The sequence below is a fragment of the Tubulanus polymorphus genome, chromosome 11 (genome assembly GCF_964204645.1).
Source record: "Tubulanus polymorphus chromosome 11, tnTubPoly1.2, whole genome shotgun sequence".
NCBI classification, from domain to species: domain Eukaryota; kingdom Metazoa; phylum Nemertea; class Palaeonemertea; order Tubulaniformes; family Tubulanidae; genus Tubulanus; species Tubulanus polymorphus.
The window spans coordinates 746874-889863 of NC_134035.1; the positions used below are offsets into that span (position 1 = coordinate 746874).

A 142990-nucleotide genomic window follows, 5' to 3' on the forward strand; every position below is an offset into this window, starting at 1 on the left:
CATCTTCATGGGCAAATAAGGGTTTTAATGCGCAAAATATGCACCCCAAAAATGGGGTACAAAGTCAAAATTTTTTTTTGGCCCAATTTTAATAAAATTTTGTGCAGACATGTTTTTTGGGGTGCTGATTACAAATATGAGGTTAGATTTTGGATCTGAAGCTCGTAAAATGAAATATTCAGGATTTCGTGTTTCGACCCCCTTAATTTCGTCACAAATTTTGATGAAATTCGGTCCAAAAACGATTTTTATTCAATGATGTCAAATATTCAATTAATTTCTAAGGTAGAAATTGATTCTCTTACTAAAACCCTGGATTATAATTCCTGCAACACAATTACAGGCTGCTTCAAATAGCCACATTGAAAATTCTTATGAAATGCAGTGTAAACAGTGTTTACAGATAAACTGCTTTCTCATAATTGTTTGGGAAACTTTTAAGAAATTCTACTCACACTCACCAGCCCTTGTCTAGCAGTAATGGTAGTCCACCGAGTTCCACAAATCCACATACAGAGATCCACACCTCCTGGAGTCCACCACTGACTGTTTTTTTATGAGTATCAATCCACTTATTGTCCAGTTAGTTGACTAAATAGTCCAGTTAGTTCACATATAGTCTGGTTAGTTCACTAGTAGTCCGGAAGAAGTTGACTGAAGAAGTAAAACTGTGATAAATTTCAGTTGAAGTCCACCACGTCCAGTATTCGTGATGAAGTTTACACCACAGCCCGACAGAGGAAAACCTGAAATACTAAAATTGAAACCACATTAACAGGGAGACTGACTGAGAGGTTGAGGGAGGATGGGATGAGAGGTTGGGGAGGATGGGGTGATGAGGTTGGGGAGGATGGGGTGATGAGGTTGGGTAGGATGGGGTGAGAGGTTGGGGGAGGATGAAGTGAGAGGATGAAGTGAGAGGTTGGGGTGAGGTTGAGGGAGGATGGGGTGAGAGGTTTGGGGTGGGATGAGAGGTTGGGGACAATGGGGTGATGAGGTTAAGGGAGGATGAGGTGAGAGGTTGGGGTGAGGTTGAGGGAGGATGAGGTGAGAGGTTGGGGTGAGGTTGAGGGAGGATGGGGTGAGAGGTTGGGGCGAGGTTGAGGGAGGATGGGGTGATGAGGTTGGGGGAGGATGGGGTGATGAGGTTGGGGGAGGATGGGTTGGGAGGTTGGGGGAGGATGGGTGAGAGGTTGAGGGAGGATGAAGTGAGAGGTTGGGGTGAGGTTGAGGGAGGATGGGGTGAGAGGTTGGGGCGAGGTTGAGGGAGGATGGGGTGATGAGGTTGGGGGAGGATGGGGTGATGAGGTTGGGGGAGGATGGGTTGGGAGGTTGGGGGAGGATGGGTGAGAGGTTGAGGGAGGATGAAGTGAGAGGTTGGGGTGAGGTTGAGGCAGGATGGGGTGAGAGGTTGAGGGAGGATGGGTGAAAAGTGAAGCAAAACAGCACAATTACTCTGACATAGTAAAAGTTTTCAGCAGTTTTCAGTACAGCACTGGATTAACAGATTCTCGTTTTACACAAAGGCCCAGCCTGTGGCAGTGGGAGAAAGCTGGTGTAACTAACTGGTCGAGTCAGCTGGTCTTAACTTGCTGAACAAGATGTGGTGCTGGAGGAAGTTGAAGAACAGTTCATCAAGATTTGTGAAACTATCGCCTGCACCATGTGCAATGCAAGCGGCTAGGGTAGTGCGGCCCGTGTAGGCTAGAAAGTGGTTTTTGACACCGAGTGAGGTCCCTGTTAGTCTAGCACCTAGCCGTCGTTCCCCAAACAACCCGAAACCCGTAGTAACAACGACTGACTGATTCAAAATAAATTTAGTAGGTCCCTCACCTGCTCACTGACTGTGTCGTGACGTGTGTCTGCGCCGAAGTCAACTGGAGTGAGGTCCCCCTGTGCGTCGGCCCCGAGGACATGAAATATCACGAATTCTTGTCTTTTTACCCAATATCAAATTCGTACATTTAAAATCATCGTGGCTTTAAAGTCTTTATCAATTGAAGGAAATGTTCACTGTAAATAAAGAATTAGCGATTGAATTGAGCCCGCTCCACAGTAAAAATAGCGCGATCAATTCAATCTCGACCGTCTAGTGCTGCCCCTATGTATAACGATAGCGTGGAAAGCGTGAACTAACATCATACTCGCTTGCCAGAGTCTTCGAACGGTAGTAGTGGACGAACTAATTACCGATTTGCGGGCCGGATTCAAGGGAAAATTCTCGAACTCTGAAAACTGCTCTGAAACGTTTGAACCAAACAAATTTTCTATAAAAGAATAAGCCTTAAAAGAGTAAATTTGAATCGGGGTATTTCTAGTATGGTCTGGGAGAGAGCGACAGGTGTTTGTATGTTCCCTGATTATTTGCAACCAAATTAGTATACATCGAAGAAAAAATATGGACATTTTGTCAATTCAGATGATAAATTATCATTCAAAAATGTAAATGAATAAGTTATTCTGTATATAAATATTATATTAATTGATAAGTAAGTGAATTTTAGCTAAAAAGAATTAAATATGTTACCTAAAAAATAAGGAAATATCATGCAAAATTCAGAACGTATTCATAGTATCATATTTAATCAGAATTAGGCGCCACACTGGTCTGTATTGTACGTAATAAGGAAATTTAAATTCCGGCGGTAAATATGCACTACTATTTTAGTTCACAGAAATTCCGCTATCGTAATTAATAGGGGCAGCACTGAACGGTAGATATCTAACTCAGCCTAGCAATCTTACTGTGGCATGCGAGTAATACAGATATTTTTCTTAGCCGAATTTCGTTCAATGTTTAATATGAGTCCATTGTATATGAATAATTCTACTATTGTTTTAGGTCTTTCGAAGGGGATCATCTTTTTAAAACGAATTTCAAACTATTTTTGATAGAACTCTTTTGTCTGCGGAATGTACTAGTATCCGGTAAAGCGGTAGGCTCACATGCCAAAGGAAGAATTTCAAGCAAATTAAATATTATTCTCTAAAATAGTGCATTCAACTACTACTAATTCACTTTAACCAGAAAAAAATGCTCTGAAACTATTAAAGAAACAATTTTCTATGAAAGAATAAAGCTTAAGAGTAATTTGAATCGGGGATATTCCTAGCATCGTCTGGGAGAGAACGACGGGTTCTAGATGCCAAGAGCATTTTTTTCAGTTGCCCCGTTTTTACTTCAAACACAGCCAATCGGTAGTGTCACATATTTAGTCCTCGTGGACATAAAGTTCACTATAAGTGAAGTCAAGTTCTCCCAATATGTGTTCGTTTGTTTGTTTATCCTCTCGGTGACTTCTAAAGCTGCCCACACATATTTATCCAGTTCATCTGATGTAGGTCCTGATCAACAAACAAAAACGTCAATATATAGTTCCTAATGATGACAAACTCCTAACAAAATATACACGAAACTTTATAGATTTGAGGCCATCAGTCAAACATACAGAGTTAGAGTTATTTTTTTGGCCCAATTTTAATGACACTTAGTGCAGACATGTTTTTTGGGGTGCTGATTACAAATATGAGGTTAGATTTAGGATCCGAGGCTCCTAAAATGAGATATTCAGGATTTCGTGTTTTGACCCCCTTAATTTCGTCCCAAATTTTGATGAAATTTGCCTGGGAAATTCGGCCCAAAATCGAATTTTATTCAATGATCAAATATTCAATTAATTTTTAAGGTAGAAATTGATGCTCTTACTAAAAACCCTGAATTATACTTCCTGCAACACAATTACAGGCTGCTTCAAATAGCCACATTGACAATTCTTATGAAATGCAGTGTAAACAGTGTTTACAGATAGATAAACTGCTTTCTCATAATTGTTTGGGAAACTTTTAAGAAATTCTACTCACACTCACCAGCCCTTGTCTAGCAGTAATGGTAGTCACCGAGTTCCACAAATCCACATACACCTCCTGGAGTCCACCACTGACTGTTTTTTTATCCACTTATAGTCCGGTTAGTGGACTAAATAGTCCAGTTAGTTGACTAATAGCCCGGTTAGTTGACTAGTAGTCCAGTTAGTTCACTAGTAGTCCGGAAGAAGTTGACTGAAGAAGTAAAACTGTGATGAATTTCAGTTGAAGTCCACCACATCCAGTATTTGTGATGAAGTTTACACGACAGCCCGACAGGAAAACCTGAAATATAAAATTGAAATCACATTAACAGGAACACTGACTGAGAAGTTGGGGGAGGATGGGGTGAGAGGTTGAGGGACAATGGGATGAGAGGTGGGGGGAGGTTGTGGTGAGAGGTTGAGGGACAATGGGATGAGAGGTTGGGGGAGGATGGGGTGAGAGGTTGAGGGAGTATGGGATGAGAGGTTGGGGAGGATGGGGTGAGAGGTTGGGGGAGCATGGGGTGAGAGGTTGAGGGACAATGGGATGAGAGGTTGGGGGAGGATGTGGTGAGAGGTTGAGGGACAATGGGATGAGAGGTTGGGGGAGGATGGGGTGAGAGGTTGAGGGAGGATGGGATGAGAGGTTGGGGAGGATGGGGTGAGAGGTTGGGGAGGATGGGTGAGAGGTTGGGGAGGATGGGGTGAGAGGTTGGGGAGGATGGGTGAGAGGTTGAGAGAGGATGGGGTGAGAGGTTGGGGAGGGTGGGATGAGAGGTTGAGGGAGGGTGGGATGAGAGGTTGGGGAGGATGGGTGAAAAGGGAAGCAAAACAGCACAATTACTCAGGCTTAAGCAAAAGTTTCCAGCAGTTTTCAGTCACACTGGATTAACAGATTCTCGTTTTACACAAGAGCCCAGCCTGTGGCAGTGGGAGAAAGCTGGTGTAACTAACTGAGTCAGCTGGTCTTAACCTGCTGAACAAGATGTGGTGCTGGAGGAAGTTGAAGAACAGTTCATCAAGATTTCTGAAACTATCGCCTGCTGCACAATGTGCAATGCAAGCGGCTAGGGTAGTGCGGCCCGTGTAGGCTAGAAAGTGGTTTTTGACACCGAGTGAGGTCCCTGTTAGCCTAGCACCTAGCCGTCGTTACCCAAACAACCCGGAACCCGTAGTAACAACGACTGACTGATTCAGACTAAATTTGAGTAGGTCCCGGCCTCCACTGACTGTCGTAAAGTGTCTGCGAAGTCACTGGAGTGAGGTCCCCCTAAACTGTGTGTACCTGAGGACATGAACATGAAATATCATGTATGAATTTTTATCTTTTTTACCAATATCAAAATTCGTACATTTAGAATCATCGCGGCTTTAAAGTCTTTATCAATTGAGGGAATAGTTCACTGTAAATAAAGATTTAGCGATTGAATTGAGCCCGCTCCACATTAAAATAGCGCGATTAATTCAATCTCGACCGTCTAGTGCTGCCGCTATGTATAACGACAGCGTGGAAAATGTGAACTAACATAATACTCGCTTGCCAGAGTCTTCGAACGGCAGGAGTGGACGAACTATTTACCGATTTGCGGGCCGGATTCCGAGGAAAATTCTCAAACTCTGAAAACTGCTCTGAAACGTTCAAACCAAACAATTTTTCTATAAGAGAATGAGCCTTAAAAGAGTCAATTTGAATCGGGGTATTTCTAGTATGGCCTAGGAGAGAGCGACAGGTGTTTGTAAGTTCCCTGTTTATTTGCGCGCAAATAGACTATAATCGAAGAAAAAATATGGACATTTTGTCAATTCTGATGATAAATTATCATTAAAAAATGAAAATGAATAATTTATTCTGTATACAAATACTATATTAATTGATAAGTAAGTAAATTTTAGCTAAAAAAAATTAAATATGTTACCTAAAAATAAGGAAATATCATACAAAATTCAGAACGTATTCATAGTATCATATTTAATCAGAATTAGACGACACACTGGTCGGTACTGTACGTGATAAGGACATTTAAATTCCGGCGGTAAATATGCGCTACTATTTTAGTTCACAGAAATTCCGCTATCGTAATTCATAGGGGCAGCACTGTACGGTAAATATCTAACTCAGCCTCGCTATCTTACTGTGGCATGCGAGCAATACAGATATTTTTCTTAGCCGAATTTCGTTGATTATCTAATACGATTCCATTGTATATGAATAATTCGACTATCGTTTAAGGTTTTTAGAAGGGGATCATCTTTCTAAAACGAATTTCAAACCGTTTTTGATAGAACTATTTTGTCTGCGGAATGTATTAGCATCCGGTAAAGCGCTAGGCTCACATGCCAAAGGAAGAATTTCAATCATATTAAATTTTATTCTCTAAAATAGTGCATTCAACTACCACTAACACTGTAACCAGAAATAATGCTCGGAAACTATTAAAGAAGAGTAAATTTGAATTCAAGTTCTCCCAATATTTGTTCGTTTGTTTGTTTATCCTCCCGGCGAGTTCTAACACTGCCAACACATATCTATCCAGTTCATCTGATCCTGATCATCAAACTCAAAAAGTCAATAATTCCATCCTAATGATGAGAAACATCCTAAAAGATATAAATGAAACTTAATAGATTTGAGGCCACCAAACAGTAATACACAGTGTAAGAGTTAAGTCTAGTTACCGGTATATCAGAGAAATGGCAATCTAAGGTAGGCTACTACCCAAAATGAGTGTCGGGGTCAAATATTTTTTGTCTCCGATTTTGATGAAATTCCGGTTAGACATGTATTCAGGGGTGCTGATCACAAATCTGAAAGAATTTTTAGGATCCGAGGCCCAGAAAATGAGAAATTCGATTTTTTTGGGGGACCCCTAAATTTTCAAAAGGCCTTGGACCCCAGAGTTTTCGAGATATTCAAAATCTGTTTGCAGATATGGAATCAGCACCCCTGACAATATAAATGACTGAAATTTCAAGCAAATCGAAGAGATTCGATTTTTTGGCTAAAAATGGCAAAAATCTAAGGTGTTAGTCCAGGAGTTTTTTTTCGGCGAAAACTTTTTTTTCTCTGATTCCTTCGAAATTTGGTAGGAATATGTATTCTGAGGTGTAGATTCCGGATCCGCAATCAGATTTTGAATCGGAATTCATCTTCATGGGCAAATATGGGTTTTAATGCCCAAAATATGCACCCCAAAAATGGGGTACAAAGTCAAAATTTTTTTTTGGCCCAATTTTAATGAAACTTAGTGCAGACATGTTTTTTGGGGTGCTGATTACAAATATGAGGTTAGATTTAGGATCCGAGGCTCCTAAAATGAGATATTCAGGATTTCGTGTTTTGACCCCCTTAATTTCGTCCCAAATTTTGATGAAATTTGCCTGGGAAATTCGGCCCAAAATCGAATTTTATTCAATGATCAAATATTCAATTAATTTTTAAGGTAGAAATTGATGCTCTTACTAAAAACCCTGAATTATACTTCCTGCAACACAATTACAGGCTGCTTCAAATAGCCACATTGACAATTCTTATGAAATGCAGTGTAAACAGTGTTTACAGATAGATAAACTGCTTTCTCATAATTGTTTGGGAAACTTTTAAGAAATTCTACTCACACTCACCAGCCCTTGTCTAGCAGTAATGGTAGTCACCGAGTTCCACAAATCCACATACACCTCCTGGAGTCCACCACTGACTGTTTTTTTATCCACTTATAGTCCGGTTAGTGGACTAAATAGTCCAGTTAGTTGACTAATAGCCCGGTTAGTTGACTAGTAGTCCAGTTAGTTCACTAGTAGTCCGGAAGAAGTTGACTGAAGAAGTAAAACTGTGATGAATTTCAGTTGAAGTCCACCACATCCAGTATTTGTGATGAAGTTTACACGACAGCCCGACAGGAAAACCTGAAATATAAAATTGAAATCACATTAACAGGAACACTGACTGAGAAGTTGGGGGAGGATGGGGTGAGAGGTTGAGGGACAATGGGATGAGAGGTGGGGGGAGGTTGTGGTGAGAGGTTGAGGGACAATGGGATGAGAGGTTGGGGGAGGATGGGGTGAGAGGTTGAGGGAGTATGGGATGAGAGGTTGGGGAGGATGGGGTGAGAGGTTGGGGGAGCATGGGGTGAGAGGTTGAGGGACAATGGGATGAGAGGTTGGGGGAGGATGTGGTGAGAGGTTGAGGGACAATGGGATGAGAGGTTGGGGGAGGATGGGGTGAGAGGTTGAGGGAGGATGGGATGAGAGGTTGGGGAGGATGGGGTGAGAGGTTGGGGAGGATGGGTGAGAGGTTGGGGAGGATGGGGTGAGAGGTTGGGGAGGATGGGTGAGAGGTTGAGAGAGGATGGGGTGAGAGGTTGGGGAGGGTGGGATGAGAGGTTGAGGGAGGGTGGGATGAGAGGTTGGGGAGGATGGGTGAAAAGGGAAGCAAAACAGCACAATTACTCAGGCTTAAGCAAAAGTTTCCAGCAGTTTTCAGTCACACTGGATTAACAGATTCTCGTTTTACACAAGAGCCCAGCCTGTGGCAGTGGGAGAAAGCTGGTGTAACTAACTGAGTCAGCTGGTCTTAACCTGCTGAACAAGATGTGGTGCTGGAGGAAGTTGAAGAACAGTTCATCAAGATTTCTGAAACTATCGCCTGCTGCACAATGTGCAATGCAAGCGGCTAGGGTAGTGCGGCCCGTGTAGGCTAGAAAGTGGTTTTTGACACCGAGTGAGGTCCCTGTTAGCCTAGCACCTAGCCGTCGTTACCCAAACAACCCGGAACCCGTAGTAACAACGACTGACTGATTCAGACTAAATTTGAGTAGGTCCCGGCCTCCACTGACTGTCGTAAAGTGTCTGCGAAGTCACTGGAGTGAGGTCCCCCTAAACTGTGTGTACCTGAGGACATGAACATGAAATATCATGTATGAATTTTTATCTTTTTTACCAATATCAAAATTCGTACATTTAGAATCATCGCGGCTTTAAAGTCTTTATCAATTGAGGGAATAGTTCACTGTAAATAAAGATTTAGCGATTGAATTGAGCCCGCTCCACATTAAAATAGCGCGATTAATTCAATCTCGACCGTCTAGTGCTGCCGCTATGTATAACGACAGCGTGGAAAATGTGAACTAACATAATACTCGCTTGCCGGAGTCTTCGAACGGCAGGAGTGGACGAACTATTTACCGATTTGCGGGCCGGATTCCGAGGAAAATTCTCAAACTCTGAAAACTGCTCTGAAACGTTCAAACCAAACAATTTTTCTATAAGAGAATGAGCCTTAAAAGAGTCAATTTGAATCGGGGTATTTCTAGTATGGCCTAGGAGAGAGCGACAGGTGTTTGTAAGTTCCCTGTTTATTTGCGCGCAAATAGACTATAATCGAAGAAAAAATATGGACATTTTGTCAATTCTGATGATAAATTATCATTAAAAAATGAAAATGAATAATTTATTCTGTATACAAATACTATATTAATTGATAAGTAAGTAAATTTTAGCTAAAAAAAATTAAATATGTTACCTAAAAATAAGGAAATATCATACAAAATTCAGAACGTATTCATAGTATCATATTTAATCAGAATTAGACGACACACTGGTCGGTACTGTACGTGATAAGGACATTTAAATTCCGGCGGTAAATATGCGCTACTATTTTAGTTCACAGAAATTCCGCTATCGTAATTCATAGGGGCAGCACTGTACGGTAAATATCTAACTCAGCCTCGCTATCTTACTGTGGCATGCGAGCAATACAGATATTTTTCTTAGCCGAATTTCGTTGATTATCTAATACGATTCCATTGTATATGAATAATTCGACTATCGTTTAAGGTTTTTAGAAGGGGATCATCTTTCTAAAACGAATTTCAAACCGTTTTTGATAGAACTATTTTGTCTGCGGAATGTATTAGCATCCGGTAAAGCGCTAGGCTCACATGCCAAAGGAAGAATTTCAATCATATTAAATTTTATTCTCTAAAATAGTGCATTCAACTACCACTAACACTGTAACCAGAAATAATGCTCGGAAACTATTAAAGAAGAGTAAATTTGAATTCAAGTTCTCCCAATATTTGTTCGTTTGTTTGTTTATCCTCCCGGCGAGTTCTAACACTGCCAACACATATCTATCCAGTTCATCTGATCCTGATCATCAAACTCAAAAAGTCAATAATTCCATCCTAATGATGAGAAACATCCTAAAAGATATAAATGAAACTTAATAGATTTGAGGCCACCAAACAGTAATACACAGTGTAAGAGTTAAGTCTAGTTACCGGTATATCAGAGAAATGGCAATCTAAGGTAGGCTACTACCCAAAATGAGTGTCGGGGTCAAATATTTTTTGTCTCCGATTTTGATGAAATTCCGGTTAGACATGTATTCAGGGGTGCTGATCACAAATCTGAAAGAATTTTTAGGATCCGAGGCCCAGAAAATGAGAAATTCGATTTTTTTGGGGGACCCCTAAATTTTCAAAAGGCCTTGGACCCCAGAGTTTTCGAGATATTCAAAATCTGTTTGCAGATATGGAATCAGCACCCCTGACAATATAAATGACTGAAATTTCAAGCAAATCGAAGAGATTCGATTTTTTGGCTAAAAATGGCAAAAATCTAAGGTGTTAGTCCAGGAGTTTTTTTTCGGCGAAAACTTTTTTTTCTCTGATTCCTTCGAAATTTGGTAGGAATATGTATTCTGAGGTGTAGATTCCGGATCCGCAATCAGATTTTGGATCGGCATTCATCTTCATGGGCAAATAAGGGTTTTAATGCCCAAAATATGCACCCCAAAAATGGGGTACAAAGTCAAAATTTTTTTTTGGCCCAATTTTAATAAAATTTAGTGCAGACATGTTTTTTGGGGTGCTGGTTACAAATATGAGGTTAGATTTAGGATCCGAGGCTCCTAAAATGAGATATTCAGGATTTCGTGTTTTGACCCCCTTAATTTCGTCACAAATTTTGATGAAATTCGCCCGCGAAATTCGTTCCGAAAACGATTTTTATTCAATGATGTCAAATATTCAATTAATTTTTAAGGTAGAAATTGATTCTCTTACTAAAAACCCTGAATTATACTTCCTGCAACACAATTACAGGCTGCTTCAAATAACCACATTGACAATTCTTATGAAATGCAGTGAACAGTGTTTACAGATAAACTGCTTTCTCATAATTGTTTGGGAAACTTATTAGAAATTCTACTCACACACTCACTAGCCCTTGTCTAGCAGTAATGGTAGTCCACCGAGTTCCAAATCCACATACAGAGTTCAACACCTCCTGGAGTCCACCACTGACTGTTTTTTATGAGTATCAATCTAAATGGTCCTAAATGGACTAAATGGTCCGGTTAGTTCACATATAGTCGGGTTAGTTCACTAGTAGTCCCGAAGAAGTAAAACTGTGATAAATTTCAGTTGAAGTCCACCACGTCCAGTATTCGTGATGAAGTCTACTACACCACAGCCCGACAGAGGAAAACCCGAAATACTAAAATTGAAATCACATTAACAGGGAGACTGACTGCGAGAAGTTGGGGGAGGATGGGGTGAGAGGTTGGGGAGGATGGGGTGAGAGGTTGAGGGAGGATGGGGTGAGAGGTTGGGGACAATGGGGTGATGAGGTGGGGTGAGGTTGGGGGAGGATGGGGTGAGAGGTCGAGGGAGGATGGGTGAAAAGGGGAGCAAAACAGTACAATTACTCTGACATAGTAGCCTAAAGGCTTCAGCAAAGGTTTTCAGCAGTTTTCAGTCCCCTGGTCACACTGGATTAACAGATTCTCGTTTTTCACAAGAGCCCAGCCTGTGGCAGGGAGAAAGCCATTGTAACTAACTGGTCGAGTCAGGGCCTGGCCGGCCTCACTAACTAGTGTGTCGTGACGTGTTTGCGAAGTCAATTGGAGTGAGGTCCCCCCGTGCGTCCCTGAGGACATAAAATATGATGAATTCTTATCTTTTTACCCAATTCAAAAGTCGTACATTTAAAATCATCGTGGCTTTAAAGTCTTTATCAATTGAGAGAACAGTTCACTGTAAATAAAGAATTAGCGATTGAATTGAGCCCGCTCCACAGTAAAAATAGTGCGATCTAATCTTGACCATCTAGTGCTGCCCCTATGTATAACGATAGCGTGGAAAACGTGAACTAACATAATACTCGCTTGCCAGAGTCTTCGAACGGCAGGAGTGGACGAACTAATTACCGATTTGCGGGCCGGATTCCGAGGAAATTTCACAAACTCTGAAAACTGCTCTGAAACATCTGGCCAAACAATTTTTCTATAAAAGAATAAGCCTTGAAAGAATAAATTTGAATCGGGGTATTTCTAGTATGGTCTGGGAGAGAGCGACAGGTGTTTGTATGTTCCCTGATTATTTCTGCGCAATTAGAATATATCGAAGAAAAAATATGGACATTTTGTCAATTTTATCGTGCAAAAATGTAAACGAATAAGTTATTCTGTATATAAATACTACATTAATTGATAGGTAAGTGAATTTTAGCTAAAAAGAATGAAATATGTTACCTAAAAAATTAGGAAATATCATACAAAATTCAGAACGTTTTCATAGTATCATATTCAATCAGAATTAGGCGCCACACTGGTCCGCATTGTACGTAATAAGGAAATTTAAATTCCGGCGGTAAATATGCGCCACTATTTTAGTTCACAGAAATTCCGCTATCGTAATTCATAGGGGCAGCACTGTACGGTAGATATCTAACTCGGCCTCGCTATCTTACTGTGGAATGCGAGTAATAAAGATATTTTTCTTAGCCGAATTTCGTTCAATGTTTAATACGATTCCATTGTACATGAATAATTCTACTATCGTTTAAGGTTTTTTGAAGGGGATCATCCTTTTAAAACGAATTTCAAACCATTTTTGATAGAACTCTTTTGTCAGCGGAATGTATTAGCATCCGGTAAAGCGATAGGCTCACATGCCAAAGGAAGAATTCTGAGCAAATTAAATTTTATTCTCTAAAATAGTGCATTCAACTACCACGAACACTGGAACCAGAAAAAATGCTCTGAAACTATTAAAGGAACAACTTTCTATGAAAGAATTAGGCTTAAGAGTAAATTTGAATCGGGGATATTCCTAGTTTCGTCTGGGAGAGAACAACAGGTTCTAGATGCCACGCAGTTTTTTTTCCAGTTGCCCTGTTTTTAGTTCAAAAGCAAATCGGTAGTGTCACATATTTAGTCCTCGTAAAGTTCACTATAACTGAAGTCAAGTTCTCCCAATATGTGTTTGATTGTTTGTTTATCCTCTCGGTGAGTTCTAACGCTGCCAACATCCAGTTCGATGTAGTCCTGATCAACAAACAAAAATGTCAATATATAGTTCCTAATGATGACAAACATCCTAAAAACAGACATGACAGTCATTTTGGCCAAATTTTCATCTTCAGGAAATATGTGGTAATGTATTCTGATGGTGAAGAGTAAGAAGTGAATGGTGATAGCCCTCAGTCGGCTGAGAAATACTGTTACGCCAAACAGGAAAAAGGCTCGTGGCTCCAGTTAGTCGAGCGCGACGAGATATGTCTCAAATATATGCACCTCCAACGCCTTGCGCCTCCAACCTGAAAAATATGATGTAGAAATTTGCAAGTCTTACTTGCAAATTCATGAATTCAGTCGATTCTAAAAATTTGCTTACGAAACGACTGTAGGAGAGTCTACAGTTATTGGGCAAGCGAAGCAGACACTTGCACGAAATATGAAAAGTTCTCCCCTTAAAACTCCTTATATCCCGGTATGACCGGTCTGTAATAACTGCCCGAATAAAATCAAAATCTTCAATGCGAAACTCTATGCGATTCAACAAACAAAATACAAGAAATGAACATAATATAATTTATTTTCGATAATTAAAATTGATGAATACATATTCTCATAATTGTTTTGGAAACTTATAAGAAATTCTACTCACACACTCACTAGCCCTTGTCTAGCAGTAATGGTAGTCACCGAGTTCCACAAATCCACATACACCTCCTGGAGTCCACCACTGACTGTTTTTTTATCCACTTATAGTCCGGTTAGTTGACTAAATAGTCACTAATAGCCCGGTTAGTTGACTAGTAGTCCAGTTAGTTCACTAGTAGTCCGGAAGAAGTTGACTGAAGAAGTAAAACTGTGATGAATTTCACTTGAAGTCCACCACGTCCAGTATTTGTGATGAAGTTTACACGACAGCCCGACAGAGGAAAACCTGAAATATAAAATTGAAATCACATTAACAGGAAGACTGACTGAGAAGTTGGGGGAGGATGGGGTGAGAGGTTGAGGGACAATGGGATGAGAGGTCGGGGGAGGATGTGGTGAGAGGTTGAGGGACAATGGGATGAGAGGTTGGGGGAGGATGGGGTGAGAGGTTGAGGGAGTATGGGATGAGAGGTTGGGGAGGATGGGGTAAGAGGTTGAGGGAGGATGGGGTGAGAGGTTGGGGAGGATGGGATGAGAGGTTGAGAAAGGATGGGGTGAGAGGTTGGGGAGGGTGGGTTGAGAGGTTGCGGGAGGGTGGGGTGAGAGGTTGGGGAGGATGGGTGAAAAGGGAAGCAAAACAGCACAATAACTCAGGCTTAAGCAAAAGTTTTCAGCAGTTTTCAGTTCGGCACTGGATTAACAGATTCTCGTTTTACACAAGAAAGAGCCCAGCCTGTGGCAGTGGGAGAAAGCTGGTGTAACTAACTGGTCGAGTCAGCTGGTCTTAACCTGCTGAACAAGATGTGGTGCCGGAGGAAGTTGAAGAACAGTTCATCAAGATTTGTGAAACTATCGCCTGCTGCACCATGTGCAATGCAAGCGGCTAGGGTAGTGCGGCCCGTGTAGGCTAGAAAGTGGTTTTTGACACCGAGTGAGGTCCCTGTTAGCCTAGCACCTAGCCGTCGTTCCCTAAACAACCCAGAACCCGTAGTAACGACGACTGACTGATTCAGACTAAATTTGAGTAGGTCGCGGCCTCCGCTGACTGTCGTGAAGTGTCTGCGAAGTCACTGACACTGGAGTGAGGTCCCCCTAAACTGTGTGTACCTGAGGACATGAACATGAAATATCATGTATGAATTTTTATCTTTTTTACCAATATCAAAATTCGTACATTTAGAATCATCGCGGCTTTAAAGTCTTTATCAATTGAGGGAATAGTTCACTGTAAATAAAGATTTAGCGATTGAATTGAGCCCGCTCCACAGTAAAATAGCGCGATTAATTCAATCTCGACCGTCTAGTGCTGCCGCTATGTATAACGATAGCGTGGAAAATGTGAACTAACATAATACTCGCTTGCCAGAGTCTTCGAACGGCAGGAGTGGACGAACTATTTACCGATTTGCGGGCCGGATTCCGAGGAAAATTCTCAAACTCTGAAAACTGCTCTAAACGTTCGAACCAAACAATTTTTCTATAAGAGAATGAGCCTTAAAAGAGTTAATTTGAATCGGGGTATTTCTAGTATGGTCTGGGAGAGAGCGACAGGTGTTTGTAAGTTCCCTGTTTATTTGCGCGCAAATAGAATATAATCGAAGAAAAAATATGGACATTTTGTCAATTCTGATGATAAATTATCATTAAAAAATGAAAATGAATAATTTATTCTGTATACAAATACTATATTAATTGATAAGTAAGTAAATTTTAGCTAAAAAAAATTAGATATGTTACCTAAAAATAAGGAAATATCATACAAAATTCAGAACGTATTCATAGTATCATATTTAATCAGAATTAGACGACACACTGGTCGGTACTGTACGTAATAAGGACATTTAAATTCCGGCGGTAAATATGCGCTACTATTTTAGTTCACAGAAATTCCGCTATCGTTATTCATAGGAGCAGCACTGTACGGTAAATATCTAACTCAGCCTCGCTATCTTACTGTGGCATGCGAGCAATACAGATATTTTTCTTAGCCGAATTTCGTTGATTATCTAATACGATTCCATTGTATATGAATAATTCGACTATCGTTTAAGGTTTTCAGAAGGGGATCATCTTTCTAAAACGAATTTCAAACCGTTTTTGATAGAACTATTTTGTCTGCGGAATGTATTAGCATCCAGTAAAGCGCTAGGCTCACATGCCAAAGGAAGAATTTCAATCAAATTATATTTTATTCTCTAAAATAGTGCATTCAACTACCACTAACACTGTAACCAGAAATAATGCTCGGAAACTATTAAAGAAGAGTAAATTTGAATTCAAGTTCTCCCAATATTTGTTCGTTTGTTTGTTTATCCTCCCGGTGAGGTCTAACACTGCCAACACATATTTATCCAGTTCATCTGATCCTGATCATCAAACTCAAAAAGTCAATAATTCCATCCTAATGATGAGAAACATCCTAAAAGATATAAATGAAACTTAATAGATTTGAGTCCACCAAACAGTAATACACAGTGTAAGAGTTAAGTCTAGTTACCGGTATATCAGAGAAATGGCAATCTAAGGTAGGCTACTACCCAAGATGAGTGTCGGGGTCAAATATTTTTTGTCTCCGATTTTGATGAAATTCCGGTTAGACATGTATTCTGGGGTGCTGATCACAAATCTGAAAGAATTTTTAGGATCCGAGGCCCAGAAAATGAGAAATTCGAGGACCCCTAAATTTTCAAAAGGCCTTGGACCCCAGAGTTTTCGAGATATTCAAAATCTGATTGCAGATTTGGAATCAGCACCCCTGACAATATAAATGACTGAAATTTCAAGCAAATCGAAGAGATTCGATTTTTTGGCTAAAAATGGCAAAAATCTAAGGTGTTAGTCCAGGAGTTTTTTTTCGGCGAAAACTTTTTTTTCTCTGATTCCTTCGAAATTTGGTAGGAATATGTATTCTGAGGTGTAGATTCCGGATCCGCAATCAGATTTTGAATCGGCATTCATCTTCATGGGCAAATAAGGGTTTTAATGCCCAAAATATGCACCCCAAAAATGGGGTACAAAGTCAAAATATTTTTTTGGCCCAATTTTAATAAAATTTAGTGCAGACATGTTTTTTGGGGTGCTGGTTACAAATATGAGGTTAGATTTAGGATCCGAGGCTCCTAAAATGAGATATTCAGGATTTCGTGTTTTGACCCCCTTAATTTCGTCACAAATTTTGATGAAATTCGCCCGCGAAATTCGTTCCGAAAACGATTTTTATTCAATGATGTCAAATATTCAATTAATTTTTAAGGTAGAAATTGATTCTCTTACTAAAAACCCTGAATTATAATTCCTGCAACACAATTACAGGCTGCTTCAAATAACCACATTGACAATTCTTATGAAATGCAGTGAACAGTGTTTACAGATAAACTGCTTTCTCATAATTGTTTGGGAAACTTTTAAGAAATTCTACTCACACACTCACTAGCCCTTGTCTAGCAGTAATGGTAGTCCACCGAGTTCCACAAATCCACATACAGAGTTCAACACCTCCTGGAGTCCACCACTGACTGTTTTTTATGAGTATCAATCTAAATGGTCCTAAATGGACTAAATGGTCCGGTTAGTTCACATATAGTCGGGTTAGTTCACTAGTAGTCCCGAAGAAGTAAAACTGTGATAAATTTCAGTTGAAGTCCACCACGTCCAGTATTCGTGATGAAGTCTACTACACCACAGCCCGACAGAGGAAAACCTGAAATACTAAAATTGAAATCACATTAACAGGGAGACTGACTGCGAGAAGTTGGGGGAGGATGGGGTGAGAGGTTGGGGAGGATGGGGTGAGAGGTTGAGGGAGGATGGGGTGAGAGGTTGGGGGAGGATGGGGTGAGAGGTCGAGGGAGGATGGGTGAAAAGGGGAGCAAAACAGTACAATTACTCTGACATAGTAGCCTAAAGGCTTCAGCAAAGGTTTTCAGCAGTTTTCAGTCCCCTGGTCACACTGGATTAACAGATTCTCGTTTTTCACAAGAGCCCAGCCTGTGGCAGGGAGAAAGCCATTGTAACTAACTGGTCGAGTCAGGGCCTGGCCGGCCTCACTAGTGTGTCGTGACGTGTTTGCGAAGTCAATTGGAGTGAGGTCCCCCTGTGCGTCCCTGAGGACATAAAATATGATGAATTCTTATCTTTTTACCCAATTCAAAAGTCGTACATTTAAAATCATCGTGGCTTTAAAGTCTTTATCAATTGAGAGAATAGTTCACTGTAAATAAAGAATTAGCGATTGAATTGAGCCCGCTCCACAGTAAAAATAGTGCGATCTAATCTTGACCATCTAGTGCTGCCCCTATGTATAACGATAGCGTGGAAAACGTGAACTAACATAATACTCGCTTGCCAGCGTCTTCGAACGGCAGGAGTGGACGAACTAATTACCGATTTGCGGGCCGGATTCCGAGGAAATTTCTCAAACTCTGAAAACTGCTCTGAAACGTCTGGCCAAACAATATTTCTATAAAAGAATAAGCCTTGAAAGAATAAATTTGAATCGGGGTATTTCTAGTATGGTCGGGGAGAGAGCGACAGGTGTTTGTATGTTCCCTGATTATTTCTGCGCAATTAGAATATATCGAAGAAAAAATATGGACATTTTGTCAATTTTATCATGCAAAAATGTAAATGAATAAGTTATTCTGTATATAAATACTACATTAATTGATAGGTAAGTGAATTTTAGCTAAAAAGAATTAAATATGTTACCTAAAAAATTAGGAAATATCATACAAAATTCAGAACGTTTTCATAGTATCATATTCAATCAGAATTAGGCGCCACACTGGTCCGTATTGTACGTAATAAGGAAATTTAAATTCCGGCGGTAAATATGCGCCACTATTTTAGTTCACAGAAATTCCGCTATCGTAATTCATAGGGGCAGCACTGTACGGTAGATATCTAACTCGGCCTCGCTATCTTACTGTGGAATGCGAGTAATAAAGATATTTTTCTTAGCCGAATTTCGTTCAATGTTTAATACGATTCCATTGTATATGAATAATTCTACTATCGTTCAAGGTTTTTTTGAAGGGATCATCCTTTTAAAACGAATTTCAAACCATTTTTGATAGAACTCTTTTGTCAGCGGAATGTATTAGCATCCGGTAAAGCGATAGGCTCACATGCCAAAGGAAGAATTCTGAGCAAATTAAATTTTATTCTCTAAAATAGTGCATTCAACTACCACTAACACTGTAACCAGAAAAAATGCTTTGAAACTATAAAGGAACAACTTTCTATGAAAGAATTAGGCTTAAGAGTAAATTTGAATCGGGGATATTCCTAGTTTCGTCTGGGAGAGAACAACAGGTTCTAGATGCCACGCAGTTTTTTTTCCAGTTGCCCTGTTTTTAGTTCAAAAGCAAATCGGTAGTGTCACATATTTAGTCCTCGTAAAGTTCACTATAACTGAAGTCAAGTTCTCCCAATATGTGTTCGATTGTTTGTTTATCCTCTCGGTGAGTTCTAACGCTGCCAACTTCCAGTTCGATGTAGTCCTGATCAACTAACAAAAATGTCAATATATACTATAGTTCCTAATGATGACAAACATCCTAAAAACAGACATGACAGTCATTTTGGCCAAATTTTCATCTTCAGGAAATATGTGGTAACGTATTCTGATGGTGAAGAGTAAGAAGTGAATGGTGATAGCCCTCAGTCGGCTGAGAAATACTGTTACGCCAAACAGGAAAAAGGCTTGTGGACAGTTAGTCGAGAGCGACAAGAAATTTTGTTCAAATATATGCACCTCCTACGCCTTGCGCCTCCAACCTGAAAAATATGATGTAGAAATTTGCAAGTCTTACTTGCAAATTCATGAATTCAGTCGATTCTAAAAAATTTGCTTACGAAACGACTGTAGGAGAGTCTACAGTTATTGGGCAAGCGCAAGCGAAGCAGACACTTGCTCGAAATATGAAAAGTTCTCCCCTTAAAACTCCTTATATCCCGGTATGACCGGTCTGTAGGAACTGCCCGAATAAAATCAAAATCTTAAATGCGAAACTCTGCAATTCAACAAAATACAAGAAATGAACATAATATAATTTATTTTCACAAATTAAAATTGATGAATACATTAAGCGTCAATGATATAAGACATAACTTAAAATAGATAAGTTTGTCATAACATTAAAAAGCAACTGGTACTTTACGACAATAGAAATAAAGGACGTCAAGTGAAGGTATTTAAATCTCTGCTGGCTCCTAGCGCAAATAAAATCGAAATAACAAAATAATCGTAATTATCATCATTGTAAAGTTGAATGTAAAAGCGTAAATACAGAAACACATAATATCTGATATCGTTTAATGGAAATTAGGTCAGTAATGAATCTTACAAATAGTAAATAAGTTCGAGAGATGAATCTTACAAAGCCATTTATCCAAAAGCAAAGCATACATGATGTACGTCATTCCTAGTCAAAGCTGCATTAAGCATCTCCACGACGAAGGCACCGGAACCGCAAAACTATACGTCTATTTTCCCTGTTTCCACTCAATTCTATGAGCCATGTTTGAAAAAAATATGTTTGGAAAATAATTGTTTCAGTTTCGAGAATGGCAGCTAGAATTGAGTCGAAACATCGCTAGTCTTTCATTTTTTCATCATAATTGTGGTTTTTTTTTCAATTGATTGATAGGTACAGGCACTTGTCAATGGATACCAACAATCAAAGTCAGTTCAAATTGTCGTAGATACGAAGATCATTATTACATTGACGACTTGATTTGGCAAAAGGCTACATCGGGATTTGAAAAATAAGAGATGAATTAAGCAATGCGACCATTTTGTTTTCACTGTAGTAAATTGAGTTATCATAAAAAATATCACATTAAACAAACTAATTCTAATCTAATTATCATAACAAAAGCGCATTAAATAAATTGATGAAAAAAGTTTTGATTCAATGAAAAATATAAATGTATCAATATAAGGACTAGTTAAAAGCAAAATTAGCACCATCACAAATACTAAGACTAATAGTACAATATCTATATATATTATCTTCCAGCGTGTATATCTGAATAATACATACTGGCATACATTAAAACAGTAGACTCAAGTCTTACTTGCAACTCATTAAATCCGTCAAGTCGGTGAATATTTTACAACCTTCTATATCCCTGATTCCGAACATCGGTGAAATGTTTACAAAGTAACACAGAGTTTACCATCTGAATACAAAATAAATTTTCTTCACAAAATAATTTGGGTGTAAATTTCAGATGAAATAATAATGGAATTATTTATTAGTTTTTTTTTCAGCTGTATTTTTCACTGTAAGGTTCAGTTTCGGAGCGGAACGCGTCAGTCAGCAGCAGTAGTGATCTCGACTTCAGACTGATCTATAGCTGTGGAATTATCAATCTGCTTCCCATTCTGTTCCTGCTCCTGCTGCGATTCCTCCTTCTGTGGCTCCTCATTCTGCTCCTGCTCTTGTTCGGGCTTCTGCTCCTGCTCCTGATCAGGCTCTGGTTTCTGATCTTGCTCAGCCGCCTGCTCCTCCTGCGCATTCTGCTCCTCCGTAGTTGCGGTATTTTCTGTCTGTTTCGTTTCTGTTAATTCAATGAATCTGAAATAAAACAAACGAAAATCATCATCGATCTCAAATAAATCTTCATAATTCCAATGAATATTTTTATCATAGATCGATGCTTGAATCGATATACATTCAAACCAGTTTTACTGAACATAATTTTATTGGACGATGAACTAAATTTTTGCACAATCAGGAATATGAAAACTGAGTGTGGCAGAAACCAAATAAATGGCCGTTAGATGCTCACTTTGAACCTGATTTCAGTTATTCTCACTGTCAAATATAGATAGTTAATTACAAAGAAATCAAAGACCGAATTGGAACAAATGGCGATGGATGCGCGCTCAAATTCATAGAAAGACAAAATCTAGTTTTGTCAGGAATTTATCTGCAATTTTTGGCGAGTTCTTCAATTTTCACTAACCTAAAGTCACATTCAATACCTATCACGATAAGTTGGTGCTATTCCTTGAAAAAGATTCGTCATCGTTATTTCCCATATCTAATGAACCCCGGAGGAATTCGAGGGTCAAATTTACCTTTCTAAAATCCCGTCGAGCCACGTTTTGTGCAACAGTTGATTAAGCCACGATTTCGGAAACGCTTTCAATCCGAGTTTACAACCTAACAGCGCTCCGGCGACCGCTCCGTTCGTGTCGGCGTCGCCGCCTTCGAATAAAACCGCTTCCAGCGCCGTGCGAAAATTCGTCTGTCTAAATGCCCAGAAACCGGCGCCCATCGTTTTCAACGTGTAACCGATTTTCTGCTCCTCGCCGAGTTGTAGGTCGGATATCGACTCGGCGAACATGTGTCGACGAAATTCTGTTACAAACTCCTACAACACGATATTTGAATTATGTATTAAATGTTGACTTGTACAGTAGCATTGTTGGTACTGCCGTAAATATTTCACTGAGTTGAGAATCAGGGAACTCGGAAGCTTTGGGACTGCAGTCAATATTTCACTGAATCAAGGCTATAACTCCGTAGCATTGGGACTGCCGTAGATATTTCACCGAGTTGAGAATCAGGAAATTCGGTAGTCACACTATTTCCGTGTTGTGGCGAACTACAGTAAACTGGACCGTACTTGATGTCATTGGACTCATATATATTTCACTGAGTTGTGAATGAGACGAATAAAAGGTTTTTCGAAATGAATTTTTAATTAATTCAGTGCACGTCGACCGGCGGATACTCAGGAGGAATCTATTATATATAATTGTGACTGATTCTACTAAGTCAAATTTATCATTATCATCAATTCGACGTTTGAAGGAAATTTCTTAGTAAAACATACCTCATCCTGGGAGCCCTCCGCGTTAACCAGATATTTCTTCGCGTGCTCAAAACTTTCCTCCATGATTTTATCGGCATCGTGTCGCCCGGTCTCATCGACGTGCTTGCGTTGTAACATTTGCGCTATCGCGGTCGTCACCGCAACGCAGCTTGCCTGACACCTGAGGAAGTAAAGATAGAATTCAGAATGAACGGAATTTCAACGACTCAACCGCAACGCGGTATCGCTGTATTTCATTTACCTCGGGTCGGCGTGCGTCACTTTGCAAAACGACAAAGTATTACGGATTACAGCTTCGATATCGTTGAACCTATAAACACCAGCGACCGATGTCCTCATGACACCGCCGTTAGGAGCTACACGTCGATTACTTCTTTCCCAAACTTGTTCCGCAGCCTATAACAGATATAAAACAGATCGGTATCAGCATTTACACAACAGTCCTTCCCGACAAATTTGGTTAAATTTCTAATATAGCTAAGAGATTACTACATGTAATGTGTTGCCGCATAACTTGCAAATCAAAACTTTGACAAGGCCAAACCGTTACAATGAGTATGCATCAGGAAATCTCAGGACAAATCATTGTAAGTTTTAAAAGACTATAAAGATTACTGTATTATTACTAATGTACAGTTAAGGCTTGTATGATTTGCCATCAAATATACTAAAGATAAAATTGAAAATACAAATAATGCCCGAAAAAGGTGTAAATGAATTACGAATAATATGACTCATTCCTTTTTTAGAAAGTAATGCCTGCGTACAAATAATTGAAGTCTAAATAGACTTGATATTGAATTCGACTCAGTTAGGCGAAATTTAGAGTTACAAAGTCAACTGCCAGAAGTGATTAATTCGCGCACATATTTCATTTTAAACAGCGTACATGTAGTTGAGAAATCAGATACGCCAAATGTTGAGTAGCTGGTTGGAACGTAGCCAACTTTAATGGCAGACGTTACAACAATTTATCTACATGATGGCAATAGTATGAGTTATCTGGTAGCCTCAATAAGGGCAGAACCGCATTCCACATTTTTAAAGTCCGACTAAAGTCCCAAATGGGCAAAAAAATACCAAAATGAACTTAAACACTGCCGGTACATACCGCATGCGGATCTTCTAAGAATTTCTCATGGGTTAGGACTTGCACCGTTGTAGTTCCGATGCCCATACCTCCTTTATCTCCCAACTCTTCAAATCCGTGTTGTTGCCAATCCTTAAGCTTTTTAGAATAATCGACGACATTCACCTGCAATCGGTCAATAATAAAAATGGTAAAGCAAACGTATAAACGATTTCCAATTTTGAGCATTCTAGAGAATTAGCCAACATTCAATCATTATCAGATTATTACAGATCTAGGAAATTTGTACAGGCCGAGTCCAGAAGTAAAGGCATTTTTCCGATAAAACAGCTAGGCTACTATCGGGTCCCACACTCCATACTAGGCCTATATATTTTTGAAGAACTACGTCTGAAACTATATGCAATTTCTGAAGGGATGAGTGTCAAATTTGTAGCTTTTAATGATCTTTGAATTGATGAAAATGGCAACTTCAATGCGAAGGCAGGTATCCGGACCCCTGATACCACCCTCTAAATCCGTCCCTAATGAATGACATACCTCGCCTTCGTTATCCAGCAAACTTTTCATGATCAATATCATCTGATCGGAATCATCGGTCCAGTCTCCGACCTCCCATCGAGAACGATGACCGTCGTCGACTTTCATCTTGTAGGCGATCTTTCCGGCGTGTTTACCGTAAGATTTCTCCGCGTCGGTTTTACTCATGAATTCCGATAACAATCCGATCGCGTCTCCGATACAGTTACCGTAAACGGTCGCTTTTATAGAATCAGTCACGCTGAAAATAATGAAAAATCAATAAATTCATTATAAATGACTGCGAGTAATTTGACAGCGAGTAAGTTGACAGTTCCTTTCTGCAGTTCACAGTGACTTTGTCTAATTCCTAGCCGTCATTCTACAAATAACGAGAACTGTAACCAGACTAACAGTGACCTGACACAAAAAAAGTTTTTGACCCCAGTATCCTAGGTACTATATATAAAAAGACTTTTTACATATAGTACCTGGATACTGGGGTCAAAGACTTTTTGTGTCAGGACCCTGTACTGCAGCTGGTAGGAAAGATCATCTATTCAACACACTCAGCTGCTCTGGCGCAGTGAGAAGCTTGGGAGTAATCAGACTGAATTCAGTCTGATTACTCCAAGCTTGACTTGCAATAAGAAGACGTGAAGCTGTTGCATTCACCATGATAGTGCAGGTCCCAGTTCCACAGTTCTGAATTGAGATTTGACTCAGATGGCGAGTCTCCTGCAGAGGACCAATCTACCAGTCTGGAAGGTGTCTCCTTTAGATAGGAGACCACTGTTGGCAATAGTCCTATGCCTTTATGGACAGAAGACAACTTTCCGAGTCTGGAGGATGTCTCATTTTTGATTCTGAATGGCGTCTCCTTGGTAAGAGACTTTTTGTAGATCGCTCTACAATCGTCTATCATCAGTAGGCTATCATCAAGAATAAGAATGGCCACTTGTTCAGAATGTAGGTCCAATTCGGCCTCGCTCACAATCGGGATGCTCAATGGTTCAAGATCAATCGAGCCAACTCTTGCTGCACGACCCCTCTTAAATCATCTTTCAAAGAGGACTAACACATTTTTAGGGATGTTCTATAATGATATGAGAACTGGAGTACTAGATATTTATCAGTGTAGAGGGAGGAACTGCCTTAATCAGCGCCTTGAAGTGATTATTGAGAAACTGAAACTGAAAGTGAAACCGGCGGAGGCGGAGCATCTGTCTTACCTTTCCATTTTATGAAGTGATTTCGGGGCATCTTCTTTGCTGTCCTCGGAATTCTTTCCGATGCAGCTGAAAACTTTTCGAAGACCTTCCATGACGCACTTAAGCTTCAAAATATTTCTGAATCTTTTACTGTTTCACAATCACATCCACTCATTGCTCATCGATGACTCACCGGACCGGAACAATATTTCTTAGGAGTTACCCGCTATTGGTGTTTACTCCTCCGTTGGACTGGTTGCCTGACCCAGACCAAATTCAAATTAACTCAGACCGATAACCAGTCTACACCTCAGTGCATCCTCGCTTGCCAGGCGTAGTTGGCTAACTGGTTGCCAGGAGCAGAAGCCTGAACAAGAGCAGGAGAGGAACATATTATAATTTTTGGATCCTTTTTCTAAACATTACATTTTAGTCCATGGAAAATAAATTCTTTTCATCGAGATTCAGACTTTGCTCCAACTTGAATTGATCACATGATAACAAAATGGCGGCGCCCATATATTGTTTTTGTCACTGCGAAAAGCGGACAAAAATATTCTATTCGAACTTTCCACAGTGGTGTCCAGTCTGCGGACTGGATACAGAGCGGTCTTTATCGTTAATACCGCCGTATAAAATACCCAGTCCATTTATAACAGTCTCTCAATCTCCGTACAGTGTCGTTATTCGGCCCACAGTCGGTCACTTTATTGAGTAAGTTTAGAACACTATCTAACAGTAACACAATCTAAATTAGATAAGATAATCAATCACACCTTTTTGGGTCAAAAGTTGTTGATTAGTAATCCCCAGACCTCCTCAACTATTGTTATACAGTAATGAAGGAATTTCGTGGTACTGGTGGGGTACAAAGTACAGTAGTGCCTGAAAACAGATAGCCCAGCATCTACCTCATCCGATACCAAGGTTCTCTCAGTCTCAGTTAATTGACTTGCGCCAGTGATATATCACTATCACTACCGGCTCCTGATTGAATAATCACAAGGGTGAGCTTGGTAGGCCATTCTCCTTCAGCAGACTATCATATCTTCAACCTAATCAGCCGTTATATTTTCAATAAGATTCAAGTAATTTTTCCAGATCATACACGGCCTCGGATAATCTACACATAGGTATAACATCGTCGACAGGTGAGTCTAGAGCTGATAACAGGTTTTACACGTGACATCACAGAGCATTATATCGGCCACAAACCGCAGGCTGCTATCTGAATTAAAACGGGATCTGTTTTAGGTGAAGTTTACGATTACGATGAAAATGGACTGAATATAGGATCCGATGTTTGGAAACGAACCGACTGTTTATCTATCGCGATGCCGCCGCATTCAGCCGAGGAAACTACGGTAACCTGGGACGATTCTCTGCGCCATTATTCACAATATCCTGACTGGCATCAAAACAGGTAATGTATGTAGAAGTAGGTCTAGTGTATCTACGAGGGGATGTGTCAAATTTATCCACTCCCTACATCATAATATCAGTTGTGTAGGATCTGTGATAGCCTCGCATGAGAGCCTGAGGTTATCTACTTCAGTGTATATAGTAAAGATTAAAGATATTGATGCCTTGTTTCCCCTTTCTGCTGAGCTTAAATATTGACCCGGGCTGGGTGGCCAATTAGGAGAAACAAGGTGTCATTTTTTTGGCTGTAAAGAGAGTATGACGGTGGGTTCATTTTTACAAGCTCAAAGACGAAATACTGATCTTCCATTCTCAGAAAAAAAACCTGGCATTAGGCAGGGCAGAGGGCTTGGGGGTGGATCGAGTGCAATATCAGTAAACCTTCACAGTAGTTTTAATTAACATTTATCTATCGCTTGTCCTTATCATTATGTACAAAAAGCTTAAGATGAATTACCGTCGATGCTATTAATCATTGAACTGTATTTCTTTCTTTTTATTCAGGTATCACTCGGATGATCACAACTGTTACGATTTCGTTATCGGATTTTTTCGATATATCAGACTCGCGTCTCGCGATAGCCGGTACGCGAGTAAAATCTCGTTCACCGAAAACGTTTTATTACCGGAAACTACCAAAGTCGCGGCGTATATAAGCTTATATAGAAAAATCCAACAAGAAGGAACTGTGTGTCAAACTTCTGATTGAGTTTTCTCAATTAGTCGAGTCATATCCGACCGTTAGAAAGACAATGCAATTACACATTTGTTATATCAAAGCCTTTGAATCTTAGAAAGGTCGAATATCTTTATTTAGACGTTTAACTATTTTCTTTTTATACTTTGTATTTTTTTAGTGAATCAGAATTAATTTATAATAAAATTTCTTAAAAAATAAAAAATTTCTAAGATTAAATCAATCTTTTGATTGCCGCGGTGTCATTGAAATCATTATGATCTGAAGAATCTTTTAGTCGTGTTTCAATGGAATTTTTTTTGTCCCATTTGCACGGACAAAAAATTTCTATCCATTAAATTTTTCTTCAAATTACCACTTTTCCTAAAATTCTTATCCAATTTTTCTGAAACTTAGGATGCCGTATCTACGGACCAAGGCTTACACAAACATAAAGCTATGTCCTGATTTACCCTACAGGGGGCGCTGTAAAGGGGTACATGTAAGGTACATACATAATAGAGCTCGGTGGTCTAGTAGTGTACTCGGTTGATGTGATATCCAATTCATCGAATCTCTCAGAAACCTGGCGTGTGGTATCCGGACTAGAATGAAATCAAATTGTGTAATAAATGATTAACTTCTAAAAATCAGAATTTATTAAATATATAAACCGAAATGTCGCACCAGATTTGATACACAAAGACATCATAAACAAATCTACACAAATCGTATTAAACTCAATGTTCTATTAACATGAAAGCAGAGAAATAGTTTCGAGTGAATCAAAATATCCGAAGTAATCATGATTTTTCTTAAATTTTGCAAAATAGGTTTTAGCAGGTGGCGTCCATAAAATATTTACGCAAAAATTACCTATCGTTATCAGCAGGTCCTTCCTACCACAGGAAAATTGTACACTTGATTACTTTAAATGCTACCTTGCTACTAAAAACACACATTTCAACACGTGCTCCTAGCTAGGGCTTGCATACATATTTTATGGATGCCCCCCCTAAAGAATTATCTATGGTAGTTGATAAATACTTGCTCTAATCACCTGATAGAAGTATTTTGTAATGCATTAGATTTTCTATTAAATGCAAATACATAGCTGTAAGGCATTAAGTAATTGATGCATACCTCAACCCATCCTTAGATATACACATTTTAGGCTAAAAAAAATTGATACCTTGTTTCTCCGCTCTGCTGAGCTTAAATGTTGACCCGGCCGGCCGCCTATCTACCCTATACATTACTTTTTTTAAAATCGTGATCAATTTTACCATAACAGACCCGGCCGCGGTAGAAATGAACTGTTTACAAATTTTATCATATTCTACAAAAATGACCCGGCCACTGCGGAGAAACAAGGTATCATTTTTGTTTAGCCTTACTGGTCTACAATTTTATCTATTTTTACATGCCCTAGTCACTCATTTCGAAAAAATCTATTCATTCGAAATGGCAGAACTTTAACTTGGTATTTGGCAAAAAGGGTTTAATGGGGCAAATAATACCTATGAAGCAAATAGTGTTGTATGAACTGAGGATGGATTAATTTCAGATTTTGTATTTTCGTGGTTTGCCTACTTCGTGATACTACTGAGTACGTGTCGTAACATGGCAACATTTCCAACAAATTTAATCGCAATAATTTACATCGCGTAATTAAGATTTATTCCGAACATGGATAATCGAACCCGAAATAATTACTAAACGTAGAAAATTCATAACCCGGTAATATTTACAAATTCGTGATTAGACGCCCGACCACATCATAGACTACAGACGATTATAACGCGACTTAGATTCTTACTATTCACTGGTCTGATGTGAAGGTATATAAACAGGGTTCTTACAGGTTTCGAAATTTCATTTTCCATTACTTTTCCATACCCCTATTGCCAACCTAGAACGGGCTATGTAAGCCCATTCAAAGTAAACAAGTGCCAATTACAAATTTTTGTTAAGTTTGATATCAAATGCGTAGTAAGACATTAAGGCATACAGCTGAATATTCAAAATAGAAAAAAAATCTTAATTTGGGACCATTTTCCATAGAGTTAATATAGCTATAAAGAAAAAAAATTTTCACACCTGTTCAGGGGCCTGGAAAAACAATTCCCATTTTCCAAAACCTGTAAGAAGCCAGTGTAAAGCACAGTTTAATGAAGACTCAGGTTTTTAGGAGACTTATTAACGTTGTATATATAATATACAATATGACTATCAAACTTCTTCCTTAGAAGAAACAATTACGATAATACTTAATACATTTTTCACCCTTCGAATACCGCCAGGGGTGGGACAAAGGAAACCATTCCTTAGCGCGAAAATAAACATTCGAAAAATATTGAAGGCTGATTTTCAGTTTGCTTTTCCTGTTGCAGGGTTCCTTCAGATCGGTCATTCCTGGATATAAGGTTTGTTACAGGAGAACGGTATTGAGTTTACTGTACAACTACAATCATTTCTAATTGCTCAAAATTGAAGGAGTTTTGGGTATTTTGTACAAATCAAAAGGAGTTTAAAGCACCTTTAAAAGCACTATCTGTTCAGAAGGAGTCATAGAGACGCCATGATGTCGCTGGAAATCGCTCGTAAAAATGCAGAAAAACTAGCTGAGCGCAGAAAAATACAGCAGCAGGAAATTACATGCAAAAGCTTTTTTGTCCACGCAACAGGAAACTGCCCGTAAAAGCGCATTCAAATTTACTTGCTCGAATTAGCCTGCACACTGATATTTGTTGTCACTAGGGGTATTTTCACGTAGCAGGAAACTGCTCGTGAAAACCCACCTCAATAGCGGTTAGAATAGTTGGAGCAAATTTTCAATCATTATATGGTTTGGCTAATATAGTGCAGTGCAAGTTTTGAGAAGGAAAAAATATCAAAATCCAATGATCGAACCAAACCAATTCGCATAAGGCCAACTTCAGAAAACTAAGCGAAATTTTATATGGAAAATAATTCAAAACATTACATCAAAATGAACCGTCCAAATATTGTCCAAGTACCAGGTTACTAATAGTGTCAACTGGGGGCAGCACTGTATTACCACAGACATGGACAGCGAACTCGAGTATTTTATCAAACTAAAGCAAAACTCGATAAAAGACAAAAACAGTGCGACTGCGACGACGGTGACAATACAGAGGATGAAGGACCGATAAATTGAACGTTTGTTGACGTTGTAACGGTTGACATTGTTGATTTGAATCGGGGAGAAACACGGTTTAAATAAACCGCAGCTTACGACGACGTTGGAAGAAAAACCTTGAAAATTGTTCGTTCTTGAAATCAGATCATTGTTAGCGCGCGCGGTAACAACTCGGTTCATCTTTTCACCAGATCGACCGTGCTGAATTTTTTGCGCCGCGGCAAATCGCCGAATATTTCTCGTCCGTCTTCGTGGATACTTTGAGCGATGGCCTTGATGCTGGCCGCGATGTCCTGAGGCGGCTGAAATGATAAACAATTTCGGATGTTTTTATAAAAGAAACGCGACAAACTTAACCGAACACACTATGGTTCGGATGTGATACATTTCACAATGTCGGCCATTTTGAAAATACAGCGACTAATTACAGACTATAGTTACAAAATTAGGTCCTAAATACAGCTCAATCACGAAGTCAATGATTTACAGACAATAGTTCAGACTAAGTGACATTCGGTTTCACTTAGTGCGCTAATAGAGTCGACTAACTCAGATAACTGAAGTTTCAAGCACTTTTAAAAGCATTTACCATTTTGAAGAAGTTGGAGGGAACCTGTTTCGAATGACAATTGAAACTAATTACTTACTTCATCATCGATATCATCTAATTGTTGCGAGCGTTTGTTTATCGACCACGAAGGAACTGATACGGGTAAAGACATTGAATACATCATACCGCGACTGTTACGATTCCATGTATCACTACTCGTGCTCATACTACTGTCTGTTAACAAACAAAACAATTCTCATTCATAACTGCCTATAACTATTTCTATCTAATTAATTGAAATAAATGTCTCCGGCGATTACAGGATTTTCAGTAAATGAGGACTTACCGTCCGTGTCGTTTTCATCATCGGACTCGGAATAAGCTTGGATGTCGTCGGTTTCGTTGTCAAAACCATCCATTCCAAACATGTCTGTATAAAAGGTGATGAAAACAATTTCTTTAAACTATCATTGATACGTATGTGAATATAAACGTTTATGGTCTACATTGTGAAACAGCCCGGGATATCCCGCCAGATAACGCGACTAGTGCACAGTTTTAAGGCGTCAAATGAGGTTAATTTTTCTGTCCAATTCTCAATGCATTTCCATTGAATTTGATTTGATAAATTTCTCAGAAAAAAGTTGGCGTGATTTGCAACAGTTTTATAAAATGTATGGACAGACATTTTTGGAAAAAGTAGGTAAGGGAAAATACACCTTTCCCCCCATTCAGTTAATCAGTTAATCATAGGGAAAACACTATTGACAGGGAGGAGTAAAGACTGTTAGAGTGGAATCCACAGATGCTGCAGTAGCGTCAAACGTACTAACCTTCCGTATCAGGACTATGAGCTGATTGATTTGGAGACTTTTTCACCGGTTTTAACTGAAATAGAAAATGCATTAAGAATAAATAAGCGCCGAAAAATTGTCAAAGAATCCTCAGTGAAGTCAGGTAAGTCATATAACTGAAGTCATCTTTAGAGTCCCCGATATGTATTATTAGCAATTCAATTCACTATTAAGAGAAATATGTAATTTGAATAAGTCATCAACATAACGATCTATAATTTTAACCGAGTTAGATTGTATAACTATAAGATCTGAAATTCACAGTGTTTAAACGCTTACAGGCTTCATACGAGTTTTAGTTGAATCTCGCGCGGTCCAATCGTATTCATTACTGCTGCCATCAGGGGATGATATGCTTACTTCTGCGATGAGAGACACAAAACAAAATCAATCTCAAATTCTAGCAATGGCATGTATCCTAATGATTATAACTGACATTCAATATACAGTAAAGTCCTTTATAATGCCTTTATTGGGACCGATACAAAATATGGTGTTTAAACAAATTTGGCAGTGTTATAAAGAATGGTATTTTCAAAATGTCCGTATTTAGTTAGCAGCGCCATTAAAAAGGATAGTGTTATCACAGACTTTGTACAATGCATGAACCCTTTATTCAAAATCACTCTTGTTGGAACAATAAAGCATACTTTATCTCCATTGTTTCAACTATATGAAATATTCACCAACAATGGCCGGAAATGCATCTAAAACGCCCACAATTTTCTTGAGTGGCTACGTTTCTCACCCCCCCCCCCCACACACACATAACTACTACTTGCAACTTACTATTCAATCTATGAACAAGACTAGATGAAGTGTTGTCGTCTGTTGCTGTTTCGGATTCAATTTCTTCATTTTCATCCGTCGCCATCATCAAATTCATCAACTTGCTCTTTTCATTACGTGCCTTACTTCGCAAAGCGGCGAATTTATTGCGTTCGACTTCTTCAAATTTCCTGCAAGAAAGAGAACAACCGCGAATGTACATTAAAATGACATGGGCTCGAGTCAGTAGACCTAATATAGGGGAGTCTATACAGTCTCAATTATCTGAAGTAAATTATGTTTTTTTATCATCAGATTTATTTATAATAGGTTTTTAATCTAATCATCTATTTTCCATGACCCGGTTCCAAAGTTGTGAGTTAGAGTTGAAATCAGTTCACTTTCAATGAGTTAACTGTGAAATTAACTCAGAACTGTGGAACTGGGTCCATGAATTTACAGGATTTTCAACCACTGGGCCCAGTTTCACGAAAAAGTGTAGGCCTAAAACGGTTAAGTTTGAATTGTTGTCCGCATTGAAAATATGAAGTAACCAAAAGCGATTACACTAAAAATTTGAGTAAAATTTTTTTTAGTGAAACTAGACCCCCTGTAGGCGAATGAATGTTATTTGTGTCGTACCTGATGCGTTCCTCCATCGCAGCTTCTTCATCGACCAAAAAGTCGGTGAGTTTTTTTTGTACGCTGTTAATCGATGGTTGTAACATTTCGTAACGACCACGGCATAAACCTAGAAAATACGAGTACGCACAGACGCACCGATCAATTGGGACGTTACGGTCACAGGGCCTCGGCTTGACAATCATATAATGATTTCCGCGGTCCTGATGATTGTCATGCATTATATGTTTAAATTAAGTAACTAATTATGTATTCATATTTGTACCATGATAATCATTAAACAAATCAAATAAAATCAAAACAGGTGTTACCAGTGAGCTTCATTAGTGTGGGGGCCGTCCTCCAGAAAAACTTTTGAAATCACGTACTTGCTCATAAATAAATTTTCCCGGCATTTTGAACCATATATAATTCCGGCTGATTTTGTGTGTGAGAATTTCTATTTGAGTGGACATTGAAAATTACGAATTTGGGAAATTATTGGTCCGAGCAAGGTCGGCCCTGCACCGCCAGCCGTCTAGCGACAGATTGAATCTTCATTCCGATGCATACCCATTGGTTTTACGGTCTAAAACGAATCTAATATCGGTGTAAAGTCTAATATTTACCTCCTAACATCGGTTCAGTTTGGTTGTCGTTGTCAGCGCTCAGTTTAATTTCAAACAAATGCGAAAAATTCTCCGAAAGACGCAGTTGTTCAACGGCTTTGCTGTCATCTCGCTAAGGGTGAAATATGAAATCAATAGCTTATATTCACTAAAGTTTTAATCGTATTACAACATCACGAGTCAAAATTTCCCGATAAGAACGTACTTGTAACTTGATGTTAACGATAACGCGGTTTCCAGGCTGTTGAATGTGCGTAGCGTAAACAGTCATCGTACAGCCAACGCATCGCACCACGCACCAATCACCAACTGTTTTCTGACGCAGAAGTCCGGCATATCTCTACAACAATTAACGAACTAACTAAGCTACTGTAAATTCCCGTTTGTATTTTCGTTTTGTTTTTATCTCGCTTTATGTCATTTGGATCCCGGAATAACCATATTGGATTATTCATCAGGTTTTGAAGTGTTGCCCGCACGCCGTAAGCTGCAGCCAGCGGGACTCGAACCCACTTCTCACTCAGTGCGTGCAACAGTTTCAAGCTTTATCCCACTAAAGTCAATTCAACGGACAAAATAAGAAAACTCTAGTCAGTAAGATACAAAACCCACTATCTACCGATTAAAAGAATTTTAAAACCAAGAATTTATTTATTCCAACAATCTAAAATATATAAAATACACAAGGTTTCGATCTCACCCTAGAGATCATCGTCAGGTATGAAATTTGCAATTTCTAACTCTAGTCAAATTTGCTTAAACCGTTTTAGTGATGACGGTTTTTGACCCTAAACTGCCTCGAAAAAAATTCTGCAGTACCGAAAACAGCGCGGTGCAGTGTATTTCCATCTTACAATACAGATAATAGATAATTTCACCGATACATTACACCAAGGGATACATACAATGAAGGGTGGGTGGATTGTAAACAGCATAGTAGGCCTATAATGTAATGATGTTCTTGTAGTCTGGGCTGACACCAGGGAATATATATATATATATATATAAACATACCTCAGCGATTCCATCTTGATTCAATTGAATTAAGGAGCAATTTCTAAACAATGACTCATCTTCATACTGATGATCTGTCGCATCTACCAAACAACAAGAGAAATCTATCATTTATTTATGATTCAGGGTCAGGTTTATTGCGGACTAATACCATCTTTCCTCAATGGCAGGTCTAAGAGCTTAAGGCCAGCTTTGAATAAGACCATCTGGATAAGGACTAGAATCACAACTGCGTAACTGGCCGCGGGGTACAGAGTTGCCAAGTCTATCGCTTAGATTCTAGATCGGTCTTAGCCAAATTCGGTTATGAATCTTCACAACTTAAGACGCCTAAGACAAGTTGTTAGATTAGCAAAAGAACTACAGTCTTATAGGCCCACAGTCTTAGACCAGTCTTATATCTAAGCCTTGACAATGCAGTTATCCCCATCTAAGGTTTTATGATCTATTGGTATTAAACACCAATGCTAGGACCAAGAAAAAACAGAGCGTTTTATGAGTTTGGCATAGGCCGTATAAAGAGGGTATTGTTATTGAAATTGAGAGAATTGGATGGATGAGTAATAAAGTTTGTTTGGTCTCATTAGAAATAGAAGGTCAAAATCACTGGCAGATACACTGACTCTGCATGGCGTACAGACTGGCGTACCTATAGCTGAAGGTGCAGTTCTTTCTAACACGTTGGTTTTACTGTGAATTCTTATGTTTAAGCAATCGCATGTCCAAATAACCATTGTAATCTGCAATAAAGAAATGGACAACTAATCAATGCAGTGTGGCAATCAGCTCAGGACTGGATCCAGGGTTTTCAAGTGGAGGGGGGTGCTCTGCTGGTCATCTTTGCTTGAAAATTTGCAAAATTAGATTAATTTTCATGCATTCTGAGTGTTTTTAGGCAATGCTCGATCATTTCGACTCTAAAATTCAAAATGTAGCTTGTATTTTGAAATATTCCTTTGAGGTAGCACCAAAAGCTTCTTCGACGCTGGACCAACGCCTGAAGACTTAGGCCTATACTGAGCTAAACATTTTCCTGAAGTTTCAACATTATAACGAGCCTTCTCATTTATGCTGTCCATCAATTTCTTTAAGCAATTTGCAATCAATTCAATATACCAGTCAGGTCACCTGACAGTCACCGGATCGGTTTGACTGCAGTTTAGGTGTCCCTAATCGGTTATATACCTACAGTAACCTTAGGCCTACCATGTAACACTATTCTTTAACACTAGCACCACCCAGTGGATAGGTGACCCAAACTACAGTTAGAACCAGCTCTCTATCAATTTATTAGTCTAGAGCATAAAGAGTTTTGTTTAGAACCAACTCGGCAATTATTCGGTGAATTGATTGATTTTATTGTTGATGTGATGGATGAAATGAAATGATGAAATCACATCATTTTGACAAGGCAACGTCGCGATTCAATGTCAGTGGTGACAGAATGCAAATTTTGTGCTTTTACGAAAGAATAATTGTAGATCATGACGCACTTACTCGGGGTAGCTGACAAGTGACGAAACCGCTTCAAAATGGACAAAATTTACGAAAAAAGTTGCATGCGAAAATTTGTTATGGTCGATCATGTGATTGCGTCCGTAGGCGTAGGCGCTTCCTGGCACCTAACGTCAGTGTGAGGCCTCAAGAAAAATACAAACTCACTATCATACTGATCGCGAAACGGGCAGAAATGAAAACACAAATTCGCTACTTTATTGAGCGCGAAACGCTGAATTGTTGGAACTACGGACACATTTTCCAGATCTTAATACCCAAATGACTCCTGAATTTGTGAATTCGACATTTAGATAATATTTGTCTTACATCAACGAATTTATGATGGAAAATGCACTTTTACCGATGACCACAGGGGGCTGACACAAAAGGTTTTTGGCCTCAATATCCTACGTACCGGTATAGTCCGGCCTGGGTTCACACACACGACTTAGTTGACTAAATAGTCCAGTTAGTTCACATATAGTCTGGTTAGTTCACTAGTAGTCCAGTTAGTTAACTAAGTCCGGAAGAAGTTGACTGAAGACTATGATGAATTTCAAAAATTGAAATCACATTAACAAGGAGACTGACTGAGAGATTCGGGGACAATGGGGTGATTGATATGAATTTAAATTTCGGCCTTATTACGTACAATACGGACCAGTGTGTCGTCTAATTCTGATTAGATATGGTACTATGATATGGTACTACGTTATCGAAATGTGCAAATAAGAATTAATTACAAACTGATGGATTTGTGTTGATCTATCAATATCAATGTACAAGTTTACAGAAAAATGCATCATTTTCTACCTGTCTCCCGCAGAAAGTCAGTCCCATAACGTCAGTCCCATAACGTCAGTCCCATAGCGTCAGTCCCATAGCGTCAGTACCATAACGTCAGTCCCATAACGCCAGTCCCATACTGTCAGTCCCAACGTCAGAGTCACATAACGTCGAGTTCCATATAACGTCTACATTGTATCATGATATTCTAAGATCTTTTGAAGATTTTTTTCACGATAAAGGATTGTTATGAATCATCACTAACTCTAAATGACTGCGCATTTACTGCATTCACATCCCGTTAGAAAACACCGTAGGCAAAAACGCCAGAGACGTTCAACATTCCAGAAAGATTTACGACGAGAATTAAGTAAACATGATAATTTATTAACATTGGATATGGCTGACATTTCTCTAGATTAATACACTTATACAATTATTCAATGCTATTCAGATTAACATATTTCTTGATTCATGAAATTTAAAAAGTGAAGACAAAGCGATCTACTTCAACAGAGTCATTGCTTACCCTTTACGATGAATCAAAGGTTCTGGGAGAATTATACATAGAAAATCCCGGGAGTAGAACAGTCGTAGCAATTCCTATTCGACATGTTCTCATTAACGATGGCGTACTACATCACTGAGTCATGCAATGTTTGACACAATATAAGCAACAAACATGGACCCGGGCGTAGCAACAAACATGTACCCCGGCGTAGCAACAAACATGGACCCCGGCGTAGCAACAAACATGGACCCCGGCGTAGCAACAAACATGGACCCGGGCGTAGCAACAAACATGGACCCCGGCGTAGCAACAAACATGGACCCCGGCGTAGCAACAAACATGGACCCCGGCGTATAGCACAGTAGCTTTATTACAGCATTTCAAATTAGTTCATTTTCATTTGTTTGACTCTCTGGCAAAATTCTCACCCTCTAGAAAAACTCCAGAAGGGACTTTATTACGATGAACGTCCTATTCTTTAGATTCGATTGATCGATCTTTTATGAAACGGATTGCACGTGACCATAGTTTCAAATCGCTTGACCATTTATGGAATTTCAGTTTGGAAGACATCGACTATATATTGCACTGGAACCATTTTTTTTACAATACTTCGATATTTCACAAGAATAACAAGACTTTTTTTCAAACATCGATTTTTTCCATACACCCATTGGGAAGATTCTGCGACACGACGACTCCTACAACGATGCGTTATACGATGCACAACGAAATGTAACAAGTTTAATTTTAATCTAAACAAGTTTCGCGGCAAAGTCTTCGTCCGCTACCATGTCTACGATATGATTCCTGATATCGTACGGATTTTTGACGACGTCGCGAATCGAGAACTGAATCTTGTATTCGGCTTTATTGTAATACGTGTGATGAAACAGGTGATTCGACATCGCTTCCGTACCGAGCGGTTTATTTTTGTATTTAGTGCGTTTCAGCAATTGGCAGATTTTACGGCGAGGCGATAAAGCGGGTCCGGGTTTCCTGCAACTGTTTATTACAGGCGATACGTTGAAATCGTCGAAATTCGGGGTGAATCTCGTGTAGGAAGCGAAATAGACGGCGTCGCATAGAGACACGGTGCGGTTACCTTCGTTACCCGCCGCTTTCTCGTAAGACACTAGAATATCATCGGTCATGAACGGACCAGTTTTCCACAGAACGTCGGCTTTACCAGTTTTCTTGTTCGCTTTCGGTAGAAATTCGATTATTTTTCGAAAATATTTATGTTTCGGAGCCGAAATCATCAACGCGTTCAATGTCGACGGTCGCTTTCGACCGAAATAGATGATGCTGTGGGCGGGATGATCCTCGGGTATCATCGCCGTGTGAGCTGCTATTAGACTGTTAAACGGATGCAGGGCCTCGATGTCTAAATCGGCGTACACTCCACCGAACGTATACAGAATGAAATAGCGAATCGCGTCCGCTCTTTGAATTCCCTTCGAATATTTGAAGAACATAAGATAATAGGCTGGAAATCTCTTTTTAACGAACTCGTCCGCGATAAGATCAGTCCACAGCCAATATTCCCAATCGGGATGTAATCTAACCCACGATGCCACGTATTTCTTGAACGTTTTCGGAATGCGTTCGGTTTTCCACGTTTGGTGTATTCGTTTAGGAGTGGTTGGGCATATCGTGCCGGTTGACTGTAACTGTTCGAGCAACATAGCCACGTTCTCGTGATACACGACAGGTACGTCCGCCATGACGGTCTGATTAGGTTTCGCCAGCATCGGCAACGTAACCATGACCGACATATTCGAACTCGACGTCTGCGACAGTTTCTCGACTTTGTAAACGTAGAATGAATCCGGTAGTTTAGATTTCCAGCTTAAAAATACGTAGACAGACAATAGCGTCAGTATCATTATACCAGTTATCTTGAAAACCCTTGCGCGCATATTCGTGGTTAATCTACTTGTATTTCTACGACCTATAAACAACACACGAAGAAAATGAAAATATATATGTTACTTTATGCTGCGAAAAACCCCAAAGACAAATGCACAACATTCAATGTTCTATACTTAGGTAAACAAACCACATAACAAAACTAAAATTTGATTAATCCTTTAGATATCGCTTCTAGCTCCAGTGAAACAATGATTTCACACGAGGATTACAGTAAACATTATTTGCTTCTGGGCCTAATTAATTCTGCTCCTGAAGACATAAAATATTTGGTCGAAGAACATAATCATTCGATAGAGTATAAAACGTCACTTCACAGCGGCCTAGCTGACCTATAGTTTGATCACGCGACTGTAGGGTGAATAGCGAATCCGTTATTTCATCATCATGAATCTGTCTCTTAGGTCCGACGGGCTTCATACGTACAAATAACCATAATTCGTCACCTACGACAACATATATAGGGAACTTTTTTTTATTCTAGTTTTATGTGGGTTCCTACGCATCTCGAAGCATTTAGCCTAATTGCGTGGTATTACGCCGTTACAGTAGGATGAATAGTGCTGGAATAGTGCTGTTTTTTTAAACCTTAAGTACGAAAGGATACACGCCAAGCTGCACCCGGCGTACTCCGTATATGTTTAGCATCTGTAGATAATTGCCTTCCATCGTCTGAGTCACTTCCTCGCTCAAAATTGTATCCCAAGGATTACCTAACGTACCGGTTAATCTCCTGTCCATCCCGTGCCGGATAATCTCCTGTCCATCCCGTACCCGATAATCTCCGGCCCATCGGGTATATACCAGTAGACCGCCCGATCGATCCGGCTTTTTGAAACAAGTCAGAATAGAATAGATAGTCAGAATTTCCCTATAGACATTGAATCAACCCGCTACACTTACCATTCTCCAGTTCCCACAATCATTATTCCGAATCACAGACGAAAGAAACTGAACGTACTGAAGACTCGGTACCGGGTACTGCAGACGACCCGACTGTGCTAGAGATCCGTATCCTCACCACTCGGAATAAAATCCGTTACCATGGCAATTGAAAAAGTGTGCATCTTTCTCGATCGCGCTCGATCCACACGATATTATAATGAGGGTGCTTGACACCTCTGCACTCGTTTGGCTATATACTCCCTTGATACGAAAAAATACCCCTACCTTAATACTTCCTTGTTTACGTTTTCACAACCAGTCGATTTGCTCGTAGCATTGAAATAGGTCGGAAACGATTGTTAAACGAACAAGGTCAAGCGCCCCAGCTGCATAACGTTCATTTTTAATGTTACACCACTGAACGCGCTTCCCGATAAATCAAACGCTCTTCTTCAGACTGTAGGCGATAATTATATCGACGTATCTTTGATTACGTAAAAAATTCAGCCGAAGAAAACATTCCATCAGCCGTCAAGTCGGGTAAATAGAGTAGAACACGCCACGATAACTTTGTATTTTAAAAAATCATTTTGGCAGTATTATGAATTGGTGGACATTGAAAGCGTATTTGATAGCAGAAGCCAGTTGCATAGTCATGGCTTAGATTTAAGACTATAGTCTGAGACCAGTTTAGTTCTAGTTCTATGAGCCTTAGTCAACATACTAAGATTTTAAGACCACTTTTGGATGTTGTCACGACTGGTGTGTGTAAGGGCCCTCACGGGTTTCACGTTTACTGTTCACGTGTCGTAGTTTCCCCGGTCGGTAGACCAGAGGTTTACACTCGCAAAACGCAAGAACGAATGAACGAATGAACGACGTGTAGTTTCCTTGTATACAGAGCAGAACGGCACTGACTGAAAACTGTATTCGAGATAATCAGACGCGAAATTCAATGTATTTCTATAGCAGGATCATCTGAAAAAACTTTATCTATTTCAATATATAATATTCATGATAACGTGATAAAACTACGCAATAAATCGCGAGAGACGAATGAAATACGAGTCCCACAGTCGTTCTTAATGGTATATATACTGTGAAATATCATAATTTTAGTCACTCTTGAGAATGGTTTTTAGGATAAAACCGAAAATTCGAGTTTTTAATAAATTCTTTATAGTTTTGATGTTTTAAATCTTTTTCGAACTTGTGATTGTGGGACTCATATTTCATATAATATTCAGTTTGATAATACATTCTTTACATTATTCGCAGTATTTCTATTTCTACCAATTGATTGCCACCAGTTGATGATTTTGCCATCGTGAGGTGCATGAGAATTTTTTTTTTGTTTATTATGGTTTTATTTGAAAAACTGCCCCAAATGAGGTATTGTAGGTTTACCATCGATAGCAGCAATCTTTAACCTTCAACAATAACACGCACCTGTTACTGGACAATCCGGAACAAAAACCTTAGGTGGTGAATTATTTGACGATAGTTATTTTTTCGAACGACTTCAATATCTATTAACAATTTTCACTTTTACTCAATGAGTCTGAATGTCGACCCGGTAAGGTATTCACGGTCGGACTGTTCGATCTACCGTTCATTTATAGGTGGTTTTTAATTTCGTATTCCCATCTGAAGATCGCCGCTGATTCGGGTGGCATAACGAATTGTTTTCCACTCTGAACGGTGTCACCTTTCTTGAACGGGAAATCGCCTCCAGTAACGAACTCGACCTCCATGTTCTCGCTGTGAATAAGTTCGCTTTTCGCCATTTGTTGCGGTTTGAACATGTCCGCCGTGCTGCCGAAATTACAAACTAGTAGAAATCTGAAGAAAAAAATAGAAAAACATCGAATACCTTTCTATATAAATCATTTGTATATAAAGATTTAATATAAAGATTATTTAATTTAAAAGCACGCTGCCTGTATTATATTTGAAAGCCAGCAAAGACCGTGAAAATATTTTGAATAGCTAATAAAAACTTTCTTCAAAACATGGGTGCTTCGCTTCGCTTTCTTAGTTAAAAATCTGGAATTTTTTTGTACGATATAAATCGTTTTTTTACCCGGGATGCCCGTCCGCATGACGCACGAATGATAGTATCTGGTGAGTCGTGTATCCGACAGTCATTAGTCCGGCTTGAATACTCGCTTCCTTGCCGCGTAGCGCAGACAACTGCCTGAACTGCGACAAGGGCGATATCTTGTTTACGTTTTGAATCTGTTGTATAAAATGATGAATTAGTTCAGTGGCTTATTTTCCGAAATCATTTCGAATATTCAAGTTTCAAAAGTCTGCGAATATCTGATACGTTTATGAAGTATACCTGTACGTTGAGTGTATCCCATTTAGGCGCCAGTGAAATCCAAGGCGCTGATGCCGTTGTGTCGTTACCGCTGAATCCGGCGTTTGTCGTGTTATCCCACTGCATCGGTCTTACCGCCGGGTACGCGCCCTGAAAATAGAGACAGTCTTCGAAATAGCTTTATACATAAACATATTATTTTCTAAAAAAAAATTTTCTCATTCGTGTTTTTAAGTAAAGGCCAAGAAGATACATAATATTCGCGTATGAAGATGAACACGTGACCAGAAATCCAACAATAATTTCAGCAAAAGATGGAAAGTTCTTAAGTGTATATTTCGAGCATTTGAGAACTTTACATCTTTGGCTGAAATTATTGTGCGATTTCAGACGTATTCATCCTATGTATTTTTTTTCGAACAGGTTATTGTCCGCGTGTCCGTGTGACCTCTTTTCGCCGTCCTTGCGCTGGCTTCTTTTGTCCCAATGAGTCAGGATGGTGCAGGTATAGATACGTTTATCTTATACCGACACTTCGATGCAGGGCGACTACACCCAATCAGACCAGACAGCTAGAACTGTAAGTCTTTTTATTTTATGCCCCATCAATTTGCTTATCGTCGTTCTTGCGCTTGCTTCTTTTGTCCCTATGAGTCTACAATATGTGTAGGTATAGATATCTTATACCGACACTTCGATACAGAACGATTATACCCAATCAAACCAGACAACTAGAACTGTAAGTCTTTTGTATGTCTCATCAATATATTTTGCTTTTCGTCGTTCTGTTTCTCATGTCCTCGTCTATATACGCCTCATTATCGCTGATATGTGATATTAATTGCCATCGTGTCAGATTTGACGTATCACGATGGAATACATTGTGAGACACTCAATCTATGAAATACGCCCGTGTTCTCTTTATCGATGACCGCATGTATAACTTATGCAACCAATTATATAAAACGATTTTTTGACGCCGTAAAACCCGTTACAATTAATGTTTATATACATTGATACCTAGTATGCGTTATTTAAGAGGTTCTGTGTGGGTCGATGTGCACTACGTCATCAATATTGGCGTTTCAAAATAACAATTACAATTGTGAATTTTAGCGTTAATTTTGTAAATTGAATATAGCTCTTAGTAATTATTTTGTGAGGATGTGCCTACGTTATCGTTATATATCGGGGCTAGACTGGTTCCCGGTCAATTCAATTCAATCATCGATATATTCAAATTTTAAATAACTTATTCATCCTGAATATATTATGTTATTCATTGACGACAATGTTACGCACTGTTTTATATATGTTATGATTTTTTTGCAACTCGATTTTTGAAATGATTTAGTCGCTTACCGAGCTCGCTTGTAGTTGACCAATCTCGTTCCCGTAAAGAACTACCGGCGTAGCAGGCAATAGAAACGTCATCGCTTTCAACGTGTCGGCTACACGATCCTTCATTACCGGTACACCTCGGGCTATATCATCGAACCCGCTTCTATGGTACAACTGAAATTTATATCGAGATATTTCTGTTGTTAATGCGCCCATGAATCGTGACCTAAACGCGGTAGGGGAACGATAGGGCGTACGATGCGGTATAAAAACTTCAAAACAAGGAATAAAAGACCGCTATCGTAAAACACAGGCCTAAGAATCGTGCCTCAAAATTTTTGAGATTTTGTAGATTTTGAACGTACCAGCGTTGCGGGCCATTCTCCGGGCCAATTCTCACTGGGTTCTCGCGACATCGACCCGTTCAAACTTTCGGCAAGCGATGTCGCGTTCACGACTGGCATTAAGAGCATCACGTGTGAACGAGGCTGGAAGACTATATCGGCGCCCTTGTATATATCATCGCCGTAAAGGCGTCTAGCATCCTCGGACGGCTCTAACGCGTCGACGAATACCGCCCTGTAAAAAATACACGACGAAAATCTGTTAAAAACACATCTAAGATTAAAAGATTAAAAGCGAATTTCATTCATCAAAAACTAAAATCAGAAGACACGAGGTTTCGAACTCTCTCACAAGAGGTCGCCTGACGATGATCTCTTGAGAATTTTCGATAGATTTCAATATTATTATCTATGATTCTCCACGTCACAGGTGTTTTTGTTCTCACAGAAAATTAATCTTTGCAAGTATTTTTTTGCAGGATAATTTTCTGTTTTTCTCGCATATTGTTATTAATCACCTTTTATCGTCGGAGTCGGAGTCAGTCGAGTAGTTTTGCATTATATGAAGCAATCTGTTAATTATCGCCTTACAACCAGGAAGAACGAACGTGTATTCGTGGTCGAGATAGTCGTACGAATCCTATAAGAATCGATCGAAAATCTATCCAATATCACTTAGGGCGCTTCTGATATAGTTTTAATATTGTGACTGTTATAGCTACATGGGTATGGAAATAATTCATATGAAAATGCATCCATTATCCCTCAAAACGAGAATAGGGCGCTTGTGTTAGTTTTAAGACTGTTACGGGTCGTAAACTAGCGATAGATTTTTTTTCATCAATATTATCTACGTCCATACCGTGACGTTCGTTTTTCCGCTCGGTTTCGAGTCCCTTAAATCGTAGTCTTCGACTAGAAACTGCAGACGAACCAAGTTGAAACCGTCCACTCCTCGATCCAACCAAAAACGAGCTATTTTCTAATGAAAACAAGCCGCGCGTTATTATTCATCGCAGAGTTTGAAGAAAAAAGTTTAATTAACTGGGCCGGGTTTATAGATCGTTATTACCTTTAACCCGGGGGTTAATTCAATTGATAATGAATTGAGTTAGCCCCCGGGTTAAAGGTAATACCATCAGTCTATAAAACTGTGCCCTGAAGTTAACGCGGTAGACTCCGCTTAACTATTTCATCGTTGACGAGAATCATAAGAAATCGAAAGATTCGTCGCGAATGGGAATTTCGTAAAACTTACGTCCATTTCTTCTCGCACCATCATACTCCTAAAATTCAAATCGGGTTCTTCCGCGGAAAATTGGTGAAGATAACATTCCTTTCTTTGCGAGTCGTACGTCCACGCACTACCACCACGCACGCTTAACTAGAATCATACAGAAAACGATGATATCGAGAGCAGAAATAAACTGGAATTTGTCTCGGAAAGATATATGAAATGATTTTCATACCCAGTTGTTCGGTTTATGAGTGCTGTTGTCGCAAGGCGCCCATACGTAGTAATTGCGGTACGGGTTTGTGGGGCTGTTCGACTTTCGACTTTCTTTAAACCACCGATGTTTATCACTGGTGTGGTTTATGACCCAATCCAGAACGAGTTTCATATCTGAAATGATTGTTTATGAGGGCTGCACCATTATTCCAATATATTAGTTTTCGTATATGAATACTACACTTCTGTAGTTTGATTTAATGGATCAATTTGAAACCGCCTTCCTAATTTGTGGCACTTACTGTTCTTGTGTAATGCGGTCACTAGGGATTCGAAATCGGCTAGATTTCCGTACATCGGATCGATATCGGTGAAGTTACTGGTGCGAAAACCGAATCGAGTTAAATTAGTGGCGATGGATTCGTTGCTGTCGGTGAATATCGGATACAATTTCACCGTACCGATTCCTAATGATTTCAAATAGTTCACTTTCATTTCGATTCCTAAAAATAAAACAGAAAAAAAACGTGTGCTACGAACGCTTTTATAGAAGAAAAGAATTTCGTTAAACTGTAAAATAAAGCTGACAAAAGTAGAATTAGACCTACTCGATTCTCGACCTATATTTTGGAACCCCCCGAAGCGTTGCTTTTCTATGAGACACTTCAATGTTTAAGCTTAAAGTATTTTGTTCAATTTTGTACATTTCTATCATCTGTTTTCCACAGTCTCTAATTCTTAGAGTTAGAATTATTGATTAAGAACTAATATTTTATCTTTTCGAGTTTAGGGAGTCGAAATACGTTGACCAGACTTGACCAGAGTTAAATTAGACTGGTTGCCGGTCTCTAATTTCAATAAGTAGTATTCTGACTGTGAATGAATAATGCAGAATTCTATATGTAACCAGTCTAGAAATATAACTTGACAACTTAGTAACCGTGGCTTAATTCATTTTTGATGTTCGCACCTTTCAAATCACCGTTACCATCTCCGTCACTGTCGTAGAAGCTGCGGGTGAAAATGTTATAAATCGGTTTTGTCTGCCACCAGGTGGCTGTGGGAGTAGGTTTACATCGAGGGAACACGACAATGAACGCGACACTAGCGGCGATCAACACCAACCAAGTCAGAAAGAATATCACCAGAAGAACCTGTAATGCGATAGCCATGTTTGAAAACCGAGAAATTGAAAATTCATGAAATACAATCTTGTTTACATTAGCATTCTAATGAAGCAAAAATGACTTCTTGATATCATTCTGGTAATGTAAAAGTCTTGAGTGTCAAAACTAAACAAAACGCCAAGGTGAACATTTCAAACAATTTTTTAGATCATATTCTGACAATTTTAGATCCCTTTTTGAATATAACAAAAAAGGATCTAAAATGTGTTCGCCTTGGCGTTTTATTTACTTTTGACACTTCTTGCAATTTTAGATGATTTCTCATTGACTTACAGCTCGGAACCGACACCAGAATGGTGTTTGTGAAAACCGGAGTAGATCCTCTTTTCCCATCCCGGCGTACGGTTTATCGGGTTTCAGATCCACTGCTACTGGTTCATTATCGTTCACGATATCGATGTCAATTTCTGCTGTATCTGACGCGTCTTTCACAGACGGCGTTTGAGGGTCAACGTCTTGCTGTTTATATTCATTCGCCATTTTGTCACTTTCAATTTTCCTGATAGTCAAAATTATAGCCACAATATGTTATATATCTTATCATTTTTGCCGATAAAATTAAAGATTATAACCGCGTGTTAAGCGTACACGGTGGGCCTCGCTTTATTCCGACGAATTGGGATCGACAAAATAGGCCCGAGGTAAGCGAAATTCAGAGCAGAGTTAAGAATAGGGAAATACGTTTTGAAGTCAGAAAAATGGTTTTCATTTTGTCCGAGTCGGTCGATCAAAAGTGCGAGATGGCCCATGTCCGCATAAGGCAAGGTTTACTGTAACACAACTGTTTTCCCTAGAGTTCATAATTATAGGCCTCATCTTACATATCTCTTTTAAAAACTTCTCGATATTAATTAGTACGAATTGCTTTCTAATGATTTGAATTAATAACTTACCGAAAATCGAATCGTTTTTCGTAAATACAACCACACGCCTTCCTGCGAGCTGTGTTCGATTAGAAAGTGAATAAACGAGCTAATTTATAACCTAGAAACGCGCTGTTTTATTTGCCGCGAATGGAACGAATACAATAGCCTTCTCTCTCTCTCGCTGTGAACACTACAATTTCCAAAACCAATAAAGCATTGCATGTACTTTGCATACATGAATGTGCTTATTGGGTTTCAAGAACTCGCAAGAAATTTGGGTCGAAAAGTCATAAACGATCTCTTAACGTCTTTTCAACGCGACAGGAATTCGTTGATTGGTATTCGCATGTTATAAAGCGTTGGTTTTCTAGAAAATCGAGATCTATTTTTGAAATATATGCTTTTAGAATGAGGTCCATTTTAGAATGAGGTCCCTTTCTTCGGAAACCAGACTGCACTGAATATTGGGACATGTATTTGGCCTTGTAGTTCATTCTTTCTATTCTTGGTAAGGAAATCAAGTTTTCAGTGTTTCATCGAATAACTGGAATTAGGTTTAGGAAGTATACTGAATGTTATACGAAGAACCTGATTGGGAATTACTGGAAAGCACTCGTGAAAATTTCGTCAATCTTTGCTACTTCATTTCTATGTAGTTTCATTTCAAGGAACATTTTACGAATAGTTATTTTGCTAAGGTCAAAGTTGACATTGATAGCAAAAGTTGCTACTTTATTTGCGACAAAAGACAAGTTCCTTTTCTGGAATGCAAACCACACGGCCTGTTTGGGAGTACAGTTCTTTAAAGAGAAATTACATATCGAAGGGATAAAGGAACAAAATCGAAGAAATAAAGAATTGCTTTTTTCTTTAATGGTCGTTTTGAAATGCAAGGGATCGGGGAATAGTAAAGGATGGCGACATGAGGAATCTTAGAGGGAAGATAAAAGAAGAAAAGGTTTAATAATCGTGTTGAATCAAATTGAAATGATGGATGAAATTAAGAAAACTTACTTTTTGCAAAACATTTCACGAGTATTTCTTTTTGAAAACATGTCTAAGGCTCGATGGGTTAAGGGACATTCTGGCGAAATTCCGCGTCTAAACTACATATAGAAAGTAGAAATTCAAGTAAATCAGTATCAATATCACAGATTATTTTATTTCCCAGCAGACGGAACCCAACACCGGGGTTAATGAATAATACTATATACGAACGTAGAAAAATAGATTCTTTAATGTCACACAGGTTTTGGCACTAAGTATACATTCTGATGAAACCCGACCAATTAGTTAGTATACAATATTAAACAAACTGTAGCCTCGACATTTCAGCAAATTCTGATCACCCGGTTTGCACATAACGTAAAGACAAATAATAATACTTTGAAGTAAGAGTTTTCGCTACTAGTTCAGAAAAAGTTCCTACTTCAAATATATTTGTTAAACCTTAAAAGTACTATTTGTCTTTATTTTAACCGATTCGACACGAGGTTGACACGGGAACAACTCTCCGGTATATACTAGTTAGTTATTGCAACTTTTATTTTTTGAGTTATTGCAACCACGTAGCTTTAAGTAATTTGCCGACGGACTATTTTGCCACTCGGATCGCTGCACCTCGTCGACCCACTGACTGCTACTGACAGTGCGTCCGGGTCAACGTCCTCTCGGGAGGGAAGGAGGTTTCTTTTTCCATACAGTTCTGGAACTACCATCACCACACCTATGACCGACATTTTATTCAGTCCTTTGTAAGTGCAGCACTCGAAAATCTAAACGCGTAATCTAAGCGTAGTCTTCATCTTCGCTTTCATCGGACGATTCTGGCGCCTCGTCGAACATGTCCGGTCCGTCTACAGCGATCGGCAGCCGATGTTTCTTCGACAGCCGCAATGAGACGAGATTCGGCGAGTCGCGCAGCCCGAACACGAGCAACTGACCGTCGAAAGCCGTATCGAAACATTGTATTTTGATATCTGGAGTGAACACGGATAACAGCACGCCGCTATCTATATCCCATAACGATATATCCCCAGCGAACACGGCCGCCTGGCTGCCATCGTTCAACAAAACGATTTTACTCTCAGCATTGAATCGCATGTTTTTGTAGCCTTTAACTTTGCGTAAGGATCCGTTGACCAACGGCTCCCAGACTCGCATTTCATTCTTATCCTTACCGAAAACGATTCTACGCCCGGTGCTATTAATCGTGATGGCGCTGACGTTCTTTTCGTTTTTCAGACGTCTTTTCACTTCGCCCGTTTTACAATTCCACAAAGTGACGTAACTGACCTTCGATTCTTCGTCGTAGTTCGTGTGCACGAAATAGCCGCCGTCGTAGGTCAAGGCCGCCACGTACAGCGACATCATCGAGTTCTCGTTCTCAAGAGTTTGTGTATGTTTCTGCGTCTCGACGTCGAACACGCACAAATGATGAGCGAAAAACGAAGCTACGATGATCTTCTCGTCCCCGGACATCATGTACTGATCGATCGCGTTCTCTTTCTCTTTCTTCAGTTCGTCGACGATGCGTTTGTTGTCGTCGCGTTCGGCTTGTCGGCGCAGACGACGAGCGCTATCCGACTCTGATCGGCGGTCCCACGGCGTCATCTTGGCCGTCGTTCCCCGCTTGCGGTTCAGTATGCGTTCGTTGTCGTCGTCGTTGTCGGCGATTCCCATCTCGATTCGGCGTCGTTCCAATTCGCGGAAATTCGGACGTATACGATAGAGTATGTGCCCGTTTTTCATACTCCACGCGATGAAATGACTGCGATTTTCCGACAAACCCAACAAACGATCGTCGGACAGCGCGGCGTACTCGTGCGCCGGTGAAGGGTAGATGAAACAGTCTTTGATTTTACGCTCGTATTTTCTCGCCACCAAATCGTAAACGTATAAAGTTTGATAAACTTGTTGCTCGTCCTCGGTGACGGTGGATATCCCGCGGTCGGCAAGTATGATCGCTTTCGTATTTCTGAACAGTAACACGTCCTGTTCGGACATTACGACTCCTCTTTCTTTACGGATCTGGAATCCGGAGAAATGGTTACGACTCATATTCCACACGCACACATTTCCACTGCCGTACGACTGGGTGACTATATACTGCGGATGTTTGGCCATCACGTACATCTTCTTAACGCCTGTTTTCGTCGGTGCCCTCACTCCGGACTGATTAACGGACGAACTCAGATTCCAGATTCTGAGCGCGTTTTCGTTCGGGGATCCGGTTAGCGTGTATCGCAGATCGAGACAGGCGCACATCGTGCTGACGTTAGCGTGCGTGGCGAGGTGTTTGTGGTCCTCGGTTTCCAGGTTCCAAATCGCGATATCGGACGTGTTCGTCTCGTCGGATGCCGATACGCAGATAGCGTGCGATCCCGACTGGTTGACAACCAGCTCGTCTATGTAATCGGTCGCGCATCCTCTAATAGATCGCACGTGTTTTCCATTCGTGACGTCAAACAATTCTAACTGATACAACAAACCGTTGTTCTGTTGGTAACGGCAGCCGAGCACGTAGTAGTCACGTGATAACGCAACGGAGGTGATCGAAGCGCCCTTATTCGGCGGTTGCAGAACGCGCACTTGTTCCCCGTTAACGGCGTTGTAAACGAAAGCGGTTGTCGAACTGCGGAACGCGTACAGCACCAGTTCGCCGTTTGACGTCTGTCCGACCGTTATCGAGTTGTCCTTGTGACACACGCTTTCGTGATTAACCAGTTGCGTTTCGACGACTTTTCCGAAATCACCTTCCAATCGCCACGTACGCATTATGTTCGTACCGTCGAAGAAGGCCACCAGGTGGCTCTCGTCTTTAGCCGTAGTTATTGAAGCCGGGTCGATGTATTCGTCGATTGTTTTCTTGCATTCGCCCGATTTTAAATCCCAGATTCTGATACAAGACGTTTCGGAAGTTATAACCAGCGAGTTCTGTCGGGCGGATCTGATTGAAAGGACCTGTTTTCCCACTCCGTTTATGGTGTTTTTCACTTTGCCAGTTCGCATGTCCCATTGTTTCAACGTATCGTCCATCGAAGTTGTCAAAGCCTGTGAACCGCCGCACGTGCTCGCAACAGCCGTCAGGGTCTCTTTATGCCCGGATAGCAAATCGAACAATATTCCACCAGGGGGCGTCATACACGTCATCGATGGGATAATACTTGGAACGGAAGCTCTGCGCGCGTCCCAGTACAGCTGATGCAGACACGGGTATTTCTTCGGATCTCCTGGAGCAGTCGGTTTGTCGTTCAGTATCAGATCGTTCATTCTAGACGTGATCTGCGTGGCCAACTGACGAGGATCTTTCGACAACGCATTCGTCGACAGGTACAAAGTATCGGATACTAATTTCAAGTCGATATCGTTGGGTTCGACGGCCAGCGCCATCTGGTAGTCTTCCATGATCGCTCGTAGACTCTGTCCGCAAACTTTCGCCAAGATGAACTCGAAATTGCAAAGCGCTTCCTTTTTCATTTCGTTGAATAGTTGCGCCTTCAGCAGGTTACACGGTAACTCGCTCAGTTTTCTGTGGTTGAATACGCGTTGAGTAACGCCCTCTAGCGACGCGTGTTCCCAATACAACGGCTGTTCGGATATAAACCTGTCGACCAACTTCTCCGAGGTTCCGATCGGTTTTCCGTCCTGCCACGTACCCATGAAGTACTCGGCGATCGCTTTGTGATACGAAGGCGCTTTATCTTTGCTTTTCAAATAGCGATCTTCGGCCGCTTCTTGGAACTGGCTTTGGAACCAGCGTAACGGTTTGCAACCGTCCGCGCTTCGCTCCACCAGATAATCGCTCAGATCTTCTTTCAATCGCGTCCACGATAACATCGGGCATCGCCGTATTCGCGGTTTCAATTGGTTAGTAATATCATCCATTACGGCGTCGTCTAACGATAACAAATCTAGCATTTCGTTTTCGGTAATGCCATTACGAGCTGCCGTAATGTAGCCCAATGCTCGGCGCACGAGAGGTTCGCCGTGGGTCACTTCCATCCGAGCGAATAACATCGTAATCGCTTTCTTGATTTCGGGTTGAAGTTTGATCTTTTCTTCCGCCGTGAACGAGCACCATTTCAACGATTCGTCGAAGGAAACTTTCAACTGAAGCGGATACGGGCACTGTTTGAAGGCGTCTAAAATGACGTCGTATTGCTGATAGGTCAACGTGCGATTCGCTTTCTTCAACCAGTGATCCAACATGACGACGGCGTCGGCTTCACTCATCGGAGGCACGTCGATAAAACTGTCCGGATTGTCGGCGAATGCTTTCTTCAGCGCCGGGAACGACTCGTAACGCGTGTCCGGTAACGTTGATAGGACGATGTGTACGTGTTCAGGCAGTTCTTTAGGTAACCAAGCCAAATGTCTGGCGTCATTCTCATCTACAAAAAACAAATATAATTCATGTGTTTAGAACTCGGTCTCAGTGAAGTTACTATATTGTAGATTGATCGTAAGACACTGTCTGCTTGCTACTTGATATCTGCGGATATCTTCTAGATATTTGGACGCTGTTCAACAGTTACAGTTAAGGTTTGACATTGAATTATTATTCCCTATAATCCTATGCATTATTGTGGCTGTTATTACCTGATAGTTGGTTCAGCGAGTCGATGTATATTATCAGCGGTTCTTCTGCGGTAGCTGACTTCAATCTTTCCGAGAAATCATTCATTAAACCTTTATAATCCTAGAAATTACAGATATGAATATTTCAGGTAAAATATGTCGGGATACGGTCCTGCGATCATTGTTGTAATGAATTCTGTTTCTGGTCTCTCGTCTAACATCAGAAAATATTCCCAATCGACATTAAAACAATTTTTGTTTCTTCTGTTTTTGTAGGTTACCTGTGGAATAGTGGACGCGTTCGTTCCGTACATATAACAGATCTGTTTACTGATGTTGTAAAGCAGTTCCCGGATGTTCGTCGATGATGACGTCACGCCGATGAAGCGTACGATCGTGGCTCTTCCGGTCCTTGATGAGAAAAAAATAAATCGAAACAATTATGAAAGATGTGCTTCACGGAGTTGACAAAATGGAAAAAGAATTAACAATTTAGAACACTTCAGTTGAAGCAACAGTCCGTGTTAAATGTTTATAAGTAATCATTGCAGAAATACGAAGTTTTACAGTTCAGATGAGAAATTACGACGTTCACAGAAGGAAGGAATGTATTGAAGGTAAATCACTTACTTTTTGAACCATTTATTCGTTTCTTTCGCCGCCTTGGCTAAAAGCGACGTTTTACCGCTGCCTGATTTACCGTGTATGATTAAAGGCATGCGATACGTCGAACGCAGATACTGCTTGATGATGTTCAGTAGTTCTTTACGACCCTGGAAGTGTCTCGCTCTAGAATGAAATCGAAATAGCGATCATTGCAACCGTGATTTCGCCACATGTGGGAAGCAAGATGAGATCCCCGTGAACACTGAAAGAAGTCTTTCTGTTAACTATTGATAAAATACTATCTTGAGCTAGTGTATTTTATTCAACGTTTCGACTATATTCAACTCCAGGAATACGGTACTCCTGGAGATGACTTTTAGGATATAGCAGAAATGTTGATTAAACTACTAGCTCAAGGAAACAATAACTTTCTGTTTTGCATTGTACCAAGCTTCCCGAATATAGTGTTATTTCTAATCTTTCTCACGCATTCCCATACATACCTTTCATGTACGAATTTCACGTGTTCAGCGACCTCTTCAAACAGTACGACATTGTCGTTGCGACGCTGTTTATCCTCTTGTATTACCAAATTCAACCGAGCCGTCATCACTTCGAGAAAATCCGTGCACATTTTATCCAGGTACAACGCGTGAGGTCTTAAATTTGGGTCGATGCCTTTTGGCGTCCATTGGATTTCGTAGTCGCGCATATTACGAAAAGGAACCTAAAGAAGTAATGGCTGCATGAGCGCGTGTGCGATAAAATTCTCCAGAAAGATAAAGTTGTTATGTTATCAAGTTAGAGTTAACTGAGTTAAATCGGTTCATTTCAATGTTTGAACTCTTAAGAGTCAAATTATCTCTGAACGGTAGAAATGGACTTATCAAGCAATCACATTGCCACACGTTATAGCACGTTATGTTTCACCTTTGCTTTGATTTTAGCCCACATATCCCCCATTCGCTCGACCATCGCGCTATCCAACCTTCCGCTGTTCGTGTCGATATCGATGTAGTCTCTGGCAAGCGAATCTTGGAAGCTGCCTTGCAGATCGGGTATCGTTCGTCTGATGACGTAACAGTTGTCGTCTGGGGTATCGGCCAGGAACAGACCGTTCTCCAGCTCAACGTCAATAACTGCAATATATAAAATAAGTTTTGCTTGAGTTCTGTTTTCATTTATTTTGATGCGAAGAGGTCCTACAGCGAATTGTACGCAAATGAAACACCCTTAAAAGATGGAGTTTGTCTTTGTGATTTACCTGTCTTGAAGTATTTTTTCATGGCTGACTCGTCTTTAAGCGTCTCTTGGGAAAATCTTTGCAGCATGCCCAACAGCTGTTTCTGAGTGGCCATCCACGCGTTCTTGCCTAATGCCTTTTTACTTTCGTCGTTGCGGGCGAAATCTTTAATTTGGTTGCTGCAAGATAAATGTAACTTGTTTCATTCAAGTCGTAGACTGACAAGGATTCGAACCTGATGGCGCTGGGACTCTAACGGTCTGAACGTATCGTACAAAAAGGTAATTGGAACATGGCTTACCTGATCTTCTGTAATCTATAAACGGCTGGAACCACATTCTCGTCCAGTTTATACCAAGTTGTTAACAAATTGTCGTCTAATTCTTTCGACAGTGTACCAGACACCCCTTTCATACCGTTTAACGCCAATTTGATGATCGTACCGGCTTGTTTCATCGCGCCAAACTTTCGCTTTAACTTCGCACCAGCCGGTGATCTGACGTAGAATTAACGAAATATTTCATCAAAGTTCATTCTCCTACCGAAAACCTTTTCCGTATAATTCAAAACATTCTTCCAAATGTCCAAAATATGTTTGTGTTTGTGTCAGGGGCCCAGTGTTCATAAAGACTTATTAGACCTATGATTAGCATAAAATTAGAACCATATCTGTTGTTCCTAAGGTCCAAAGAAAATCAATCAGATCAAACCCAAGACCACAAATTTCGCGAAAATATGATGAAATCAAAAACTTACAATGATCTTTTTTCAGTTGACGGTAATTTCAATTTGCTGACGACCTTTTCTAGCGGAGGAGGAGGAGGAGGAGGAGTATCGTCTGCCGCTTTCTGATTGCCGTCTTCCAACTCGGCGCTGGTTATCTCTTTCCGTTTCTCTTCCAACATGGCCGCCGCTTTCTCTGTTATCCGCATCGTCTCTGCGGCTGCCGCTTTCCTCACCGCGGCCAAGATGGCATCGAACTCTTCGGCCGGTATCGTGGTCGGCACCATTTCGGGTCCGAACTTCTGCCCAAGGAAATTCTTAACACAAAAGAGAGCGATTTATATTATTTCTTTTACATTTTAACCTTCATCAAACATATTTCAAACATTTGTATGGCAAAGATTGAGTTAGTTTTCCGACTGTTTGGAATCTTCCATAGTCACAGGAAAATACGTTATATTTTGCGAACGGGATATTTTACCAGAAATGAAACAGTTCGCGCGCCGTCCATGCATTTATCCAGAATTTTCTGACTACATTCTAAGACGGTGTGGTCGTCGTTAATCCAGTCACGATTAGCCCAGTGCAAGTCGAGTACGTGGAACTCGTAGCCGCGTTGGATACAATACGACTTGAGAGCTGGGTAAACTTTCTGTAGAAGATAACCGCGTTCCACGTCAGAATCTGTACGAAAATACAAGGTTTTTATTACGCAATAAACGGGTAAATTACATAGTTGTAGCGAAGTCGTGTTCACCCACCCTCTCTCGGCAGGGATTTGAACCTGATGGCATCGAGACTTGCCACGGTACCAAAACCCTGCCGCACTAAACCGGGTGCCAGGTGTCATTATTAGCCAATCAGATATTCCGTTTTATTTTAGTCCAGGCTTTTTGAATTCATAGTTTTATTTGCCTCAGCAATTACAGGCAATCTGATCGGTGCCGCAAGTTTCCTGAAGATGACTATTAGGCGTTAGTAATGAAATGTCAAATCAATAAATTATTAGATTAAAGGACACTTTTTGGACTTCATCCTTCTCGTTGTATTAGTATGGGATTTTCTAACTCCGCATTTGAGCATTTACTTGATATCGCTTGTTTGCAGCGGCGCTCGTACGACATAGAAAAGAGAAATTAGTTTTCTTGTTTTGCCTATAGCAGAGTCATTACCTGTAAAAGCTGAACTGACGTACATTCTCAATACGCGTGCATCTGCCGGACACTTGACGTTCAAACTACCGGACAGAATTCTAGCCACGCTATCGTCGTACGACAGACGATTACTTTCACGAGTCGCCGGTCTGTAGACCATCGGTGTCGGTACGGGACTAACCGGCAGCTCTTTGAAATTCGTCAAGTCGACGTTGTTATTTTCCATCGCTTGTTCTATCTCAACGTCCACGTCGTCGTCGTCTCTGGACGAATGACGCTTTTTCAGACCGTCCGGTGTTTCGGCCATCGATACCTGTCGCCGACCGAGGCTCGGTCGCGATGTGCTCTTCTTCATGGCGCTTTTCAGGTTAATATCGGTTTGTGTCGGTTGTCTGTCGTCTGCCGGATTACGGTCGACTCGTTCACCTCTATCGTTATAAGTGCTCATCAGATCGTGTTCATGCGCATACTGTAAGAATATACGGCATTGAGAAATGTGTTAGAAAATAACAACTAATACATCATCATAGATCCATCAGTCATCAGCTAACCGCCAGCAGTTATCAGTCAACAGCCAAGGCGAACTTCGGATTTTGTAGTTGGTCAAGTCGGAGGACCTAATAACAGTTGGTTGGAGCTAATAACCGAACGCACTACAGTTCGGTCGCAACGTATTTCACAGTGTCGGCCATCTTGGACAGGAACTATAGCGACCGTGCTCAATCCCGTGGTCGACTATTTCCGGACTAAAGTTCCGACTAATTGGCATTAGGTTTATCTAGGTTTCCCAGATTTCATTTAGTTCGCAAAAATCAAGGAAGATCACCCCCGTCCCCTCTAGTCAGACTTACCGATAATCTTGTCGCGTTTTGTAGCTCACGAGTATCTGATGAATGTGCGTCGATCGACCCGGTGCTGCTACTTTCATCTTCCTCTTCAGCGATCAAAGCGTGCATTCGTTTCTCTATTCTACGGTTCAGTCGTTTCTAAAAGAAACATCAAAAATATAGATACCCCAACCAACCGACGGTTTGAAGTTTGGGGTACCCCCGAGAATGTCACCACCAGGATCCGAACCCATGAACTCTGAATTGACGAGACCACAGCTTGAACCACTTGACCACTGCGTAACTCAATGGTTAACTTCGATTTTCCATCCACTTATATCGGAATATTTTTAGTTAGTATGGTGGATTCTTAATGCGGCTGTAGGTCGGCCTTGCGACCGCTTGCTCCTCTCGACATAACGCCAGCGCCTTAGAGTTCTTATGTATTTCGTGTTAAAGCAACTTCACAGTCTTTTCAATATGTTATACAAACCCTTAAATGTGTAATGATTCGTTGTTCCATCATACCGCTCAGATTACGCGATGGCGACTCGAACGTGTCCGGATATTGAAACTGAAATAAAAAAATTACGAAGCAATTTAGATAAATCTAATCGAGGACTGGACGCGATATTGCGCCTGATTCTGTCGACTTTTGGTTGTTTTCATCGTTAGGTTGTTCGTTTTATTGGAAAAATGTTCTAATTCATCGTTTAATTGCAAAAGGGAAGTTGTGGAGAGGTTATAGATGTCAAGACAAATATTACCTAGAAGGTTTGATTAGAAAGTAAGTGACTTATGAGTAACTGATGAAGTTACTATAGACTAGTAGCGAATGCTTGTTCTTTTGACAAAAATAAGGTTAACCTTCCTTCATCAAATAACTGTTTGTTTCCGCGTTTACTGATAAAAAGAAAATCGAGGAAAATATTAAACTACTGATTAGATCAATGCGTACCTGAGATTCTTCGGAATGGAATAGCACATCCTGTTGGGAAGGGTATCTATGTCGATGGTATATGTGAATTTTACTGTATGATCCTTGCTTTTCAATCGCGGGCAAAACGACGGTCGATTTCTTCTTTTTCTCGGGCGGCTGAAAGATAAAATGCATCGAAACTGAGTAAAATAAAATGATGGATTTGAATGAAATGCATTGCACCGCACCTGCAGGTGACTTGGTCTACAAAGAAAACAGTTGATTTTGATGCATTCGAAAGATTTTGCAGCCTTTATTTGACAACATTTATATTTCAAACGATCGAGCGATTCATTTCAAATTTCGAATTATAGAAATTGAGCGATTTATTTCAAAATTTTAATCACTGAAACTTCCTGCCTGTATTGTAATGCGACGGGTGACACTCACGCACTCGCCGGGGATCGAACCCAGGTATCTTACGCAGGAGGCAAGCATGCCAAACAGTAGGCCAATATAACTAGTGGTCATACAGTTTTTGTATATGCGTAAAACTGTATTTACATCGTGAAACAACGTGTTTGCGAAAAATAATTTCACATTTCAAATAAGATATAGAAATCGACTTAGGTTTCATCCGGATAAATCCGGAATTTCTTCTCGGTGTATATGTATATGTAGGTTTTTGTGTTGTGTGGGAAAATGTGTCAGTGTTTGAGTCACGCGTCGTTAAATAGCTTTCGTTTGATTACAATTCCTAATGAATTCTATTCGTCGAGTGGACTCAACACTCGTACGGTTCGATATTGTATATATTACTTGTTAAAACCTGAAAAGCTTTAATGTCCCGCGCGGTAATTAATCTACCAATAGCTTGAGAAAATGTTTTACACGAAATATTAATCATTAGTATCAATCATCGCTGAATCGTCGCTATAGTATCGACTGTTCTTGAAAATGGCACCTTCTTTTGGAGACTTCTTTTGGATTGTAAGAACGATACGATACGAAGAGAAATCCCTTTATAACTTTAATATCTGTGAATTAAATGAGCTATGCCATTAAATATAAATATTCGAATTTAATCTTAGATCCAAATGCCTTAAATCCTTAAGACGCTCATTTTCAAGTAAGTTGTTAGATTCGCTAAAAAACCATGTACTTCGATTGAAAGAAACGATTATGTAAACTCATCCGATCATCCGGCATATATCTGTTCTTCTGATTAATCAACCAATCAAATGAAATAAGAGGGACAATTCCCTATTTCAAAATCCCTATTTCAAGATCAGAGAACCGAACTTGGATTGGACTGGTGTTCTGCGATATTTATAGTATTTGGCAAATGATACAATCGGTACTATCGTCTTATTCACCTTTTGCGGAGCGGGAAAGAAGTCCGGTCGGCTGCTGTACTTAACGAAAGACGGCACCGGATTAGTGACGATTTTCTTCAATTTCACCAGATTAATCCGTTGCGGTTGATAGTGCACGCGTCGTTTCATGATGGACTGTCTGCGGCGAGGTTGATGCCGGCGACGAGCTGCTCCTATGCGCGACCCGTCCGGCAGTCTGGGCGCCTCGAATATCGTCGGATCAAGTAAATACATGACTTTTTTATACGATAGTATTTCTATATAATAAGATCTATCTACCGGTACGTTAGCGATTTATCACCGCGTTCGAAAATATGCGATACGTTATTCGACAAAGGCGCGAGATATTTTGATTAATCGGATTTTGAAGTGGGAACGACGGTCGAAAAATCAATCTCTGCAGATAAAAATAGTTAACGCGGTAAACAAAACCGCTGTGGAAGATGAAAGCCGGGAATAATCTCTAAATCGATACGAATGTTTCTTTCTAAGGAAATAAACACGCTCGCGAAATTTCAGATCTCTAGTTAGTTTTCGACGTAATCCGTGGGTATATCAGCGGAGATTTTCCCACATTATATCAGCTATAACGGGGCCATTCGAGCGATTACACCGAGTACGTATTGTTTCTAATTGCCAGCAGTAAACCGGGTTCCAATGAACCAGTAGTCTCTTCAAAGTCGAATCGCTAATTCTGATTCGTCAATTCCTCCGGATATTAAGGCGGTTAAACGTTAATCGGTTTGAATTTCAATTTGAATCAAACGGTCGTTTTTCGCAAGGACACGAACAGAGGCGGTTATCCGTTATCCAGTCTGAATTTGAATTCGAATCAAACGGTCCGCGAACAGGGACGGTTTCGCTTAGAATTTGAATATAACGGTCGCTTTCGACGAAACTACGACATTCAGTGTATCCATCAGTATAGCGCCAACAACGCGTTTACTATTCATCCAATATTTTTGTAATCCGAATAACGACTTTTACGATGATTCACCGATTCATCGACTCATCCGCTTATACTGGCGGTGTCCGCGAACGCGGCTATAAACATGAAATTGTCGTGCATAAAGCGAACATTCTGTTACGTCATCACGAAACGCAGTACGGACATTATTTTCCTATTAAAACTATGTTCATTCGCGTTAAAGCGTTCTGTGGCCGATCGTCCTGACAACAAACGCTCACACGCCGCGGGCGTCGTCGGTGTATTCGGCGCTATTACTTCTTGAGGAGAGAAACAGAGACATAAAATGAATTCCGGCAACGAATCTCACGACGATATTAAAACGACGATAAAAGCATAAATCATAAGATATTCGCACGGCTTTACATTATAAACCACTTAATAAGTCTCCTCGCTACGTGACAGGCTATAAAGACTCTAGTCGAGTGGAAGTGTGGCTTTTTATTATAGTTTGACCACAGCGATGTATTGTCTTTCTTATACAAAGCTGTTCGTTGCGACGGCTAAGTGCTTTACGCATGGACACAATCTGATTATTTTCGAACCATCTGGATTGGAATCTAAGTGCAAATTACGAATTCTTAATACAACACTTAAGCAGAATAATCTTCGGCCCTGGTCGGTCTTTCCTTAATCTATAAGTGGTGGGGAAAATAACGATTTCCACGCTATCTCCGATGTATTTACTAAAGTCTAGTGGTTCACGCTTATTAAACAAATGCGCCGTATTTTAGCGAGGTGTAATATTCATACACCGTTACGTCTGTGTCGGTACTGCTTGACTAACCTCGCTGTGTACGTTGCTTGGCAAACGATTACCTATTGGCTTATTACATTCTGAACTAACAGCGTTTTGTTTTGACAACAAACTAAGTCGAATCGTCTCGTTTCAAATGGTAGTTCGTGTTCTATTATTGAAGGCAGTTTCATTCCTCGAAATTGAAATAGCAAACAGTTACGTTTGAAAAAAAAATCAAATAGAATTTCAATTCTGTCCATTCGCTAATGAATTGAAATTTAGAAATTCGATCATCTATCGCAGAAATCGTCTGTTTAAGATTATCTGAAATTATATCCGCAATATCAACTGACCTTGACAGTAACCTTTCAGCGATGTGTTAGTATCATTTGTGTTATACAACTGGGTTAATAAACAACACTTGATAAAATCATATAAACCTCGAAATGTTATGATACGTAATTCGGCCTTCGTAAAATGTTTACGTATAGATATTATAAATAAATGCACCACAAAATCCTTGACTCTTGTCGAAGAAATGTAACAGTCGTTTCTTTTGTATCGTGTTACATTTTTTTGACGCCGTAAAAACCGTTACAACATTTTCTATTGATAACTACTATGTGTTATTTAAGGGTTTAAGGGTGTGAGACGATGCGCACTACGTCATCAATATTTGCGTTTCAAAACAACAATTTCAATTGCAAATTTTGGCGTTTATTTTTTTGATTAATCATATTTCATAACTCTTGATTTATTTGTAGCTATGAAGAAAATCGACTAATATTTACTCATTTACCTGAGTTTTTCCTTTCGTTCTGTGACGAAGCGACTTGAATTCCGGGAAAATCCGTCGTAATCGCGGAGCATTGTGGGTAGCTTCAGAAAACAAATCGTCGTCTTCCATCAACTGGTTGTTTTCCGACGCGAGCGCGCTGGCAAGCGAGGTTCCCACTTCAGAACTCATTTCGGTTGCGACGGACATATTGTCGCTGTTGTTCTTGTTGTAATTCTGTTTTTGACTTAATTCTAGAATAATTCTGACCGTCGATCTAGTAACTTCAGCCACGCTCCAAACGTCTGAAAAAAGTAATGTATTTCCATCAGCTTAAAAAGGATTTAATCTCGGTTTCTACGTCTTTCACTTTACGGCCAATGTGATGCGTTATGCATGCGTTACGCCCGCTAATCGTAAATTCCACAGATAAAAGTCACGAAACGTCTGCCATGGAATGCACGAATCCACTACAGTCAGGTGTTATTGTCAATGTATGTGTGTTACATTTGCCAGAAATGCCGTTAAGGAAAAACCAATCAAAAAACAATTAAATGACGAAGAATTTTATCGTCGGCTACGAATAAAACGCGGCATTATACAGGAATTTATTTATTATTTACGTCTGACTGGATCGAAATCGGATTTTTCGCCTTAAATCAAAACCCGTTCACGAGACAGACAGGCAAATTACATCCTCATTTAAATCGGCTTACTACCCAGTACTGTCGCCAGAATAGAACTATATATCGGCTTTATCGCCGAGACGGGCAGCTATTTGTTTTCGTATTTCGTCTGGGCATAATTCGCTAAAAGTTTATAGTGACGAGTGTAAACCAATATACGCGAGACACAGTCGGTCAATATTAGCCCGACAGCAGCAGTTTTCAAACAATTTTTGTCTGTCGCAAAACGAATTTATTTTACTGGAACCCGGTGCGCGTAAACACAAACAGTCGTGTACACGCGACTCGATTTGAAGAGTTAGTTAAATAGACTCACTTAACAAATTCAACAAACTCAACAAGGGGACGTTTATCTTGATGAAATTTCATGAAACAGTTTAATATATATAAACTCTGTTCGGGGAATTCTCTAGACACTTGTAGGACTCATCGTGAGCGTAAGCGCTGTTAACAAACTGTCACGCAGTAAAGAAAAGGAAAAATTTGTCTTGAAAAACTTCAATCAACGATCTATGATCTTTGTGCGTCAAGTCAAACGGTCTTTTGAATATATCAATGAAAAAGTATAAACAGAAAACACCTTTTGTAAAGAATTATAATTGAATTATAAGTTAGGATTTGTTATAACGACCGTTGATAGTGTTATGACCTTGATTTAAGTCGAAGGGATTTTAGAAACATTGACCAAAGAGTTTGAGAGAAAATACTTTGAAAAATCTAATCAAGTTTTTGAGGGAAAACCGCTGAAGAGGGAGAAGAAATATCGCTCCCATATTTCAAAAACCCCTGCGTTACTTATATCCAATTCGTTTAAACATGAAAAGAAACTCACATCTTTCTGTATAATTAGAATCCACTAGTTTGGAGTTGAACTCGACGGAACGGTCGGATAGCAGTTGAAGTACGCATACTGCTGTGTTTGCTAATTGTGTCTCAGTACGACTCGTATATCACAGTCTAATCGAGTTCCATATAAACATTACCCGGTCGCGCAGAGAATTAATCCAACCGGGTATAATCCTGTTGAACTTTGGGTACAATATCTTCAGGGTTTGATAGACGAACAATTCGTTTGTAGTGTGTATGAATATATCTCTTTTATTTTTAAACGCATTTATTTTAAATGTGGAACCGACCTGAATAGCGATTAGCGACTATCACGACTTTAAGAACTAAATGTAAAAACTCAGGATCCGGTTCCACAGTTCCACAGTTCTGATTCAAGATCTTACTCTAGAGTTAAATCATTGAAAATGAACTGATTTTAATGAACTAAGTTAACTCTAACTCACAACTGTGGAACTGGGCCCGTCTGAAGTTAATGAAACAAGCGAATTTATTTGATGAATGATATTTCTGTTTATTATGCTGTGTAGTAACATTAGATCTCTTAGCCATAGTCGACAAGACACTGGGCAATGGTCTCTGATGAAACCCTCGGCTCCGGCACATCAGTGACCCTCTGTAGCCCAAGTGTCACAGTATTCATTGGCGTTAAGCGATCGTCGGACATGTGGAGCAAGCTTTCCTACAATTCGCGCTCATATACGGTTCATATTCTCCGACGCAGTGACCTTCGTCGGCCCAAATTTGACAGTTGTCGTTATGATCGAGACAAGCGACAGTTGTTGTGGGTTTCGGGATAGTCGTGGTCGTTGTTGGGGAACATATCCCGCAAGAGTCGCTACAATGGTCCCTCATATAACCTTCGTATTCTCCAACACAGTAACCATCATCGGCCCAAGTTTTACAATTGCCGTTATTATCAACACATGTAACGGTCGTGGTTGTGGGTTTCGGAGTAGTCGTGGTCGTTGTGGGTTTCGGGGTAGTCGTGGTCGTAGTGGGGGAGCAGATTCCGCAGGAGTCTCTACAATGGTCCCTCATATAACCTTCGTATTCCCCAACACAGTTACCATCTCCTGCCCAGGTGGCACATTTGACATTATTGTCGGCACAAGGGACAATTTGGGTAGTTGTTGGTTCAGGTGTCGTCGTGGTTGTAGTCGTAGAAGACGTTGAGCAAAGATCGCAAGACTTCTTACAGTGAAAGTGCACATACGTTGCGTAAGCGCCTTCGCAGTAGCCTTGGCTGGCCCACAGGGCGCATTGGTTCTCCAAGTCCAAACACGGCATCGGTCCGGTAGTCGTGGGCTGAGTGGGCGAACTGGAGGACGTTAATGAACAAATACCGCACGATACTTGACAATTCTGGAGCATGTAGCCGGGGTCCGTATTGCAGGCGCCGCCTCGAGCAAGTTCCTGACAAAACACATTTCTATCAACGCACGGTACAACAGTTGTGGGACCGGCTTCGACTATTGCTGCTTCCGTTTGCGGGTCAGTCTCTTTGCCATCTACGGGTGTTAAAGATAAAATACCATAGAAGGAAAACCAGCAATATTAAAGAAAAAGAAGGAAAGAGTAGTGACGTTTCCACTTCGTATGGACCATTGCTATGGACAATTTTCAAAACAGATATTTGTCGAAACATCATCCTAGATTTACTTCAATAATGTGGGTTTTTTCTTCAATCGAATCATGGATAATCACTTGTCGATAAAAAGCCAAAATAATAATTAGAGATATGGATAACTGAGTCAGCGCCGTTTAAGTTTTCAAGGGTTTATACATAAACCAGTTGAATTTGAAAATTCATATCATCACGATGGATGTTATGAACAAATTGACGGTTTTTTTCTGTAGAAATCGCAAACTTACACGCGAATTCGCATCTGCAGTTCTTATTCAAGAACGAGTCGGGCTGCGGGCATTTGTTCTTCACCGTCTCGGGACAATGTGCTGAAAAATTCGTACAAAACAATTGATTTTATCTTGCGAAAATTATTTAGACGCAGAAGACAGTGTATAACAAGCTTACAGCTACATTCGTAATGCGAGTTGATAACTTTGACGTCGGAAAACGAGAAAGACGCTTTGTCCCAGGTATCCTGGATAAGATGACCTTTCGTGATGTCCTTCGCTTGGATGGTTTGTTTACCATTTGCCGAGAAGGCCTGGCATTATGAAGCGAAAGACATTGTAATACATTGTAAAACGAGAATTTGTTTAGGTTTGGAGTTAGTAATAATAATCTTTATGTAATAAAGATACTTACGGTGATCCCGTAGTGCATGATACTGCGGTAGTCATACGGTACCTCGTACTGTAAAATCAGATTAGATTCTATTCTCTTGAACCAAATGGCCCAGTCGGGTTCGACATTCTCGTACAGAATATTCAAATACTCGTCGCGATCGGGCAGTTGATGCTCGTGAACAAGTCCTAAAGCGTGTCCGAATTCGTGTAATATCGTAGGTTTCTGTAGAATAATGTTTGAACCATACATAAACGCAAAAACACAAATCAGGCAAAGACAATTGACTTGACTTCATTACTCACGATGCGACAATTAGGATGTAAGTTAATTGCTTGCACGCCACCAGACATACCCAGGTGCGAATTGCATCTGATAGAAGAAATACATACATGCGGTTAATATGTGATCTGTGAATATCTTATTGGTTTATTGATAAAAACCTCAAACATACCCGGATCCGTTTTGAACGCGCACTTTGTTAATATGTTCGTCAGTAGCCGGTATAAATTTCAAGCACGATTTCTGCTCGATTTCGTCGATTGCTTTCTGAATTTCTCCTTTTTGTGCATCGTCTAGAAATACGTTTAGAACTTTTAATGAATTGAATTCACTTCTAGTTCATCATAGGAAAAATAATCGTTTTAAGAGTAATATTCAACGTGTTGAATGTGACACTTTAGTATTGATTGTATTGATAGTCAAACTGTGCTTCAGTCATCTCTCCTTAAGAAGGAGTGACATCAAAGGCCACCTTCGGTTATCTGAGTTAGTCGACTATAGTCGAACCGAATGTCCTTTAGTCGGAACTATATATATTCCGGAAATATTTCGAAAATCAAGCGCATTCGGTTATTAGTTCCGACCATTAGTCGACTAGATACGAGAACCGAATTTGGCCCAAGCTGCTACCAAGTCCTCAGAAGCTACCCTCGGGTGGAGTGAGGAAACTCACACAACAAACGTGACCAGAAATTTGGCATCCCAGAAACGATATCCCCTCTTCAAATTTTCAATATGAATTCGTAGCAAACAGTTATAGAAAGTAATACGTACTGAAATCATCAGCAGGATTAATGAAATACGGAATTGTATTGTTCGTCCATCTGGTTGAGAGCTCCCAGTGAGCCTTCCTCTTCCGTCGATTACCGGGTGCTGGTGTAATATCGGGATATAGTATCTCGAATTGTTTCTCGTTTAAAACCATATCCAACTCCGCTAACCGATCCTCGCCGATCACGATAGGTCCTTTGAAAGCTGTAATGAGAAAAAAATACTCGGGTTCTAATCGAGCTTTTGCACGTATATGAATCAATGAATATAAGAGGTCTTGTGGCTATGTGCTTATGTAACGTATTGTTAGTCTAACCATAATCAGAACTATTCCCGCTTTTCGTGCTATGGTCTATCGCAATAAATGATTTACATGCCGGACACTCGAAGTTTATAACCCCCTGTGATTAACTGTTGCTGTATGGCTGCAGCAGAGGTAAGCAAAAAAACAGTGACGTCACGCTCGCTTCACTTACCTTCTGGTCCGCCTCCCGCCGAAATGATAATCTGATCTATACTGGGAGGTTGAGGGGGTGTTGGAGGTTGCGGCTGTGTCGGTTGACCCGGCCCAAGCGGCTGACTGCCGAGTACTGTTCGCTGCGTGTAGGAAAAAGAAAACTACGCCATCAATACAGAACTTTTTCGAAAAATCATAACTGATTTGTTTCAGGTTTTGATTTAGAGATCGCTCCTACCAAATATAGAATGATCAAGGGAAACACCCACAACTCCCTCATAATACGCGGCACCTGCCTTACTGGCATTTGAATATTTCAATATTTAAGAACAGCAAATAAAACCTATCCAAACGCTCCGATGCAATCAGTTGTGTCTTTGCAAAACTGAATTATTTAACCTATTATAGTATTTGAAAATAAATATTAAAGATGTAGAATTGACAGTCGCGAACACAACTGTGGAACTGAATCGAGGGATTCTGATCACCGCTTTCAGGTGTCGGGTTTTATAGAGACCGCGATAGAAGTGCCAATATTGATACAATATTCTGCGAAGAGGCTTCTCGATATTTCTTCACGAGATTGAAGTGGACATAATGAACTGGTACTCAATAATCACACGTGACGCGTATAGTGCTGGTTTACCCACTTAAGGTAAAAATAGGGGATATAGACTGGTTACCGGTTGAATTGGACAGGCAACCAGTCTATACGGGATATCAACAAATTCAAGTTCTGAAATTACTCGTTTGATGGCGCTAGTTAGAACCGGAAATTGTTGTAAATAACGTTTGTTATGTTTCAAAGTGCTTTTATCTACTGTTTTTGTATAAAATTGTAAATACTGTTTTTTTCCTCCATGTACCATGGGAATGGTTGGAGTGTAATAAATATTCGTATTCGTATTCGTATTCGTATTCGTATCCGTAATTGGAACCTAAATCCGCCATTTTCTAGTTCATTTGCAATGAAAATCTCTCGCTTCAAGTTTTTCATGAGCGATATTTTACTTACTATACAACGCCACGCGTAATCCTTTGAGTATGATATCCTGACAATGTGTTGAATTCGATAAAACCTCACTTCGAATGCTAAATATCACTAAAAATGTCAAAAAACTACCAAAAATCACAAATTTAGCGATGACGCTCGAAGCAGCTAACGGAAGTGAAGACTTGTGCCGGGTGTCATGACTTTGTTGTTGAGTTCCAGACTCTAAAGGGAATCTATTGCAGGCTATACTGATAAATATGTAATAATATTATGAAATAAAATTAATTTTAGAAGGACTTCACTCGTAGATTCATAAAAGAAATATGAAAAATACCAGGACTCGAACCAACAATCGAAATCGGGCCGTCAAGTGCTGCCACCATGTGATACCTGGCAACCAGTCTTTACATCGTCAGCTGTTACAAAATGTTTTTTGATAATTTTGAGACATCTATAGTGATTTTTAGCCTTTGCTGTGGGGTTTTAACATATCCAACGTAGTGGTAGGATAACACATTTAAAGGATTATGCGTGACGATGTATAGTAAATAAAATATCGCTCATTGAAAACTTGAAGTGAGAGATTTTCATTGCAAATGAACTAGAGCATGGCGGATTAGGTTCCAATTTCCGGTTCTGACTAGCGCCATCAAACGAGTAATTCAAGAACTTGGCAAATGCACTGGCCATGGTAGAACCATTTAGCCGCGATCACGCGGAGATGATTTGGCCCGGGTCAAACTGTCCAGAACAGTTCCGAATCAAATTTTGCCCGTGCCCAATAAGAGTAAATCACTCGTTTATACCAAGATGCCATCGAAACGATGCTGTGGTAAGTGAGTTGAATAACATTCACATCTAACCCGTGGTGATGGGGTCGGGTCCGACGTTTTTGGTAGGATAAAATTTGACTCGTGTTAAACAGACCCGTCCCCATTATAGGCATCAGCGAACGCTGAAATTTACGAAGTTAGTTATGAAGTGGCTTTACAATTTCCACTTAATCCAATTTAACATCAACAGATTTGTTATCAAGGATTGATTCGGAAAAAAAGTCACTCCATTCTTTAGAATTCTTGGAGAAGCTTTCCTCGCGTTCTAAACAGAGATCGACTAAGTAAAACATGATTTTCTACGGATCAAAATACAGAACCGCTGTTTTCAATCTCTCGGGATTTTATCTATTTTCATCGAACGTTTTACAAATGCCAGCGATAACCTACCCGGGCAGATGCAGATTCGGGCAACGTCGGTATCACTTCAAAACGCACTTAAAAATAACCGATTTTTTTCGTTGCTCGCTCACAACTCAACAGTTTTTATTCCTCTCGATCGAGATAGCGGCGGTGGTTGTGGTGAAGTTGTAGTCTCGAAGCAAAAAACCCTCAAAGCGTATATAGTTGAGTTACGATCTCTGTGAGAAAAACCGCCACTCTAGAAGTTTTCCCGCTGCGTTCGCGTCGTGTGTTCTTCCTCGGTTTAAAGGAAAAAACAAACTCGTACTTTTTCATGCCCACATGTCGTAAGAGTAAATGATTATAGTATACTTGAAATACTGTGAATAAAAAGCTTTTGTTTTTTAACGAGGCAAAGAAAACAGTTACATCATAGGAATTCATCGTAGAAAACATGATAGAAACTATGGGGCCGGGTGGTAGAAAAAAGAGAAAGTCGGAATACACAGCCTTGGTTATACATGTAACTCTAAAACTTTTTTTATTGTATATAATCTGTTTCTGTCTGTCATGGTTGTGACGTTCTACGGGTTTTAAGTTGAGACGGAATTCTTTGATTTTCTATTGCGATGATCTTTTCTTTAAAAGAAAAGGAAAGCGGAAAGAAAAGATTGATTCGTCCCGGAAGAGGTTTTGAACGGTCGTGAGTTTAACGCGTAATCCGTTGAATAACGCTAACCAGGTCTTACCCCTATTTATCAACATCTTTACCGATGGCCGTTCATTGTTTTTGTAAATGCAGGTGAAGAGAAATACCGACGCGGCAGACGCCTGTTAATTTTCCAGGTTTCGTGGGCCTTTTTCCCCGACTGTTTTACCGAATGAAGTTGTTGTTCGTTGTTCCCAATGCAAACGTTACTCACGCGTGAAAAGTTTATCGATGCAGAGCGTATAAGAAAAAGTCCAAGTTCCATCCTCGAGATTCCACGACGGTATAGCTGTTTACGATACTATACGTATCCGTATTCTAATGCATTTACGAGTTTCGTGTTTTTCATGTCTTCGTGGGTATTTTTTTCATAGCCTATAAAATGCCGCAGTGTTTGATGTTTTGAATGCATATATCCACATATTCCCACAGGGAACAGACCCCTGCATGTGCAGAACTTGAATTGGTATAACTGGAAAACCAGAACCGAAGAATGTCTCTTGAGGAATAACTTCAAGCCCAGTTCTCCAATGAGGAACCAGATATTTCTGTTGATGTGAACAGTTCTGATATTTCAGGAAAATATCAGAAGAGTCTCATTCATTGTTCATCAAGTTCATGAATTCTAGATGTATATAACAAAAGATCAGTTTAGTCGAGACAGTTAGCTCCACAGCTGTGGAATTGGGCCCTAAAACACAATGTTTCCCAGCGTTTCCCCGTGTCGTGTCCGCTTACGAGAAACTAGAAACACGATTTCGGAAAACAATGTTTCCGAGATCAAACATGTTTGATTTCCTGTTTCTGTGTTTCGTGTATACGGTGGAACTGAATCCTGTGAGTCAGATTGAACCCGCGGAATTGGTTCAAGGATGTAACTTGTGCTCTATAAAAACGTCTTTGTTTCCGATGTAGTATAAAATCAACGCGCCGGGTAGAAAAAGCCAGATTTTTACCAGCATTTGACGTGGTGTAATTACTAGCTCTGATTGATACTCGTGTTTTGTTTGGTTTAATGGTTCTTTTACGCGGATGAAGTTCGTTCCCGTTTCGTTCAGTTCTATTCGTAAATAAATCTGGTTTACACCTGACAAAAATGCGGAACGCAATTTATAAATGTAAACCTGACAAGCACCACTGAGAGAGAGAGAGATATAGTACTTTCCCGAACAGAGTTCAGCGAACTGTTTGAATAGTAATTAATTCACTCATGAAACCGGATTTTCGGTATCTGTTCACTTTTCTCCGTTAGAAGTGTTGACATTGTACGTATTTTGAAATTTGTAAAGCGCTTTTAGACGTTACACTTATAGCTCGTTCAACTAGTGTTTTACAAATGCCGGCTCAAAAAGATGAATTTTCAAGCGCCCTTCTATGACATTCTATCTACCAATTAAATATTTGAATTTCACCGAGGACCTTCAAAATTCGTTATTTTTCCTCTAGGAAACCTCTGAGAAGTTTGTGAACGGCTTAAAACCGTCACAATAATGTTTATACATTTATATAACAGTTATGCTTTATATGTAAAGGGTTCTGCGTGAGTCGGTGTGCACTACGTCATCTATATTGGTGTTTCATAGTTTATATTGTAATTAGATTTATATTTCATAACTCTTATTCTATATTTGATGAATTTATTAATTTATTTTTGAGAGGGTCTGCACTGTGTAATCAATATCATCGATACATAGATTGGTTGTCGGTCAATTCAATTCAAGTTCCATCAGAGCGAATAAGCAGAAGTAGCTCGCTCGCTCATTTACGCACCTGAATACACAAATATATATTCTAGCATTTCTCAGACGAGAAATAACTCATCCATCAAACACGTGTCATCTCCGCGCATTTAGAATTCACCAAACGAATATCTATCATCGATTTTACGAAAGTGTTTTGCACCATGAATTATGGGGCACTTTGTGTTTCGTATGGCGATGCCCAATATGTTTGAGTATTTTTGAGAAAAATGAGGGTTCCTCATTTGGTACTCATGCGCCCATTAACCCTTTGAATAACAGGGGAACTATAGGGTATGATATCCCCCACTGGGGATACTGGGCAGTCACTCTATAGAGTATGGCATACCATAGAGGTACACTAGGGCTAGTTACGTTCATTCCATAAAATACGTAGTCAGTTAAAATTTTTAGAAAGGACGAAATGGATCAGAATAGATATTTGACAGAAATCTACGAAATCTAAGAAATCGGCCCTACTCGTGATTGTGCTCACTAGGGCACGATGTAGGGTAGTATACCTGACTGTGAAAATGATTTTTCCCAGTTAATAAATTAACGAACAAACAAACACGCGTTTTATCCTGATTTATGCTCCTTTAGCTTGAAGACAAACATGTATTAGGTGAAAAAACAACAACAGCAGCTCTATCATAAAGTACCTTCTAATAGTGATTACAAGTACATCTATAAGTATATATGAACAGGAAAATGCGACTAGAATATAGAGAAATAGAGGGCTTGTTGATAAGAAAACAAAAACAAGCCATTAAGCTTTATCATTTTAAGATATATCGTTCGTAACAAGTAAGGCTGCTACAGGCTACAAGCCAAGATTATTTTTACGGATCAGTTTTTTAAATATCGCTCTTCTCTTCTATTGTACTATCATTTTTATATGCGTGTTTATATGAACCCAGAGATCTATATAGAATAAGAAAGAAAAGGTCTGACATCTCAACACTTACATCTGCAACGAGATTACCATCAAAGTAGGCGCAGAGGAAAACATGTCTTATTAAAAAACAATTGTATATATGATATTCGTTTGTTAGACTAAAGGCGTCTTGTTGTTTGGATGCTACTGTATTCGCAGTCGAGTCTCTACTGCGATGCGCCCATATTATATAATAGGAGTAATACGTTGTTCGTAAAATACCAGGTATGGGTAAACTTTGAATTTGATATCTTAGTCATAGCTACGAGCATTCTTGCTCGTAGGTCATAGTATCGTATCGTAAAGTATACATCGCATTTTGATGTAGGACGAAAGTTTTGTCGAAATATTTTTAAATTTTCGATCTTATCAGGTGTGAATTATGGTGGCTGATTCGGGCCATCGTGAAAAATGTTCGGTATGCAAGTTAAGGCCATTACACCGAAACATCAAAATGGGAAACTATTGGGTAGAAACAACCAGATATTTCACAAAATAAGGTTCAATTATCAAAGTATGTGAATGAATGTCATCATTTCTCATATGCTTATTGAAATGATCGGGGACGGTCTAAGAATGTTGCGCTAGTAATTTTACCGGAACGGTCCCTCCACACAAAAATGTCCGATCTTTTTTTTCCTTTCAAGTTTTCAAGGTCGGCATTTCCACTTTCTCTGAAAATAAACTAAAAAACTTCGTCCATTAAATTTTATCTGTTTTGAAGTCTATCACGCGGAACGGGATATTTATGGGGTATGCGGTGGTGCGTGCCAGTTCACTTTTTATCGTTCAAAAGTTCTTCTTTTTCTTTATTCATTTGTGTGATAAATTCCGATAGCATGAAAGGAACGATCAGTCTGATTGATCCCAATCACAGTCATTAATTACCATTAGCAAAACAATGTTGGACATTTCTACTCGATAAGACACGTATGCACATTACACGCTCGTCTTCGATCGGAGTTCTTTCTTCTCTTTGAAAAAAAAGACGAAACGTTAGTCTCTCATGACTGTGTTTGTGGAAAAAACAAAACCCGCAAGATTATGTATGCACGTTGACCTAGAAAATGTGAATTGACAAAATCAAGTCAAATTGTCACATTCTTGTTTAGAAATTCGAGCCAGTTCGACCTGGTGTGAGTTAATCTCAGCTCACGTGGGTTAACTGTGGAATTCTGGAAGGTACTGATTAAGTTTCTACACGCAGTATCGGGAGGCTCTGTCCACGGCTTCCGGCTTGCTTACGTCAGGATATTTTTCCGTGACTAGTGCATTACATGCCGCTATCCAGTGAATATAGACAAGAAGGGAGATATCTGCGTGGATGATACGTGTTGCAAAGATTTTTAACCGGGTTTTTAAGCCTGGAAAAAATGTGTTAAACTCGGTGTAGAAAAGTTCTGGAATTCATAGCCGCTTTAAACCATTCAGTTGCGTGTGGGATAATTTATATACATATATACATATATATATATATACATATACATTTGCGCGCACATAAAGCGTGGTGGAAAAAACTTCGCGATATAATGCTCCAATTTTATCACACCGAGTCGCTAACTCCAGATAGCGCAGGCACAGTCGGGATTATTCGTCTAGTAGGGTTTTTATTGAATCTAAACGCGTTCGAAGCTCGTAATAAAATTCCGCGCTGAATTTCCACGGTCGCTGCTTAGAGGAAGTTTTACGGTGGTAAAGTTTTAAGTACGTTTTACAACGCGGTATAGAAGTTGTATTATACTAATTGAAGAAGAGAGTGAAGTTTTTGCAGGCTGTTCCTCTGTTACAGATTCAGGTGTGTGATGTACGCTCTCTCTCGCGCTCCACTCTAGCTCTTCCTGTTCTCTCTCTCTCCGCTCGTAACGATGCTGTTGAATCGTTTCCGACGTTTTATCATCGGTTTCCCGTAGCGAATGATTCGGACTCTGAACGATGGTTCTGAACTAACCAACCACCGAGCGAAATATCTGACAAAATATAGGTACGTATAGATATATACATATATCTAATCACCTTACATCGACGTTTCAGATCTTGCATTTATTTTGTTTTTGTCTGTGGTTATCACGCGTCTTTAGAGAAAGTTTTAGAGTGCATAACATTTCAGTAGAGTTCGTAAACAGATCATGTATATTGCGTAATATGGAAACCACTCCTGACATTGATGCATTAAATAATTGGACAGTCATCGAATTTCTAGTGCAAGAATGCGTCAGTATATAATGACATTTATCTTATTGAATAGGAGGCTTTATTTTTATCGTAATTTACATCCTATCATAGGGAATATTAGTGTATCAGTGACGGATACAGGGAGGGAGGGTGAGGGTGAGGGGGATGTCCGTGAGGGTCCGAAGAATACCATCCCCAAAATTTCCCTGGCTGAATATTTTCGAAACATTTTATACCGTATTCGAGCAACGAAATCTTGGCGAAACTTGGAAAAAGGCCCTAGACATCTCAAGTGAACACCCCCTTCTGTAAACCCTGTATTTTCCTCGAGTTATTTCGAAATAATGAAATGAAAGTTTGATTCGCACACTTACGAGTTTCGTAGTGTGAATCCGGGCCACCTATGACTAAGGGACATCGTGGATTTGACTGGGAAGGAAATATAAATATATCTTATATCTTCTACTCATGTAACTCAACAAAAAATTCATTCCCACAATTCTTGAAGAAACGAGGAAGACACTGGAATATAACTAATCCGGATAGAACCACGCGCGCTTAAAGCTCCTGTTTCGTGGTCGACCGGTACCGTTCACGAAACTGGTACCAACGACGGGCATCATAGAAAGTAGACTATGAAATTTGATTAATGAACACTGTCATATGATACTTACAAACGTAATGTGTATGTTGATACATCGTAAAAATGGGTGTTAAATAGCCTATATATCATACTATTATCATATCTCCTATAATAATATCACTGATAAAAACCGATACGACGAAACGTCCTGAACGTGACTACTGAATAGGGCTTTGTAAATTTTCCTAAAATACTGATGAAATCGAAAAAGAAAGATTGAGGTATGTGTAGCATATACTCGTCTATAGACATGAAAAAATCATAGCGATTTTTATCGAAGTAAAATGATAGTGGGTATGTATATAGTTTTCGTGGTGAATGCAAATCGGAATTTCGGTTATAGATTTTTTAGACTGAGTCACCATCTGCTAAACAGACCAATAAATTATCGCCTATAAACCGGATGTATTATTTAATGTAGTTAAAAACGTTTTCAAAAATTTATGAAAATACGAATCTATCCGGAGGCGACGGCCTCGATTTGGCGTTTAACGACGGATGAAGTGTTTCGTTATTATCAGTGTTTGTGCAGCCGTTTTGGGGAAGATTTCGTGAATTGTAGTAGGATTCTAACTACTTTGTGCAGACGATGAAAAAATCTTACGTCGACAAGGCTCGATTCATACATTTCTAAAGAGATATGAGCTCTGCCATTGTTCAGTCTCCGTATCTCAGTTTGCCTTTGTCAGAAATTCCTTGTATTCGGTCGGGATGGTTTCATTTTAACTTTTCCCAACAAAAATTCTATTACCCTCCAGAATACCTGGATGCAATCCCACAGTTCTGGATTAGAGTTAACTCTGAGTTGAAATTAGTTCATCTCAATGCGTTAAGAACTCAACAGTCAAATCTTAACTCAGCACTGTGGAACTGGGTCCCGGAGATACTGCCAAAATCTCGCCCTGGAGGAGCTTTTCCAATGAAAACAGAATCATCATCATAGAATCATTTGCAACACCAAGCGCTAAAAGATCGTCATTTACCTATAGGAGAAGTTTGGAAACAAAAAGGAAAATATAAAATCATTCTTCCTTACTATGATGCGGGCTATGGCTTTGCTATTTGAAAAGAAAATACACAAAATCCATTTCTTATCTCCAGAAAATATCCAAATGTTCCATGTTTTCGCGCCCCCTTTCGCAGTATATTTTTGAAGTCGCGCCGTTTTCGATACGGCGTTGAAAATCGAGAAAAATATGAGACGTCTCTTTCCGGCGCAGACTTCCTCTCTCTCTCTCTCTCGATATGTAGGCCTGTAGGATTTATATTGTAAACACTAAAATGTGGTCCGCCATTTTTCAGCCACGAACGCGTCATTTTTATGTCGTGTTCTATCCTAGATGTGTTGTATATATACGTATAGATATATATATATATATATATATATATTTCAGAACATAAAAAACGAACCTAACAAGTTTTCAGCTCGCATATTTCCACACGAATTGTAGTCCACGGACATTACAAACAAGATAATTTAACATCAATTCAGTTAATTAGACTAATTATCCGCTTGTTATTAATTGATTTACGGCGTTTACTTCATTAATCGAAAAATACAGAAAAACAACACTGAAAAATGCGATGATTATCTATATATACGTATCACAAGTTAACAGATCTTTTTGACCTGTTATAAACGTGAACCTATTGATATTTCTGTGATCTTAAAATAGGGAATTGTCTCTGTTACTTTTTTGCTTTATATCCGCCCATGACCTCCAGTGATTCCAAATGTCATTAATCTAATTTTGGTGAATAGGTTTGTTACCTTACGGGCCCGTAAACAGCCAAGTCATGTGTGGGGAGGGTCGGTTTTCGTGAAAGTGGAACTTTTTGTTAAGCGCCCACGCAATTTCCTGTTAGAACTCACGCAGAAACTGTTTGAAAGTTATATGCAAGGAAAGGCAATTCTTCTAGTATATTTGGGGCGAAAAGTTTGCTTCTTTTTTGATTCTGTTCTTTTGATTTATCGTTCGATCTATTCGTTAAGTCGTTAAGTATTGATATCTAGTGTACGGCGATGTGGGGTTTTGGTCCCCAAACATTGACATACATCTAACTAACAACTGTGGAACTGGATCCTGACTAACTTCGAGGGTCGTTCATTGCTTGACGACAAGGGTGGATCCATGCACGGCGAGGGTGCAGGGGGTGAGGTTTTTATCTGTATTTCCAAAAAAATGAGTTCATCCGTGGAGTCTTCTTTCGGGTTGCCCTTTCAATTATCATATGATACGCCCTATACTGAGGCGCCCTCCCTGAATCAGACATTGGATCCGTCACTGGGCAAATACAGTAAGCGATTTACTGTAAATCACCAATATGGTGTAATCACGTCGATGAAGCATATGGCTGCAAGACCACTATCTAAAGGTTACGAGTTCGCTTTCCACATGGTGAAAAAAAACTCATACGATACATCTAGATCTATGTACTATAGCGGCTGTTTCCGGCCACAGTTATTTCTAACCCGGATAAAACCACGAGTTGTTGTAACGATATCTTACGAAGACATTAATTCAGTAGGGATCGGTTAAACACACGTATTAGATACACCGGGCGGCAAAGAAAACAAGTTTTGTACACGCCGAGAAAACACGACGATCCGGCGCGTGGAATTCCGACATTCGGCACATTTTCGGAGCGATACCGTGAATGAAATAGTAAGCCTTAATATACAAACCTATTAAAAATGCTGCCACTGAGTTCTTAAAATAAACGCCTAACGTTTTCTCGAAATAGTGGCGGTTCTTCTTTGTAAACTGATAGATCTACTAAGAATTCTGCTCGAACGCGAACAAGGGTGATTTTTGTAAATTGTACATTGAGATTAGTCGAGGAAAAGGTATAAAAAACCGCTGACAGAAATGAGCACCGTGAATCTTATCTGAAATCTGAACGACTTATTAATCGAATTATTGCCGATACGATACGAGAAGACCGAAAACTCCTATCAAATTACGTTTCCTTATCGTTGCCTTTTAAGTGGTGTTTTAATTTCTTCGGCGCTTGATTTGTTATGATTTGGTGTCCCTTAAAAACCGACCACACCTGCCGGTAACGAAATATCGATTTCGAAATTGAATACCGAAGTCGGATGATCCTGATAAAAGGTTTTGATCGATGCATTTTTTTGTACGCGTTGAATATCCATACCCTGGTAAACTAGTGTTGATATGTACTCCTTGTTAGTGTCTGGCTATTTTTGAGAATATTGTTGATATAGAAACGGTTGGCTATTTGTATTTACACTTGAGGTTGGTGTTTTAGTGCAAACTCGAGAGTAGAGAGCCACTTGCGCGCTCGTGTTTATTCAAGATTTTCTGAATAGTTGATTCACGACGTCAGAAAATTGTACGAATTTCCAGTTCATTCTCACAATCGTGTTTTACAGAGTTCATACACACTATTTACGTATAGTGCGAAATTAAGATTCCTCTTTCAAGTCTTTTTTGCGATAGATCTCGGAATAACAAACCACACGAAAAAACTGTCGAGAAATTTGAATAAAAAGAGTTTAGGGATTAGCTTAAAGGCAAAAACCACTTGAAATGGCCAGGAATTCCTAAACTCAAAAAATGCAAACAAGTTTGAAAATATGAACGAAACCGCAACAACATGTTGTTCAATGCCATCTATGGAGCTCGGTCCAGGATTCATAAGATCCTTTTTTTCGATAATATTGAAATAGGGATTGACCCTGTTATTTATTTGATTGGTAAATTTCGTTTGATTTGTTTTGATGTGGTGTCCCTTACAAACACACCACATCTGCCGGGAGCGAAACAGGGCTTTGATTTTGAAATCGGAAATCGAAGTACAGATCAGTGATCGGCGGTCAGATTTACAGAATTTTTGGTTTATATCGAAGTACATAATTGGAAATATCAGTTCTGGTTCATTCATTACAATCTCGATGAAGGTTGAGCTCTATTATCACATCGAGATCTTCACACCGGTTTCTGGACTATTTCAGTTGATAATTTGTAGCTCAATGCGTCAGAACGATGTCGAATAAACTTCATAGATAGATAAATAAATTGAGCAACTCTATTTCATTCATTCATTGGCCAGTCTTCTTTGACATACGTAGCACACATAGTCTAGACGATCTTCATGTAAGTATTTTCATCCTGACATTTACATTCGATTAACGCCTCTCACGATCTCCCATTTCTATTGCAGTATTCGCGGCGGAAAGAAGGCAGCACCGAAATGGATTATATCTGGGCGTTACTGTTGAGTACGGTTTTCGGTCTATTTCTCATGGCAGACGGCTACTCTCGACCGTGTCCGTTCGGCTGCAGTTGCATCGCCAAACAACGAAAGCGCAGCAACGTGCACAAAATCTACATCAAACATTTCTTGCACAAGTATTTCGACTACAAACGCAAAGACGTGACGAACTTGGATTATCAAAGCGACTCGCCATCGAGAGGTTCGGTATCAGCCTCCGCTCAGGGCAGGGAAATGGTGTGTCTCGGGTTACAGAGGATGCCGTATTACATACCAGAAGGTACGTAACCCTTAAGACGACGACATCACTGTTATTCATGCCGCCTGGATAAGATAAACTAGAAATGAGTTGGCTTTTTAGTATCGGGGCCAGATTAGATAATTCCTTTCATATTGAGAATTCTCCTGTGTATTAGGATGCATGTATCGGTCGTCAATACTCATACTTATATCTTCATAAGATTACCAAATGGCCACTTCATCCCGACGCACACGACGCAGGGAAACACAGAAACATGAGAACTATGTTTCCCTGTGTCGTGTGCGTTTATGAGAAACATGGTTTCGGGTAACAATTTTTCCGATATCAAACATGTTTGAATCCGTATTTCCGTGTTCCATGTTTTCCAGCGTGCCATCGATTTCAGCGCAATTGAATATGAAACTTCTTTCCTGTTTTTAGATATATCGAAACTGCAGGTTTACGGCGGTCGCCGGGCGTTAAAGAAACTGAAAAGAAGAACATTCTCGAGCCGTGCTCCTGGTTTACTGAGATTCGGCTACTCTCAACAGCGAGCGTCGTCTTTGTTCCAGACAGTCTCCGTTCAATCAGACGACCCGAACGCCATCTCGTCCTATCAGCTGACCTACCTAGCGAAAGACGCCTTCCGCCAATCCGGTCAGATCAACGTGCTGGCCTTGACCGGTAACCGGATCAGAATCATCCACGCCGGCCAATTCGATTCGTTGAGACAACTGAAACGTCTGTCGTTGAAGAAAAACCGCATCAAGTTGGTATCGATGGCGTCTTTTCGCGGACTGGATAACTTGAAAAAGTTGGACTTATCGTACAACCACCTGGACGAGATGCCCAGAACGTTATTCAACGATGTACCGAACTTGACTCAGTTGCATTTACGCGGAAACCGCTTGAAAACGCTTCACCGCGAAATATTCGACAAACTAGAGCGACTGAAAGTGCTCGATTTGTCGCAGAATCGCATCGAGGACCTACCAGACGATCTATTCCGACGCGCCGCTAATTTAGAAGAGTTGGTGCTCAGCAAAAACGAAATATCGAGAATACGCGCTTACTGGTTTTATTCGTTGAGAAAATTGAAGAAATTGCATCTAGCCGATAACCACATCAGCGTCTTACCGGCCGGTATATTCTCACCGGTACCCGCCCTGATTCACGTAGATCTGAGCGGGAATATGCTGAGTTCGGTTCAACGTCACACGTTCGCCAACGTTCGTAAACTTCAACATTTATATCTAGCGCGGAATCGAATCGATTTCATTTTCCCGAACACTTTCGTCGACCTGGTCGACTTGCGGTCGTTGTTTTTGAACCTGAATCAGATCAGGAAATTGGAACGACGCGCGTTCGGCGGTCTGAAAAAACTCGAGCGTCTGAGTCTCGCCGGTAATAAAATCCGCGAAATCTCCAATCACTCGTGGGGTCTGATGAAAGAGTTGAAAATGCTGAATCTGTCGCACAATCGAATACAGCGCGTACGCACCCACACGTTTAAAGGCCTCGTGAAAATGCGCGACCTTCACCTCGATCATAACGCCATCGAATATCTGGAAAACGAAGCGTTTGTCGTCAGTATGATGAGCCATATTTCGATGATCAGTTGGGTGGCCCTGCAGTTCAACAAAATACGAGAATTACCCGCTAAAGTTTTCTATGGTGTTCCGCACATGAAATTCCTGAATTTGGGCCACAATCAAATCTCGCGCATCGACAAAATCACGTTCAAATATCCCGTAAACTTACGCAGTCTAATCCTGGAAGACAACGACATCGGGCGAATTTTACCCGGACTATTCGAAAATATGAAATTGATCACGCACATAAATCTAAAATCGAACAATATCAAAAGCATCGTTCCGCGAACTCTGTACGGCATGTATTCGACGGAGGAAATCAATTTCAGTCACAACAACATTTCGATGATAATACCCGGTTCGTTCGTTCACATGCCGCGTCTGTCCCGTATCGATTTGTCGTATAACAACATATCATCTGCGTCGATGGACTTCTTCCGACACAATCATAAACTACGATCGATGAACTTCACGAATAACATTCTGGAACAGCTCGACGCCGGCGATCAGGCTAGGTATACCCTCGGCTATCTGGGCCTGGCTGATAATAAACTGCAGACGTTAAATTCGAGTATCACGCGACTTTTAGGCGAGCAGAGTTTATTCGACATTCACAATAACCCGTGGCTGTGCGACTGTCGGCTTTCGTGGATATCCAGCGATATCCGAACCGGGATATTCGGATTCATCGACCAGGATCACGTGAGATGTCAGTATCCGCCGCAGTTATCACAAACACGGGTAAGTTCAGGAAATTAGCGAAATGAAACGAACGAAGTTGTGTTGTCAATTCACGCAACCACGTTCCTTTCGGTGATCAATAGAAAAAAATCACAGCTAATTTAAAATCTCTTAAAACGGGAATCAGTTGCACTGTTATAAATAAGTAAACATGAATTTTATGAATTTCTACTTATTAGGATCGAATTCATGATTACCAATTCAAATGGGTTTATGCATTGTTGTTCGTTAGTTCCCTTAGGCCGGTTTTCTAGACTGGTATTAACTTTAACCCAGGGGCTAACTGAATTCATTTTCAATTGAGTAAGCCCCTGGGTTAGAATCAGTCTATAAAAGCGGACCCTCTTTTCTAATAAACGCTGTTTTATTTAAGATATCGGAGTTGAAGACTGATGATTTCTCGTGCGCGGTGAAAGCCATCGACGAACAGGAGAAACGTCAATATAGTTTTTCATGTCCGAAACATGACCGCAGTCACGTACTTAGGTCAGTCGGGATGTCGTCGTGTAAATTCATCGGAGCCATCGATTCCCTTCGTTGTATCACAATCAATATCTTCGTTATCATTTCGATTTCAGGGTGAGAAGGACCATGGATATACCGGAGTTAGAAGCCTGGCATTCGACCGTTCTCGACAACACAGGCGTGCCGATATGCGGTGGAGTTCAGATCGAGAAAGACTGGGTGCTCACACACGCCAGCTGCTGGATGAACAAGAGTGTAACCGCATTACAGATAATGCGCGGCCAAATCAAAATCGTTAGCGGTAACTACGAAGGAAGTCAGCGGAATAGCGGCGGCGGCGGCGGCCCTGCGAGGCTGCGTATGGTATCCGAATTGTTTTTCCATCCGAAATTGTCGGTGCGACAAGGCGAGGAGTACGCGTCTATCACGGTCGTTAAACTGAGACCGGACGAGGACGAGAGACGACACCGCGAGAAGAGGCGGTACCCGTGCGTGCGACGGCCTAGTCACGAGGCGGGGCAGAGAATGTACGTGACCGGCCGGGCGAACTTTCTACCCGATAAACACCAGGTAGAAGTGTATACGATGTTTATTAAAGGCGCCGGTCGACAGGGAGGCACGCTTTGCGACCACGAATCGTTTTTCTGTCTGCGATGGAACGGTAAACGATTCCGTAAGGATGTTTACGATATGAACGGCGCTCCGGCGTATAACCGCGACGACCTGTCGCTGTTGGGTATCCGCGCCGGGGATCACGGGGGTAAAGCGCGTCCGTTCGTCGATGTATCTTACTATTTACCGTGGATTGAAAGTACAATAACGACTGAGGGATATTAGCGAGCTGTGCTAAATGATTATCTAACGAATTTAATCGGGTGCGGGGATTGGATAGACTTCGACGGACTCGTTCAAATGAGAAACAATTCGTAATTCATTTTCCAATCTGGAGCAGTAAGGTTAGATAACAGTAGCTCAATGATGAACTATATCCCATAAAGATGATGTATTTCATTGCATCCGTGACGTCATAGGCAGGAAGTCATTCGTTGTGTTACAATTTTCTTTCTAATCTCGGTATAGTAAGGTTATATATAGAAAAATGTTTAATTGATAAACTATGGATATGAAGTTATCGTCGAAAGGTTGTACCGCGCGATACGGCATTTGTGGTACAGCGGACACGTAAACGTGTAGACTAATTGTACTAGATGGTCGACTGACTCGTGGAGATTCAACCGATGTCTTTGAAGAAGAGTCTTACCGACTCTAAACGTTGTATGAGGTTATAACCCTAACAAGTGGTCTTGGGCGGGCCACGGTATATATAACCGTAATCGATCCAAAAGCACGTGGCGTACACCCGCGAAAATGAATACATTGATTTAACTCGCGACGGCCGCCCATCGGCGTTTTGTATTAGCTGAAGCAGTTCAGATTAATTTCATTCTGTTATATTTGATATATTACGACATTAGGTTTATCTACCATAACCTGATATAAACCTGAATTAATTTGTTTGATTGAAAACACTTGGCAAATATTCAGATAACATAATCAACTACAAATTTCTCAATGACAAGACGTATATAAAATAAATCTCATCATAGGTTAACAATAGATTATTCTAAGAATTGCAAATTAGACAAAAATCTTAAAAGTTCGTCAGCTAGAAATTAAAAAAAAAATTGCTGAGGAAATCGAAACATAGTTCGCTTAATGATCATAATTGTTACATGTATTATTCAAATGTATATAATAAAAACATCACGAAAATTGTGTTTGATAGTTTAGATTTTGTTGGAAAGTCGCCCCTGGATCTGCCCCATTCACAGTATCAAATGCTTCTCTATTATCCGCTTGTTTTCGGGGAGCTTCTTCATATACGATTGCATGATAGAATAAATTGAATTTGAATTTACCGCCGTAAGCACCGGCGAGGCAAAAACGTTAGAAGCGATTGTTTGCGAAAAAGATTGAATCAGAGGAATCATTAAAAGAAAAAGAATAAATCAATCTAAACTGTTTCGCAAAAGATATAAAACTTTTTCGATTATAATCAAAAGTGCCAGCACTGGTTCGGCTAACAAAAATTAGCCAGGAACGTGTTTTAGTTAACAATGTGCCGGGGACGTATTTTAGTGTTTGAAGCCAATTCCGTACTTTAGATTAATACGTTTCCGGACAAAAACTTGGACTTTTATGCGATCTTAAGAATTTCATCTTCATCAATCGATCAAAATGTAGGTAGATTACGGATGAAAGGCCCTCAATTTATTCGATCTAATGCTTCATCAGAGTCTTGTGTTGCCTGGAGTTGAATTTTGTTATCGTTTTTGCAATGAGAGGGGAAAAAATCGGAGCCGCCGCTGTGTGTGCCCCTGGCTGCTTTCTTCTTCCTGTTCCTTCTTCGGCCATCTCTCTCCTCGTTGACTGAGTCATCGCTTTCCGGGCGTCTCTTGATTTCCGTAACATTTTTAACCTCATCAGTAGAAGATGAGATGGACTGTGTTTTAGTTTAACATTCGGACCTTTTCGCAAACCCCTGTGTTTCACTGCCCTATCTTTTTTTCATTTCCATCCAATAATGATAACAATTCATTCAGCAGTGAATTTGACAATATTTTTTGGCAGGCAGGTGGGCAATATTTATTGTTTGATTCCTTATGAGATTTTGACGGGAATCAATCTAATTGAAGACTATATCAGTTTTCTACAAATAAATTAACTAACTACAATACATTAGTCATTACAAAAATTGATACTGTGCTGTGTGTGTATGGGCTGTGTATTGTGTTGTAGTAATTGATAAATGTTTATTGAAATTTCAGAATTGATTAAGAGAATGGATAACAAAAGGACTCCACCGGTATTTATTAGTTACATTCTCTTATTTTCATGATTCTAATCGAATCTTGCGTTGGTAGATTTGTAAATGTTTTTTTTTTGTCTCATCCATGTTTAAGGTGACTGGGCGTGTTGGTTTGAGGAAAATAGACGGTATGATTATTGCTCTTATGCGTTTCGAAATAATTGTGATTAATAGTCAAATATTTTTGAAATAAATAAAGAGAAAGTGGCTGCCTTTGGATGGGATTATTGAGAAAATTGAAAGTGGATTCGAAAGATTTGTTACTATAGCCTACATCGTGCATGTTTTTTTATTTCAGGAATTTGCACATTGTTCGTTGGGAATATGAATAAATCAACGACTCTGTCGCAGTTAATCAGCTTCTTCGAATCGAACGCTAATCAGCCCGGATTGCCGCGTATTAGTGTATTCGACGCCAGAAAGATGCCTTCATCGTTGTAAGTTCGTTAATACTATATCGCTGAATAAGGTTGATCCTGGTTTTTATCGGTTTAGATGAAATCATTCGCGCAAGTCGCCATTGACTTACTTCTGCTACGGTCCAGAGATAACCGATCGGCGAGAAGAGATTTCCATGTAGAAATAACTGACAACGAAACCTATCATACAGTTTATACATTTGGTTTATTCACCAGACCAAGATCAAGCCAAAAACTGCCTAATGTCACTGGTGGTGTAGTATTTATACTAAACCATTCAACAGTAGCATGAAATTACTACAATAGTATTGATATCCACCAGTGACATCAGGACAACAATTGCAAATGCATATTTCACAATATAAATGCACACATACTGGTAACAACTGGACAAAGAAACCTCATGTTGATAATGTTAAAGGTGGAACTCAGAGGGTTGAAGGGAAATGAAACCTCAAACCTGCTAATGCCCAGAGTAGTATTCAGTGGGTTGTGGGGAAACCAAAACATTTAACGTGCTAATAATAATCCTATTAGTGGAGCTCAGTTGGTTGATGGAGGGATGAAACCTCAAACCTGCTAATGCCCAGGTTCCAGTTCCACAGTTCCGAGTTAAGATTTGACTCTGAGTTAACTCATTGAAAATGAACTAAATTTAACTCAGAGTTAACTCTAACTCACAACTGTGGAACTCACAACTGTGGAACTGGGTTCAGGGCAGTATTCAGTAGGTTGTGGAAAAAACAAAGCATTTAACGTGCTAATAATAATCCTATAAGTGGAGCTCAGTTGGTTGATGAAGGGATGAAAAGAAACCTGACACGCGAAGTGATATTCAAAAAAGTTAAATTTTGTTCAAGGTATGGTTGGATTGAACTGGACAAACCGGCGCGTGATCTAAAAGCAGCCTTGGCCCTCGACGGTAAAGTTCTGCTCAATCGAAATTTACGAATTAAAATCCACGACAAATCGAAGATGGAATTTGAGCCTTTGTTGAGTAAAGGTAAGCAGTTCTTACTAAAGTCAACCCTCGTTGATGCAGCTGAAAAATTGGCTAAGTTTAATTCAGCCCTGTAGTCATCAGCCATGTCTTTGGGGGGAGGGGGTTTGATTTTCATGAAAAAGGAACTTTTTGTAAGGTGCTTTCGCAAATGGTCCCGCAGAAAATTTTTGAAAATTAGATGCATTGAAGAGAAGTTATTTCACAACTTCTAGTATGTTTGTGGTGAGAAATTTGCTTCATTTCCCTACAATTTGGCCTCAAATCAAGTAAGTCTGCAAACATGTGCACATTTTGAACAAACTTTCTTAAAGCCAGCGTCTGAGGGACCTTCGTCAATGGGCGGGATAAGTTCGTTCAACCCTCCAGAATCCTAGGCCTTTAATGAGAGATCTCGTCGATTTCAGATCCAAAAGAAACTGCAGCAGTTTGTAAGGTGATCGTGACCAATTTAGATCCGAACACGGTGACGTCAGATATTCGAAAATACTTCCGAAATCACAATATTTCGATCCCAAATATAGTGAAACCCATTAGAAAATCGTGAGTAAAATTTAAAACGTCATCGGGACCCAGTTCGGCTGTTGAAATTAGACCCTAGAGCTGAACAATTGAAAATGAACTGCATTCTTAATTGAAACTAATTTGGAACAGTGGAATTGGGTCCAGAGTTAAGCCGGCAAATTGATGTGAAATATAGATTTCTGCTTATTAGCACAATATAAGAAAATCATGAAAATGTGTAAGAAATTCATTAAAGAAAATTTTGTGTGTTTTGATATTATGCCACATACTGTGGAGCTTAGAATAAAACACAATTTGATGTAGAGATGTGTCCAAAACCTTTATAAGGGGTTAAAGCGAAATCCTCCAACTGAGAAGAAATTGAAATTGAGACCTGTATTTGTGATTGTCGTCTAATGATATTATTTCAGTCATGCGTTTGTAGAAATCGCGAATCCTGACGTAGATTTGAAGCAGGCGCTCGCGCTCAACAATACGCCGTTTAAGGGCAAAAACATCTTCATCAAATTAACGGAGGAATGTGAACCGAAATTCAAACATCTCATCGACCAATCAGTGAAAGGTATATCTGCGAATCAATGATTTCAATTTTAGACTTTAACTTAATGAGCTCTGGTACATATTGATAGGTGGCTGCAGCGGTCTCAGGTTCATTCCTCGGGTCAGTTTCATATGTGACATATGTGAGACTGCCAAATTAGCCATTAATTATTCAAACTATGATGCTATCAATCACGTATTCTAAAAGGTGTAAATTAGTTAATTGATACTGTCTATGACAAACAAACACACCATCTCAAACATGTACTGTCTATCACTTGAATGCAGTTTTCAGGTAAAATAAGGGCAATTTTGACTGTAAACCCCTATTCACTATTTAAAACCCCTATTTCATAAAATTGAGACTAGTCTAAGCTGATCTTAGTTGCTGTTTGACATTCTAAATCCTCAACAGTTGCATAGCCTTCTATCGTGTTGAGACCAATTTTAAGATTCAAGATCACTTTTGACTGTGTGCTACCGGGTGCAGCGTATATTAGTAGTGTTGGAGATGTTGTGTTTTTCAGCGAGTTCCGCTACTTCTACTGATGTAAAGACTGTTGAGGAAGTTACATCGCAGGACGTTGAAATGAAAGAATCAACCGCAGCGCCAGCGACGAAGACTAAAGAAATGACGACTCAACAAGACGAGCCGCCTCCAAAACCGGAAAGATTATTCTGTGAAGTAAATATTGTATCATATTGTATAATGTTTATGACTTATTTTGTTAGTTAGGAACCAAGGTTCGTACACCTCCTGGAATTCCTGGATTTCCTGGAATTCCAGTTGCCGTGGGCTGGGTTTCATAGATGTGGAAGAAAAATAGTCTCTGGGAACATTTTGAAATTTGTCAGTTATTACCAACCATGGTTTCTCATTGTAACTATGGTGGTTGTCACCCAGATTGAGGATTTAACCCTAGGGATACTCGGTCTATGAAACCGGGCCCTGAAGTGTGTACGAACGCTGGGAAAGATCCCCTCGACTCATTTGGCAGTTGATATTAAATTCCACGCTAAGAAAAAAAAGGTTTCGAAATTTGTTCTCATATTGATGGATCTATTTTAGCGTTTCTATTCTATCCTCGAGGATTATCCTGAGGAATGCTGGACTTAATATAATCATTATGACACTGAGTGTTTCATCAATGCTTACCATTTGACACTTGTTTCCATTAATAAGTCCAAAGAGTTGAATGAATTGTGTAAAATGTCTTATGAAAATCATTTTCTTTGTTTCAGTTATGTCAGATTGGATATACGAACGGTGTCGATCATCACAATCACACGATGCAGCATTTATTGGTAAGAGATTCATTCCGATTGGGTAGTTAGTTTCGGTTCTTGATTGATTCGGATTTCGACTTTCTGATCTCTACGATCTCTTGTGGCGATCGTCATTCCCTCTCTTGACAAAAGATTTGTGTTTGGTTCAAGTTGAATTTATCTCGCCCTTCTTGGTTGGTACCATTTACCAGTTCTTGTGGTTTTCGTGATATTTTTTCTCAACTTTAATAGTTGTGTAACTCTTGTCTACAAGATCAATTGCTTTAAATCAATGAATCGTCTTGGAATCAGTTGTACTTAAGAACCATTTGTGCCACTTCATGTATTAGGGTTGTTGCTTAAGTGTTGGGTGCGTCCCACTATGGAAACAGTCGTTAGATGTGCCTTCAGCAAATCAGCTGTTTGTTTCTTCAAGGCATTTCTGTTAGGAAGAGGTGTAGAAGTGTCCCAGTGGCATTCGCTCATCAATCCAGGATTCATGTCTTTGAATTCTGGTGGTAGCAGTCAGTCAGTTGGCCTTTCACTTGTCTATCATCAATCCAGGGTTTATGTGTTTGAATCCTGGTGGTAGCAGTCAGTCAGTCTTTCACTGGTCTCTCATCAATCCAGGGTTCATGTGTTTGAATTCTGGTGGTAGCAGTCAGTCAGTCTTTCACTGGTCTCTCATCAATCCAGGGTTCATGTCTTTGAATTCTGGTGGTAGCAGTCAGTCAGTTGGCCTTTCACTTGTCTATCATCAATCCAGGGTTTATGTGTTTGAATCCTGGTGGTAGCAGTCAGTCAGTCTTTCACTGGTCTCTCATCAATCCAGGGTTCATGTGTTTGAATTCTGGTGGTACCAGTCAGTCAGTCTTTCACTGGTCTCTCATCAATCCAGGGTTCATGTGTTTGTATCCTAGCCGTAGCAGTCAGTCAGTCTTTCACTGGTCTCTCATCAATCCTGGGTTTATGTGTTTGTATCCTGGTGTTAGCAGTCAGTCAGTCTTTCACTGGTCTCTCATCAATCCTGGGTTTATGTGTTTGAATCCTGGTGTTAGCAGTCAGTCAGTCTTTCACTGGTCTCTCATCAATCCAGGGTTTATGTGTTTGAATCCTGGTGTTAGCAGTCAGTCAGTCTTTCACTGGTCTCTCATCAATCCTGGGTTTATGTGTTTGAATCCTGGTGTTAGCAGTCAGTCAGTCTTTCGCATAGATATTGCTTTCTCATCAATCCTGGGTTCATGTGTTTGATTTCTAGTGGTACCAGTCAGTCAGTATTTTTGCTGGTCTGCTTTGCTCATGGGTTTGAATATTTCGTGGAGGTTTTGTTGACATTGGTTCTTCTGTGGCTTCTCGATGATAAAGGTAAGAGATGCCTTAAACCCCATCGCTGTTTGGGATGGCAAATTTATTTTCATTTAAATGGAGCTTGTAAAAATGCTGCATTATGAAGTCTGTTTATTTTGAAGTTATATCGTTGTCTGCTGGAATTAGTATTAGAAAATGTGTACAGGAAATTGTTGTGTGCATTGGCTGACATTTCGTGCTTTCCATGGAAAGTGCTGACTTCAGCCCAGTCAACCTCATTGTTAGATACTACCTGACTAACATTTCAAAGACCGGTAAACCGATGATGATATTAAGACTGCCTGGTTTTAATTGAAGATAGGGTCTCAGATCAAAAGACTGCTGGCTATCGAACCTAAATAGGTTCAGAACTGATTTTCAATCAAAGCCTGCACTGCGTAACTCGTTCTATTTTATTGACTGGTTGTTTATTGAAAGTAATCGTGATTTTTCATTTTAGGTCATTAAACTTTTCTAGTGGATTATTTTGAGTTTTCTCATGTTTGCGTGCGGAATATTCTATTTCTTCATGTTCTCGGTTTGTTTGTCTTGGACCAAACTTAATCTAGTAATAATGCATTTTGTTGAATATCAATTTATATTTCAGTGAATGAATGAATGAATTTGTTAGATTTGTATTGTCTTTTTGCCATGTTCCAAGGCAGAAAGTGGCTGTGCATCTTTTACCATAGCTTCATCGATACAAATATGCACATGCCTGGCCTTTGCGACGAGCCAGTTCAGAAGCAGCGCTGGTAATCTGACTAAAACAGCATAGCTTCACTGGCGGCATTTGAACCTACCAGCTATTACCTTAGAATCGAAACGTACGTCAAGCCACGAATTCAACATGAAATACGATGGGCCAGAAATTCGGTATTTGATTTCTGAGCTATTTTGGAAATGTAGGATTGGTCTATATATAATACCAGCTTATAAATGTGCGCATAATTTGATTGTGGCAAAAGTGTCCATGACTTGGTACGCAATTTTAGTCCGGTTTCGATTCAAATGTGCAAATCCCTATAGCTCTACCGCGTGGCCTTGTATCGGGTTTACGGTTTATGCTATTGCGAAATAGGTTGAGTGTATTCTGGTTGTGAAAGCAACGTGCCAAAAAAAGTATTCCAGAACCCGGTTGAGACCACTCAAAACCTGACGCACACCGGTATTTGTCGGAGGGCTTGGTAAACGTCGATACAACCTGTTCGCAGTTCACGCGGTTCTTCAACTGTCCTTTAATTACTTATCATGTTCTACTTTTTGAATTTCTTTTTACACAGAATGAAAAACTGGAGAAAAATTCAGGTGAGTTTTCAAGATGAGAGAAAACAAAGTTACACGCGCGTATTATTACATATTCGTAAAGCGTTACACCGCGGTAGATTGCGTAGATACGGAGAAAACTGCCAGTATTGTTGAACAGTCGTTGTGCCAGCATTCGGGCATTCACTTCAATACATGATGGATAGATGGCGGTGCTGTACGCGTGGTATTGTAGATAACGCTAAAACACTTCAAGCGTTTAACACTTTTGATGCCCTTCTCGCATTATTGCTTCATGAATGTTAGTCATTGTCGAGCTAAGCTCAGATATTACCAATAGAGGGCAGCATGTTCTGGATTTAATTGACTTGTATTGGTTGAATTATCGCTCTGAAACGTAACGAGGAGCCATTCGAATATAAACACGTCGATCAAATTCAGAAAATTGCCAACGTTTGGTGATATTTTACGACCGTTTGGCCGGAAACTAGCCTGGCAACTGAACAAACCGATTGAGAAGGGATAAAACTGGTATGTAGCTTATATAACATAAGTATTGGTATCATTAGAAACATTGATATGAGCTCTAGAACGCTTCCAGACTGCATAAGTCTACCTTTTAAGGTATGGCAAATATTTGAGTTTGAAATATGTGAAAAATGTGCTCCGGGAAGATGGTTTGGTGAAGGCCATTGTTGTGCATTAAGTTAACATCGAAAGAGATAATAGAGATGGCCAGTGCTCTGTATTTACGAGAATGAACACATGTTGACATCTTCCTGCTTCAAGGGTTTTGAAGTACTGTAAGATTCGCTCTTAGATTTGTAGTTACATCTCCCGGCTTTGGTGCACCGTGTATTTCGGGAGCCTTGTAGAATTCACAAATAAGTTTTTACATCCGAAAGCTTTGAGGACTGTCTTACAACGTTATGGTGAGGCCATCGAAAGGACCCTTTAAGCAAGAGGGATCTGCTTGTGGCTTCGTGGTACATTACCATTCAGATGTATTGAATTTAGTTTTATGTGTTCAGTAAGTTTCAATAACATGAGTTAAATGAATTTGTGAATGTTAGGGAATTTCAATATTTTGTACACGGCGAAATTGTGATTAACAAAGCGATAGTGATCAACCTGAAAATGAACTGTTTGAATGGACTTGACAGTTTATTCTTTCCGAAATAGGAGCGAAGGAGCAGCTTTCGTGAAAATTACAAAGAAGATCATACTGTACATGTAATATTAGTACGGCCGGTCATTGTGACTCGATACTGAACACTTGTTGGGATGATCGTAGCTGGAACCAGTAAAATGTCCTTACAACTTGAGCATTATTCATCTCAACCTATTGAAGAGGTGCTTGCTAACACATCACACAGTTTAGCTGGTAGATGTTAAGCTTCGCGATACCACAGTAGAATCATTCGTTGCTGAGAAAGACTTTTACTATGAAAATGTGCGATAGCCGGAGCTGTGTTTATCAGCAGTGCGTGTGACGTTACAACAATCTTCTTCGTCAATCCAGCGTGGAGCGTTGCAGACTTCAGTCATTCTACTCACGATGAACCAGTGTTGACTGGCTATACACGTACTTTAGTAATGGCAAAAAAGCCTTATCGAGGATTGCTCCTAGAGACTGTATGCAAGAAGCTACTCAGGGCTCTGCATTGATTCATCGAGGATTTTAAAAAACTTGTAGCCGCGATCACACAAGTTTTAACTGTTCACACTGGTTCATACAAATGGGACAGTGCCTGTTTTACACTGGCCTGGACCACATTTGGCTTGACCAAAAAAAATGAGCTTTATCGAGGATTACTTATCCTAGAGACTATGCGAGAAGCTACTCAGGGCTCTCCATTGATTCATTTATGATTTAAAAAACCTTGTAGCCGCGATCACACGAGTGTTTTTGACCATCCCGAGTCAACTGTTCACATTGGTTCCAACAAATGGGTCGGTGCCTGTTTGACATCGGCCGGGGTCAGTTTTGGCCAAACCTAAGATGTCAGAGCAGACCCCTGCCAAATTTTAGCGTGGGTCAAATCATTCTGCGTGAATGCTTACTGGTTCCTGCTTACCACAACATGGTTTTGACGGCGTTTGAGTAATGAGTGAGTGATTTACTGTGTATGAATGCGCTCTATGTATTAAGCACAGGCCGGATTTGACTCGTGGTCTGTTCTGGGCCAGTTTGATCCAGACCATATCGTCTTGTGTGATCGTAGCTTACATTGTTCCGTAGCAGCCCGTCAGAACTTAGTCAGCTAAAATGACACGATACTCGCCTTAAGATAAATGTACATCAAATCTGTTATGCTAAGCATCGCTTTGTCACGGTCAAAAGTTTTTGCAATGAGTAAAGGGATAGCGCGGACGCTAAGAATTCACAGCTAGATACTTGAATTAATTGTGCCGCTTAAACAACGAAAGACAATAGACAACATGTATTGGTACATAGTTCTATTCACTGTTACAATTAGGGTATGATGGAATAGAAATTTTGCTGATATAAAAGAAAGTTGCGCCTGTCACCAGTCTTAAGAATGATGACTACCAGCTATGAGACAGCCATATATTCTATGCGACTGTAATTAGATCACATGGCTTGATAATTATTGCTGTGGAATGATGGTTCCATTGTAATTATTCATTGGTAACAATCTGTTAGTGCAAACATTTTTGAAACGACAGCTTTCTATAGTTAGTTCAGCTATGAGATCACGGCTACCGTACTGCAGTGCTGCAGTGTAGCCGGAGAGTAACATCAAAGATACATAACCAGATGTATTTTCGGTTATATCTAATTCACGCACCAGAGCGAGTTTTCATCTTTACTGTTGTCATCTTGAAAATTTTTCACAATAAACTTGGCACCAACAAAAAAGTTTCATCGTCGCGATAAGGCTGTGTTTATATTGAATCCTGTCCGAGATATATACCCATCGGGTTCATACAGATCGCTTTCTGGCATTGCTTTGTCCGGTTTCATTTGTTGAATGGGATGTCCTGGTATAAATGGAACATGGTTTCACATTTTGCCGGACAGCCCAGAACAGTCATATGAACCGAGCATGGAGATCTTGCAGCCATATACCGGGTATTCTAGATTTGACTGCGCCATATGTGCTGGTAAACCATGGTGGCCACTCGGCAGGGAATCTAGAAAAAATCAGGCAAAACTCAAACATTGTGACATTTTAAACCACCAGAAATTGGTGTAAATTGGTGCAAAGTGGCCACCCTGTAAACGCAATTAGTGATTCGCACAACAGACCTTCGAAATTTATAAAATTTTGTGGCTCTCTTTGGTCGTTACCGGGATGTATAGCAAGTCGTCGGCGCTGGTTGGAAAACAAGCTCTGATGTCAACGTGCAGAACCTCAAAAAATTCAGAATGAATATTATCACGTGCAGATATTAAAATGGATTCAGTGTAAATTGCAGCCTTTCACCGAGACTCGTTTATTCACTGCATGTTTCCATCTATTTACATTACAGTCGATAAACTACACGTTCATCAGAAGAAAATTCAAGAAATGGTCAACGCTGCAAACGCTAAAGATGATCCTATCGTAGGTACGTAAAGAACGAACGAACGAACGAACGAACGAACGTGACGGTGGAATTAAGCGAGTCATTCTTTTGATTTTCGCAACGGGAAGAAACCATCTTGAGAAAATCACGAGCAGGATTAAGACGGAAGCATAAGGAGCTTGTGTTTCTGTTGCAATTTTGAAAATGCGATGGCAATATTTTTTCAGGGCACTTTTTCCACCTGCGACTTATAAGACAGCAGTCCACAACACAAGATTTAGCTGTTCCCTAGAAATTGTGCGAAAATGCGCTGACATTTAAAATTTTCCAGACCCTTGTTTTAGCTGCATTCTGCCCTTTTCAGTACATATGACGTTTTCATTTCGTTGTCCTCCTGACAACGTCTGCTCACTGATCCACCCCTGAAAATAAACATTTGTTGTTTCAGGTACGAATAAACTACAGAAGTTTGTATACGGAGACACGGCCGAAACGTTCTGTATTAAGTTCGCTTGTAATTTGTGTAACGCCAAGACTTCGGATTTGATGATCGAACAAGCAGCTCTAATCGACCATCTGAAATCTGACAAACACAGAGCTAAATACATCGTAAGTATCTAGCCTAAGATTTTTATCAGTCATTCAGCACTGATAGTACACACTGTGCTCATATTGTGTTAGTGTTTTTCAGCGTCTTTCGTCGTCAGTTAAGACATACTAATTCACAAATCAGTAAATTTAACTTGCTGATAAAGGCAGGGCATTGGCTTAGTCAAAGCTTAATGAAATCCATGTACGTTAGGTTTAAAAAGTGCCTTGGGCTTATTGGCCATAGAATATGGTATCAATGGCGCTTAATCTGTTAGAGAAGTAACTATTAATCGTTCACGTTTGTTTTTCTCGACAGAGATTGAACGGAAATAAACAGATCATTCAATCGTGCGAGAAAGCCGTTCAACTGAACGACGAAACAACGTTTCTGAAAGAAGCCGACAAATACGTGAAAGAGCATCCGAATCAGTTCTACGGAGCGACGCGACGAATCAACGCCAAATACAACATCGTTAACGCCGAAATCACTAAACAAAGATCGGAATGGCTCGTAAGTATTCAATTGAATTGTCAATTGGTAGAATTTGGTAGAATATTTTTAAAATTGAGACCAGGGGCCAGTTTCACAGTCGTGACTTAAGCCCAAAAGTGGTCTTAAATCGTAAGACTGGTCTTCGGTTTTTAATCAATTTTACATTGTGTACGGTGCTGTCTTGTTTTCAGAACCTGTTTCTTATTTCAATTTACAGAAAGCCATCGAAGCCGAAGCTTATAAGAAGAAGTTCGCCGTTGCAAGTGCAGGTATAAATGATCTTCGAATCATCTACGCATCGAATTCCTCGGTGTATAAATCAGACTCGTTTGTAATTGTTATTTGTTGGTTTTTTTCAGCGGACAATAATCCGGAAGTCAATGAAACGGCGTATGTTCAGGAACTGCTCGACGCCTCCAAACAAAGGCTCTACGGTAAGGGATGCATAAATCGAAAACACAAGAAATTATTGTCCATGAAAGAACAAGAGGCTACTCACTGATATTTTCAAAGGCTAGATCTAGAGGATTAAGTTAACAAAAGGAACAGTCTAACGGATAAAGTATCTGCAAAGGCATAAACAATTTCTAATCACTTCTTGACTGACATTGGTTGATAAAACCATACCTCGGTTTAAGTAAAGAGTTAATTAGCTCAACAAACCCTCTGGAAATGCTATAGTTATCACATTTGCTTTATCGTGACTCCAAATGCCACTTTGTCTAGCGACACAAGGCAAAAACACTGAGGCAACCTAGTTCTAGGTTCTAGTTCAATCCTAGTTCCTAGCTCTAGGCTTCAATAAGCCTTCTTTAAATTGTAAGACTGATACGATAGTTTTGTCTCATGAGGCTGATGTAAACGTTGTATTTACAGGCGTCAGTTACGTGCTGGAGCAACGTTTTCAAGACAACATCAACGTATATCGATGTACGCTGTGTCAGCTGGATATCGGACCTGAACGATTGAACGTACGATATCATCTACTCAACATTAAACACAGACTCGAGTACATGGTACGTACATATATATCTCTATAGGAGTCAGATTCATGTGGATAATGTAAAAAATAGATGTCTGCTTAAAAGATTAAGAAAAATTGTGTCTATTTAAATAGTTGATCCCCATATGTCATGTAGCACAGAATTTATGCAAGGTTATGTTAAAGTTTTAGATATTTCATCTATTATCTGTCCAGATCAGTTAACTGTGATCAGTTAACGCTTATGCTACAGTACTTTGGTATGAAAACTCTTAGTGAAAAATCTTAGTATTTTGTTGGGGTAGTGCTCCTAATATTCTTTTATGGATGTCAAAGTGCCCTTTTGGGACTTGACAAGTCTTTCAAAACTGGCCTCTGAATCGGCCCCCCTGGTGTAGCTATTAGTGCGGGATAAAAAGGCAATCCACATATTTCAAACATTTTATAAACGTTTTCTAGAAACGTCATCATCCGGAACAGTTCAAGAAGATCACCGCGGTGAAGAAAGGAACGATGGAAGAGGTCGTTAAAGACGCGATGGTCGCCAAACTGGTGCCGCAATTATTCGAAGAGATTCTATTGGATACGAAGAACTTGCCGAAAGGAAAAGTGAAAGTTCGAAATGTCGGCACGAAATATGTCGGTAAGTTTTCTACGGATAGCGTTTGAAGGATTCACTCCAGTCGAACCATCAATGGCTGAGTTCGTCCTGACGATAAATTTCTGTTTTCTGATTTTTTGTTTCAATTTGACATGAATTTCAAATTTTTTAGCTCCCGTGACGGCTAAGAAACGACCGTCGACTGATAGAAACCCCAATCAAGGCCCGGCGGCTAAAAAACCGGCGATACCGGCCGAACAGTCAATAACAACGGCAGCAACGGTCGAGAAAATACCGGAACAGACGAAACCGGTTAAAAAACCCGACGAGAAACCGAAAACCGAAACGGGAAATGTCGCTTCGCAGCCGGAGAAACCGAACGGCAACAATCAAGGAAAAACGAAGAAACCCGATCAGAAGAAAACGGAACCGACGAAAAAACAAACTCCGAATAGATCGAATAACGAGAAGAAGAACGGAGGAAGAAGTTCGGAAGATCGTCGAGCGGGAAACCAGCAACAACGTAATAAAAACGGCGATCAGTCGATGAATCGTAATCAACGTAATTCGAGAGATCGCTCGGGCAGTCGACAGAGGGTTAATACACCGCAGCAAGATCGCTTGAGAAATCAGAACAATCGCTCGCCGGGCGGTAACAACAACCGCGATCAACGATCGAATGGTCGAAATAATCAGCGCGATCGCAGCGATGATCGCGGCGGTAGAGGACGCGATCAAGGCGGTCGTTGGCCGCGCGATGATCGGCGTAGCAGCGATAATCAGTCGCGTCCGGCGCCGGGATTAATGAATTGGTAAGTCAAAATGTCAAATATGAATCATTCACTAGAGAAAAACCTGTTCGGACTGAGCAGACGAGTGTGGGATTTTTCTTCATTATTGCTACGGTTTCTCACTTCGAACTATTGTTATTGAATATTCTGGTCTGGAGTGTGTGTTAAGCTGAATGAATTATTTATATTTTAGGCCAACTGGTGGAAGAGATTCTCAGTTCAACATGTCACCAGGTCAAGGTTTAATGGTACGTAACTCACACATTGTATTAATCTGTGCAGTTTCTCTTAGAATTGAATGACCCCTCCGTATTCAGTATCCCGTTCTCATCAAAGTTTGCTATCCCAGTTTGTGGCACCTTTGATTTACGTTTCTTATCAAGTAAACACAGAATAAACTTAGATTAAACATCTTCTAATAGTGAAATCAGAAATGTTCTGTATCCTGTCGGGATAAAAAGAATTAGAACCCTCATGATACCGAGATACTGCCTAAATTAGCCCTGTTTATCTAGTTCTAACTATATCTCAAAGACTCTGTGCTTTATGAAATATTCATTCTTGATTTCAGGGTATGGGCAACATTTCACAATTGATAGGATCGCAGTCTATGAATACATCTGCTCAGGTAGGTCAATGAACCAACATTGGGGTGAGGTCTGTAAGGTCTTACTTCCCTTGATTACTGAATAATTTGAACAGAAATATGGAAGATGTTACTGAGGGTCTTACCATTGATTACTGATTAATTTGAACAGAAATATGAAAGATGTTACTGAGGGTCTTACTGTTGATTACTGATTAATTTGAACAGAAATATGAAAGATGTTACACTGAGGGTCTTACTGTTGATTACTGATTAATTTGAACAGAAATATGAAAGATGTTACTGAGAGTCTTACTGTTGATTACTGATTAATTTGAACAGGAATATGAAAGATGTTACTGAGGGTCTTACTGTTGATTACTGATTAATTTGAACAGAAATATGAAAGATGTTACTGAGGGTCTTACTGTTGATTACTGATTAATTTGATCAGAAATATGAAAGATGTTACACTGAGGGTCTTACTGTTGATTACTGATTAATTTGAACAGAAATATGAAAGATGTTACTGAGGGTCTTACTGTTGATTACTGATTAATTTGATCAGAAATATGAAAGATGTTACACTGAGGGTCTTACTGTTGATTACTGATTAATTTGAACAGAAATATGAAAGATGTTACTGAGGGTCTTACTGTTGATTACTGATTAATTTGAACAGAAATATGAAAGATGTTACTGAGGGTCTTACTGTTGATTACTGATTAATTTGAACAGAAATATGAAAGATGTTACTGAGGGTCTTACTGTTGATTACTGATTAATTTGAACAGAAATATGATAGGTGTTACTGAGGGTCTTACCGTTGATTACTAATTTGAACAGAAATATGAAAGATGTTACACAGAGGGTCTTACTGTTTTACTTATTTTAGATATTTCATTTCATATTTTGATGAAGTGTTCCTGAAAACTATAGTTGAATACAACCTGTTTGTTATTGAAAGCACTTTGCAGAAAGGTCGACTGTTCATACAATCATAGATATGATTATTATCTATTTCAGGATACTGGACTTGATTTCATGAATCGCTCCGGTGGTAGCCGTCAACCGTTCTCACGTTTCGAAGATGCCCGCAGACCCGGCGACCCGATGAACGAACCGGAATTCCGCCCGCGAGAACAACCGATGGACGTCGATCGTAATCTGAGCGGTAATCGTTTCCTCGACGCCGATCGATTCAAAAACCGATTTGAATCGGGTTTGATTCAGGCGGCGACGATGAACGAATTCGAGCACCGCGCCAGGAATTCCATCGGCGGCCCGTCGTCGTCGATGGAGCTCGGCCGAGGAGGTTTTATGGAATCGCCGAGAACGAGAATCGGTTTCAACAACGATTCGAATACGGAATTTCGTAATCGATCGAATGATTTGGTCGAGAATCGAAACGCGAACGTCTACGGCGCCGAGAGATCGGCGATGAATCGAGATAACTACTCAAGCTTCGAGCGGGAGAATTCGAGGCCGGGCGCTGAGATGAATTTCGATAAATCGTCGTCGTGGGGAAATTTGGGCAACAATCGCGGCGCGGGCGAATTCGAACAGCGGGCGAGGAATCAAGGGCTGCAGTCGAGATTCACGTTCGAGAATCAGCGCGACGATCGATTCAATGAATCGGCGAATCCGAGCGGAGATTCGCGCTACAGGAGCGAGTTCAATCCGGCGAGGAATGACAACAAAGATTTCAACCAATCGCAGCGCGTCGAACGCGGCGGCGATACGTCGCATTTGACGTTGGACGATTTGTACGGACGACGAAACGAGAATGATTTCCGATCGATGGATCGACAACAGGACGACGGGCGGTTCAACCCGGGCGCGACACAGCCCGTACGCGTCGAATCCGGGCACGACGATCGCTGGTACGAAGATCATTACGGCGCGAAACGATCGATGGATGAGTCGCCGCGGGCAACCGGCGGACGACGGGATTCTCGATGGAGTGATAACCGCGATAACGAACGCGGCGGTATTGGGGGTAGATCGCACGAGCGCGACTTTCATCGGTCGTCCTCGGCGGACAGGAGGGCAGACGGACGCCACGGCGGAGTAGACGGACGCCACGGTGGAGCAGACGCACGCCACGGTGGAGCAGATGCACGCCACGGCGGAGCAGACGCACGCCATGGAGCAGACGCACGCCACAGCGGAGCAGACGCACGCCATGGTGGAACAGACGCACGCCACGGTGGATCAGACAGACGTAATCCCGGAGCAGAGGGACGCCATCGCGAAGCTGACAATTACGACGCAGCGCTCGCTGATTACCATCGCGACCGACGACATCACGACTCGGAACGACGCGGTAGCCTTGGCGCCGGTTTCGACAGAGCGATAAACGAAGAACAGTCGGGGCAGTCGTCTTATTTCTCGAACATGTTTCCGATGTCGGGAGGCGTTCCGCAGCCCGTACCGCCGCCCGTACCGATTAACCCGGCGATGATCCTCGCCCAGCAACGGCAACAGTTACAACTGTTCGCTTCATTGAATCAACAATAGACGATAAATTATCATCGATGTAAATAATAATGAGGTTCTCTTGTCTACATCTTGTGTGTACGAAATGTTTTATGTTCTTTCTGTATTTTTCTACAAATGTTAGTTAGTCATTGTTTCATAATCGATCAAATGCTCAAAACATTCCGGTTCAGAATTCATCATTCAGCTAGATATGTGTTTGATTTCATTCAATTTCTCTCTCAAATTTGAGGATGATTAATTTTGCTGAACTTTGCGCTGGAAAAAAGAGTCTGTTAGGCCTCGATTGAGCAGATGTCTTCTTAATATTGTATCTTATTTTAGAATCTTATCATGTATATAATGACTGTATGTAACCCGGTACCCCCTAAAACAACATGGCAATAAGTGCTAGAGTGTGTAAGTCTACGTTGTTGCATTTTACACAAAGTCTGGTTCCGATTGAACGTGTTTCCATTTATGATTATAAAATCATAGAACTTATTACGATCAAATCACGATAGTTAAAGTCGTTGAATATGAAAAGGCTACCGTTAATAAGTAAAGATAATTTTGAATTTTGAAACTGCCCGTGTTTATCTAGTGACTGGTTATCATGATATAGATAAAAGCGATTGTGTGTAGTGTGTATTTTTCATCTATAATCCACTGTATTCTGCTTATATCGTTCATTCATGTTGTTGATAATGTCTCAAACAATGATGTCGACTCATTTTGCTATTTTAACACGGGGAACTTATGAAACATTAAGAGTCTGTGCTTTTTAATTGTAAATGCTAACAATATGTATCAAATAAAGGATGTTCATTATCTTCTGTGGAAAGTCAGTTATTCGTTTTGCTTTATTAGGCATCATTGCATCATTCATTTATGAAGAAATGTTTTTGGTGAATTGATGGAAAATTCTTGGCCCGTTCTCTGGAATTCTGGAAGTATTGTGCCCCAACTCTTATGGGAAAAATGTGGAAGATTGTACATTGCTGAATAACGCTGACAGCGTCCCAGAGTATTGCAGTTCATTTACCCACACTAAAAATCATGTGTAGAGAATCCCCAACAATAATGAAAAAATAATTATTCCAGAAGATGACTTAAAGGGTATAGTTGAAAAGTTTTATAAATTACTAGTTCAGGGACAAGGAAACATTTCCGATTTTGATTTGATATTATTGTGGGATAAAAATTACAGATCTAGAATAATCTGAAGTCAAATTAGTGCGATAGTATTCTTTCTGTGATCTGAGAACGAAATGATCATTACAGACAATAAAGTAGCTTAATCGAATTGAATTGATGCAGAAAGCCTACTGTGGCATGTGAGTAGAATAAAGCGGTGATGAAAACACGCTCGGGAATCCACATACTGTTAAGGTCGGTCGACACATTCTTCGTCGTCGTTGCTGCGATTTCACTGCGCAAATTTCGCCTAAATAAACAACTAAAATAACGTCGAGGTAACTTTTGTTAATGATTTACAGGTGATTGAATTAATTGTTGAATTAATGGTTCAATCGTTTGGTTGAAATAAGGCGTAATCGAAGGTGAAATTGACGTTTGAAATCGACTGATTTTCCTCTATCCCGTCTCTTTCTCCTCGTTGTCAAGCATCGACGAGCTCCATCAACTTAACAACGATTCGTATTTTACCTCATATTCTAAACCTATAATGCCCAGTTTCTGTAATAAATCATTTGTAGAATTTCAAGTCTAGTGAGTTAAAATAATTGGCCGCGTCAAAACTAAAAATGGGTCTGACTGACAAAAAACAAAGTCCATAAGACATAACCATGGTCCATGGCATGAGGAGTGAGTCAGAGGCATCTGTTTCCATTCATATTTTTAAGTGAAACTAAGAGTGTTTGAAAGTCGCCACTCAGTTGAAGTTTGTATCAATGTGAATATTCTACGGACTGAGTTCATCGAAAATATGTTTTAAACGAGAAAGATGATCTGAATAGAGAGTGTTTTCTTTTCACTTCTGGTATCCTTAATTATTTTTTGGCCAATTATGGGTAGGATTTCGACTGCCATGATGTGCTTCTAATGCCAGTCAAGGGACAAGGTGTCAATTGAACACTCAACATTTATTGAATGTCATTTGTCAATTTATTTGTCTAATCTTGTGTATAAGTGTTATATATGGCGCAGCGGTGAATAGGCCTATAAGTTCTGTCGCTTCATTATTTTCTTCATTTTATTCCAGATGCCGTTCATAAAGTTACAAAGTTCAGACACCGAGATGTTTGAGGTGGAAGTTGAAATAGCCAAACAATCAGTGACTATTAAAACTATGTTAGAGGGTGAGTGTATTTGTCTCTTGGCTGAGAAAAGTTGTAATCTTAACTTCTAAGATTTAAAGTCAACTCGTAATCACCCTTTAGATGTTCAAGTCCAGGCTTGTACTCAGGATTTCGGCCTGAAACTCAAACACAGCAAACCTAATTACCGATTAGCAAGTGTAGGTGAAAGTTTAGGATGATAATATGCTTACAAAACCACAAAATTAATAATAAGATAAAAACCCACTATTTACGTTTCGATCTCTAGAGATCATCGTCACACCTTCTAGGGTGAGATCGAAACGTCGTGTCTTACATATATTTTAGATTGAATAAATAAATTCTTGTTTTTAAATTCTTTTAATCTGTAAATAGTGGGTTTTTATCTTATTATCCGTTCACCACGTTTGAGTGTGGTCATCGTTCCACAAAATTAATGGTTTACAGTATCGATTTAGGGGGAGACTACAGTATTTGGGAGTGATGCAGACACTTCCTCGATATTTGAAATTTATTCCTTGAAAACACTTTATATCCAGTAATGACCGATGGATAGAGACCCGATTCACGAGATATAATCCGTTCTATAATTATTTATCGAACTACACGTAGATCTTGGATTGGAAGAAGACGACGATGAAGTCGTACCGTTACCTAACGTAAATACGGCTATTTTAAAGAAAGTCATTCAATGGTGCACGTATCATAAAGACGACCCGCCACCGCCCGAGGACGACGAAAACAAAGAGAAACGTACGGATGATATCAGCTCATGGGACGCGGACTTTCTGAAAGTCGATCAGGGAACTTTGTTCGAATTGATTTTAGTGAGTATCGTTTATATTTCAAATGAATCCTTCGTGTTGGTTTTTAGCCCAATCCGGACTTTAGTCCCGGCGGTCTGTCCGTAGACGCAATTCAGTTATCTGGGGTCGTTTGGAAGAAGCTTCAATGGATTGTTTAGATATTTGGTTTATACATGTATCTATCTCCCCTGGACACATATTCAGCCCAAAAACTGGCCTGATCAAAATCAAGATGGCCGACCAGCTCACTCGGGACTACCGGATGGATGTAAAAATTAAACGTGTTGCGGAGAACACTGTGTATATTGGTTGATTGTTTTCATTTAACTGAAGAATCAGTTGTGTATGTGCGCAGCCTAACACTCGCCGGTTCGGGGTTTGGCTATATTTTATTTTGTTACTTACGATATGCGTAATTTTGTTACGTTGTTTTCAGGCGGCGAATTATTTGGATATCAAGGGATTATTGGACGTGACGTGTAAAACAGTCGCGAACATGATCAAAGGAAAATCTCCGGAAGAAATACGCAAAACTTTCAATATTAAAAATGACTTCACACCATCTGAAGAAGAACAGGTAATGAAACCTGAATATATTACTGAGGATGATTACACCGATACAATTGAAGATCTGCCTGATCTAGTAATGGTAGTAAAGATGATGGTGATATCTGCCTTCTCTCGTGTCACGTTCCTTCCTCTCAGAACGATTCCTGTCTCGACAGCGATTCGACCTTGATGTATCTTTGATACTCAACCATGTTCCTACCTCACATTGATTTGAGTCCGGTGACACGGTGAGATTACCATAATCCTTCCTCACAGGGATTCAAACCTGATGGCATCGTGAGACTGTCACTTTCCTCCTTCACATGGATCCAAATGTTATGGCATCTGACACTTTGTCGCATTCCTCCCATGCAGAGATTCAAACCTGATGGCATCGTGACACTCGGCCACGTTCATCCAAATTTACACATTTCATACCAGTCTATTCAGAGCTGTAATATAAGTTCTTGTCATTGTTTTTCAGGTGCGAAAGGAAAATGAATGGTGCGAGGAGAAATAAATCTTATTCAGTTTGTCACCCGTTTATACATATATATCTATTGATAGTAAAAGATATCCCATTGTTAGGACTCGTTGCTTTCTAAAATTAAACAAACTCGGGAACATGGACAGCTCGGCGTGTTCGTTTGTGTGCGTGATTGTATGTATATATATTTAAAAAAAAGAAGAATTTTCGTTCATCGCTTTGTCATCGATGTCGTTTTCCGTTCCGTGCCCCACCCCGGATGTCCTTCTCCGCTCCGGGCTCCACACCGGATGTGAATATGATTTACCGGTTGTCCTCCACGGGTTAAGAATGAATGTTCACTCGCGCAAAAGTTACGAATGAGAACTTAAAAACATAGGTGAAAAAAATGTCGAAAATGATGTAAATTTGAATGGTTCACGTATTTATTACTGATACGATGTATATCCAGGAATGATTGATCTGTAGGGACCCTGGTATAATCGAGCTACTTGCAATGAAAATTCTATTGTTATTCACATGATTTGATTGACATTAAGTGAAATTTATTTTACCAAATGATATAAAATTTTGATGCTAATAATATTGATAGTTGCGCGCGGTGATATAATTGTTAGGTAATTTTTATGCCACTGTAATAGAGAATTGTTTCTTTCTGTTTTAATTTGAAGTTTTCGCGATCCAAAATTCTTAGGCTCATTTTACATGCTGAAAATTATATCATCAAAAAATATGTGTTTAATTCAATCATCAGTAATTTGTAAATACTCAATTCCATTCACAGTATCCGCTTGTATTTTCTACGCTAATCAATGTTTTCGAAATGTTACGCGTATTTTTTCTGTCTCACGAAAAATACAAAACTCTTGAATGATTTTGTTGAATTTTACGAAGCCACAGACGAAGCAGTTTCACAAAGAAGGTAATTTTAATCAAATCGAATCGTTGAAGTCACTGAGTGAATGAGAAGGTATTCATTAGTAACTAATTGTAATTTTACTTAAGTCATTGAGATCGATATGTCATGATTTAATGTTGTGAAATTGGCTTCTGATTTGTCAAGTGTAAATCTTAAAAGATGCGATGGAATTTTTTGACGCAAATTTGAAATCGAATGAATCGGATAATGCTTCTTCGTTTTGGTACACATTTTCCCCCTCACGGCAGGGTCCCTACAACTCGATTTATTCCTTAAAAACACTTTCTAAACAGAAAATGCTTTTGAATGTGCTTGAAACTCGTTTAATTTGAACAGAATGCCCGAAACTTCTTTTAAACTCCAGGCTTATATCCAGGAATGACCAATCTGTAGGGAGCCTGCACTACTGTGTTATCATTTAGCCCTGATCTTATAAATGCGTGCAGATTGGATAAAGTCTACAGTTCATTACCAAACTGGAGTCAGTTCTCTTGTTCCTCAGCACCTCATTCACAGTTAGATAGTTAATACTGATAACATTAGTAATCGACATGTACTTCATATATCTGTATATATCCGTAGTGAAATGGATTTATTTTCGTTAATAATTTATTTGCTGTAGGTTTTAATGCCCTTATTCTTGATTTTGTGATACTCGCGCTTCGCACCGGTTGAAACAAACTTCTCTAGTTTATTGTTGTTTCGCTGTAAGGATTATCACAAATTGTTACTCACTACAGGATTTAATCACAAACAGATTTTTGTAATTGATGCTAATTGAAGTCGGACACACTTTTACTGTCCCAAAAAATCCACAGCAGAGTCTACAGCACTTTAGACTCCTCGGTCGGTACCAGTCAGATTTTACCAATATTTTTCATGAGACTCTTCTCGGGATTTCTCACTGATTGTGATTCATGGGTCTTAAAGTGCTGAGTATGGCATCGAAATAATTTTTAATTCGTTTCATTTTGTGTGGAAATTGTATCGCCATTATTGAATATCAATAACTGAACAATAATATTTTGATTGTTAGATTGAATGGATTAGAATTCCACCCACTGAAAAGAGGTGTCACATGTCGAAACAACAAAATGGTAGATTTCATGCCACAAACCAATTTACGATATAAAAGCACTCGTTACCAAGCATTTTCAATACACCCCAGACTGCAGTTGATTGTCCTATCGGCTCAACCTCCTAAATTACACACGCATTGACAGATATCATAACCTCGATGTTTTTTGTTTTGTTCATTTGAAGAAAAAAAAAGTTGTTTGTTCCTGAAATTTTGTACTTTAATCTCAAGAATATCGTAAATAAATTTAATCTTATTTAAATATTGTTTTATTTAGTGGAGTTATTTTACTCGGGTTAAAAGGACAGGATGCATGATTCATTCGGAAATTTGGCAGCATATCTACTAAGCTATTTTTCCTGATATGAGTTCGAAGTTTATTAACCGTAGAACAAAGTTTATATTGAATGAAAGTTTTTGGGAAAATTTAAAGGAAAAGGTAAACATCAACATGATGTAGTTCAACAACTTAGACACAGTACCAAGTCTCAAGAGAGAATACCTACCAAACTTACATTTTCTGAACTGCTTCGCATTACATTTTCTCGTAGGTCTCATTATCAAGGAAAACAAAATTTTTGAAATAGTTTTTCAGAATTTTCCTTTGGCTATTTAGCTTATAAATCTGCATTTAAATTCTCTTTAAATATCGGCCCGACGTTGTCCGAATAATGCGTGGGTATTGAAGGGTTAAAATTCCCGAACACATGTGGCGCCGTCTATCGTGTTGCCGCTGTTGTACTGGCACGTGAGTAAAGGTGTCATGGCTGAGCGCGGATAACTCAAATCTGCGTTCAAAATTGCATCAGTTTGTCAGGTCAGCTATACGTTATCTGTGGCTATTTATCGCTTGGGCGCGTAAACAGAAGGCTCGAGCACCGGTTAGATATTTGAATAACGGTCTGTGATCATTTCTCTGTTAGATTTCAGCGCAGTTTTGAATGCCACTCGGCCGGCCCACATCGCCCCGATCGCGCATGGTTTGGCTGGGTCGTTCGTTAATTTGAAAGCGTGTCACTCTCTTTTTATGACCAAAATTGATCATTTACATGATTTTCACAGTGGTTGCCCACAATAAACAAGAATATTTACTAAACAGATTTCACCTTTTTGACCCGGGGGGGTGGGTACTGTGAGCGTGATCGACAGCCGGTTAGTGTTGGGCTGGAGCAAGAATTTTTACCAACCAGGATACTACTGTACTGAGCAAAATTAGTATGTGCAGTCATAGTAGTTAAGATTGTAAAGTTGTCGAGCCCTTGATATTGAGCCCAGAATTGAAACATCTTAGTCCTTATTTATTTAGCTGTTTTGATAGGCTACTGAGTACAATAGGTATTTTTGGGTGGTGTTTAAAGGCCCTATAAATTCATACAAAAACCATTTGAAAATCAGCTGTCAATGAAAATACGCCACTTAAAAGATAAAAATCTGTTGGCCTAATTTAGTTCAGGTTAAGTAATTTAATCATCTGGACTTAAGGCAATTGATAAAACATCTATAAAGATTCTTGGTAAATTCAACAAATTCTTGCTTTTGAAAAAATCCATTTAATACTTATTGACATCAACGTATTCTATGAAAGAAAGATTATTTGTTTTCCACAACTGTCATGCCTGCAGATATAATCGAGCCCAGCGGGCTAGCAAAGGGCAGCCGGGCGAAACAATTCCAAATTGATAAAGATATAGCAGTGCATTTAGCTATTATGATATAAAGAAAAACCGTATCTGCTTCATTTAACAAAACACATTTACAGATTTTTGCTTGTTCTAATATCGGCATATTATTGATAGATAAATGTTTTGTTGCCCCGCCTTTTTTCTGTGATGATAAAATAAGCATTAGGATTGACAGCGACAGTGACAAAAAACATGGACGACCTATATCTGTATAGAATAGAATTTAGAAAAAGCCTTTAAATTATGGGTCGCTCAAATACCCTTCAAATTCTGAAATGTGCCTTAGAAAATCTTTTTAATCACCGAATAGGCAATTAATTTCGAACAATTTTCAAACAAGGTGACAATTCCAGTTTTAGGGTTTCGCCTCTTCAAACAATATTAGATCCATCCTTATATTTATCCAGCAGTTGAGAAACAGTAACTTGTCGTCCATAGTTGATCTTAAAAACGTCCCTTGAATTATTATGGATATACCCTCAAAACACCTCAAATTAACCTCAAATTTGAAAATTGTAGTTCCGCAAGAACCATGAAAAAATACAGATATACTTAAACACAAATGGATGAACGATGAATATATTATTATGAACATGTTAGGAGGCAAAGTGAACAATCCCTTATATATCTCAATGAAGGGACAAGGGATGTACAAATCCTTCGAAGTCAAAATGAAGATACCTACATCTAGGTTACAATGATTATCAATACTTACAGATAAACGATCTTAAAACAGAAGTTCAAGTTCAAGTTCAAATTTATTTCACAGAAAGCATGACAGGCTATGTACACAGGTTGAGAGAAAACAAACAATAAAATTTACAATTTTTTTAAACAAAGCACAATTTTAAAAAGAGAGAGAGAGAACAGTAGCTTTCAGTGTGGGCCAAGCAAAGCCTTTAGGCCGCTGTCGCAAGCACCCAGGGAAAAAGACGAAAGGGAAATGAAGAAATAAAGGGGAAGGAAATGAGAGTTGATGATTTTTGATAATTACAGGAGAGTTTATATGAGTAAGCTAGAGGGTTCAGGAGAGTGAGCAATTATAACAATTAGGGTTATTACATTGATGGATATCATTGTAGGCGGAGGTGAGATATGGTCTGAGTTTACGTTTTAAATTTTGTTTGCTTGTTTGTAGGATGTCATTGGAAAAAGGTAGTTTTTGCCAGATGTTTGAAAGAATGTTTTGAGGTAATACTGAATAATGTTTACTGTACTTTCAATGGAATAAACGTTTTAGAAAAATGTTTCCGTATCATATTTTAATATTACTTTAAATCTTGATTGTTTTCCATTGAAATAGTGAAAAAATTGGGAGGAAAATCCATATTTATGGAAAAATGCTTAAAAAATCATACAAAAACTTTAAGAATACTAGAAAAAAATCCCATTCATTTCTCGAACGACCAGCATCTAATGATAATGAAAATTTTGGTTTTAGTTCTCTAAAGCAAATATGCTCGGTGACAGGACCGCGAAAAGCCACCTGGGAGGATGTTCCTTTACTGAACAGCGAACTCCAGGGCCTGGGGTAACTTAACCGATAAAGTAGTCATGGGATGCAGCTTTTCTATCCTAGCCTCACGTCGTAATGCTGAGATATTTTCCGATTGATATCAGAAAGCTTTGGAACGAGTAAAATTTCCTTCAAAATTCATAAAAATTGTGTTCACAATTCTAATGATCATTTTATTGAAACTTTTTGCCGCTTAGGAACCCATCATACTGGTACATCGTCGATATACAATGTAGCGGACATCAATGCAGCAGAATCTACCCCGCTGAGACACTGGTCATTTTATTGAAACTTTTTGGCGCTTAGGAACCCATCATACTGGTACATCGTCGATATACAATGTAGCGGACATCAATGCAGCCGAATCTACCTCGCTGAGACACCCTGGTAGAACGTGACATCAAGGTACTTTGAAAGCCAAGTAAATTGTTTTCATGAAGTCTGACGATTTTTTTGTCTCAATCTTTTAGTTATGTATCTTATTGTTGGCACACTTACAATCACACGCCGATACCGAAAAGTCCATTCGATTTCACCAGCAACAACTCGATGATATTCAACCGTTTGACATTCCGTGGTAACCAGACATCACGATGGATTTTGCAGGCATCAATAATTCGGTAACTGATGTGATATTTCGTTCAAATTTACTAGAATTATCGTATCATTATGTTGAGGTATATTTGACGGAACAATGACAGTAGGTATCTATCTCTTTTTTTTCGAGTGTTGGGATAATTTCCGATTGACATCAAAAAGCTTTGAAATGAATAAAATTGCATTCAAATTTCCTAAAAATTGTGTTCACAATTCTGATGATCATTTTATTGAAACTTTTTGCCGCTTAGGAACCCATCATACTGGTACATCGTCGATTCACAATGTAGCTGACATCAATGCAGCAGACTCTACCCCGCTGAGACACCCTGGTAGAACGTGACATCAAGGTACTTTGAAAGCCAAGTAAATTGTTTTCATGAAGTCTGACGATTTTTTGTCTCAATCTTTCAGCTACGTATCTTATTGTTGGCACTGTCACTTGCCGATACCGAATAGTCCATTCGATTTCACCAGCAACAACTCGATGATATTCAACCGTTTGACATTCCGTGGTAACCAGACATCACGATGGATTTTGCAGGCATCAATAATTCGGTAACTGATGTGACATTTCGTTCAAATTTACTAGAATTATCGTATCATTATGTTGAGGTATATTTGATGGAACAATGACAGTAGGTATCTATCTCTTTTTTTTCGAGTGTTGGGATATTTTCCGATTGACATCAAAAAGTTGAAATAGTGAAAAATTGGGAGGAAAATTCATATTTATGGAAAAATACTTAAAAAATCATACAAAAACTTTAAGAATACTAGAAAAAAATCCCATTCATTTCTTGAACGACCAGCATCTAATGATAATGAAAATTTTTGTTGTAGTTCTCTAAAGCAAATATGCTCGGTGACAGGACCGCGAAAAGCCGCCTGGGAGGATGTTCCTTTATTGAACAGCGAACTCCAGGGCCTGGGGTAACTTAACCGATAGAGTAGTCATGTGCGTCATGGGATGCAGCTTTTCTATCCTAGCCTCACATCGTAATGCTGAGATATTTTCCGATTGATATCAAAAAGCTTTGGAACGAGTAAAATTTCCTTCGAAATTCATAAAAATTGTGTTCACAATTCTGATGATCATTTTATTGAAACTTTTTGCCGCTTAGGAACCCATCATACTGGTACATCGTCGATATACAATGTAGCGGACATCAATGCAGCAGAATCTTCCCCGCTGAGACACTGGTCATTTTATTGAAACTTTTTGCCGCTTAGGAACCCATCATACTGGTGCATCGTCGATATACAATGTAGCAGACATCAATGCAGCAGAATCTACCCCGCTGAGACACCCTGGTAGAACGTGACATCAAGGTACTTTGAAAGCCAAGTAAATTGTTTTCATGAAGTCTGACGATTTTTTTGTCTCAATCTTTTAGTTACGTATCTTATTGTTGGCACACTTACAATCACACGCCGATACCGAATAGTCCATTCGATTTCACCAGCAACAACTCGATGATATTCAACCGTTTGACATTGCGTGGTAACCAGACATCACGATGGATTTTGCAGGCATCAATAATTCGGTAACTGATGTGACATTTCGTTCAAATTACTAGAATTATCGTATCATTATGTTGAGGCATATTTGACGGAACAATGACAGTAGGTATCTATCTCTTTTTTTTCGAGTGTTGGGATATTTTCCGATTGACATCAAAAAGCTTTGAAATGAATAAAATTGCATTCAAATTTCCTAAAAATTGTGTTCACAATTCTGATGATCATTTTATTGAAACTTTTTGCCGCTTAGGAACCCATCATACTGGTACATCATCGATATAAAGCCAAGTAAATTGTTTTCATGAAGTCTGACGATTTTTTGTCTCAATCTTTTAGTTACGTATCTTATTGTTGGCACTCTTCACCTGGGAGGATGTTCCTTTACTGAACAGCGAACTCCAGGGCCTTGGGTAACTTAACCAATAGAGTAGTCATGTGCGTCATGAGATGCAGCTTTTCTATCCTAGCCTCACATCGTAATGCTGAGATATTTTCCGATTGATATCAAAAAGCTTTGGAACGAGTAAAATTTCCTTCAAAATTCATAAAAATTGTGTTCACAATTCTGATGATCATTTTATTGAAACTTTTTGCCGCTTAGGAACCCATCATACTGGTACATCGTCGATATACAATGTAGTGGACATCAATGCCGCAGAATCTACCTCGCTGAGACACCCTGGTAGAACGTGACATCAAGGTACTTTGAAAGCCAAGTAAATTGTTTTCATGAAGTCTGACGATTTTTTGTCTCAATCTTTTAGTTACGTATCTTATTGTTGGCACTCTTACAATCACACGCCGATACCGAAAAGTCCATTCGATTTCACCAGCAACAACTCGATGGTATTCAACCGTTTGACGTTCCGTTGTAACCAGACATCACGATGGATTTTGCAGGCATCAATAATTCGGTAACTGATGTGACATTTCGTTCAAATTACTAGAATTATCGTATCATTATGTTGAGGTATATTTGACGGAACAATGACAGTAGGTATCTATCTCTTTTTTTTCGAGTGTTGGGATATTTTCCGATTGACATCAAAAAGTTGAAATAGTGAAAAATTGGGAGGAAAATTCATATTTATGGAAAAATGCTTAAGAAATCATACAAAAACTTTAAGAATACTAGAAAAAAAATCCCATTCATTTCTTGAACGACCAGTATCTAATGATAATGAAAATTTTGGTTGTAGTTCTCTAAAGCAAATATGCTCGGTGACAGGACCGCGAAAAGCCACCTGGGAGGATGTTCCTTTACTGAACAGCGAACTCCAGGGCCTGGGGTAACTTAACCGATAGAGTAGTCATGTGCGTCATGAGATGCAGCTTTTCTATCCTAGCCTCACATCGTAATGCTGAGATATTTTCCGATTGATATCAGAAAGCTTTGGAACGAGTCAAATTTCCTTCAAAATTCCTAAAAATTGTGTTCACAATTCTGATGATCATTTTATTGAAACTTTTTGCCGCTTAGGAACCCATCATACTGGTACATCGTCGATTCACAATGTAGCGGACATCAATGCAGCCGAATCTACCCCGCTGAGACACTGGTCATTTATTGAAACTTTTTGCCGCTTAGGAACCCATCATACTGGTACATCGTCGATATACAATGTAGCGGACATCAATGCAGCAGAATCTACCTCGCTGAGACACCCTGGTAGAACGTGACATCAAGGTACTTTGCAAGCCAAGTAAATTGTTTTCATGAAGTCTGACGATTTTTTTGCCTCAATCTTTTAGTTACGTATCTTATTGTTGGCACACTTACAATCACAAGCCGATACCGAAAAGTCCATTCGATTTCACCAGCAACAACTCGATGATATTCAACCGTTTGACATTCCGTGGTAACCAGACATCACGATGGATTTTGCAGGCATCAATAATTCGGTAACTGATGTGACATTTCGTTCAAATTACTAGAATTATCGTATCATTATGTTGAGGTATATTTGACGGAACAATGACAGTAGGTATCTATCTCTTTTTTTTCGAGTGTTGGGATATTTTCCGATTGACATCAAAAAGCTTTGAAATGAATAAAATTGCATTCAAATTTCCTAAAAATTGTGTTCACAATTCTGATGATCATTTTATTGAAACTTTTTGCCGCTTAGGAACCCATCATACTGGTACATCATCGATATACACTGTAGCAGACATCAATGCAGCAGAATCTACCCCGCTGAGACACCCTGGTAGAACGTGACATCAAGGTACTTTGAAAGCCAAGTAAATTGTTTTCATGAAGTCTGACGATTTTTTTGTCTCAATCTTTTAGTTACGTATCTTATTGTTGGCACTGTCACTTGCCGATACCGAATAGTCCATTCGATTTCACCAGCAACAACTCGATGATATTCAACCGTTTGACATTCCGTGGTAACCAGACATCACGATGGATTTTGCAGGCATCAATAATTCGGTAACTGATGTGACATTTCGTTCAAATTACTAGAATTATCGTATCATTATGTTGAGGTATATTTGATGGAACAATGACAGTAGGTATCTATCTCTTTTTTTTCCGAGTGTTGTATTGAGATTATTTTTAAGGAATAGATTTTGCAATATTGATCTTTTTGGGAGGGGTCTGCGTTAGTAGTTTTTTCTTAAATCTGGAAAAAATTGCTTATTTTACAACAGTCGGATCTATATTCCTTTTTTAACTAACGAATGGAAAGGTTTCATTACAGAATTTCAATTGCTCTGAATTGTATGAAAATTGTAAAAGATCTTGGATAAAACGAATTTTCATCTAAATCATACAGTTGACTTAAAATCGCTAGCTATGTAAACTATAAACTTATCTTGTTGTCCAAATTGGGATTAGAAAAAATTTACGAATGTCTCATATTTCAAATGTTCCTTAGATTTCAGCGAATCTTATTGTTTAGTGAGTGATGAAATCGTCGTTATAGAAATGGTTTCGGAATTCGTTGATTTGTGAACGATTTTTGGACGACATTCTCGGTTGGCTGAAATTTGGAGCGATCATGAAAGAAGGCACCAGAACAATTGCAGCAATTCGATTTTGATCAACAATCATCAACAATCAGTCTTCAAATCATGCTCTGCTAGTATCGAGTAAGAACATTTTTCTTGATCTTAGACGAATTGAAATTCCGTTCTATCCACCCCGGTACCGCCGCGACGTGCATTGTTTTTTTACGCAGCTGCTGATTATTCAATTGTTGTCCGAGACAATACGTTGCCATGGTATCGCTACTTGTCGTCCATTGTTATCGACGGATAATAAGCGACACGTTTCTTTATTTTTTTTTTCTCGTCTTCCGGCGAAAGAATGAATTGTTTTTTTTTTTGTGTGTGTAATTTTTCTAGTATAAGACGTGCAGCGACAGTGTCTTGTAGATGTGCTGGGAAAGTCTTGTGTCTTGTAGATGTGCTGGCAGTGTCTTGTGTCTTGTGACTTCGTTTGGCGAATACGTTATATAAGGGGATAAAAGGAAAGTTAGGCTTTAGAGACTACGAACTACGAGTACGAAATAATCCGCTCCCAGTCAACTAGAAGTCATCGACAGTGATTTGTCTTCAGAAGAATTCATCATCATCATCATCATCATCATTAAAATCTGCAATTACTCGATTATCTTACACAGGTTAGTAGGCATGCTTTTGATTGATTTCCCTGATTAGCTGTTGTCAGCTCGGCTGTCACTGTCAAGGTTGATGGTTCGTCCATCCGTCTGTCAAATATTTACGAAAAATTCTAGTTAAAAACCAATAGTGTACCGGCAATGGCAGGCGAGGACTTCACCAGGTGTCGCTAGTGGTTACTGGCCTGGGTTACCGCACTAAAATTAATTTCTTTTACATTTTTTGATCGACTTTTACGATTAGTAAATCAATTTTTAGTGAAATCTAAACCATGCACTGAGTGAGAAAGCGAATCTTATATCAATTAGATGATTCACTCGATACTTTTCGTATTTGAAAGCCTAAAAATGAAGTTTAGATTTTATTGACAATGAACTGATGTTTGCTACGAATGACCCAGTGTTTTGTGGCGCCATCTGGTGATTGCTGGTACCCCATTATGATAGATAAGCTAATAAGTAACCGGCGGTACTTATGAATATTTACATAGATTACCTAATTTGTGTGCGATCAGTTGAAGAATTAATCAGATTTCGATAATCAGTATAGAAAGAAACCGTTACTCTTAGCGACAGACTGTTGATTATTTCTTTACGAAACCGAGACGCGACTCGTTTCTTAATTCTCGAGAAAATCGGCAACAAAACTTCGATAAGAATCTACACTTTCAAAGCCGATTGCGCGTTCTATAATCACGAACTATCGGTTGATTATCGCGTTCGTCGAAAAAGTTTTGTTCGCGGATGATTATTTTTTTCGTCTCGTCGGCCGCAATCATTATCGATTGTCCGGCCGCTGTGACATCCATTGTGCCGACCGAATTATACGCCGAACATCCCCTTGTCATCGGTGAATACGACGCGATCGATCGCGCCGCGCGCCGACAAAACCACCACGTACGGCGGGGAATTCGCGTTAAATCCCAGTCATTATCGGCACCCGATTCTAATCGAACCCCGGTCGCCGCGTCGATACCGCCGATAAAGAAGTCGTCGACAAATAACTATTTTCTCGACGAGCGAACGTATGTATAAGGTGATTAAAAAAACGACGAAACGCGCGCGTGAATGCGAGGATAATTACCGGCGTAAGAATACGGGTAATTACGCGTTGCATGCGACGGACAATAGCCGCGTAATACGGCTATTGAAGACGGTCGTATATATCGGACTGAAATAGTTCCAATAGCGGACCCTCCTCGTCTCGAGACAATCACCGGTGACTTTTATCCGATTATTTGACGAATAACGAATCGATATATATATATATATATGTATATATATATATATACTCATCATCTTAAGTCGATCTAATCCATACACAAGGTATTCGGAGAAATCGTAATAAGTTGAGGACAATATTAATAAGTTTTTTGTTATCTGTATCGATTGATGTCGTCTTTTCCACTTTTCTCACGTATTGTCGCGTTGTGTCGTGTCGTGTCAATCATCCGTACAATCTGCACTCATTTCATCCTGGTTTTTCTCTTCAGTTGAGATTTTGTTCCTATCCTTCGTTGATACCCATTCAGGAGAGGTTCCTGGTGTGATGTAACAATGTAACATAGGATCTTTCCTATATCACCCATCATCAACGATAACAAACGGTTGTTTTAACAGGCGCGTTGGAAGCAATTTTTGATTGCTGCGGCCATATACCGATTTTGGACAGGTTCTAATTTGCCGCAGTTAATTAACTTAATTTTCTTCAAAAACGTATTCAAAGAAAAAAAAAATGCCATTCAGTAATTTATTGCTGCAGCTTTGGCCGCTGCAGTCGCTATGGTTCCAACGCCACTTTTAAAGTGACATAATGGGTTAATATGTATGATATATATGGCTCAGATATGTTTTATTTTATACCACGGAATGCAATTGACTGGTGGTTAGTCTTATCGAGATATACATCGTCGGACTACACTTGTTACCCGCGGCTGAATGCTCATTGGTCGATCTTACGCAATCCTGATTGAAAGGGTTAATTCTATCCACAATACACAGTTCGGTATATTTGAAAGAAAGGGTTAATTCCATCTACGATGAATGGTCACTTTATTGATATAATATCTGAGGTTGCGCGATGCGGCGTGTATCGCGCCGCTATCGAGAGCCGGTTCAAACTGCTCACCGACGACGACGACGATGTCACTGCTTATCAAACGCAACTCACTGTCAAGAGCGGCGTACAATTTGTAACAACCACGAGTAGATGGATGATAATAGGTCGAGTAGTCGCTCGGTAACTGGTGTGTCAATCGGATTACGCCCGAATAATAGCGATACGCGACGACGGCGTAGTTTTTGAGTCATCGTTGTTTCCGAACCGGTTGTCGGGACGGTCGCGCTCGCGTCACTTCGATTGAGATATCGTTCACGCTCGACGTGGCATCCACGTCGAGATTCCAACGCATAAATCTCGATAAAAAAGAAACGAAAATATGAACGAAAAAAAAATCTTAACATGTCGGAAAGTCGTGTTTTATATCGAGAAAGTTTCGCGCATTTTGTCAGATAAAATGTCTTAACCCTTTCAGTGCGTCTCTACACCGCTGTGCGGTGTATTAATCGATGATGGACCGCGCTTGTACATTGCATCGTGGAGTATTGATGTTATTGGTATTTAGGTTTTATCTCAATTGAAAGGTGGCAGCACCTGTCAAACATATTGAAATATTAGTAATTAACGATACAGCGCACCGCGGTGTTGACGCACATAAGCGGTATGCCCTCAATTCAACACGGAGGTGGAATTTTTTTGAATTTCAAATCATCTCCAGTACTCGGGGTGATAATTAGTCCGCACTGAAAGGGTTTTAAGGTGCACACTACTCTGCCATCTATTAGCTAACGCTGTAAACAGAGCTATTCAGTGCCCGCTGATGATGATGATGATGATGATTCTAATAAGCCGGTTGTGAGTGTAGATATCATCGACGTAGATGTTTTATTCGTAGGTGTCACGTCTGTGATAGATACCCCGTTATTATCGATGACGACGCACAATACCCGCGCGCGCGCCCGGATAATGACGACTAAATCGGCTAAGCCGGTTCCCGCCGATCATTTTCCGCTGTTTTGTTCATTGTACTGTAATTGTGTCGGTCACAATGGTTCGTTCGTTCGTAAGCCGAGGTCTGACCGTATTCATAGTCGACGACGACGACGGTCGTTGTGTGAATGCGGGTATTGTGAACTCGCGCAGTACTGAGTGCAACTCTTTTATTATATGAATTCTAGTATGACATGTATATAGTTCAGGGAATATGGAAATTTTTCATGACCCCGAGACTCGATTTGTCCTGATGGATGCGAAAGTGAAATATGGTGCGGAACGTAAACTTGACTGCACAAATATAAACCTATATCAGTTCGATCTGGAGCTAGCTTTCCCTACTGTTCTTCCCGCATTACGATATGAGTCCACGGTGGCCACTTAGCTGGAAATATGTTAACCACGGAAGAGTCAGGGAATCTTGTAAAATAGCTGAAAATCAGGGAAAGTCAGGAAAATTTGTTGAGATTGTTAGATTTAAATCAAACAGTTCTGTCTATGTCTTACATATTTGACTGTGTTAATTGATTGGATACTTAGCAGATCAAGTCAGGAAAAACAACGTCCACGTCAGGGAATAGTCAGGGAAAAAGGGAGTCAAATAAAAGTTATCATCTTTTTTAAGAGTTAAATTTAATAAATCAATTTAATTTTCTACTTGACAACACCAGTAAACTGTCCTCGGTCTCAATTAAGACAATCTTCATGGACTGAAACGCGATTGGACATTGTTCGACGTAATAAACATCCGCGTATATGCGTTAGCCGATCGAAAAAGCCATAAAAATAAGAGCTTCCTGAAATTTTTCCATTCGCTCGTGACAATAGGGACAAAAGCCATTTAATTCCAGGCGTGATTAGTGAATGCGCTGTTGTCGATAGAGAGCTTCAGTGCTTCTAAACTATAAATAATCTCCAACAATAGCTACGAACAATTGTCCCGTACTGAAAGTATTGTCATAAATATATATATATCTATGCATGTGTGTGTTATGTGTTGTATACATACAACAACAACAACGGTTTCTCTGGTTTTATCGTAAATCTCTCGTATCCCTAACGACGACCGACGTTCGACCACCGGTTATTGTTGTCCCACGGAAACAGTGTTTCTGACGTTTTTCCGCATAAAAACATCGGTAAGTTTTTCTTTTTTCATTCTGACTTGTGAAATGATTTTCGATCGGATTTGTTGTTTTTTGATATTCATATCTACACTTTTTTGCTAGCTCTACTTCTTGTTCAGGGTCAAATTTTTTCAGTGCCGTTTTTCATTTTGTCAGCAGAGGAAATTGGTTTATTTCAATGCCGGAGTTCGCCTAACATTGCCTTTTCGGATATCAAAGTACCCTTTTGGTATGTGACAAGTTCTTAGAAATTGGCTTCTGGGTCCGTCCATGTTGTTAGATGCCTGGACTTGGCTTACGACATGAGAGGGGTCAACTCTATTGATTCGTGGCAGTATCCAACAGCGTACGGTCGAAATCTATTCGAATAGTTTCAACTCTGGTGGAAATAACCGGATGTTTTTGAAACGGTACCAGCTTTTAATTTGCCCTCGCTCCTATAGAACCGGCTCGTCGATCAAATCTTGCGGCGTTGTCGAAGTTGAAATGTCGATGGTAAAGATTATCGTTTTCTTGTTTCTGTAATTCGCGTCCTGCATTATGTAATCGTGGCTTAGAAATCGTCTGAAATAATTTCGAAAAACGGTGAAATATTTTCGAGAGGAAGACGCCTTCGCGGCGCCTTCGACTCGATCGGAGAACGCCGGGATTTTAAGGGTCTTATCGTATTGTTCTGCGAAAGGCCTTGACGAGTTTTCGTGCGTAATCCTTTGACGTAAAAAGCCGGCGGCGTCGACGGCGAATGTCAACCTGGTGCTTCTCACTTTGACGGAGAAAATTTAATCAACTCGATAGAATTAAGTAGCAGTGGATTATTTATGAAGCCTTCGCCGCTTCGATTGTGTCTCTTTTTATTTCTTTGCCTCATCCTCGCCGAGGTAGATTTTGTAGAAGAATTTCGAATGGAATTCTTTTCCCCGGTGAATCTGCTTTTTGTTCGAGCAATTATTATTAGCAGGTCTAAGCCTCGCTCGGTGTATTGTTTGAACCTTAAATGTTTCACCACCTTGTTGTCGGCAGAATCGGGAATGATTGAAAAGTTTTTCTGAGAAAATACTTATGGAAGTCAGTCGAGTTTCGCCAAGTTTTGTGTGGAGTCTGTTTACAGGGTGGCCACTTATTTGGAAATCAGGGAAACCAGGGAAAAATCAGGAAATTTCCTTTTCTTTAAAAAAGTTGAAATTTCGCGGAAAAAGAAGCTTAAAATCAGGGATTAGTCAAGGAAATTGTTGAGATTGCTAGATGGCGCGTAAAATCAAACAGTTTCTGTTTATGACATACGTATTTGACCTTGTTAATTGATTGGATTCTTAACAGTATATGTCAGGGAAAACAACGCGCGTGTCTGGGAATAGTCAGGGAATTTTGTAAAATAGTTGAAAATCAGGGAAAAGCCGTTGAAATTTGTTGAGATTGTTAGATGGCGTTTAAATTCATACAGTTTCTGTCTATGTCTTACGTATTTGACTGTATTAATTGATTAGATTCTGAGCAGAACAAGTCAGGGAAAACAAGGTGCATGTCGGGGAATAGTCATGGGAATAGTTTAGAGAAAAAGGCAAGTCAAATAAAAGTGGCCTCTGTACTAAATACTTTATACTGTTTTCTCAGTTTTTCTTTATTCCTCATCGTCGTCGACCACTGCAGTTCACTCCGGATTAAAACTTTGTCATTTTAAATAAAGCGAAGATTTGTCGAAGTTATCGCGATGTTGATCCGTCTGTCAACGGCCGGCTTACCGGGGCGCGATGATTTAGGGCCGCGTACTGACGTGCATCTCGTACCTACTCGATTTAAGTCAGATCGATCATCATATTATGATCCACTGTTTGGCATTCTGTATAAAACGAACATCGGAACTGTGATCCCCGAACAGATTAGAAAAATGAAAATGTGATTCTTTCCTCGGGTCTTATGGTGAACTTTGTTGCGTCTGATAGCAAAATAACCTCTTATTGTGTTTTTGCCAATAGCCAAAAATCATTTACAGTGGTTCTTTAAGCTAAGCATACATCGACAAAGCGACTGGAGACAACTAGTTGCTGAAACTGGAGATAGATGGACGCTAACCAGTCGTAAGCTCGCTTACATCGACACGTTCGAGCAACTGATTGTATCCAGCCAGTTGCTCTCATGCGCAAACTACCCGGCAACTAGTTGTCTCCAATCGCAGTGTCGATGTAGGTTAGGGCTTTACAGTGGCCTCCCTATCCGGGCAAATATTTGATATCGCATCTGGGTACCCAGCCTACTATAGCTGCAATCACACGACTGTTTTTGGCATGGGCCAAATTTGACTCGGGGGCCTGATCTGTGCCAATTTGACCTGGGCCAGATTTGGTCACAGGTTCAACATGCTGTACAGAATGATATGTTGATGCTATCTCGTTTGAATCCTTGTCAAGGGGACCATGTCAGGATATTGAGTCAAGCAATGTGACTAGGTTTGAATCTCTGAACGACATATTTATCTTAGTCTTTTCGCCAACAGTACTTTGTCCAAGTTTCTCTAGTGTAAAACTGTGCCACTTAAAAAAAGTTAATTTCTCCAGTTTTTTTCTGCGTTTTGAACGTTAATATTTCCAGCTTGACTTACGTGAACCGCAGCGAAATTGTTCTATCGATCCGCTTGCCGCAGTCGGTTGCGAATTCTCGCGGCGTCGTCGGTACACGACACACGCGGCGACGAAATGTCAGAAATCTCATTATTTTCGTTCGATAATAACGTCTTCTATTGTTAAAGAGCAATTATAGTTTAAATCAACCGCGGAGCAGAGTTCAACGCTCGTCGTGAATAGAAAATCGTCGTCTTCGTCGTAGTAGTACGTCTGCTCGTACCCGCAGATGTCGTAATACGATTTACCACTGTCGTCGTCGGTGACGGTTTTTTATTCCGGGTGACGTTAGTCATTATTCTCCTGCGCCGTGAAATTTAATTGGTTTTTCGAAATATCGTTGAGCGAAATTTTGTTTTCAGGTCGCAACGCGATTTGTTCGTCGTAAACTGTACTGGGGTTAATTCACTTGTTAAGTTAACAGAAAGATGTTGCTCTACCCTGATTTTTGAAGCTTTGTCAGTACTGGATGGCTCATTGATTCAATGAACTGAGTTTAGAAGTTTGAAATGTTTTCGCCTGACACCAGTTTGCACACCAGGGCTGGGTTTCATAGATGTGCAAGCAAAATAGTCCCTGGGAACATTTCGAAATATGTCAGTTATAGCCATGGTTTCTCATTGTTACAAGTGTTAACCAGATTTAGGAGTTATCCCTAGGGATAACTTCGATACTCTAGTCTATGAAACCGGGCCCAGAAACTTCAGAACACTTCCGTATCTTAGGCAGGGTGGCCACTTAACCTGGAAATCAGGGAAACATCAAAGAATTGAGTTGAGATTGTTAGATCGTGCATAAAATCAAACAATTTCAGTGTATATTTGACTGTGTGTTAACCGATTGGATTCTTAGCAGATCAAGTCAGGGAAAACAGCGTCTATCTCAGAGAATAGTCAGGGAAAAAGTGAGTCAAATAAAAGTGGCGCCACCTGTTAGATTATTCACATAATTCATGTTAATGCAACGCCACATCAAACATCGTTATTGTTACCTTCAACAGTAAGTTTCTTAATTTGGCTTTGAAAAATTCATTTTCAATTGATTTCGGATTTGTTTCATACGATTTTAATCCTCGTCATAAATTTTACCGGGGGACAACAATCAGTCTTTATGTGACAGTAATCTCTGATAATATCAGACGTGTTTATAACAGGTAGAACAAACGTCGAACGACCGGCGCGGAGGAGAATTAACGCGAATTACCCGCGTATTATCAGCGATCGGATTGACTGAGTAATCCACTCGAGGTCACCTCCCGGTTCGAGCCTCGTCGTCGTCGTCGAAGCCAAAATCCGAAATATTGTCGTTGTAATAAGCGTCGGCGATAAACCGCGCTGACAAGTGATCGCCGTTTGAAAATTAATCAGTTATTTCGAAAAGAGCTTTCGAGGGGGTTTTCTTTTCGCGTGATGAATTATGATTGGGTAAGCCGACCGCGCCGCCGATTTCGACTGTGTGGTTTTATAAAAACTGTTTGAGATGAACCGGCGCGCGCGCGCGAACCCGCGCGTCCATTAATCTTCGTCGTCACGGCGATGACGGCGTGCGGTTTGAAAGGAGTTTCGGCAGCGTCGTAATCTCCGTCCAAAAACAAGTGAAACTTCACTCACTTTTCATCGTCGGCGTCGATGGCGATTTATTAATGAGCGTCGCTTCTTTTCATCGCGTCTTAAAACCATGAATCATTATTAGCATGTAAATCTGTTTCTAAAAAGAAGATTTCGATTTTTTTAGAATTGTAAAACTTTGTTGTGCTGCCTAATCAGTCAAAGTTTTAGTGGCGCCTGAGTTTACTTTTGTTGCTTCAGATTATGGCGTCCAACGTAACACGGGTTTGAACAGGATTGCGTTTTGAGACTATGGCTTCTTACCTGGTAATCGGAGAAAAATCGGGGAATTTTCTTTTCTCTCAAATGTCGAGGAATTTTGTAAAAAAGCTAAAAGACAGGGAAAAGTCAGGTAAATTTGTTGAGATTGATAAATCGCACGTCACCAGCAAATCAACCAGTTTCCATCTATGTTTTATGTATTTGATTGTTTTAATGATTGCATTCTTACAGCGTCTTACAACGTCCATATCAGGGAATAGTCTGAGAAACAGCAAGTCAAATAAAGTGGCCATCCTGAAGTACATATCCCTGTCCCGAGGCCCCATCGTTCATTGCTGAGATTGAACATGGTCACATCATGAAACTGCCATATTCCAAACCCCTATGATACTAGACCCTTTCCTGCTGATAGCAACGTTTCTCCTTTCTTGATGGCGTCGTGAGCCTCTAAAACATTCTTCCCTCCCTTTCCTACTGATAGCAACATTTCTCCTTTCTTGATGGCGTTGTGAGCCTCTAAAACATTCTTCCCTCCCTTTTCTGCTGATAGCAACATTTCTCCTTTCTTGATGGCGTCGTGAGCCTCTAAAACATTCTTCCATCCCTTTCCTGCTGCTAGCAACATTTCTCCTTTCTTGATGGCGTCGTGAGCCTCTAAAACATTCTTCCATCCCTTTCCTGCTGATAGCAACATTTCTCCTTTCTTGATGGCGTCGTGAGCCTCTAAAACATTCTTCCCTCCCTTTCCTGCTGATAGCAACGTTTCTCCTTTCTTGATGGCGTCGTGAGCCTCTAAAACATTCTTCCCTCCCTTTTCTACTGATAGCAACGTTTCTCCTTTCTTGATGGCGTCGTGAGCCTCTAAAACATTCTTCCATCACAGAAGTATCGCGATAATGCAGCGTTCTTCCTATGACTGTTTTGAACTCGATGCCATCGTGAAAGTCTTGTCACGTTTTCTTGCCTTTTCAGCCATTCTGAAGCTGAAGTTCGAATCCCTGCTAAATATGAATTATGGCAGCTATTAACTGCACAAACCATATAAAAAGCCTTTCAATGATAATTAATGAACGATATTTATTATTTTCTATCTGAGACAATACTACTATACTGGAATCTCTCTCTCTTTCTCGCTCGCAAAGTGTGTAGAGCTATTTATTACTGGATGACAATGATTTAGATGGTGATTTAACCGAGCTAACTTTGGTCAACAATGATGATTTATCATGAAATAATTCATGCATTGTTAGGCCACACGATGTGCGCGCATCTTTTTTGAGAAATAGTTTCTTTTCAAATATAACTCGCAGCTTTCAATACATTCACTATATTGACTTATATCCGGCTTGGGCCTCATTTGGGGAAAGTAATGGCTATTTCCTCTGAACAATCAGTGACAGGGGAATTTCTGCTGAGGATCCAAATATATCTGAAAATTACGAAAGATACGAAATCTAAGATTTCAATACTCAGTCATGATGTCTCCCTCTTTGTTTTGAGTTCATTATAATGTTAGCATAATTCTTTATTATAGATAGCTTAACAGCGAAAAAACAGTGAAAAAAGTGCCCCAGAACCTTATTTGTCTTGACTGCTTCAATTTCTAGATCGGGACATTAGCTGTGATCACATGGGTGTTTTTGGCCGGGAACAACTGTTCACATGGGTGCCAAATGGGCCCGTGCCTGTTTGGCCCAGGTCTGAGCCAAATTTTAGCACTGGTCAAATTATTGCATGTGAATTGCAGCTGGTTCCGGAAGTGACTCACTTAGCTTTGTTTAAACATTGTTTAGTATGGAGTGAGTGGATTACATGTGAACATGTGCTCTTAGGCACAGGCCAAATATTTGACACGTGGCCTGATCTGTGCCAATTTGCCCAAATCATCTCCGTGTGATAGTGGCTTTTGTATATAAATTGTACTCAAGTCACGAAATGAAACAGTGAAATTAAAGTCCTTGTCCTGAAATAATGTCAGGTTATGATAGAATACGGCTTTATTATATGAAGAATGGCCTCATCAACGAGCAATTCATAACACATCTATTATAGACTCTCTTATTCTACATGATGCATGCGGTCTTTATTACGTGGTCATTTGTTTCCGCGCTGATCAACTTAAAACCGATAAATTTCAACGCGCGCGCGAAGAGAGAAAGTTGTTCTTATTAATTTCCAGTGACGAGATATTTTTCACGTCACTATTCTAATTGGTGTAATAACAGTGAAAAAGACTGCCCGGGATTTCTGTTTGTGCTTACCCCATGGGCGTCACCAGAGTGGGGTAAAGGGAGGTGCAAACATTCAAGCAATTCTCAACCCCTTTAAAAAATCCTTGTGAAGCCCCTGACCCTGTACTGCTTTTTATTAGGACGTCCCAATAAAGGCACCTATTACTATTGATATAAGACAAATCACAAATGACAGGATAACGTCGTATTGAGACTCCGTAGTGTCCTGAAACTTGTTCAGGTTTCATGCAACGTTAGTCGTCTGTTTTGGATTGAATTCAAGCAATATCATCACAATCAATATGGCTGACTGGTAGCCATATTGGATGGCTAAATTGTAGCCATATTGGATGGCTGAATGGTAGCCATATTGTATGGCTGGATGTTAGCCATATTGTATGGCTGAATGGTAGCTGTATTTGATTCTCGAAGTACATTTCATGTTCTTGCTGGAAGTTTTTGACGTCGGGTCTTCATTTTTACAAATGAAAGTGACACAATACCTGTCGCTTTTAGTCATCTCGGTGTTCAAGATGGCTGACTTGTAGCCATATTGGATTCTTGAACTACATTGTTCGAATGCCCTGCAGAATGCTGAATCTTCATTCAATAGTCAATTCAATTCAATAGTCCATTATTTAGTATCATCTAAACGATACTAAAATAATGGCTAATGTCGACTGATGCCATCGTAAAGGGTCAAGTCTGTCATTGACTCGTGACCCTGTTTTTGGAATTCTGAGTCTCTGCTGGTGGTATTCATATCGTACCAAACATAATAGCTACATACCACAACGAGCGAATACAATACCATAACGTGGGTGTGTCGACTTTAGCGCGTATACCGCGCCATCGTCGTACTATTGGCGCGTTTGATGAAAGAGAAAAAAAAACGACGTTTCGACTCGCGTTGAATATCGAAAAAAAGTTGTCATTTATATTTTATATAACACAATCGACTGACGATACATATAGTAAACTAATATTGTCGCTGCGTCGTAGACAAAAGCGACGTAAACGTCGAACGAGAAGACTATAGACAAATCGCCCGGTTTTGAAGTAAACTCATTATTCTCGTCGGGGCATTGTAACTTCATAATAATCGAGTCGACCTATATTAGTGTAGTATATTGTTATGCCAACCGCGCGTGGTAATTCGGTTACTATTGTTGTTTAGGAGACACAATGTGACATCACGATCCCCGTCCTACGACAACGACGACGACGACAACACTATAGAGAGGATAATCATTTTTGAACAGTTTCGAACGGTTTTCTCGACGTTTTTTTGTTGCGTATCCCGGATAAACTGTATATACTTTAGTAGAATCTGTAACCGGGAAATTCTAGGTGAGGATCGTGATTTTAGTGATATTTACGTTTCAGTCGTAACAATAGCGGGGGTAAGTGTTTAATGAAGTGTGATAAAGTGGAGACTCCGCCTTAATCGCTACCGGTCAATTTCATTTTGCCTTCTTGGATTTTTTTTCAAATGTTAATGAGCCCAACACTATCAGATAAGATGGTGCCAGAGCAGCCAACTGTTCCTGATTTTCAGTATTTGTTACTGTTTTATGAAGAGAAATACTGATTTGATTTGTTTGATGCTTACAGAAATATGAAAGATGTTACTGAGGGTCTTACAGTTGATTACTGATTAATTTGCACAGAAATATGAACGATGTTACTGAGGGTCTTACTGTTGACTACTGATTAATTTGCACAGAAATATAAAAGATGTTACTGAGGGTCTTACTGTTGATTACTGATTAATTGGAACAGAAATATGAAAGATGTTACTGAGGGTCTTACTGTTGATTACTGATTAATTTGCACAGAAATATGAAAGATGTTACTGAGGGTCTTACTGTTGATTACTGATTTATTTGAAAATTTTCTTATTTCATATTTCAATGAAATTTTACTGAAAAATTTCAATTTGCTACTGATAGCACTTTAGCAGAGGTTGGCAGCCCTGAGTTGTTATCGCTGTAATTGATTTATTCGTCAAAAACTGACCATAAATGTTGGATTTTTGTTTGTTGGCTTCATTCAATTGATGTTGACCTTTCTGAAAGTCAAGCATCTGCAAAAACTGTTTGATAGAATGCTGAATGGAAAACACCGTCCGGTTAGGTGAAAAGGTTTTATGCTGTAATAGTACAAAGTTTGAATCCCCAGAGGTTTAACGACTACCCAATGTCGGGATAGTCATATAAACCCGTATACACGTATTGTAAGAAAAAGAGTTTCTTTTCTTCGTGTTCAATGTTTGTTTTCGATTTTTAGCCGTCGAAGACGCATTCCACAAAAACCGGAATAATTGAATCTACGCGTTTCTCGTCCTTTATATCGGCACGTTGAATGCGCCTATTGTCAGTTATAAGGCTGAAATAACCACATTTCTGGCACCGCGATATATCTACATGTGTACCGGGGGTATATATAGAATAATTTAGTATTAGGGTTTTGTTTATTTGGCATTATCTGAAGAGAACAAGAGTGAGTGAGAGAAAGAGAGAGGTTTCTTTCTTCGTTTCGGAATGATTCTTCTTTCTATTCACGCGATATACGGCATTCTTGCGCTTTGTGATACACATTTTTTGACCCGCTATATTTCTCTATGACTCGCCAGTTTTGAATGTAGAAATTCCGTCATTATTTGGTTATTCGAACGAGGAAGTAACGCGCTGTGACGTTGATTGGGTTTTGGACAACAACAAAAAAACATTTAAAATCAGTGGAAGCTTATTTTGATTTTACAAGTTAAGACCAGTCTCAAGCCTAACTAAGGGTCACATCAAACGTGTTCTATCTCTTAAGATGGATCGGATCTGAACGGATCTTATGTGACCAGAGTGTCTATTTAAGGCCGATCTAAAGGTCGTAGCCAATGAACGGCGATGTGCACATCACATGACCTACGTGTTCAGTTCAACATGATCGTGGGACTCAGTTGACCTGAGTGTAGCCGAGATCAGTTTTGGTCGAGTTGGCTCGACTCGACCTCGCGATACGACCTGAGCGTTCTTAGGAACAAATTGCAGACGATCAGATTGGATTGGATCTTAGTGTTTGGCTTTAAGCTAGTTTTAGTTCTATACTCAATCTAATGACAAGGCCAGTATAGGCTCATTTTTGGTTATATTACCAATTTAACTACAAGACTAATCTAAACTTAATTTTGTTCTATGGCGAATCCATCAATTTAGACCTGAATCTAGAGCCAAAGTAACCAGTGGAAGCCTTTATAGTTTTATACCGTTACACATCTCATGAACGTCTTAAGATTTAAAACCATTGCTGGGCAACTGGACTCATCTTCCCAGTCCGTCAGGTCATGGACTCTAAAACTACACAACTATATCTGTACTTCGATTTCCGATTTCCAAATCAATCCCCGGGATGTTAGATAAGAAATGACATTCCTTCGGGTATTTGAGAAGGAATTCTCTCGTCCTTTCTGTTGATGATGAAAAAAAAAAACAGTAACGAGTTACGTAGAAGCGAGTGTACACTCGGTACACTCGCTGCGTGTGTCGTGTGTCACTTGTTTTACGACAGAAACACACCACCCATTGTTGATTCAAATATTGTTACCGGAACAAAACAGGAATCCTGGGTAAACAGCTTGTCATCGGATTTATCAGTGCCGCCGTTCGCAATATTGCGTTTAGTGTTTTTCCTGCGTATACAGCACGTCGCGTAGAGATTCCTCTCGCTGCCCTAACCGGCCTTACCCCGTTTATAAAAATAGCAAGCTATAACTCGTTTCTGAGATGACATCGTATGAAAAAAAAAGACGCTCGCAATCTGTGTTCGTGAGCAGTTTGTAAGTGTCTCGGCCTGTTGTTCAGATATCAACGATTGATAGTTATTACACAGCTTCTTACACAGGCGTTCACAATGATCCATTAAAAATCCCTGAAACAAATTGTAAAAGCAGGCTGGCCACTTGTGTGGTAATCGGGAACAATTTCTTTTATTTAAAAAAGTCAGGGAATAATCAGGAAATTTAATACAAAAAAGCCAAAAACTTAGGGGATAGGCAAATTTGTTGAGATTGCTAGATCACGCATAAGATCAAACAGTGTCCGTCTATGTTTTACGCATTTGATTGTGTTCATCGATTGGATTCGAAGCAGATCAAGTTTGGGAAAACAATGTCAGGGAATAGTCAGGGGCCAGTTCCATAGTCGAGACTTACGACCAAAAGTGGTCTTAAATCTTAAAACTGATCTGAAGTTATTAGATTGGCTATATATTGGAACAAAGTTTGTCTTAGACCGGTCTTAAGTCTAAGCCCTGTCTATGGAACCGGACCCAGGAGAATAGCTAGTCAAATAATAAAAGTGGCGCCCCCTGTAGAGATTCTATATCTTCAATAACATTTTTATATATAGGTGAAAATGATCTGTTGATAATTTGAGTTCTCAAAACAAGTCGATGACGTGGTCTACCCATGTGTTTCATAGATATCCGCTTTCTAAGCGTAGTGTCATCCGTCCTCTTGTCCGCATACTTTTCTCGACCATTGTTATTCGTCCTGAGTTCGTTTTCGTCTTTCTATATTTTTTTTTCGTCGAACGACAATACCCCGCGCCTGCCCCGAACAATGCCCCGTGCCCGGCCCGAACAATACGGCGACTAGGATCGACTGACTGATGACTACTGCACTTCACAACAGAGACATCGGCATCGGCGTGACAACAACAACAAACGACTACGAACTGAATAAAAAATGGAAAAAAAAATAAAAACTCCCATTGTTACGAGAGAGGGAGAGACTTTACTAGTTTACTATGGACGGTTTTGTGTAGATTTGTATATAATAGATACAAATAGGGCTCGAATTAGGCCACGGGTTATTGTGGACGAGTTCGTTTGTTCGTTCAATTGTATTGTTCTGGTGCAGGTTTCCATACATCGTCGTCATTTGCGTCATCATTAAGCATTTAATCATTTTTTATTTTCTTTTTTCTACGTTGCGCGCGGTGTACGACAACAATAGCGCCGAGTGAGCGAGCGAGCCCCCGAGTCACGAGCTCGGTTGAAAAAAATGTCGATTCAATAGAGAGAGAAGGCAGAGGGCGATGTAATTACTAATTCGGCGCGTTTGTTTTCGTCGAACATCATACTTATGAATAATAACAGCTCAGTTTTGAAAAGGGCGTAAAAATTTGCGCCTGATTTTTTTATTTTCATTCATTTTTTCGGTTTCATTCATTCGATTCGTTCGTTCGCTCGTGAGCTGCTCTCATTAATCTTGCGACGCCAACACTTTGGAATTTGTAACAAAAATACCAGTCGAGATTCCGCGATGGCGTTTTATCCTCAAATCTCTTATCGATAAGTTACTGATAAACCGCAGGCTTCGATCATAAATCATCCATTGAACCGGTGAAAATTATTGGAAGACTCTTCGGTGTCGTCGGTGCGCTGACAGTCAGTTTTCACTCTGGTGGTGATTTTTGCGCCAATGAATGTATGTTGATGCGCAATATGTAGATTTGTTGCGCTGTTCAACTGGAAACCACTTAGTACAATGTGCGCCTCACCTTCCAAATATAACCCCTTAAACAGTGGCTTCCACTTGCCTTAAAATCAGTGAAAAGTCTGGTTAATTATTTCTTTTAAAAAGTCAGGGAATTTTAGTGACGAATGAGGGATTTAAATGTGAATGTGTTCTCAATCAGGCACAGGCCAAATATGAGTCTGGCCTGGTATGGGCTTATTTGACCCGGGCTTAATCGGCTACTGTACTCATCAACTCATAGGAATATAGTCCCGAGTTTACTATTTAGAAACATATTATCTGCTCAGTTTTATCGCCTTACTTAAACCATGCTGAAAACTGTTTCTCTTTTTTCTCCAGTTCGATGAAAGCACAGTCATTCATGCTAAACACGCCACGATCAAGCTGAACAACCTCCCCCTCTCACTGCCTCTCTCCCTTCTCACTGCCTCTCTCCCTTCTCACTCCCTCTCTCCGTCCCCTTCTCACTCCCTCCCCTCTCACTCCCTCTCTCCCCTCTAACTCCCTCTCTCCCCTCACTCCCTCTCTCCGTCCCCCTCTCACTCCCTCTACCCTCTCACTGCCTCTGTCCTCTCTCTCCCTCTCTCCCCTCTCACTCTCTCCCCTCTCTCCCTCTCTCCCCTCTCACTCTCTCCCCTCTCTCTCACTCTCCTCTCTCTCACTCTCCTCTTGCTCCACCATCCGTCGTATAAAACCCCTGTGTGCGTTATTGATATGAATTGTCTGGCGATGTTTGCGGCTAGTTCAAGCATCAAATATACGCAGGGAATTGAATTTCATCTCGCGCAACAATAGCCGTTCGGCGTTTTCTATAATTGCGATTGGTGAACCGATCGATTTCGTTTTCTACTACAAAGCATTTGTTCGTTCGTTCATTCAACGCAGCTCGATCGGCATTTTTGTCTCGTTTTCTCGTGGAACGTCGCTGCAATCTGGCATTTTTAGGATCAACTGCGTTCATCCTTATAGAATGATTCTGATAGTAGCTTTCCATTAGCTCTTGGTGGCACAAATTATAACCACTGAATATAAACAACTGATATTTTGTCATTTGGAGGGAAATAGGTATTGGTAATAATACACACAGTTTCATCCATCAAACCGTTTGGGAATGTTGGGAGAAATTATGCAAAATTCCAGAGAATTTTTCCCCACTCTACTAATCGATGCTCGACCTTGTTACTTGATAATGACATCACAGGGAAAGCCCTTCAGAAGGACATCACTTGGAAGCCCGATAGAAGGGCTTTCCCAGTGACGTTCTTTTCGAGAACATGCCTAAAATGTTACCTACATCTGTTTTTTAATGCTCATGAAATTCTGCTGCATTGACAAAGGATAGCAGAGTTTCTATCTGGTAACACAGTAGTTAGAGTCGACCCATCGTATTTTGCTGGGATTTTGCCTATGATTATCTATGTGTGATACTAAAATCTCTGATTTGAAGACATCTTACAATCATTGATTTATTTACAGAAATCGAAAAGAAGACTGTTATTTAGCGGCTTTGGCACTGTAGCGACTTCAGTAATTTACAGAATGACTTTTTTCTTTGAATGCCACGTTTTTGTAGAAATGGAAGTAAATTCACTACGGCAACATTAGAACTCGTTAAAAATCTGCGATTGGCCGCGTCAATTAAAAATTACTTCCAACACGGCCGTTATTGCTGCATTTTTGCTGCCTGGTCACGTTACTCGGTCAACATTCGTTCAGTTCGTTCGTCTTCCACCAGGTCGCGCCACCGCCGTCGCTGGCCTGTTCCGCCGGCGGCCTTGCACTTATCCCGCGACGGTTTATTACGAAATTAAATGTCATTCTTCTGAGTGAATTATCCGCTCTGGTCGAGTATTGTCTACGAGCGAGTATTAACGATGAATACGCCCGGATAGACAGTGAGAGAGAGACAGTAGAGTGTATTGTGCATTGTAATACTCCAATACATCCAATCATCTACGCTGCCAGGGATTGTTACACGCAGCGAACAAGTGTTTACACTGCAGCAATATGAAAAATTTCAACCTTGGCCTCATCTCGAGTACCCTATCTTCATCTTCCCTACAAGGTGTTGTCTCTTATTCTTTCATTTCTTAAACTGAATTGTCATGAATGATTTTTACCATCTTTTTGCTGAGAAAAAATTGCTGACTAACTGATACCCTAAAGTGCTGTTGGTAATCTGAAATATTTTTGAAAATTCTGCCACAGTAAATTAAATATATCAGGCATAATTCTATTGTTAATTACTGATATTTCGCTATGTTTGACTGGTGTTGCCATCTTTCATTAGAGATAAAAACTAATTACCTATTACATACATCGATACATGGCACTGTAGACGCGCTACTGAAAGGGTTAAATGGAACAGTTCTAAGTTGACCAGTTTCACCATCTCAGAGCTGACTACGACTACTATGTAAGAGTAGTTACTACTCTTTTCAGAGCTCGAATTACGACCAAAATCATCGAAATGCTATCATAATCAGAATGATTTCTTGTTCATTTATTCAACTCAGAACCTAGTTCCACAGTTGTCAGTTTAAGATTTGACTTGGGGTTCATTAAAAATGAACTAATTTTAAGTCAGAGTTAACTCTAACTCACGACTGTGGAACTGGGTCCTGAACAATATTTTTCGCCGACAAATTACGGTCATTTTGTGCTGAAAATTACTATAAGGAGAGGTTATTTAAGGTAGACAGGTCTGCAATCAATTCAGGCAGGTTGAAGGTTGAATAAGTTATTCCTCAGCTTTGTCTTCGTAATGCTGGATTGACCTGCGAGTAGCGATACCCGATCAATCGCTTATTGCCTTTATATTCGAATACGTCTAATTTCATGAATGTCATCACGGAATATTGAGATAATACAGACTGTTATAGATGAATGGTTTATCGCGAGCAGGCCTCAACCAGTTTATAGTGGTTCTGATGCTGGAATATTTTGTAATGGCAGACGTTTTGTTTGTGTAAAATGAATGTTCTATTGATAGAGGGGAGAGATTAATCAACTGTTGGATGATGATTCAGAGCTCAGTGATGGTGCTGGTAATAGTGCCGCCGATTCTGGTGTAGGCGCCGATGACTTGGAATCATTGAATGTATTTTTCTGGCTGATTCTTGGTTCGAGGTGAATTGATTAAAACGACAAAGCGGATGAAAGATTTAGATGAAAAGAAGTTAATAACGAAGTATATTTCCTTCAGTCTAGTTGACTGTTTCCATTGCCATTTTAGGGCCATAGTTTGAAATTAGTATTATTTTATAGTCATAAATATAAGCTTAAACACTGACTGTAAAATGCCACAATTGTTTGAAAGACTTAAACAAGTTTATTCAAAATATTAGAAATATTTCTGATGTTTGCTACCACCCTTCTTCGGTCAAGAATGATGAAAGTCGGTAGGAACCCCCGGAAATATTTCTAGTATTTTCTAATAAACTTTTAAAAGTCTTTCAACAGTTGTGGGATTTTATATTTATTGTTTCATCGCAGATATAGCGATCTCACTGATTCATCGGCTCAACGCGTTGTCTTATTAGAGAAATATGAACCACGATATCGAGTCCGTTTGATTTGGTCTGTTTGGTCTCTAAGGTTCATCGCGCTGTTTTTTCTCCTCTCCGTGCTTCAGTATGCGCGCGCACAACGCTGCTTTCATTCATACCATTCAACAACGCGATCATAAAAAACCTGAATCCAATTCATCGTTGCATGTTCGAGAATGCGGCGCTCGTCGTGTATATCGGTATGCGCCACTGGTCGCTCGTTCGTTCGTTCATTCTCGGTACGCCGTACAATACCCCGCGCCAACAATACCGCCGCGTCGTCGTCGGCGTGCTACCGATAATTACTTCCCAGCTCCGATCGATCGCGATCGGCTATTTTGATCGGCGAACGAACGGGTGACTGTCAATACAGCGTGCGTAACAATGTGAGCTGATCCACGCGAGAGGTGTTTAATTATGTGACGACAATAGCGTCTTTTATCCTCGGTAAAAAGTCTATATTCTTATGTTTTGATCAGCGTTCGTCGTGCACAATGAACGCATTATCGCCGACTTAATTAAACTGCAAAATAATCATGAAGGACTTCACAGAGAGAGAGAGAGACGAAATAGAATCATTTATATATGAACTGACGTGCCTTCATCGTGTTACATACTTTTTATGGAAATTCTGGAAAAAAAACCAATTCTTCCCCAGCTTTGGACCCGGTTCGACAATTTCTGACATAAATCCTCATTCGGCTTTGATTGGTTTACACTTTTCTGGGATAATTTGAATTGAGAAGTTGAACGGAAAAAAGAAAAATCGGCCATTTTGAAATATATATGTTTAGTTTTACGATGGTTAACCATTATTCATCGCAGTGAATGCAGTTCTGATAAGAATAGTTCGCGAATTAAGAACGTGCTATGAATTCTTGATATGAACCAGTAGATTATATTCATAAGATTTATATCAATACGTAATATTGAATGTTGCGTGGTTGCACAGTGCTGCCACCGTTATCCTTCGTACGAACTGAATTGTCACGATCGAGTCCATGAATTGAATCTAGCTTTAAGAATAAGTACCATTTTAACCCACAGCTGCTGAACTGGGTCTTTCCCTGTGGTAGTCAGTGTCCAGATTTCAGGAAATTCGGTTTATCCACATCTATGTCATAAAACAGGGTGGTGGCTGACCTGGAAAACCTGGAAAATTCTCGGCCCGGTTTCATAGACTGGTTTCAAAGTAATCCCTAGGGGTAAATCTACAATTTGGGTGACAACCACCATAGTAGCAATGAGAAACCATGGTTATAACTGACAAATTTCAAAATGTTCCCAGGGACTATCTTTCTCCACATCTATGAAACCCAGCCCTGGATTTTAATGAAATCTAGAAAAAATCAGGGAAAACTCAGGAAATTTGACAAATTTTGCAAAAATAACCTGGAAAACTGGGTAATAATTGATAATGATAACAATGATTTTTTGTATCAGAACGTGACTCATGGTAAGAAAGAATGAATTGTAATATTTCAAACCTAGAAATTTCTCAGATTCACTCTGGGAATTTTGTGTAATCATCACATGGAAACTCAATGGATTTGTAAATGGGCGTAAAGTGGCCAACCTGTAAAACTGATTAGATTTTCCTCTATTCAGCACGGAAATATTTGTGGGTCTTTTTTCTCGTCGATTGTTTCTCGTTTTCTGTTGTTTGTTGTGATAACGAAGAAAAACTGCTACAAACGCCGGAGCACGCTCGTGCGTGCCGGCCGTGAAAAAATACATCCAATAACAAGAATATATTGTTCTCTTCTTTGATGCGTTACAATACCGCCGCGCGAAAACAATGCCGAGATATGGCAACAATGGCGAACGCATCTCTCCTCGAATAGCGTCGTTATTCGACGAATTCGCCGCGCACAAAAAACGCTGCCTCGAACAAAACATCGAGAAATATATTGTCTCTTTGATCGAAGGCCGAAACGATGTCGATTATCTCAGAAATGGAATGTCGATTGTGGTATGGATGGAAAAATAGTGGCAAACGAAGGACAAAACGGCGCTCTGCGTGTTCGTAGAAGTTTCTGAAGACGAACGCGGTTTCATTGATTGTGGTTTAGGAATAAGTCCATTGTAGATCGCGTGGCCATTCATCTGGAAAACTCAGTGAATCGGAAAAATCTAGAAAAAATCAGGGTATTTGACAAATTTTTGGAAAAAAAACTCAGGAAATTTGGATATGTCATCAATTTGACCACGCATTTCTTTATCAATGCATAATTCATGAAAAATGAATAAATTGTATCATTTTATACCTCGCATTTATTCAAGGAATTTTATGTTATAACATGGGAAAAAATCAGGGAAAACTCGGGGAATTTGTAAATCGGCGGAAAGTGGCGCCACCCTGATGAAACAGGCGCTGGTATGGAATTTGCTCACCCCATACTCGTAAGCCGACTTCAGTCTATACTGTCTCGAAATGGAATTATGAATCCGGAACCTATGAATATTTTAACCATTTTAATACCTCAATTATAAGATTAACGTTTTCTATTCATTCTTCTCCAGCTGTGAGTGTGTGTGAGTGTGTGTGAGTGAGTGTGTGTGTGGTAACTAACAATTCATTCGTAACCCTCCAGCATTTCATATTGTTCCTCCTCGGTACCAGTCGACGTTCAATCCAACGCACGCGTGAACTGTAAAAATCCTATTTAACGAGAAAAGGTGTTTCGATCAATTGATCCGACCGCGACTGGCGAAATTGATAAAATCCTCCGACGACAACGCCGCAGCCGTCGTCGTCGTCGTCGTCGCCGCGGTGAATTCCTACCGACGATCGTTATCGATTCAAATCTCGGAAGAAAATCCTTTAAAAGCTTTCTAAGACGTTGATTCCGACGTGTGCATTAAGTTCGCTTTATTGTTTTTCGATTTCATCAATTTTAAGAATGCATCGTTTGTTTTCATGTAATAAACCGGGTAGCTATCGATTCAGGAGTGTATCACTGCGATGATCGCTTCAGTTGACACCTATGGCTACGTAATTCTACTTTCTTAAAAAGCCCATTTCGTTGTCCATTAATCTACCAGTGCGTATCAGTTTTGGGTTTAAATATCCCCTGAAGGCCCAAATTGGCTTTCAGTACATTCAATGCTGTGTGTTGTCATCCGTATATCCCGCTTTATACTGTTTTATGGAACGGTTTTAACTTTTAACCTGGAACCAGTTTCTATGGACCTGTTCAGTTTCATAAAGTGAATAGTATCCATTTTCAGTTCTCAGGCTTCCATAAGACCCTTATTCTTGTACCACTGGTCTATCTGTCTGTGTTTGTTTCAGATACTTAGCTTCATAAATAGTGGGTTGATCTTGCTGAAACTTGGGTACGATGTTCGTATTGGGGTCAAGTTGTCACCCAGTGCACCACCTAGCAGCAGAACTAGGCACTAAAAATTGATTGAGCCTGAGCCCAAGAACTGTTTTCGCCTATGGCTTGTATATCTCAAACTTAAATCCATCATTCTACCACCAACTTTTTGGCCATTGAAATACTAATTTGACGTGTTGAAAGTATTACTGATGGTTTAACCCCATTGATTACTGATTGATAGAAAGGATTTCTTACATTTCATGAAGATATTTCACCTTGATCAAATGCTGTTGAGGTTTGCAGTCCTGATGGGGGAAGCTTGAGTTTTAAGTCGAATGAAATTATATCAATATTGTGTAACTATTGTCGTGTAAGCAGAATAACCTATAGAATAAGTCTTGATGACATTCTAGCTTCCCTTTGTTAACTGTGTCTCCGTGGAACTTTTACGCAAGGTACACGCACCATTGTCACTTTCAGACAGAAAAACTAACCATCTAATGTAAGACGTTTTTGTTTTGATTTTCATTCCGACATTTCAAAGAAATCTCTAGTCAACCGGTTAGCGGCGTCTTATTTCTCAATTGTTCTGATCATTCGCGGGCTCGAGATCGTTTTTAGTTTTTCAATTCTCTGCAGGTTTGCCGCTATTGTCGTCGCGTTCGTCGGCTGCACAAAAGGAGGACATCTAATCGTGAAAACAATCTCGAAGAGCAGGCGGAACGACGCCCACAAAGACTCGTACAGCCAGCTTTCAGTCGACGGCGGATAGAATTCTGCGTCTGGAGTTTTTTCGCGACAATGTCCATGAATTATCTATGTCCTTTGCAGCTCGATGATAGATGAATAAAAATCGAAGACATCACCAGCGACGACGCGCGTAGCCTCTCATTCGGATCGGTGTGTGAATCTTTGAAACTTCTTTTATAGATACGAGCGGTTGATTATTCTCCGGGTGAAACCTCGACTCGGCCTCTACCCTCGGTAGTTATCAATCAATTGCGTTGTCGCGATTGTAGTTCGGTGGATTTTTCGAATATTTAATCGATAATATCTACGGTATCATCGGTGTGTGTTTGTGTATCTATACCGCGGAATCCATAAATGGCGGTTAGGATTATTTCAACAAGACTAGCTGATCATTGGTTACATGATCGATGATCATTAATGCCTGGAATGAATGGTTTACATTTAAATGTGAACGATTTATATTGTTGGT

At 39.9% G+C, this 142990-nt stretch overlaps 10 protein-coding genes and 3 long non-coding RNA genes across 15 annotated transcripts; 4 read left to right on the plus strand and 9 right to left on the minus strand.

The window, feature by feature from the left end:
• Positions 1 to 3000: 3000 nt before the first annotated feature.
• On the minus strand, positions 3001 to 5283 carry LOC141913283 (uncharacterized). Its single transcript, XR_012620267.1, has 3 exons — positions 5201 to 5283; positions 3862 to 4149; positions 3001 to 3345 (listed from the first exon to the last, which is right to left on the minus strand). It is a non-coding gene; the product is annotated as an uncharacterized LOC141913283 (long non-coding RNA).
• A 966-nt stretch (positions 5284 to 6249) lies between these two features.
• LOC141913284 (uncharacterized) lies at positions 6250 to 8885 on the minus strand. Its single transcript, XR_012620268.1, has 3 exons — positions 8803 to 8885; positions 7464 to 7751; positions 6250 to 6446 (listed from the first exon to the last, which is right to left on the minus strand). It is a non-coding gene; the product is annotated as an uncharacterized LOC141913284 (long non-coding RNA).
• Positions 8886 to 9851: 966 nt separating this feature from the next.
• On the minus strand, positions 9852 to 11867 carry LOC141913264 (uncharacterized). The gene is made up of 3 exons (XR_012620264.1): positions 11834 to 11867; positions 11062 to 11345; positions 9852 to 10048 (listed from the first exon to the last, which is right to left on the minus strand). It is a non-coding gene; the product is annotated as an uncharacterized LOC141913264 (long non-coding RNA).
• A 7984-nt stretch (positions 11868 to 19851) lies between these two features.
• LOC141912669 (ADP-ribosyl-[dinitrogen reductase] glycohydrolase-like) lies at positions 19852 to 25677 on the minus strand. The gene is made up of 7 exons (XM_074803997.1): positions 25486 to 25677; positions 24275 to 24515; positions 23756 to 23899; positions 22886 to 23040; positions 22645 to 22804; positions 21884 to 22179; positions 19852 to 21377 (listed from the first exon to the last, which is right to left on the minus strand). Exons 1-7 carry the CDS (start codon positions 25575 to 25577, stop codon positions 21113 to 21115), a joined length of 1353 nt encoding a protein of 450 aa, XP_074660098.1. The 5' UTR covers positions 25578 to 25677; the 3' UTR covers positions 19852 to 21112.
• A 292-nt stretch (positions 25678 to 25969) lies between these two features.
• LOC141912864 (MKRN2 opposite strand protein-like) lies at positions 25970 to 27735 on the plus strand. The gene is made up of 4 exons (XM_074804281.1): positions 25970 to 26178; positions 26566 to 26615; positions 26719 to 26887; positions 27391 to 27735. The coding sequence occupies exons 1-4, from the start codon at positions 25970 to 25972 to the stop codon at positions 27593 to 27595; spliced, it is 633 nt and encodes a 210-aa protein (XP_074660382.1). The 3' UTR covers positions 27596 to 27735.
• A 442-nt stretch (positions 27736 to 28177) lies between these two features.
• LOC141913109 (uncharacterized) lies at positions 28178 to 36759 on the minus strand. Of its 2 annotated transcripts, XM_074804561.1 has the most exons (12): positions 36659 to 36759; positions 35811 to 35901; positions 35162 to 35244; positions 34353 to 34487; positions 34148 to 34259; positions 33540 to 33648; positions 32919 to 33088; positions 32409 to 32491; positions 32109 to 32163; positions 31622 to 31705; positions 31373 to 31509; positions 28178 to 31027 (listed from the first exon to the last, which is right to left on the minus strand). In XM_074804561.1, exons 2-12 carry the CDS (start codon positions 35893 to 35895, stop codon positions 30902 to 30904), a joined length of 1179 nt encoding a protein of 392 aa, XP_074660662.1. In that variant the 5' UTR covers positions 35896 to 35901; positions 36659 to 36759; the 3' UTR covers positions 28178 to 30901. The 2 variants fall into 2 exon arrangements, with proteins under 2 accessions (XP_074660662.1, XP_074660663.1); XM_074804562.1 differs by lacking the exon at positions 36659 to 36759 and having other exon boundaries at positions 34353 to 34485.
• Positions 36760 to 37862: 1103 nt separating this feature from the next.
• LOC141912965 (uncharacterized) lies at positions 37863 to 41094 on the minus strand. 2 transcript variants are annotated; one of them, XM_074804404.1, is made up of 2 exons: positions 41058 to 41094; positions 37863 to 39909 (listed from the first exon to the last, which is right to left on the minus strand). In XM_074804404.1, the coding sequence occupies exon 2, from the start codon at positions 39875 to 39877 to the stop codon at positions 38711 to 38713; it is 1167 nt and encodes a 388-aa protein (XP_074660505.1). In that variant the 5' UTR covers positions 39878 to 39909; positions 41058 to 41094; the 3' UTR covers positions 37863 to 38710. The 2 variants fall into 2 exon arrangements, with proteins under 2 accessions (XP_074660505.1, XP_074660504.1); XM_074804403.1 differs by lacking the exon at positions 41058 to 41094 and adding an exon at positions 40791 to 40969.
• Positions 41095 to 41745: 651 nt separating this feature from the next.
• LOC141912865 (amino acid transporter heavy chain SLC3A1-like) lies at positions 41746 to 48359 on the minus strand. Its single transcript, XM_074804282.1, has 13 exons — positions 48311 to 48359; positions 47691 to 47916; positions 47201 to 47384; positions 46533 to 46733; positions 46250 to 46404; positions 46039 to 46164; positions 45643 to 45762; positions 45299 to 45420; positions 44802 to 45015; positions 44458 to 44610; positions 43117 to 43245; positions 42856 to 43010; positions 41746 to 42614 (listed from the first exon to the last, which is right to left on the minus strand). Exons 2-13 carry the CDS (start codon positions 47895 to 47897, stop codon positions 42389 to 42391), a joined length of 1992 nt encoding a protein of 663 aa, XP_074660383.1. The 5' UTR covers positions 47898 to 47916; positions 48311 to 48359; the 3' UTR covers positions 41746 to 42388.
• Positions 48360 to 49454: 1095 nt separating this feature from the next.
• Positions 49455 to 60887, minus strand: LOC141912762 (uncharacterized). Its single transcript, XM_074804149.1, has 15 exons — positions 60712 to 60887; positions 59375 to 59512; positions 58910 to 58990; positions 58441 to 58575; positions 57608 to 58058; positions 56917 to 57119; positions 56469 to 56752; positions 56014 to 56208; positions 55734 to 55891; positions 55400 to 55608; positions 54973 to 55196; positions 54494 to 54652; positions 54145 to 54274; positions 53885 to 53984; positions 49455 to 53676 (listed from the first exon to the last, which is right to left on the minus strand). The coding sequence occupies exons 1-15, from the start codon at positions 60838 to 60840 to the stop codon at positions 50072 to 50074; spliced, it is 6201 nt and encodes a 2066-aa protein (XP_074660250.1). The 5' UTR covers positions 60841 to 60887; the 3' UTR covers positions 49455 to 50071.
• A 4485-nt stretch (positions 60888 to 65372) lies between these two features.
• On the minus strand, positions 65373 to 67328 carry LOC141912866 (zinc metalloproteinase nas-15-like). Its single transcript, XM_074804284.1, has 5 exons — positions 67281 to 67328; positions 66997 to 67200; positions 66760 to 66895; positions 66600 to 66680; positions 65373 to 66235 (listed from the first exon to the last, which is right to left on the minus strand). The coding sequence occupies exons 1-5, from the start codon at positions 67326 to 67328 to the stop codon at positions 65373 to 65375; spliced, it is 1332 nt and encodes a 443-aa protein (XP_074660385.1).
• Positions 67329 to 75689: 8361 nt separating this feature from the next.
• LOC141912634 (uncharacterized) lies at positions 75690 to 85896 on the plus strand. The gene is made up of 5 exons (XM_074803948.1): positions 75690 to 76020; positions 81043 to 81373; positions 81776 to 83667; positions 84041 to 84153; positions 84246 to 85896. The coding sequence occupies exons 2-5, from the start codon at positions 81073 to 81075 to the stop codon at positions 84967 to 84969; spliced, it is 3030 nt and encodes a 1009-aa protein (XP_074660049.1). The 5' UTR covers positions 75690 to 76020; positions 81043 to 81072; the 3' UTR covers positions 84970 to 85896.
• A 419-nt stretch (positions 85897 to 86315) lies between these two features.
• LOC141912542 (uncharacterized) lies at positions 86316 to 104257 on the plus strand. Its single transcript, XM_074803809.1, has 21 exons — positions 86316 to 86372; positions 86961 to 86998; positions 87096 to 87129; positions 87300 to 87438; positions 88281 to 88423; positions 88828 to 88963; positions 89356 to 89507; positions 90013 to 90170; positions 90728 to 90790; positions 93382 to 93406; positions 96863 to 96940; positions 97347 to 97507; positions 97806 to 98000; positions 98200 to 98251; positions 98342 to 98416; positions 98859 to 98998; positions 99424 to 99607; positions 99738 to 100377; positions 100550 to 100604; positions 100928 to 100984; positions 101969 to 104257. The coding sequence occupies exons 2-21, from the start codon at positions 86975 to 86977 to the stop codon at positions 103460 to 103462; spliced, it is 4005 nt and encodes a 1334-aa protein (XP_074659910.1). The 5' UTR covers positions 86316 to 86372; positions 86961 to 86974; the 3' UTR covers positions 103463 to 104257.
• A 537-nt stretch (positions 104258 to 104794) lies between these two features.
• On the plus strand, positions 104795 to 109791 carry LOC141912741 (S-phase kinase-associated protein 1). Its single transcript, XM_074804110.1, has 5 exons — positions 104795 to 104895; positions 105645 to 105741; positions 106333 to 106547; positions 106963 to 107103; positions 107560 to 109791. Exons 2-5 carry the CDS (start codon positions 105645 to 105647, stop codon positions 107593 to 107595), a joined length of 489 nt encoding a protein of 162 aa, XP_074660211.1. The 5' UTR covers positions 104795 to 104895; the 3' UTR covers positions 107596 to 109791.
• The last annotated feature ends 33199 nt before the right edge of the window (positions 109792 to 142990 follow it).

Coding starts and splice junctions, on each gene's coding strand:
- LOC141912865 (XM_074804282.1), bottom strand. CDS start 47,897: ATGGCGAATGAATATAAACAGCAAGACGTTGACCCTCAAACGCCGTCT. Junction 47,385..47,690: donor TCTGGTGTCGGTTCCGAGCT/GTAAGTCAATGA, acceptor ATCGCATTACAG/GTTCTTCTGGTGATATTCTT. Junction 45,763..46,038: donor TGGTGCGAGAAGAAATGGAC/GTAAGTTTTACG, acceptor TGTTTTCATTAG/AAAATAGCTCGTTTTTGGTT.
- LOC141912542 (XM_074803809.1), top strand. CDS start 86,975: ATGGATAACAAAAGGACTCCACCG. Junction 89,508..90,012: donor CATCGACCAATCAGTGAAAG/GTATATCTGCGA, acceptor TGTGTTTTTCAG/CGAGTTCCGCTACTTCTACT. Junction 96,941..97,346: donor TAAAGATGATCCTATCGTAG/GTACGTAAAGAA, acceptor TTGTTGTTTCAG/GTACGAATAAACTACAGAAG.
- LOC141912762 (XM_074804149.1), bottom strand. CDS start 60,840: ATGAAACGACGCGTGCACTATCAACCGCAACGGATTAATCTGGTGAAA. Junction 58,991..59,374: donor TCCATTCCGAAGAATCTCAG/GTACGCATTGAT, acceptor TTTTTATTTCAG/TTTCAATATCCGGACACGTT. Junction 55,609..55,733: donor GAAAAAATACTTCAAGACAG/GTAAATCACAAA, acceptor TATATATTGCAG/TTATTGACGTTGAGCTGGAG.
- LOC141912669 (XM_074803997.1), bottom strand. CDS start 25,577: ATGGAAGGTCTTCGAAAAGTTTTCAGCTGCATCGGAAAGAATTCCGAG. Junction 24,516..25,485: donor TCACTTCATAAAATGGAAAG/GTAAGACAGATG, acceptor CATTATTTTCAG/CGTGACTGATTCTATAAAAG. Junction 21,378..21,883: donor CTCGACGGGATTTTAGAAAG/GTAAATTTGACC, acceptor GTTTTATTTCAG/ATTCATTGAATTAACAGAAA.
- LOC141913109 (XM_074804561.1), bottom strand. CDS start 35,895: ATGGTTATTTGGACATGCGATTGCTTAAACATAAGAATTCACAGTAAA. Junction 34,260..34,352: donor TCGTTAACATCAAGTTACAA/GTACGTTCTTAT, acceptor TTTCACCCTTAG/CGAGATGACAGCAAAGCCGT. Junction 33,649..34,147: donor AACTGAACCGATGTTAGGAG/GTAAATATTAGA, acceptor CGTATTTTCTAG/GTTTATGCCGTGGTCGTTAC.
- LOC141912866 (XM_074804284.1), bottom strand. CDS start 67,328: ATGTCTGGTGGCGTGCAAGCAATTAACTTACATCCTAATTGTCGCATC. Junction 67,201..67,280: donor TACATCCTAATTGTCGCATC/GTGAGTAATGAA, acceptor ATTATTCTACAG/AAACCTACGATATTACACGA. Junction 66,236..66,599: donor CTGCAGATGCGAATTCGCGT/GTAAGTTTGCGA, acceptor TAACACCCGTAG/ATGGCAAAGAGACTGACCCG.
- LOC141912741 (XM_074804110.1), top strand. CDS start 105,645: ATGCCGTTCATAAAGTTACAAAGTTCAGACACCGAGATGTTTGAGGTG. Junction 105,742..106,332: donor TATTAAAACTATGTTAGAGG/GTGAGTGTATTT, acceptor AACTACACGTAG/ATCTTGGATTGGAAGAAGAC. Junction 106,548..106,962: donor CTTTGTTCGAATTGATTTTA/GTGAGTATCGTT, acceptor CGTTGTTTTCAG/GCGGCGAATTATTTGGATAT.
- LOC141912864 (XM_074804281.1), top strand. CDS start 25,970: ATGGCGGCGCCCATATATTGTTTTTGTCACTGCGAAAAGCGGACAAAA. Junction 26,616..26,718: donor AGGTATAACATCGTCGACAG/GTGAGTCTAGAG, acceptor GATCTGTTTTAG/GTGAAGTTTACGATTACGAT. Junction 26,888..27,390: donor CCTGACTGGCATCAAAACAG/GTAATGTATGTA, acceptor CTTTTTATTCAG/GTATCACTCGGATGATCACA.
- LOC141912965 (XM_074804404.1), bottom strand. CDS start 39,877: ATGCGCGCAAGGGTTTTCAAGATAACTGGTATAATGATACTGACGCTA.
- LOC141912634 (XM_074803948.1), top strand. CDS start 81,073: ATGGATTATATCTGGGCGTTACTGTTGAGTACGGTTTTCGGTCTATTT. Junction 81,374..81,775: donor GCCGTATTACATACCAGAAG/GTACGTAACCCT, acceptor TCCTGTTTTTAG/ATATATCGAAACTGCAGGTT. Junction 83,668..84,040: donor CGCAGTTATCACAAACACGG/GTAAGTTCAGGA, acceptor GTTTTATTTAAG/ATATCGGAGTTGAAGACTGA.